At 46.4% G+C, this 143,216-nt stretch overlaps 3 protein-coding genes, 1 long non-coding RNA gene and 1 pseudogene across 5 annotated transcripts; 2 read left to right on the top strand and 3 right to left on the bottom strand.

Moving 5' to 3' along the window:
* Positions 1–12,457: 12,457 nt before the first annotated feature.
* Positions 12,458–16,121, top strand: LOC149872065 (uncharacterized). Its single transcript, XR_016440576.1, has 3 exons — positions 12,458–12,560; positions 12,662–12,793; positions 15,953–16,121. It is a non-coding gene; the product is annotated as an uncharacterized LOC149872065 (long non-coding RNA).
* A 14,680-nt stretch (positions 16,122–30,801) lies between these two features.
* Positions 30,802–30,975, bottom strand: LOC149872064 (U2 spliceosomal RNA; annotated as a pseudogene).
* A 6,541-nt stretch (positions 30,976–37,516) lies between these two features.
* Positions 37,517–87,997, bottom strand: LRRC74A (leucine rich repeat containing 74A). The gene is made up of 14 exons (XM_090034653.1): positions 87,964–87,997; positions 70,773–70,886; positions 69,229–69,404; positions 68,496–68,603; positions 66,036–66,132; positions 65,364–65,413; positions 64,171–64,252; positions 61,217–61,302; positions 59,940–60,134; positions 59,496–59,591; positions 56,351–56,494; positions 54,759–54,866; positions 52,326–52,411; positions 37,517–42,972 (listed from the first exon to the last, which is right to left on the bottom strand). The coding sequence occupies exons 1-14, from the start codon at positions 87,995–87,997 to the stop codon at positions 42,348–42,350; spliced, it is 2,001 nt and encodes a 666-aa protein (XP_089890779.1). The 3' UTR covers positions 37,517–42,347.
* A 992-nt stretch (positions 87,998–88,989) lies between these two features.
* ANGEL1 (angel homolog 1) lies at positions 88,990–108,318 on the top strand. 2 transcript variants are annotated; one of them, XM_090033752.1, is made up of 10 exons: positions 88,990–90,062; positions 94,615–95,214; positions 95,737–95,963; positions 96,365–96,434; positions 97,337–97,770; positions 98,503–98,629; positions 100,053–100,163; positions 100,569–100,638; positions 101,134–101,297; positions 102,624–108,318. In XM_090033752.1, the coding sequence occupies exons 2-10, from the start codon at positions 94,848–94,850 to the stop codon at positions 102,782–102,784; spliced, it is 1,731 nt and encodes a 576-aa protein (XP_089889878.1). In that variant the 5' UTR covers positions 88,990–90,062; positions 94,615–94,847; the 3' UTR covers positions 102,785–108,318. The 2 variants fall into 2 exon arrangements, with proteins under 2 accessions (XP_089889878.1, XP_089889877.1); XM_090033751.1 differs by lacking the exon at positions 88,990–90,062 and adding an exon at positions 90,078–90,236.
* A 554-nt stretch (positions 108,319–108,872) lies between these two features.
* On the bottom strand, positions 108,873–128,318 carry VASH1 (vasohibin 1). The gene is made up of 7 exons (XM_090033753.1): positions 127,920–128,318; positions 119,652–119,740; positions 118,525–118,581; positions 117,218–117,292; positions 115,891–116,272; positions 115,241–115,353; positions 108,873–114,625 (listed from the first exon to the last, which is right to left on the bottom strand). Exons 1-7 carry the CDS (start codon positions 128,181–128,183, stop codon positions 114,553–114,555), a joined length of 1,053 nt encoding a protein of 350 aa, XP_089889879.1. The 5' UTR covers positions 128,184–128,318; the 3' UTR covers positions 108,873–114,552.
* Positions 128,319–143,216: the final 14,898 nt, after the last annotated feature.

Here is a 143,216-nt window from a genome sequence, read left to right as displayed (position 1 = left end):
CCAACCCACCAGCATAGTTATTAACATCAGCTGTATTGACCAGGCCATGGCAGAATGTCAGGACTTGTCTTTTTTTCTTTTTCTTTTTTGGTAACAGAAAGCCTATTCTTTGGAGACTGATTACTTCTTAGGATTTATTGCCATTACCAAGTTGCTCAAGACCATATTAAAGGGAGGGCAAAATGCACCTTTGCTTCTTTCAGAGCAAGCTATCCCTGACAGCTTTAGTTTTCTCAAGGACTTCAAGAGGTTTTCAGGTTCCTAGAGTTTCATTCCTGTCACTTGCAGCCCTCAGTTTCTCAAGAGTACCAAGAAGCATTATTCAGTAAGGACAATAAAACACTTTATTTCTAAATCCATATCTTCCTCTCACCCTATTGTCAAACCGGTGAACACCCGTCGCAAATGGATTGTGTAGAACAATTCTTGGGAAGCATATTAAGGTACCCTGTCTGAAAAGCCATCACTGCCCAGGTTTCCCATGTCTATAGAAGAAGGAGATTGACATAAAACAGTCTGAAGAGGGGCTTTGCCAGGTACCATGGAGTCAAATTCTGGAGAGCACTGAATCTAGGAGATGGCATGTGGGTGAAAAAAATCTCAAGAAAAGGGGATAGTGCAGGGATGTACCAGAGCCCCTCAACCCTACTTCGCTAATGTGCCAGTGGGAATCTTTCATACGAACTGGCATCATCTTGTTGTATCAGTGTGTGGACCTTAAATATGCACAAATGCTGCCCTGAGTCTGAACCTGTGCACCATTAAACCACCAGAATGTGGAACTGTTACTTGGGAGAGATATTTAACTGGAGAAATGTATTTGTCACACAGCTGTCTGCTAGGTACCCCCAGAGCCCCAAGTTTTTCCTCACTGTTCTGCTGCTTGTCCCAAGGAACACGCCAAGGTTTGCTCTGAAATAAAATCTTATCCCCCACAAGCCTTGGCTCCACTGCCCTTACACTGGACCTCACAGTCGCAACAGGAGAATCTCTGCCAGCTCCAAGTGCCTTCCCTTTGGGTTATGAAAGACATTTTAGGCCCCCCTTTCTGTAAAATGGGCTACTTGCCCAGAGATCACTCTTTACCACAGGAATTAGCAAGGGGACAAAACAATAAAAGGACTTACTATATAGAGAAAATAATCGTACAAGATAAACTGACCATATGTTTGAAGACAGAGCCAAAAGATAAGTAATGTTTCTTTCCCACTCACTTACCACCTAACCCCTTGAGAGTCCTGACAGTGTTTTTAGAAATAGGACTTTTTGGTGATTCTGCCAGTCCTGACTGCTGGAGACTTGGACTCCCTAAAGCCTGGGATCCAACGACCAATTATATTGGACAGATAGCCTCCTAAATAACACCAAAACAGTTCCCCTTCCCCTCCCCTGCCTACCAGTCAGGATTGCCCTAATTCAGGAGTGGGCAAAATGTGGCCCATGGGCCAGATGCAGCCTGCCAGGCCATTCTATCCAGCCCACGGGGGCCTAAAACATTAAGAAAATTAATATTTATCTGCCCCCAGCTGCCTGTCATGCGGCCCTCAATAGCTTCCTAAAATTCAGTAAGTGGCCCTCCACTCAAAGTAATTGCCTGTCCCTTCCCTAATTGCTCATGGGTATCAAAATTCTCTGAAATCTTTCTCTCTAGAACACCTGGTGTTCCTCTGGCTGATGGGCCATTTCTCTCAGATGCCTTTGTTATTGCCCAGTTGTTTTTCCCATTACTAGTGGGCAATAACTTGGATGCCCAGCCCACCAGTGGGCCCTTCTGTCTGTGACTGAGAGTGGCAATTGTCCTTGCCGTAGTAAGAAATACTTTGCAGTTACACTTACTCTCTTTTCCTTAATCATGCATCCTTCGGTCCCTTGATTAAGCTATGATCAAAAGCATAAACGCATATACAGACAGCATGATACCTCACAAACCACCAGAATGTACTGGAGCTTGTGACAGTGGTCCTTCCCATTCTTGGAGGATTGTATAAGGTCTTAGGAATTCAAGTAAGTCAAAAAAACTAGTAGGCAAATGGTTTAAAAGGGCAGAATAAATTCTTGATGCAAGAGTGAAGGTTCAGGGAGTCTATCCTGTCCTTCACAGAGCTGTTTATTCTTGTACTATACTGATCATCTTGTACTATATTGATCATTCCTGTTATACATTGTTTTTTAATCCATTACCCTGCCCTTTTCAGAAACAGGGATGAAATGTTTGTTTTGAACATATGGAGCCACTATTTTGGGGACCACTGGTGGGCATGTAGGAAGGAGGTAAAAGTCTGTGTAAACAAGGAATGGAGACGGACACTGTCTCCAGCCACAATGCCCTGGGTCTCTGGAATCATCAGCCCCCAGGCTCAGAGCTCCTCACTTGCAGCAGGATGAGACATAGCTGATGTAGCAAGCAACTACTTAGGATATTTTTTTCTGCAGAGCTGTGACATCATGGCTGGCGGCCCCCCAAGGCACCCTATCCAATTACCTGAGTCACCAGCAATGAGAAATTGCCAAGAGGTTGTCACTGAATTCTGCTCTGGTAAACATAAGAGCAGAAAAGGCCAAGAGAAATGGCTGACAGCAGAGAAAGAGGGTGAGAGTGAAAGAGCAGCAGCAGCAGCAGCAGCAAAGGTCCTTAATCAGGGAGATGGAGGAAAAAACTTGATTATTAAATGATTGATGCAGGAACCCTAGAAACAGTTGACAGAGGAGAAACAGTGATTTTCTTTCTTTCAACCACAATGCCTGTGTTCACACAAACACACACAGGTGCTTACATCCTTGCTTATATATGCTTGCTAATGAAAAAAATACATGTACGTACAACTACTCTTTACACACTGAAAATAAAAATACATACTCCACCATAAGCATGCATATGCAAATACACCATAGCAGATGCACACGCACACACATGCACATGTACAAACACTAAAATCACTTTCAGTTGTGGATGTTTATTATCGCATGGTACAAACTCATAAATGTGTGCACCCAACCACAATGATGATAATATCTGTATAAACATTAGCTGCTTAATAACATAGTAGTGTCTCTCATTAACTGCATAGGGAGGGACCAAAGACATTGGCCTAAATTATTCTGTCTGCTTTCACTATGAGAGGAGACAAAACCTTGCAGAATTCAGACAACGGGCACCATTCCAGCTACGCAAACAGTAACCCCACTGTGGAGACGGGGATCTCTGTGAAAAGAGGAGAGAATGAGTGTGATAGGAATCCACACCAGCCCTGTGTAGTTTCTATGGGTGGAATACTCCTGATTGAAATACTCGTAGCTTTGGTGAAGTCATGCCCTTCCCTCTAATGCCTGCTCTATATACCCCAAACCCCAGAAGTGAGGTAATATGGCCACCATAGAAAAACATAGGAAATACAACTCACACTGCTCTCAGGCTCTCTGTCTCAGGCATGCTTACTGGCACATGCTCAGAGCCTCTTGAAGTGGTTACACTGCCTCACTACTGGGATATGGATGCACAGAGTGAAAGGGGAATATGCTTTATGGTAGCGCTCCTGAGCTAAGCACAGGATCAGCCCTTGTGCCTTCTTTGCCTGGAATAACTAGCAAGGTATATGATGTTCCGAAGCTGGCCCGTGGAACTTCTGGTTTCTAAAGTCAGGCCTCTGGAGGTTTAGTTAATTACTTCACCAGAATTTCACATACATATAGCAGCAAACTGAACTCCCCCCACAGCAGAGGGAAAAAATAAGGGCTTGTATTGCTTCATGAACCAGCTGCTGAAGTGACGGCTTTAAATAACACAAAAATATCAAGGGCATAGCAGGCATAAATATATAAAAGCACAGAGCCATCTACACACAGAATGTCAAGCGTACATACAGCACACACAGTTGCATTCACAAAGAGACAGATGTATGCATACGTGTGTGCACAGAATTAAGACAAAGACAGAATCATGTATAGAGACATAAAAAAGGAATAAGCAGAACGCATATACATATCCACTCACAAATAGATACACACACACAAATATATGTATTATAGTATCATGTGTATACACAAAAGCTATTAAGATGCAGATGTGACTTCATTAATCTGTGCTGTTTTGCAGACCTCATTCCCTGGGTTTCATGGGGGATTTAGGTGATAAATGAGACCATTTCGAAATCTGGCACAATGCCGCTTTCCTCAGAGCTTATTGAAACTCTTGTATAATATGTAAAGCACGAAGGATGGGAAGAGGGAATGGACACATGCTTATGTGTGTGGGGGAGGGGGGTTATGTATGTAATCTATCACCTTCAGCCAGAATTGCCATGCATATGTATGTTTAATATGTTCATGTACATATGTTTGGATCAGCACCTGAAATCATCTGGGATGCTTGACCTGATTTGTAGATCAGGTGGCCAGAGACAAGGCCTTTGACTTACTTCCACCCCCACCCCAGTCTGCCAAACTAGAAATCAATGCCCTCAGGACTAACTACAAAGCCAATGGGGTTAAGTAGGGATGAAGGCTCTAATTTATCATGAATGGGCAGAGAATTTTTCCTGCAGTAAATATATGCTATTGGTATGCATGACCTTTGCTTTATGTTAGTAAACTTTATGTTAGTACCTTTGAGAATTAGGAGAGGTGCATGACATGAATGTAGTTATATACAGAGTGCTATCCTAGGAGATGTGGTAAGGTGATAATGTTAACCTGGTAAGATGTGATAAAATCACTGCGTGTGCTTCTTTGATTGTCCCACTCACATTCTGCCTAGCGCAGTGTGGGCCCTTGAAAATAACAAATAATAGTAATGAATAAATAATCAACAGCAGAACTACCTCTAACATATCTGGCTGTTAAACAGTTCACACAAGTGCCATTTAAAAAGGAAATGTGCCAGAGAAATGGTTCTTTCTTTCTACTTGAATATGCAAATTTCTTTTCAAAGTTACCTGTTCCAAGATCTAGCTGAAGTAAAATTCAATCCTGAACCATCAGCAGTTTTAGTGTGATATTTCCTTGCCCTATAGAGCTGAAAATGGGAGTTTTATCCCACTGGACAGAAATCAGGCAAGCAATGAGGGCTGCGCTTTGTGGTAGTCAAGGAGAGCTAATATTATTTATTTACTTAAAAAATAAAAACTAATTTGGGACACTCACTGACAATTTTGCAATAAGTGACCTATGTAAGTGGCAGTTATTACTGTTCCTATTGTCTTTTCTTCTCCCTTAGGGATAGTGTTTATACTAAATTTCGGATGTGAGGTGGCAGAACAGGAAGGTATACACATGCTAGCTTTAATCTAGTTAGCTAAGATAACTGTATCAGTTAAGTGGTGGCATTATGTATCTGGCTCCTTGAGTGTGCACCATAGCTTCCTGGTGGGTTCATACAGTCCATGCCGAGCCCTGTGCTACCACATCTGTGCTGCTTATATTACTTGAGCAATCTAGAATAAAGCTAGCTTATGTATGCCTACCTATGCTACAGTCTCACGTCCCAGATGTAGGGTAGATATAGTCTCAGGCTATATCTGCTCTGTAATCCCAGAAGTGACTACAGTATGATGCTGTGGTACCTAAGGATGTTTTAAAGCAGCTAGCTTGGATACCAGTAGCAGTCTAGTTACAGCAGCATGGAGTTCAACTGGCTTTTTCACTCTGCTTAGAAAGGGGAATGTTTAAAGCTCTCCAAAGCATGTCTCAAGTGGCTGCTTGTAACAATGGCAGTTTCAGAAAGAACACATGATTATGCAGGTGGTGTAAAGATGTTATTGGAGAGGACCTAATAGCTCACCTAGAGAGCCCGGTGATACAAGCTCATGTGCTTTTACTGTGACACGTGTGGTCCAGTCCCTTGTACCAGCCCAGGTGACTCTTATTTGAATAGAGTTTCATTTGGGATTCAAACTGCTGAGTCTCACACCAGCTTCATTTGCCCAGACGAAATCTGTAATATATTTATACATTCTCCCCATGCCCTATTTTGCCCAGTCTACAGAGGATGCTGGTTTGTTTACAGCCTTTAGCATGAGTGCCTGTGCTTCTTTAACTCAGTGTGTAGAGACTCATGCTTTCCACTTTGGAGGTCACCACTTTAGTCCCTAACGTAGGTTAAGATGGCAGCTGTCATGTGTGTGCATGTATGTTTGTATGTGTGTATACACCTGTGTATACAGGACTTTGGTGGTAAACAGTCATACCTAATAACCTGTGTGTGCAGATGCACAGCCTGCTTTCAGCTTCAGTGAATATAGGAACATGTATCTTGTCTTATGTTTTGTACCATAATGCTTTTCCCTGGCAACTGTATCCAACACTTTTTAGTAAGGAGTGAATTACATAGCTGAAGCTGGGCTATTCTTTTTTCTGTGGTTGTAAAATAGGGGATGAGGTATCTAACTGGGACCTGAGCTATCAGATTTCTAGGAAGGAAACAGCAGCACCAGGCATTCAAATGAAATCTAGCCCTGGACCTGCGATGACCAAAACAGGACGTGATTCCCCCTGGGCCTCCATCCTCCCCACCCCCAACTCATTTGGAGAGAGGCTGAGCTAGGACTGGAGGTTATGCAGGGGGCTTGGGGACCCTGAGTGTGGATATGTGTTCAGTGTTCTGTACACAGTCTGCTTCCTCCATTGAGAGGCTGTAAAGCACATACCAGTGTCTGTGTTCGCAGCACTACAGCATGTGAGGCTGTTTGTGTACTGGCGAGGAGAGGGAATGGCGCTCATAGAGTCTGGAGAAGAGTTTCCTTTCTTCTCTGCAAAATCTCCTCTTCCCCTGCCTGGCCCTCCCCATGTCCCACGTCTTTTGGCAGCTCCTCATCTGTGCAGAATTTCAGGCACTTGGGGCTCCCAGGAGAGAGTGTCATTTTTGTGTTAAAGATGCTTATTGAATTTGACAAACAATGATTTATGACAGGGCAACCCACATGGGGCACAGTGAGGAATCTCAGCTCCTCATCACAGCCTGGGGACCTGTTTCATTCCCATCTCAGCTCCTTGCTGCCTCTCATTGGAGCTCTGAGCAGATCAGATTCGACAGATGCAGGGAGTTTATTTCTTAGCAGAAAGAAAGGGACAATGAGACCATGGGAGCAGGGTGGGGAGTTCATCTCAGGAGGTGTCAATCTCTGATCCTGGGTGGTTCTTTCAGACCCCATTGGATGCTAATCAGGTGGTCTGGGTTGGAATCCAGCTCTCTGGAGCTCTGCCCTTCCACAAGAATAATCTGGGCTCAGTTTGGAGGTTCTGTCTCCTGGCTTTTAGGCCAGCAGGAGGCTGGAGGTGTAACATGAGTCATCTGAGAGACCCTGTGATTAATACAGTACTTTTGTCCTTCCATGTAGGAGAGCTGAGTTCAGTGCCCTTGGCTAGTTCGACCCAGACTGACAGGGGCAGGAGTATGATGGATATTAGGATGTCCAACCCCTGGAATGGGAAAGGGGTGCACATTGATCTCTGTCTAACCTAGAAACTACACTCATAAAAGACTCGAGATCTCCTCATCTGAAGGAAGGACCACTTCAACTAAAGGGGTGTCTGTGAAGCAGGAACTTAACTATGCAGGGACCAGGACTTCCCCACCGTGATGCAAGACGGACTTGAGGGGAATGCCTCCAGACCTCAGGTGGGGGAGGACTGGGTTAGAGAGCTTCTGGAAGGGCTGGACGTGTTCAAATAAGTGGGTCCAGGTGCTCTCTACCTCAGAGTGTTGAGGGAGCTAGCAGGGGTTATTGCAGGGCCTTTGGCATGGCTTTATGAGTGCTCATGGTGCTTGGGCCAGGTGCCAGATGATTGGAAGATAGCCAACGTGGTCCTCATCTTTAAAAAAGGGAGGAGGGAGGACCCAGGCAACTATAGGCCCTTCAGTCTTACCTCAATCCTAGGGAAACTCTTTGAGAAGATCAAGGAGCACATCTGTGATGGGCCAGCTTCAGGGATGATGCTCAAGGGCAACAAGCACAGTTTTATTAGGGGCAGGCATGTCAGATCAACCTGATTGCCTTTTATGATCAGGTCACAAAAGCACTGGATGCAGGTGTCGCTGTGGATGTAGTCTTTCTGGACTTCAGCAAGGCCTTTGATACTGTCTCCCACCTCATCCTCATTAAAAAACTAGGCAACTGTGGCATTGATGCCTACACAGTCAGATGGATTGCAGATTGGCTCAAGGGTCGTACTTAGAGGGTGGTGGTGCACGGGTCATATTCGACCTGGGGAGAAGTGGGCAGCGGAGTCCCCCAGGGCTCGGTCCTTGGGCCCTTGCTGTTCAATCTCTTCATCAGCGATTTAGACGATGGAGTGAAAAGCACACTGTTTAATTTCGCTGATGATACCAAAATTTGGGGTGAGGTGAGCATGCTAGTAGGGAGGAAAAGACTGCAGCAAGACCTGAATAGGTTACAGGGGTGGGCTAACAAAAACAGGATGCATTTCAATACTGACAAGTGCAGGGTGCTGCACTTGGGCAGTAGTAACCAGCAGCACACTTAGAAGATGGGAAACTCCCTTCTTGAGAGCACGGAGGCAGAAAGGGATCTTGGAGTCATTATTGACTCCAGGATGAACATGGGCAGACAATGCGAGGTCACAGTTGGCAGGGCTAACTGCACCTTGTCGTGCATCCACAGGTGCATCTCTAGCAAGGCCAAGGAAGTGATCCTCTCCCTCTACATGACACTGGTGTCCAGTTCTATGCGCCCCACTTCAGGAGGGATGTGGACAATATGGAGAGGGTCCAGAGGAGGGCCACCCGCATGATCTGGGGACAACAGGGCAGACCCTACAATGAGAGACTGCGGGACCTGAACCTGTTCAGCCTTCACAAGAGAAGACTGAGGGGGGATCTGGTGACTGTCTATAAACTCACTATGGGGAACCAGAAGGGTTTGGGAGAGACCTTGTTTCCCCTAGCGCCCCCTGGCATAACAAGGAATAACGGCCACAAGTTGTTGGAGAGTAGGTTTAGATTAGACATCCGTAAGAACTACTTCACGGTCAGGGCGACTAGGATCTGGAACCAACTTCCAAGGGAAGTGGTGCTGGCTCCTACCCTGGGGGGTCTTTAAGAGGAGGCTTGATGCCTACCTGGCTAGAGTCATTTGAGCCCAGTTTTTCTCCTGCCCAGGCAGGGGGGTCGGACTTGAAGATCTACAAGGTCCCTTCCGACCTGACTTCTATGATTCTGTGATTCTATGAACTGGTACCACATATGTGTTCAAAGTGAGGCCATTAGCACTGACTTTATTGCTTCCCCAAGGTAGTGAAGGAGCATTTTGTATTTTATTATTAGACAGTGATATAATTTAAAGTGGATCAAGAATGAGGATTATGAGACGCTCATTTTTCTGAAGAGATTTTAAGCATCACATTTCTGTTAACAGGCCCCCAGAGACAAAGGAAAGGCAGTGGATACTAATGCTTGGATCTGGGGACTGCAATTCAGGACTCCCACATTCTATCCCTGCTGATTTGTTGTGGAGACTTGGCCAAGTCATTTCCCCTTTCTGTGCCCCAGTTTGCCCTTTGTAAAAGGGGGAGAATGATTCGCACAGTCCAAAAGGTGTTGTGAGGGTGAATTAACTAATTTGCTTTGAGTCCTATAATGGAATAAGCAAAGAGCACAGGATTATTATTACAAATGGGTTTTGGTACATGGACCTGGCTGTAAGCCTGGCTAGACACACATGTCATGTTCTCATGCATGGCAGTGTGCCACTGGAAAGGCTATGCCAGGTTTTCTCAATGGGTGGCCTAACTCCAATTAGAGAGACACAAAAGGAATCTGATAAGGGTGCTACTCTTTCTGGCCTAAGGGAGTAGCCAGTATTCAGGATCCAACAGGTTGTTTTTGTTAGAGGAAGAAACTGAGGACAGAGCACAGGGTTTCTTGGATGGATACTTGTTTATTTACAAAGAGTGCATGCAAAGTCCCATTTCCAAGGACACAGCAGGAGTCCAACAGCAGGACACTGTTTACAAGCCTCTTTTGAGCCAGCACTCTACCCAGAAGCTCTCTTTTCTCAGCATCCTACTACAAATGCCTCCCTGGCAATCTCTGGGTCTTCCTTGCTGACTTCTCTCCATGCTTCCATTTTTTTTGGTTTTTTCCCCCATAAGCAGTTCTTCCAAAACCACCCAGTTTCATGTGCTTGCAGTCTGGTCCTAATCAAGTCCCCCTACTCACCCAGTTCATATTTCTTCATGGCCTTGCATGTAGCTTATGTTTTTGGTGGTGGTTCCTGTTGTTGCAGGTACCTTTTCTATAAAGGAACTTATTTTATATCTAACATTTATTCTGAATGAAGAACATCTGTCTCTCCCCCCGCCAGCTCTGAGGTGGTTTTGCCCAGCTCCAGCATAACAAATGTAAATATCTGCCCAATTCATTCAGCTCCAAATGCACCAGCTTTCCTGGTTGGTGAGAAAGGAAGAGGCCTAAAATGCTTAGGGTGGCTATGGAGTAGGATATACTATTCAACAGTAGCAAACACCAAGCACCTTTTGGGTTCCTGTTGGGAGAACACTGTAACCACTAGGATTTCTGCCAGACCAGGCACATTCTTTCTGGTGACATACTTGCTCTGAACTGCAGGCAGAAAATCCTCCTGGCTGGATCTGACTGCAGGTCCACACTGACCTGAGGGTTGCAGAATCCCCAGGGTGGCCAACAGGAGAACAAAAGTTCAGCCGGCAGAGGTGTGTGCACAGAGACTCATTCTCCACCATCACACATGTACGCACACAGCAGGTGAACTCAACTATTCAGCCACGGGAAGATGAACTTGGTTGGATAGAGCATATATAGGTACAGGCTTTATGCCCAAATTCTTGGTTGGATTGGAAGCACTGGGGGAAACTGGGGCTGCCTTCTGAGACAACGCTGGCTACTGTATTAGGTCTGTGGGGCTAGACTAGCCTAGAAATCCATATAACTGTTTGCGGCCTGTCCATAAATGGCTACAGAAGTCAAAGTACCTGAAGTGTCTCCTGTAATACTGTGTCCTTTCAATCCCATTGTTTGGGGCATAACTGCTGGAGCTATTTTGAGAGCTTCTCACATAACCACCGTGCCCTTGGAAAGTGTGTATGCAAAGCAGTATCTCCCTTCATGTACCTCACCTGGAAATCTGCATTCCAAGAAATTCTTGCCTGTGAGATACCAGAACCATAGTCCTCTTTGGAGGTTCCTTCTATAATGTAGCTTGCAGTCACCGTTAAGGGATTGCTGGGTTGTGAGCCAGATACAGATAGGCAAAGGAAGATGATAGGGTTTGTGCAATCTGGAAAGTGGCCTCTCTAGGGGGGGAGCTGGGAATGTTCACTTTCCAAAGGCCTCCAGCCCCCTTACCCTGGGCCTCAGCACGTCACTAGCTATTCTCAGCCATCTCTTTGTAGGAGGATGGCTTTTATATTTGGGTTCAGTTACCTGTTACAGTTTACAAAGGTTCATTTCAGTTTTGGTCTATAGCCTTACCTTGCTGTTCCAGTCTTACCACTCCCCCCTCCCTCTACCTCCGTTCTACCATTGCATCTGTGCTGTTCCTCTCCTGAGGCCCATAGCGAACCCAACCAGTACACCTTGACCCTGTGCTGTGGCCCCCAGCTATTTCTGTTCTGGCCCCCTCACATTTCAGTTAGTGTTCCTCATTTGTAGCCCCTGCTATTCCTGTCCTGGAACCCCTCAATCCTCTCTGAGACACGCAGCCCTGCCCTGCAGCACTTCACTCAATTCCAGCTCTTGGCTTCCACATGCAAACACCATCCAAATGAACATACTTTGTGGGTGGGTTAATCCAGAAATCTGGTCCCTATATTTGCTTGTGGGGAGCAGGGTGCACAGACATTTAGTCAAGATGCCCCTTGAGACTGTGAGGCACAGAAGGTGAGTCTTGGGGAAACTGTGAGCAGGCTTATATCAAGCCCTTGCTGTGGGAACAGCACAGGGCCGGTGGTGGGTTGGTGAAAAGGCCTGGAGGGAGACGCTGGTCTGCTGGCAGGCATGCAGGCACAGAGGAGGGGTGTGGAGCATGTGGCTCCCGCAGATGGAACCCATTAGCCTGGAATGTCTGTGATGTGGTCTGAAGCGGTGTAAACAAGAGCCATGAATTATCCAGCACCTTGTAAGCAGGGCTGGAGAGGATCCCCTCCTTCCCTCTCCTTTTTCCTATCTCCCTCCCGCCTTTCACCTCCCCTCGCTTCCCCCATGTCATTAGTCTCTTTATTTTGACAAAGCAGTTAGTGAAGCTGTGTTTTGCTCAGTCTTAACTCCTTCTGTCTGCACTGGGATCCATGGGATGAGGGGAGGACTACAATGTGTCTGCACCCTGAGAAAGACCTTGGTCTAAACTCATATACTGCCTCTGAGCTAAATCCAGCCCTGGGTAGGTCAGTACAACTCTCATTGGCTCCCTGTGCCTAGCAGTCTCCCAAAGCACAAGTGCCAACTGTTGTTCCTCTCCCTGTGGCTTACCAGCACTCGAGACTCCAAACCCAGCTGGCTTCCCTTATTATCCCTCCAGCTGACTCAGGAGGAAGAGAGACTTGGGAGACTGAGGGTTCCCAGGCTAGGCCAGGTGAGATTGTTTTCCTGTTTTAAAAGGATGTCTGTTCTACATTACAGTGTAAAACAAACATAACAGTGATAATGAAACATCTTGTTTCCTTATTGCGCCAGAATACTGTAGCACCTTTCACTATATCTACATTTACGGAGCAGAGGGAAGTGAAGCTCTTCAGAGGATATTGTGGTGAGACAGAAACTCCTTCACCTACCAACTCCTTACAAAGCAGCCACACTGACCACATGGTACGTTACTCCCTATTACTCCCTCTCATCACCAGAGAACAAACTCAAACCATATGTTTAGATGACGTTTTCATCTCAAAGATCCCAAAGCAATTTAGAAACTATTTATACAGGGATCCCTTTACCCTGCGCCCACTAGACACAGCTATTTCTGGCATGGAACAGGGAAACTGTTTAATGGTGTGTGGCAGCACTGTGCTCTAGTTTAGAAAAAGAATACTGTATCTGTCTAAAACAACAAAGAGAATTTGGGGAAGCAGAATGGAAATGGCTGAGTTGGAATTTGCATGGCACATCTGACTCAGCTTTTGGAAAGTGGTGGGGAAGCTTTAAGAATCAGAAGAAGGTCTGTAGTTCTTATGCAACAGATGGCAGGTCTAGCAACACAGCATTTGTCTATCATGGGGCTACCACAGTACTGGTGTATTGGGTTCAGGACCCACTTACAGTGAGTCTCAGTGCTCATCTCTTATTAAGCCATCAATGGCATTGCATCCTGCAGTGCTTGGGTTTTCCCTGGCATCTCCAGTCCAGCTGTTGTCAGTATCAGCTTTGCTGAGTTTGTGACCTTTGATGAGATCTTCAGCTGAAGCAGGGTGGCTGAGCAAAAGGCCTAGGAATCATCTACTTTCCAGTTCTCTTATACTGTTTTAGGCAGTTTCTAAGTTGTCCCATTTCAAGCAGTTAATAAGGAATCTCTCTTACTTCTCTCTACAAGGGGAGAGAGCTGTAATGCTCTGCAATAAAAACAGGTGTTGCCCATAGGCCTTGGCTGTGGGGACACATGTTGCCTCTGCAGGACATGGGCTATGGCGAGCTCTGCAGCAAGGAGTGTTCCAGTAAGCTGCACAGCTTGGTGGCAAAATGGCTTTTGACGGAATCTAATATGGATGGCAATACCTCAGAAAGCAGATGTCAAGAGACATAAGCTGTGGCCAGCTGGACTGGTGCATAGTTTAGACAGCAGCCTAATGTCTCTTCCTAACCACCTCCAGGAGGGTGTCGCTGCTAATAGGGCTTCTTCCTGTCAACAGCCTTTCTCAGTTTCTTCATCAGCAATGAAGCAAAATTGCTTTGGGGCAGAGAAACATAGAAGGGACTGGGTAACACTCCAGAGCTATCCCCATGTTCCCAGGAGCAGAACATGGTTTGGGCAGCACATTACTAAGAGTGCCAGGTGCTAACCCAAAACCTTGCTTCCTCTAGAAAATCCAGAGCCTAGTCTTGGCAGATGGGGTCTGCTCTGTTTATTTTGTGAATTTCTGTCCTATGGCTGAGTCAAAGAGGCAAATTCTGCTGATTCCCATAATTTTGCTAATATGCACCCCTCTTGCACCAAGATTAGTTTTCGATTAGATCCGGATTTTAAAAAAGGTCTGGATAATGTTCTGATCTGTAGTAATATTGGCTGCCTGGGGAGGTAATGGCAGCCAGATATTGGTGCTTGGATGCCACTGTTTTGAATACATTATAGGAGGTAATGCAGGTAGATGTTTGGTAGCTTAGAGTCACTCACAACTCCAGGTTTCAGGGAGGAATATTTTTCTGATGTGCAGCAAGAAAAGATAGGTAGATCACTATTTTTTGCAGCATCCACTGGAGCATCATTTAGGAGACTTCTCAGAGAGACAATTTAATGGACCAATATTCTTCTCCAATCTGGTCATACTCTGGTCACATATTTATACATTATGGTTAGCTAAGTATTCCTTCTGCATAACAGAGGTCCTATTTATAACTTATGTTTGACAGGTCCTGTTTCTTTTCACTTACAGAAGGAATGCAAAATGTATTCTTGTGCAATCCTAAAATCTAGAGACCCCTAATAGATCATATGTACTGTGACTCCTATGGACAAGTGCAGAATTGTTCCCTAGGCAAAGCACATTGACTTGTATACTTGCCAAACCTAGTTTTATGTGACTCAGCTGATACAGCTTACATCACTTTCCCCAGACAGTTCTCACTGAAGTTTTCCTTACCTTTTCCCTTCCCTAATTCCCTTATCCTTGTTCTACCTCTCAGTGCATATATTTTAATCCTGTAACTGTGCTGCCATCTTAGAGAAGCTGAGTCTGCCATCTTGGATTTTGTTCTTGAACACAGACTCCAAAGCTGTGTTTGGTATAGGGCTTTTTGTGCACTAAATCTCTGAGCATTTCATTGTTTCTTCAGGTGTCTATCAATTAGTCTTACCTTGAAGTATCCTCTCAGGAATAAAATCACATGAGCCCTGTATCCCCTACCTTCTTCCTTGAGCATCTTGGAAAAGCAATGCTCACCAGACAGGTTCAGTCTGCTTTCTCTAGAAACTGTTCAGCAGCATCCAGAACATACAAGCACCAGGCCTCAGGCTGTTTCCACAGCTCAGAAACTGCTGCCGCCCACTGGGTACCTCAGTGCCAGAGATACTGTCTCCATAGCAACACAAGCCTTTTTGTTTTTCTGATGAACAGTTAGAAGAATAGAAATAGCACATCTGGAGTTGCAGTATCAGCCCCCCACCTCCTCCTGCAGGAGCCAGCCAGACACAATACCAGAGCTCTGGCAAGCTTAAGACTGAATGCGTTGAAAAATAGAAAAAGAGCAAATAATATACCTTAGGATGGGTGAGATGTACAAGGTTTACTTATTAGTATGAGTCTAGGACTTGGCTTCTAAAATCTTTAAACACTGTCAGCCTACTGTATATTCTGTATATGCCATGTGCATTACAGAACGTTTTCACAGGGCCTAATTTTTTTAAACCCAGATTCTCCTAATATCATCAGTTCAGCTCTACAGACATTAGAGAGAGAAATATCTGAGGCATTTTACTAAGGGCTTTAAAAAACTCTTCTAAACGTGTCACATCTTTAACTCTAGAAGCCCCCCTGTTTTAATCTAGAAGCAAATGTCTTATGTCATTCTTCTAGCTATTCCTCCTCCCTAGTGAGGCAAAGCCCCCAATATTTAGCCGTCCTGGGTAATGAGCTACTGGACAGTGAAGCTGTTATCGATACAGAACTGAGCATTGCCCATCCTGGTTTCTTAAAACACCCCAATCCTCTGTTTGTTTTTCTTCTCAGCTCCTTCTTGACATCTCCCTTCAGTCTGTATCCTCACTTGTGTTTTAGATAGCAGGGGAGATTTTACTGTCTGATATGCTTCCCACTTCAGCTTCTCTCACAATCAACCATTTTAGAAGGCAACTTTAAAAGAGAAGATGCTGGCTGGATGCATCAGTCACAGGAAGAGACAGAGGAATCAGGCTCCCTGCCACCAACCTCAAACTTCAGCAAGCGGGATGTGGGAAAAACCAAATGCCAGCTGCAGCCAAGTTAAACTGCAAAAGACCTTCATTCCTGAGGAATTTTTGAATTAAATGCTGGCTAGAGCCTGCCAGATTCTATTGGAAATGACTGTCAACTGGTTTTAAATAACAGTCTTTCATGTTTATGTTTTTATGTTACTTTCCATTGTTTGTTGATTTCCCTTTAGACAGTTGGAAATTTCAATCTTTCACTCAGCACTGTTTTGTTCCTTCTTATTTGGCAGACAGCTACTTAGTTATTGTATCAGTCCAGCTTGAAACAAAATGGCTGTTTGGTAACCTGCTAGTGAACAGCTGCTGTAGGGTCAGCAGGGGGAGCTCACAACTACACTTTTTATAGGTCCTGCAGAAACCCTGCTTGTTTCTGTCAATGGTTGTTCAGTGCATCTCCACTTGATACTGCCTCCTGGATTACTGTGGGTCCTACTGCACTTCATATGAAACAGCTTGGGCCTATTTGAAATGAACTCTTCATGCATTTTTTACCTTTACTCTTTGCTAAATCACCTGCTAATTGTGCAGCTTCCCGTGTGCAGCATTTTCCACCATGTCCAAAATATCTTATTGTAATTCCATGTCATCTAATTGGGAAATTGGCTCCGTGGTCAGACCCAGAGGGTAGGAATTGATAGAAGTCAATCATCATAGTGTCCTGTGACCAGTGGGCTCCCCCAAGGCTCTGTCCTTGGACCCATATTGTTCAACATCTTCATTAATGATGTGGACATTGGAGTCAGGAGTGGACTGGCCAAGTTCGCCAATGACACCAAACTTTGGGGCAAAGCATCCACACCAGAAGACAAGAGGGTGATCCAGGTTGACCTGGATAGGCTCAGCAAATGGGTGGACAAGAACCTGATGGTGTTTAACACTGAAAAATGCAAGGTTCTCCACCTTGGGAGGAAAAACCTGCAGCATCCTTATAGGCTTGGCAGTGCTACGCTGGCTAGCACTACAGAAGAGAGAGACTTGGGGGTCATCATTGACCACAGGATGAACATGAGCCTGCAATGCGATGCTGCGGCTAGTAAAGTGACCAAAACGCATCCATAGATGCTTCTCAAGCAAATCCCAGGACGTCCCCCCTTGTACTCAGCCTTAGTGAGGCTGCAGCTGGAGTACTGCATCCAGTTTTGGGCTCCACAATTCAAAAAGGATGTGGAGAAGCTTGAGAGAGTCCAGAGAAGAGCCATGCGCATGAGCAGAAGTCAGGAAAACAGACCTTACAATGACAGGCTGAGAGCCATGGGGCTCTTTAGCTTGGAAAAGCGCAGGCTCAGGGGTGATCTGATGGCCACTTATAAGTTTATCAGGCGTGACCACCAGGATCTGGGGGAACGTTTGTTCACTGGATCATCCCAAGGGATGATGAGGTCGAACGGTTATAAACTACTACAAGACCGTTTCAGGCTGGACGTAAGGAAGAAATTCTTTACTGTCCGAGCCCCCAAGGTCTGGAACAGCCTGCCATAGGAGGTGGTTCAAGCACCTACATTGAACACCTTCAAGGGCAAATTGGATGCTTATCTTGCTGGGATCCTATGACCCCAGCTGACTTCCTGCCCCTTGGGTGGGGGGCTGGACTTGATGATCTTCCGAGGTCCCTTCCAGCCCTAATGTCTATGAAATCTATAAAATCTAATGAGCCAGGAAATAAAACTTCATCCTCTCCCAGCACTTCTTGGGTGTCATACCCTTATTATGTGCTGTTAGAAGAGCTAGGCAGACAAGGTTCTTTGGGTGAATCTGATATCTTTTATTAGACCAAGTCGGTCGCATCCAGATGAGTGCATATGTGTGGTTTGCAGCACCACAGATTTGTCTGTGGCACCACAAACCACACATGCCACACATGCAGGTGTTCACTGCCTTGCTAATTTGCAGCATCCCAGTGTCAAAAAAAACCTGTGCCAGAAAAAAGCAGTCTGATGCAGCACTGTGTGCCATCTGAAATTGGAGCTTGGCCAGCCAGAGCCATGCTCCAGCTTCTGGCCAGGCTCCGTGCACCTTGAACACCACTGCCAGAACCCCAGGAGGCCCCGAGGACCCCGTGTAAGGCTACTGGGGCCAGCCCTAGTGCTGGCCTCAGCCTACCCTGCCCCATCCGAGGTAACTTGCCATGGCTCAGAGTGCCCATGAAGGGGTGTTCCCCAGGGACAACTAGCAGTGGCATAAATATGTACTGCTGCTAGTTGTCCCCAGGGAATGCACATTCCTGCTTGTGGGGACATGCCCGAAGTGCCCATCTGGTTCCTGCTTGCAGAAGAACTTGAGCAATAATATCAGAGATAAGAGCCGGTCCTCACATCTTCCTTCCTCCAGTATACTTAACCTTAACCTTTAACCCTAAAATGCTGCCTCCAGTAAACATCTGCCCCCTTATTTACATGAACTAAGCAATTCTTGAGTAGGCAAAGGTACCATGATCTGCTTGAGTCAGGTATAGTAGGGAGAGGCACTGTACTTAGCAGCCTTACTCCTCTCCTGGGTGCCAAGTACATGGGGGCCTGAGGGCCCTGACCTATATTGGGAAGAGGACTGTCACCTGAAATGCGTAAAACAGTTCACATGTCGATCATTTTAGGCTCCCCCCTGGCAAAAATAAAAGTTGGTGCCTATGGTTCATCCAGTATTGGCTCCTCTTCCCCTGAACCTCTGTGCCACTTCAACTATATCAAAGCATGTTAGTCCTGACTTGCTATCTCATTTCCTGACTAATTTCTCCCAATGCTATTGAAACATTCAATTAAAGTAGAAGGAGGGTGAGTGGTGGAGACTCCTGTGATGTCATAATGTTTCCTTCCCTGTAGCAACAAACGGGTAAGACAACAGAATTGTCTAGTGTTGCAACTTTACATTTTTTCCATGACTGATATGGTTCCTCTCACTGATACCTAGAACTTTCCAACGGATTTTGGAATTGGTTGAACATAGTCGTCAAACATTGTCATATTATAGGCAAAAAAGAGACAGAGATATGGCATTTAATTGAGTGCTAGGCCTCACATTGGCTACAAATATATACCCAACATATGGGAATTCCCTGCCTATTCATTATTGGTTAGTAATTTATATCTCATCAGGGAGGCATCTTGGCAGAAGTGGATCTTTAGGACAGGTTAGTGGCAGTGGCTCATTAGCCTTGCAAAGGGAGAAGCTTTTATGCCAAGAAGTGGCATAGAAGATCTCATAGGCGTTTGTGAAGATATCTCAATGGGTAATTGAAACTGGCTTCATTAATAGAGGAGAGGGGTGGAGAATTAGCATGAGGAAAAGAGAGAAGCCTTTCCCTGAATGCTCTGTTATAGTAACTGGCCCTTTGAATCTGAGAGACAAGCTCAAAGAGCCAGTTTGTATCTTTCCCAGAAGGAAAGTGCTTTTAGCTCCTATTGCGCTTTCCCTTTCTCTGTGGAGGATGTATATGCTTCTGATCATTAGATTACATTACTTTTGCAACACAGTAAGGATGGCCTTACTTGGCTGGTACATTCTGCTCAGAAAGGAGGCCAGGGTTAACATCTCGCTTTTGGGGAAGTTCTATTCAACATGTAATGAGCCTAGGAGAATGAGGACTAAAGCACTGTGACAGTCTTATAACAAAACCTGAAACCACACAAAATTTGCCTGATTTCAGGTTTGTTACCTGTTTGCAATTGGCCCAAATTAATTGAAAACTCTCTCTCTCTCTCTCTCCCCCCACCCCTTTCTGAGTGTATTTGGGTTTGATTTAATGTGATGCATTGAAACTCCATGTCCTTTATATTTTAATATGATTTCAACATAAATCCAAAAGAATTTTGGCCATTTCTAATGAGTTCCAAATCTAAAGGAATGTGCTCCTTCCCCCTACTCTTGGGGAAGACAACAGAGAGTATTGCTAAGGGTGGGTAGATGTAACACTGAGAATGTTCTAAATATGCTTTAAGCCCTTAAGGGAGTTTATACATGTGTTCGGGGGGGGAGGTGCAGCAGCAGGGACGCTTTAATTGGAGCAGCTCCAAGAGCCACTCTAATTAAAGCACCCAGAGTGTTGTGTGTTTTAGTGTCCCTGTGCTTAAAAATGGCAATGGGGGTGCTTTAATTAAAGCCCTTCAAATGACCTTTAGTTAAAATTACCCTGCTGCCATTTTTAAGTCTGGTGACACTGATACATGAGATGCTGCAGTCTGCTGGAGTGTGGTAATTACCAACCTCCAGGCTCAATTAATTGAGTCTGCTCTGATACACTATAAGTACAGCACATTGGAGTAGCCTCATTGCTCGTGTATAGGTGCCCCAAAAGTCCAGATTCACAGGACACTTCTAACCAGCTTGAACTGCCTGGGACATTTCAAGAGCACACAAGGAAAATCATGTACTATTTGGAGCCGGTCCCTGAACATGTTCAGTATTATGCTGGGGCACAGCATGCCATGCCTGGTGCCTGATCAGTCCTTTAGGCACTGCTCCTCACCCCCCAACCTCCATACATGCAGGGCAAGGGGATGATGTAGAATGAAGCCAGGACTCTATGATCCCAACCCTTGGTCCCAGGTTTCCTTCCATTGGAGCTGGCAGAAATGGGAGCCATTCAGGTAAAAACCCTGCCCCCCACAAACTCCCTCCCACTCTTGGCACACAATCCCTTCTCCTCCATACTCAGCAGCACATCCCTTTTCTGCCCCCTTTCCTGCTCACTGTTGCTGATGTCCTTGGCTGATCTGGCATGGGGGGAGGTGCTCCAGGGCCACTCCAGCCAGGAACAGCAGCAGCAGCTGGCTGGTTACTCCTGTCTGACCAGTTCTCCCAGGTGTTCCCTACCAGTCGGGAGCAAATGCAGGGAGGGAGAACCCAGATGCTGTCACTGTCCCTGCCTGGAGCAAGGCAGTAATGGTTCAGGAGACCAATGCCACCAGGTGCATTGAACTGCTCAGATTCCCATTTTGATTAGAAATGAGCAACCTGGATTGTAAAATACAAACAGCCACAAATGAAAAAGATTAGCTCTAAGTAAAAGAATGTGAAAAATGGAATAGGGCAGTAAAATAGTTTGGTCTTCTGAGGTAGAAATACCCAGCGTCCCTGAGCAATTTCAATACATAATCTAGATTTACTGCCTTTTTGGGATGGTTGGAAAGGTACATAAATTCTTCAAAGCCTGACAGTTCTGACCATAAGCATGCATTGTACAAATTCAGACGTGGTTCTACAGCCTGTGTGAACTATTTTTACTGTGTGCTACAGAGACTTACTGAGCATCAGTTTTAAGAAGGCCTTTGACACTGTCTCTCGCTCCATCCTCATCAATAAATTAAGCAACTGTGGCACTTATGCCTACACAGTTGGATGGGTAAAAAATTGGCTGATGGGGTGTACCCAGAGAGTAGTGGTGGATGGGTTGTACTCAACCTGGTGAGATGTGAGCAGTGGGGTACCCCAGGGCTTGGTCCTCGGGCCTGCACTGTTTAACATCTTTATCAGTGACTTGGACAAGGGGGTGGAAAGCACACTGTCTAAGTTTGCTGATGACACTAAGGTGTGGGGTGAGGTGGACACACTTGAAGGAAGAGACAGATAGCAACTAGATTTAGACAGACTACAGAAGTGGGCAGATGAGAATAGGATGGGGTTCAATGTAGACAAATGCAGGGTGCTGCACCTTGGGAGAAGGAATCCACAGCATTACATACAGGCTGGGGAGTTTCCCTCTTGAAAGCACAGAGGCAGAAAGGGATCTTGGAGTCATTATTGACTCCAAGATGAACATGAGCCACCAATGCCAAACCACAGCCAGCAAGGCCAGCCATACCGTGTCATGCGTCCAAAGATGCATCTCAAGCTGGTCCAGAGAGATGATACTCCCTCTCTATGCGACTTTGGTCAGGCTGCAGTTGGAGTACTGCATCCAGTACTTCAAAAGGGATGTGGCCAGCCTGGAGAGGGTTCAGGAGGGCCACCCGTTTGGTGAGAGGGCAGCAGGACAGGCCCTATGAGGAGACACTGAGGGACCTGAACCTGTTCAGCCTCAGCAAGAGGAGGCTGAGGGGGGACCTGGTGGCTGCCTACAAACTCCTCAGGGGAGATCAACAGCAAATAGGTAGAGCCCTTTTCTCCCCGGCACCACCTGGGGTGACGAGGAACAGTGGTAATAAGCTGATGGAGAACAGGTTTAGGTTAGAGATCACAAGGCAATATTTTACAGTTATGGTGGCCAAAATCTGGAACCAGCTTCCCAGGGAAGTGGTCCTTGCCCCTACCTTGGGCAAATTTAAGAGGAGGTTGGATGATCACCTGTCTGGGGTCTTGTGAACCCAGCATTCATTCCTGCCTGTGGCAGGGGGTCAGGCGAGATGATATGTTCAGGTCCCTCCTGACCTTAGGTACTATAAAACTATGAAGGGTTTTCGTGAAGAAAATTAGAACATCCGTTAAAAATTTGAAAATCATTGATAAATCCTCCTCCTTTTGGGGAGTGGGGAAGAAAATCTGTTGGTTTCCCATCCCAAGCCCTCTCTTTTTACAGTTAACTCAGTTGTGGTGAACATTGTCAACCTTTCCTTATGTGCCAGCTTGGTGTCGTTTTCATTCAGGCAGATCTGCTACCTAGAATACTGTGGACATTTCTCCAGTGGGAACCGGCCGCAGACCTCATAATTAATTTCAAGTAAGCCAATAACAATCCACCAACTTGCAGCTACTACTGCAATAGGATAGATCTGAATTAGTGACCCAAATATGAAAGGTTCCAAATCTGTTCTGTCCTTCACCAAGGAATTTCTATTAATCTCTGACTAAGCTCTGCTGTCTTCTCCTCCCACCCTCCTAGCCATAGTCTCTAGGCTTCTCATCTCCTGCTGAGACTGGATGTGGAATTATTAAAATGCTGTGAATGAGGCTTTTTCTCATGGTATTTCTGGCCCACAGGGAACTGCAGGGAATGAGAAATACCAGGAAAAAACCCAGCCTCTGGAGATGCCCCATTTCTAGACAAGAGATTTGGAGATGCAGTCACTACATTTCAGATGCTTGTCTGAATAGAACATGTGAGTATCCTGGTGTTTGGGCTGCCACTTGTTCGATCAAATCACATCTAATCTCTCTGTGGATTTCTAGTGTGCCAATCGCTGCAGTAGCTAGGTGACAGATTACGAGAATTAGAAGCGACATTATTGCAGTTCCATTTGTACCATATCCTCTGTCCCCCCTAAGGCACTTCAGTCTCGTTTCTCTGGTCTCTGCTAAATTCACTTTGTGTAGCTTATGCAGCACAAAAGTGAACTTAGATCAGCAGGAGATTCCCACAGGAAATTTCCTTCTAGCTCTGTCAGTGTTAATCTGGTGCAGGTGGCATAGCTCCCTCTTTTGTACAGCAATCCATCCTTGTCCCCTCCTTCCCCTGCCAGCATGAGGGGAAGAAGAAGAAATGTTGCAGGGTGGAGCCAAAAGCTCTTCAACACTGGATCCTCCCTTGGTGGATGCAGAGCCCACACCAGCAGTGTAAACTAGAGCCCATGGTCATGAATTGCAGTGGAGTCAGAAAGCCAAGGATAAAGACGTCACGAGTCGCCTTAGGCAGCCATCACTCTACACTATATCTTAACAGAGAATCAGAGCTTTAGTTTTTGTGATAAGTTGTTTTACAGAATGATCACAGGACTGTAGGTGAGGGAGGGGGCGATACCTACAGACCCTTTCGTAAACAACTGAATAGAGGGGGCACGTACATAAAGAAGCATCTTGTATTGTTTTCTGAATGCAGGGAGACACAAGCAAGGCCTGACCACCTGTGACAGAAAACTCTGCAGCTGGAGTTCCCTCCAGAAGAATGTTTTAGTTCTGGCTTCTGAGGTTTTTGGTTATGAAGGTGGGAAGGAAAACCTGCAGTCCCATCCTGAACCTTCTCCACTGCTGAGTGAGCCTAGGATTTTACCTGGCTCCAGTCCATAATGCCCTCCTGTACACACACACAAACCTCCCATTGCTCTATTAGCAAATCAGCAGGAGCCAGAAGGCCCTACCTAATTTCTCTAATTGAAGCAGATTCTAGCTGCCCTCATCTTTAGTACAAAGCCTCTCAGTTCTCAACTGAAGCTGACATATTGGAAGCTGAAACCTATCATCCTCACAAGCCACTCCTTTTGAAGGTAAGGGCAGTGGTGGGCCACCTGGGATATACTTTGTCCACCCCATCTCTACAGATCACAGCAATAGTATAATAAGGAATATGCTAATCATGCCAGGGGCTCCTCTTTAAATGAGAACAAAAGATAAAAAGCAGGAACCTCACTGCTTAGGACATTTAAAATTTGGCTGGGTAGAAATTTAGGAAGTGTGCAATGTGGAAAAATCCTGCCTTGGCCCTGGTAGATAGACTGGAGGAGTTAATTGGGCTTTTCCATCTCTGACTTGTATGAGTGTCATAGTTAATCACTTCTACAGCACCACAAGTAACACAGAACTTTACAGACACAGAACCTGCTTCTGCTTCCATTGAAGTCTGTAGTCAGGCTTCCAAGATCAGGCCCCTCACGAAGGCATGTTTCTGCATGGAAGAGTTTACAATACAAACTTTGTGACATTATGAGGAAGTGGTAACACTGGTTCCCTTGTCTTGCATGTAGGGACAGATAGCCAAGAAAAGAAGAGATAAAGTGGTGTTTCCCAGCTGCCCTATACTGCAGGTGGTTTTCTCATCTTTTCCTTTCCTGTTTCTGTGTTGCGTGGCTGGAGGGTAGGTTTCTTGGGGGTTGGATTCAGTCTGGCTGTATTCCAGTCCTATCTAGAGTACTCCCTCCCCCCATATGCTTTCCATTAACTTCGTTCCGTCTGCTGAATAAGGAAAGAATAACTCTCCCAACAGCCCCAGCCCAGAGCCCCTGAGCCAAGGGAGTTCATCAGTCAGACTGGTTTCTCCTGATCCTAGAATAGGCCTCTTAATGGGCCAGGAGGGGATTGTATTTTGCCTTTCAGCTAGCGGCTGCCCTGAGCCAGAAGTGGAGTCAAATTACTGTGTCAGGGAATCTCAGCTATTCTGAGAGTAGGAGCAAGTGAGCTGCTGACTCAGGAGGCTTCCTAGTATTTTCAGACAGAGTCCAGTCCTGTCAAAGCAAACTGAACCACTTGTCTTGCTTTCTGAAGGCCCCGGGACTGGGGTTAGGAAAGATCAGAGGCCTGCTGGAATATGCTAGGGATGGAACTGGAATGGGATTCCTTATCAGGCCCCTGCTTTCATGCTCTATTACAGTTCAATGGAGCTTTTTTTTGCATGAAAGCAGGGGTCTGATGAGGAATCCCATTTCCTCTTTTCTACCTGCTTCTCTCTGAGGATCTCAAAGGACCATACAACACTATGTAACATTCATAACAATTGAGAGCAAAGTCACTGCCATTTGCATAATTTACTGAAGGGGAGCTGAAGGGCAGAGAAGGGTAGTGACTTACCCAGGCCCTCACAAAACACCCATGTATTGGGTGCAGACATTTCAGGCTCCCAATGCCCTGCCTTTCTCTAAGACTAGATTTTCTCCATTGAATAGAGGTGGCTGGGGGATCTCTTCTCTCTGGAACATTGGTGCTTGGGTTTCATGAAGTTAGAATGGGGCACTGGGTATGTTATGGTGGGATCTGAACAGATTCCAGTCTGATTGTAAAGTCTTCTTCATTACCCCAGTCAGTATCTGCCAACTTGACCGCCACAGCCTCAGCCTGCTCAGCGCATACTTTACATCCCTGGAGTACTGCTCCCATCTCTAAATGCCTCCACTGTGTACCTTGTCACCCCAACCACACAGTCTCCATCATGGTAAATTTAATCTTCATGTAAAGGGCATTCACAGATCTGCTCCTCACTGCTCATATACAGTTGTTCATATATGAAGTGCTCCCTCACTCCATCCGTTCTGCCAGCTAAGGCAGCTTTGACTATCTAGTTAGTTTCTTCTCCCACAACCATCTTTGTGCTTCCTTCTATGCTCTCTCCTTTTATAGTGCTCTTTAAGGCCACTAGTTTCTCCTTCAGGTGCATCTTCATAACTCAGTTTTACACTGGAATAACCAACCTCCCATGTGGCTAAGCAGAGGAGCGGTTCTGGATAGTTGATGTTTCTGTAACAAAAATGATCCACTTTCTTCTAGCTGTTGACTGAGATGGTTGGTCCAGCCATTCAGCTTAGGACCCAAGTAGGGGGAAGGGGGAGGGAAGGGTTGCAAAGATGGCTTAAAGGCTTCTTTGGGTGCTCTTAACCTCAAGGGCAGATGGGAGCTAGTCTGGCTCTAGGACAGTTTTAAGTTACCCCATCTTAGAATAGCCAAGGGTCACTGGGGCTCTGGCTCTGCCCCTTTGCATCTTAACACTGGAGGCACATAGATGAGATGCTTATGTCAGCTCAGCATCACATACACATTCTAATCAGGCTCTTTTGGGTAGCTTTATATCCAGGCCAGAGGGCGTATGCTTAGGTCCAAGGCTCTGCCCCCTTAATTGTATGTCTCTGGCACATACACACACCCTTTATTCGCTGCTCATTTCAGGTTTTGAGATTTTTGGGGCAGGAATCATGCCTTCCTGTGTGTAGGCAGTGCCTAGCACAATGTGGGTGTGATGGTAAAAATATTAAAACAGTAATAATAACAGTGACAACTAATAGGTAGTGGTTATGGTGAGCACAGGGGAGGGGCTGAGGAGACATGGGCAGGGGTTGGACACATTCTGTCTTGGAAAACTGTAAAAATAACTAGTGCTGGTGACTCTACCGACTTTCCATGTACCTTTTTTAAGTTGTCTCTTTGTGTTGGGATTAGAATGAAATTCCCCTCTGCAGACTTGATTCACTTCTGAGCAATAACAACAAGAAACCCAGACATGGATTTGCCTTTTTTCCAGAAGCTCTTGAGTCAGAGGAGGCAAAACTTATTTTACTTTGATGGCTTGGCTGGTGTTTGGGCTGGGTTAATGTAGTAGGAGTGCAAGGGCAGAGCTCCCTATCAGCTAGAAGCAGGGAGCACCCCTAACTCTCCTCTCCTTGATTTGTGGGGACTGTTGTTTCAAAGCTCCTTTTTCTCTGCTTGGTGAAGTGAGGGCTTACCTAGCAGCAGGCTGACAGGTAGGAGCAGCTCAAGGAGTTGGTGTCTGGGTGGGGAGATTTTGAGATGGAGAGTGCAGACAGAAGTTATGTTTGTTGTATGATCAGCCCCTTGAAAGCACTGTACAGCTGTGCCCTGAGAGAAGTACATAACTGCAGAAGAACTTTAGAAGTGCCTGATCATGGGACAAATTGACTGTCATTAAATGAGGGTTCAGATGAAGGTGTTCCAAAGAAGAGTGCCTTCATTAACTTCTGTTTGTCCCTGCAGGGCTGGGCTGATACAGCCTATCCCCACCCCACTGCTGTTTTCAGGATGGGAGGAAAGGAAGGGAGCAGAGGGAGCTCCATCAGGGGTTTGCCTGGCCTGTGCTGGAGGCTGGGGTGGGTGGATTGGAACTCCCCACCTTGAGGGGGACTCTGATCCACCTGCCCCACTCTCCATCCAGTGCAGGCTGGGTAAACCCCAGAGAGAGAACCGTCCCCTTCCTCCCCCCTCCCATCCTGAAGACAGAACTGGAGCTGGGAGGAGGAGTTGGGGCTAGGGGGCAGAGGCTGCAAACATGCAGCCTCTCTTCCATGGATCGGGTTCAGAAATGGAGCTCGATTTTCCTTCCCCCTATCCCCTGACCAAACAGTGAATGTCTGTTGGGTGGTGGTGGTGGTGGTGGGGTCCACTGTTACTCATGGCACTTTTTGTGAAGCATCATGGGTTACATCAGGGACTTGCATATCTGTCAGTACCCTGTTTGTGATTCTGTGGAGCAGTATCACTGTGTGGTACAGAAGGGGCTTCCAACTGCGAAACCCTGAGGTACCCCTTCGCATTCACCTGAAGTGTTCCCCAGCACCTAAAAGATGAGGGCAAGAAAAGGAAAAGCCAGCTTGCCCACCATTCCTTCCTGCCAGGAAAATGGCTCATCTTCCCTTAACCACAAGCCAAAGTAAAAGCAATTGCCTTGCCAGTTTCTTTGTCCTTCTTGGCTGTGTACGGTGGTGTGAGATGGAAAGCAAGAGCACAGTGCTCCCCAGCAACACAGGTACACACAGCAGTTCCCCCTCACCCATTTCTCCCCCACTCCGTGCACAGGTAAAAGCTTGCAGTAACACTTGAGCTGTGTGCAGTGACACCTCCATGCTTTACTCTTTCCTACAACACACTACCATTTCCCAGGGACATGCCCACACTTACACACACAAACATGCATCCACACAAGTATGCTATACATAGAAACACATGTATGCAAACAGAGATACATAATTCTGTATAAGCATAAAACATCAAGACCTGTGACAATATCAATGCAGTTGGAGTTTCCTCTCCTATATTTATTTTACTGGTGCAATGGTGGCAGAGTGCGTGCTTTGGTCCCCTTCTGACTCCTGTAAGAAATCCTTGTAGGAGTCTGACTCAGCTAAAACTGCCAAAAACACAACAGAGATGACTCTTCAGAATGAACAGCTAGGACTTTTTTTCATTTTCACTGCTAACTTTTACTTCCTTACAAAGTAAACACAGTCCCCTCTGCCTGCACTGTCCTTTTCTCCATAAATGCTCAATGAGGGGGTGGAGCAGAGCCAATTACAGCTCACATGATGGAAGAGAGACACTGGGAAATTGAGGGAGGCCATTTGTAACAGGTACTGAATCTGTTAGGAAGATCTTTGGCCTTCTAAACAGGTAGTTTTTTTTTGCTATTCCTTTTTTAAAATTCCATTCATCACAAGTTTCCTTTCTCTAACCATCTACCATAGATATAGGCCCCACAGTGATGCAGGGGGCACGCCCTCTTCTGGTTTTATGGCTACAGTTGACTAAAATTCCTCCCAGAATAGCTCTTCATAATTATACCAAGACAGGTAAAAAAAGAGGAAATGCTGTTGGTCTCATTTCTTTTAGAAGGGTAGTAGGGGGAGGCTTCGGAAGTGGTTTAATGCAAGAAGTATTTACCCGAGAGGCCAGAAGAAATGTAAGGACAAACACACACTTTCTTCCCCAGCTGAGAAATGGGTGCCCCAGGCTTTCTGCTGCTGGTTCCTTCCCTTCTGAACCACAGCAAATTGTTGCAGAGCAAGAGGAGGTGTTGCCCCTTGGCAGATGAGACAGTATTTTTTTTGTCTTGTTTCAGACAAAATCAACTGCGTTCCAAACCTGGGATTGCAACAGCCATGACCCTGGGTGAAGGGAAATCTGATCCCCCGAACGGCCGTGTTGGGGATGGATGGGGAGGGATGCACTCGCACATTGCCCTGGTTTGTTTTGGAGCCTCCGATAAGCAGCAGGGCTCTTTTTTTCTTGTTGGAACAGATTTCCACAGCCTGAAGGAAAGAATTAAAAAAAACTGGTTCTGGAACTGTGTTCTAAACTACGGAAAAGGATGTTAAAGGTTCAAGTAATCAAGATCTGACTCCGCCTGTGTCTATCTCTGTCCCCCGTCCCCCCCAGAGAAAAGCCTGCACTGTGGTTTTTCCACTGTGCTGCAGAACAATGTGGTGGTGGGACTAAACTGCCCAGCAAGCCATGGGTGTGTGTAGGGGGGTCTTTCTGCGAAGGAACAGCCCTGCAAAGTTCAAGCTCAGCCTTCCAGCCGATGCTGTCTCTCACTGGTAGCCCTGGGACCCCATGTGCCCTCTTTGGCTCACAAGCCTCTTGTCTGGCTGGATATTTAAGGGGTTTAAAAAGCCTTTTCTTAGTGTACAGTTTGCTTTGAAAGGTGTGTGTGTGCATGCGTGTGCGCATGTGTGTACGTGCATGCTTTGTGGGGGGAAGGAACTTTTCCTTTTAGCTGCACAGCTCCATTCCTGGAGGGTGCTGAGGCTGGACTTGTGAAAGCAGGGTGCCCTCTGCTGGGTAGGACTGCAGAGACATCAGCAAATCCCACCCATGACAGCTTTGAGACTTGGGTTGGGAAACAAATGCCTAGTGATTGGAATGGAATAGATCTTCCTGAACTCCCTTAGGGAGAAAGACAAAGATTCAGACACACAGGCCCAAATCCAGGCAGGTAAGAAGCAGTTGCACAGCTAAAGTCATTCATGCAAGTGACACCTGGAGCCTACTTGCCCCCATACAACTTGTCTTGCCCTTCTGGGCAGGCTTAGAAGTGATCCATGCTGGCCACTTAAACTCTATAACAATCCTGCTGAGAAGGTGTTTACTTCCCTGAAAGTCACAGGAAAAAACACAATAGATCAGGGAATAGGCAGTAGGGCAGGTCACCTGCTTTGGGATTTGGATTTTGGACACAGTACCTGCATGTACATACATAGCATACAAACACACCCATTCAGACATGATTCCATTGCAAAACACACAAGGGGCCCAAGTCATGGTAACAAAGCAACCACCTCTGAGGGAAGCTATAGCTACCCTGTGCCTTGCATGCTGAGGAGGGCTATGTACTGCTGCTGAAGGTTTTACTGCAAGATGCTATCAAAAAGTGCACATTCTGGATGTAATTCCTTCTGGAATTCCTCCAGCATCAGGATGCCCACCAGGAAAATCACCAATGTAACTTGTTCCTGTTCCAACCTCTGTAGGACCTACTGCATGGGATTGTGTCAAGACTGGGGAGGGAAATGTTGGGGTGAAGAAGAGCTGTTGGAGTACTTTTTTTTTTTTTTTTTTTCCCTGCTTTTTTTGCACCGGTCCTGGAAGCACTGTAATACCAGGTCAATGCATGGAGTGGATGGAGCACGCTCTGGTTCCACCACCCAATACCAAAAAGAATCTGCTCAATATAGATCTCCTATGGAGGACATATCAGAAATTACACATGATCTTAGCCTAAAAAAGGCCGAGAAGCGCCAGGTAAGTGTGTGTCTGTGCCATGGGCTCTCCCGGGCCAGTGGTGTTGGAGTACACTGTACTTGGGCTCTGCTTAGTTGGTTGGTGGATCCTTATGGCAGAAAAAATTGTAGAAGACCCTTTCTAGGTTACATAACCTTGCATCAGGGCTACGTGGAGAATCTGGGAGGTAGAACTGGCTTTTGATTGGTCCCTTAAGCTGTGCTGCTGCGTGTAACCCTTGTATAGTAGAGCAGCTGACTGCTAGTTGTTCAGTCAGTCATTGAGTCTGCAAATACTAAAGGCAACAGTTGAAAACTGGAACCTAACATGTCCAGCTTCTCCCAGTGTCAGGGTCAGGTATTGAACCTAGAAGTCCTAATTCCTCCCAGGAATGTACTGCAAATCCTTACCTCTTTGGAAAGTTTTGTCCCCCTGATCTGTCTAAGCCTGTGATTTTTTATGATTTGGAAGATTTTTGAAGTCACTTCAGTATTGTAGTTAGATAAGGAATGAGTCATCCTTACAGGAAGAAAAGAACAGCTGTAACTTATATTTTCAAAAGCAGAGTTGTCCATTATGGCCTTGACCTTTCCAAGCATCTTGTGAAGACCATTAGCATCAATCACTAGGTCCGAGTACTCTGCTGTGTGCTGGAAAAATTCAAATTTGTCCTTGCAAACTTTCACTCCATAGTCTTTCAGTCTTTGTAATGTCACATTTATATATTCATCTTGAGAGAGTCACTTTTGGTCTTGTCAGGGGTTAGAATGTTATCTAAATAGCAATGTATCTCTGTTAATCTCATCAGTATTTGGACCATAGCCCCTTGGAACCACGCAGAGGCCAGTTTTATTTCAAAAGATGAATAGGGATATCAGTACAGTCATTTTTGTGTCACGATTGCGAGCAGTCTCTTAAGATTTTGGCAGCATAATTAATTATGGCAAACTGTAGGCCAGTGTGGCTCAACTGACCTCCAGTCAAAAAGCAAAGAGATCTTCAGTGTGAAGAAGTGGATACAGTTCTGCAGACAACAGAATTTTAGATGCTTCGAAATCTCCAGAGATTCTGACATGACTGGCATTTTTTTAAACATTCTGTTATGGTGGCAAGGTTAGTGCTATTATTTCTGTTGTTGTTATTTGTATTCTTTCTAGTGCCTAAAAACCCAATCAAGATTGGACCTCGCTGTGCCTGATGCTACATAAACCTGATGCAAAAAGCGATTTCAACATGTGTTAGCTACTCAAGGTGAGGGAGATCCTAGGGTTCACCTAAACCAGGCAACATCTGTTAAAGCATAGCTTGCCCTGTCTACACAAGGTTTTCAAAATATAGTTAAGAAGTATTAGCTCACACTTACAAAAAATTTGACAAAGTCTGAGGGTGTTACTTAATATACCCTGAATTTCACTAAGCAAAGCCCTTGGTGCAGCTGAGGGAGGAAGCAAAAATTACTCTTAACCCACCTGGTCTTAAACTGATGTAAGTCGGCCTTCGATGTAACTTGCTGTTTCATTTCCCTAGTTACCTTCCTACTCACTAGAGATCAGTGGAACACATCATGTTTTAGCCCTTTCCATTTCCAGTCATTAAGGCTACAGATTTGTTGTAGAGGTGCTGAAAATCATGAATTTGAAGAAATTCTTTGACCCGCATTTGGTCTTGGGGAATGTGATGCTGGCTAATGAGAGAGAATGGGGTCATTAACCACCCAAACACTAACTCCAGTCAGAAGTGCTGCACCTTGGGGAGAGACTTTAACAAAGTAATTGTTTGGCTATTGAGAGCAAGCAGAAAAACATATTTAGTAGCTCTTCCATGGATATTACTCTTCCTCCCCTCACCCCAACACACATCTGCTGTGAAATTTACCTAAATTACCTTGATAAAATTAGCCTTGTCCATCATGCCTCCTCCCTGCTTCCAGCTGGCTTCAACAGGTGGTAAGAAGCTGTCTCCATACTGTAGGAATCTTTATCCACTCCACCATCTTTACAGAATCTCAAACTACTTCCCCATCTTTGTTTTATTTAGGGTACTGGAATCTGTCAATGCACACTAGTGATTTTGGAGCAAGTCGTGACTTGTGAACTTGTCCAAACTTTGTGTGTTATAGTTTTGTTTCTGATCTGGTTGACTGCATCAAACTGCACTGCAGAATGAAAGTTTTACCTCCATTCATAGGTCAGAGAGTGAGTTCATTCTTTCTTGCCATTCACTATTTGTCCAACTGAATGACAATGTTCACCTTATTTTAATGGACAGTTCTCTCTTCTTTACAACCACTATATTCCTCCATCTCAAGGTCTAGACCTCCCTTTTCCCTCCTGGGACTGCCTCTGCCCCTCTCTTCCCCCAGAATTGTGAAAGCCCTGCAAAATCAATTGGTTTTACTTTTCAGATCCTCCTGGGATAACAAGATTTGTCCTTTTAATCTGTAGTTTCTTTTTCTCGGAATGAACTGTCCACATTTTCCATGATGCTTTTTCTTTTGAGAAGGTACAATCCAAGTACCTTTCCACAAATTGTTTATTTTTGTAAGAAGAAAATAGTTCTGTTACTTTGTGAGTTTGCATTATTTTGGCTTGGTAAAATCTTACCCATTAGAGGCCTCCTGTGTATAGTGATGGACATACAGCTATGTCCCCTCTGCCCACATTCATATTGCTTTGCATTTCACTTTCCACCCTTTCTGAAACTGTCTTATATGTTCCTGCACCAGCAGGCTGTATCTAAGCAAGGCAGCTCCACTGCTGATGCGGCTCTGTTCAGAGACTGATGGGAAAAGGGGACTCTGACTGAATCAGTCTCTGATCCATTACTTCAGGACAAGGTTTGTCTATCACACTCATGAGCAGCAAGTTTGTCTCCTAGGTGTCAGGACCCTTCTAGTTACTACACCAGAGTTCTTGTACTACTGCTAGCTAAGTGGTCCCTTCAGCCATATTTTTGGAAAGGGAAGAGCAGAAGGTATGATCTAGGCAGGGTAAGGGAAGAACAAAAGTTATGAAAGTATGCTCTAGGCAGGGGATTGTCCTAGAAGAGTCTGATTCTTCTTAGAGACTAATGCTGCATACCTAGAGTATTTAATTCTGATTTCATCAAAGTTATAAGTGACATAAATTCTTCTCTCCTATTAAGATGGACAGGCATGACAGCCCATGTCGTCTTCCTTCCTTTTTCTGAATCTTTGTGTGACACTGTTCTCCTCTGACTTATGATGCTCCTATGACACCTAGTGGCGAATACAGGAAATGGCCCCTGTGTATGGAGTAAAACACTTTGGCCCAGCTCCAGCAGCAAGTCTGTGCCTTCAAAATTAGCAAAAAAGTTAGACTTTCCATTTTGGCTATCAGTTATTGTTAGTCGCTTAGTGTATCACCTAAGCCAGGGAAGGCAGTTATTTCGGGTGGAGGGCCGCTTACCGAGTTCAGGCAAGCTGTTGACGGCTGCATGGCTAGCCCCACCCCTTGACAGGTGCCCTGCCCCCTGGTTACCATCTTGGGGCCGGAAGTCCCACCCCCTTCACCTCTGACCTGTGCCACCAGAAGTCCCTCCCCCGGCTCCTGGAAGTACGCCTTTGGGGGAGGGGGCTTGCTATCTTAGGGGGGGAAATTATATACTGAAAATCAAACACCCATAATAACGTATTTTAATTTAATTTAAAAAATATATTTTTGAACTGATTTGTGTGTGTTTGTGCTTTTCTCCTGTGCTCAGCTGCAGTTTGTTTATCACCACAGTTGCCACCCTGGGCCCCGCAGCGGCTCCCGGCTTGCCCAGCACTGATGGGCTGAGTGGCAGCGGTGCTGGGGCATGAACTGCGGCTGGGGTGGGGGAAAAGCAAATGCTTCTCCTCCTGCCACTGGTGCTCCCTGTGCCAGCGGCTTGGAGTGCATGTGGGACTGCCTGTGCCCACTTTCCCTTACCACTGCTGCCCCATGGGCAGTGGGGACGTGGCAGAGAGGCAGGACAGCCCCGCATGGGCTCTGGGCATCTGCTGCAGGGAGCGATGGCGGCAGGAGGGGGAGGGGCCAGGGCCACCTTCCCCTCTGGCTTGCTGCCGCTGCCAGGTGAGTGCAGGTCGCACGGGGTTAGGGCTGCTCACAGTTGTCGCTGTGTGTGCGGTGGGGCTGGGAGCGAGCGGGCATGCAGCAGCCAGTGGCAGCCAGGCAGGAATACGGGACCCAGGGCCAGCACTGGCAGGGCCCAGAGCAGGCGGCAGGAGCACAGGGTCCCAGCTGCCTGTGGCTGTATGGAACTGGGCCAGCTCCTCTCTTTCCCTGCTAGCGCAGTGCAACCTGGCTCCATAGACCCCTGCCAGCCCACGCTCCTGCCGCCCCACTCTGGTCCCCACCAGTGCTGCCTCTGGGACACTGGCATGGGCCCCACACTCCTGCATGCCCACCCACTTCCACTCCCTCTGCCCCCACCACCACTTTCCCCACCTTCCTGCTGGTCGCCCGCCCACTTCTTATTTGAATTTCCCGCTCGGGGCAGGGAGGCATGGAGGTCCCAGGGCAGAAGCCCCTGCTAGCCAGGCTCTTGCAGGAGCCTGCTGCCTCTGCTCCTGATGCCCCTGGCTGCTGTCATCTTTGGCGGACAGCTGGGGTAGATAAATATTAATTTTCTAAATTGTTGAGGGGCTCTGCAGGCTGAATAGAATTGGAGCCTTGTGTAAGTTCTGTAAAACAACACTACACTTTTAATTAAAAATTAAAACTAGTTTAAAACCATTGGACACGTCTTAGTACTTGCCTGAAGCACCCTCATACCTGTAACACTTTTGGTCTTGCCAGAGGTTAGAATGTTATCTAAATAGCAATGGATCTCTGTTAATCTCATCAGTATCTACACGTTTTACAGCACACTAAATAATGCCACCATAGGATAGTACTTGTGTTGACAAGTACTAACCTACAGTGGAGTTTATTAGTTTACTGCAGCCTAACAGGGCCGTGTGCATAGATGCTGAGACTTTACTGCAGAGTTAATTAGGCAACTCTGCAGTAAATGTCTTGTGTAGATGTATCCAATGGTTTTAAACTAGTTTTAATTTTCAATTAAAAGTGTAGTGTTGTTTTACAGAACTTACGCAAGGCTCCAGTTCTATTTGGCCTGCAGGGCCCTTATACAATTTAGAAATTTAATATTTATCTGCCCCATCTGGTGGGCTGGATCCGGCCCGTGGGACATATTCTGCTCACCCCTGACCTAAGCTGTTTTAGCTGCTTTTCAGGCAAAGGAGACAAGGAAGTCATTGTTTAAGGCAATGGTTCTCAAATGTTTTGGTTCAGTCTACTTATTTTGTGTGATCCCATGTGGCAGTAACTGTATGCTCACAATTAACAGGAGCAAGGATTTACCATGTCTCAGTCGTTTCATAGCAATTGTGGGTATATGTCCACTCTTACCCCACAATGAGCATCTCCATGAGATGCTAACTGCGCATTAGCTTAATAACACTGTGCAGTAGCACAGTCACAGCACAGACAGTGCTAAGATGCTACTGTGCAGTGTTATTAGGCTACTGACCAGTAAAGTCACTAAAAAGGCATTCACCAGTACTACTGTGCAGTAATTCTGGTTACTGTGCATTTAATTTAGTACTTACATAATCAACATGTAATCATAATCATACTCGTGAACATGTTATTGATGCTACTGTGCAACAGCCTAATGATTATACAAGTACAAGTACTAAATTAAATGCGTAGTTACTGCATGAGTAATGAGTGATCATTAATGAACACGTAGACCAGGGCTAGGCAAAATGTGGCCCGTGGGCTGAATGCAGCATACTAGGCCATTCTATCCAGCCTATGGGGCCCCTAAAAAATTTAGAAAATTAATATTTATCTGCCCCTGGGTGCCTGTCATGTGGCCCTTGATGGCTTGCCAAGACTCAGTAAGCAGCCCTCCGCTCAAAATAATTGCCTGCCCCTGACATAGACGCACCCAGTGAGAGCTGAAGTGGGGCAGGTTATCCCCAGATAAAACTAAAGCTGAATTGCCCAGAGAGAGTTTTAACTTACTGGGGAGTAACTTTGGGCTCAGGAACAGTTACCATGGAGCAGCTGAGGCATGGTAAAACCGTGCCCACTGTGGTTTGCCAATAGTGCCCTTATGGCAGATGATTACACAGGTGGAAAGGTTCATTATTTATACCTGCATAATTTTATTTCTCTTCCTATATAGGAATACACTGTATCCAAATAAGCAATTTTTCCATCTGACCCAGGTGAGCTGGGTAGTTTGTATTGCTAGAACTATGTATCACCTACTTAAGGCAGTACAACTTTATGTATAGAAGCCATCAGAACAGACTGGCAGACAGAAAGCCTGACAGACAGTGGTCAGGGAAGAGGAAATAACAAAAAGGAATTTCTGTATAAATCCAGCAAGACTAGTTACAAACAGGCCAAAACACAGACACTTCCCATTTAGGGTCTCACTGTTCAGAGTTCTTCTCTCTGTCCCTTATGGATGATATGGAGCACTGGGAAGAAGTATCATTTCCTTCTCATCAACTTTAATGAATACACTGATATTTATTTTCAGGTTTATTTTTTAATTTTTTTATCAACATTTTTTGCACTTGCAAGCCATTCAAAACCAATGTACAGATATTACTCATTACTGATCAGAACTTAATGGCTATAGAAGCCAGATCTCATGACAGATCCAGAAGCAAAACTATAATATCCAAAAGCCTGTCTAGGTCACTCTATCCCAACTATAGTTTGTCCAATAAAAGATATCACCCACAAAAAATCATGCCTCTGTGATTATCATTCTCCTCCTTGGTATTTCATATAAACAGGTTCAATGCATGTCTTGCATCACCACCACAACTTTCCTTTTCCTTTTATTTGACCTAGGACTCCATTTGTTCCTCCTATTTAGAGGACAGTTATTAAGCCTTGCAAATATGGGTACTCAGTTCATGGAAGTTTCTTTTATGAATCTCCAATATTCGTGACAGAAACTTTTTTCCTTTAAATGAAAGTAGAAAGAGACTCACTTTCCCTTGTGCTGAGAGCATGCTGACTGGTGTATTTTCTATGCTGAAGTCATATCTACTCTTTACCAGTTTTTATTTGCTGTAGATTCACTTTTAAATACTCTTGTTTGTCCTTTGTTTTAGGACCTTGTAAATCAGAAGCGACTGCACTAAAGTCAGGGCATTTTCAGTAAAATAAAGAGGAAAGTAAAATAAAGCATGTTTAAATGAGAAGGTAATATGCCCTAGGCCCTATAGTATATTTATAGGTATGCTGCGTACATGCACACACTGGGTACTAGGAACATTGGGTAAGAACTAGACTCTTTCTTTATAGGTTACTCTTCAGGAAACTGGCTAATTCCATTTTAGAAGTTGCATGTTCAGTCTTCTATCACTTCTATTGAGGGAACAATTCCACCAACTAATACAAGGTCTCTCAAATATTTCCTCCTCTGGCTTCCAAACCATCCCCTTGTTTGCCCTCTTCTGAGCCCACAACTCAGAATTCGTTGGTCTTGTTAGTCAATATTATTAAGTTTAATATAGCACAAGCCATGAACAAATAGTAGAGATCTCTACAAAAGTAAAAGTAGGTCTAAAATGCTCTGCAGAAAAGTACACACGTGTAATTAATGCAATGCAAACAACTCCAGTGCAGCTTCCGCTGGAGTTTATTGCTCCTGGGTGCTGTGTTTACATGTGCATCTGGGATTGTAGCACTATGAGCCAGGCCAGAGCATCCCCAACTGGCAGGTGGCCCAGAAGGGTCAGCCTGCCTGCCTGGGGCTGCTCCAACCTGGCTCAATGTGCTCTGGAGGGGCTGGCTGGAGCACAAAGGTGCTCCAGTGTGAGGCTAGCCTGCAGGTAGCCACTGCACTGAAGCACCCTCATGCCTGTAACAGGGGGCCTGCTCAGGGCTGCTTTCCCTACGGCCTGCCCACTTGTTCCTGGGCTAACTGTCCATCTTCTCGCCCACCACGCCTTGATGTTAATTGATTAATAGATGCCAGTTAAGTGGGAGGCTGCCCATTTTTTGCCCCGATGCCAGGGGGTGCTATCTGCGGCTCTTTTCCTCCCCTACACTGCAGCCCAAGTCTCGCAGATAGCATGTAGTTGTTATAATAATCACTGGCCCCCATACTGGGCCCCAGAATCCTCCTATTGAACCCCACCTGGGTTCCTCCCCTCAGGCAGCCTCTTCCGCTATCATACCAGGCAGCATAGCTCCTTGACCTGGTTCCCCTTTGGGTGTGGTCCCTCCACCGAGACCTTTGGCTCATCCAGCCCTGGCCCACCTCCAGGCCAGTTGGGACCCCAAGCCCTCGACCCTTGGGCATCCCTCGCGGTGGGCCCCCGGCCCTTTGACCCTTCTGGTCCTGGCCCCAGCACTGGCCAGTCAGGGGAAACTCAGACAGGCCTTGAGTTTATGGCCCTTTCCTCACTCTCTAAGGGTCCACCCTCTGGGCCCTCCAAACAAAGGGGTCACCCACCCAGTTGTGGGGCCTAGGGGTTAAGGCGCCCCAACCCGCCTTTCACCAGGGTGGTAACTGGCCTGGCATTTCCCGGGGGCTCCAACACCACTGAGAGCCCCACCAGGCCACCCACTCCCGGCAGGGTGCAGTTGTAGGTCGTACCCAGGACCAGGAGCCTCCTATCCATCCCCTACAGCTCCTCCATTACCTCCAAATGATATCAGCAGCCCTCTGGCCAGGCAATGTCATTGCCTGGCCTCCAACAGCAAAACTGCCCTGTTTAAATGGGCAGCCCCAGATCCAAAATGGCTGTCCTCATTAGGTACCTGGTGGCTGCCAGCTCCAGGCCCTTAAAGTGGAAGGCACCAACAGTGCCCTGCCACAATGTCCCAGCCAGCCCTGTCAGCATCTTCATGTGTTACAGCACACTAAATAATGCCACTATAGGATAGCACTTGTGTTGAAAAGTACTAACCTACAGCGGAGTTTATTAGTTTACTGCGGCCTAATAGGGCCGTGTGCATAGATGCTGAGACTTTACTGCAGGGTTAATTAGGCAACTCTGCAGTAAATGTCTTGTGTAGATGTGTCCAATGGTTTTAAACTAGTTTTAATTTTTAATTAAAAGTGTAGTGTTGTTTTACAGAACTTACGCAAGGCTCCAATTTTGCTGAGACTTGCATGTCTGAACACTGTGGAAGGTGCTATGGCACTTAAAAGTCTCGTCCTACCACTTGCATCGAAAGGAGTTTTGCCAAGGTGGTATAGGTAGGCACTAAGTTAGCAAGACTTTTGTGAACACACATGCATGCATGCACTGCAGAAATCCTATATAAGCCATTTCTGTAGGTCACATGGGCATGTGCATGTATGTGTATTCACAAAAAGTCTTGCTAATTTAGTGGCTGGCCTTACCTCCTTGGCAAAACTCCTTTTGACACACAGACATATTAGTTTAAATGTATGTGTTTAAATCTTTGGTAAATGGTAATCTTTGGTAAACCTACACGTTTGTGTGGAGAGAACCTGCATGTTCAATTAACCCAATTACTGCAGGGATTTGTGTTCAAATGATTATCTTTGTAACCACAAGAGCTACAGGCCAGTTTTCTAATGTTGGTTTAAGTTCTGCAAGTGGTTTTATGACACCCCTTACCCACATCCACCACAAAGGAGGCAGGTCTGGGACCCCACTTGGCTCATCACCACAAGTTAATAACATTAACACGTATGTAAGTGGGGTGGTGTACCTGCTGCCATGCAGGCTGGCTTTGTTCCCTTGGGAGCTCCTCAGACAGTCCTTGCCCCAAACAAATGGAACAATAGTCCTTGCCCCAAACAAATGAGTAAAGCAGAACCTTCAGCCTTTCTCCCAGTGGTAGGACAGGTCCCTCTAGCTCTGGCCCCCTCCTAAAAGCAAGTTCCAGTCTGCCTTCTGGGGTATCAAACACCTAGCCTGTGGAGCTACCCCATCCAGCCTGCTGGGATATCATTGAGCTGGGAAACTGGGGGTCATGGCTAGCAGTGGGCACAGCATACTGCAGAATCTGGGGCCTGAGGGCCCTGGTGGACATGGTCACCAGTGACAAGGGAGTGTGCACGGCAAATAGATGCCTATGTCAGATCTGGCCTGTGAGGAGCCCTGTGGTCCACATCTGGCCCAGGGCATGGGGTGAGTTTAACACCCTGGTTCTAAAGAATCCTTCTCCATAAGCAGAGAGCAAAGAGCACATCCAAGTCCACTCTACCAAGAAAGGGCACCCCCAACACAGTATCATAACTCCTAGGTTTATGAACCTAGGGGAGCCTCAACCCAACCCACAGGCACATCCAGGGTGACCACAACTTGCTCAGCACACTTAGGACACTCTAACCCACCCCTCACACTAATTCAGGGATGAGTCTCAGCTACAGCACTCTAACCAGGTTATCGGCAGTGCACCCTCAAAATATGCTTACATATTCTAGTAAGCCTGGAGGTCTATGTATTTTACAATGTTCTCATCTTTGTGGCATGAGTCTGCTTGAACACCTGGTTCACCTTTTGTCATGCCGGGTCATGGGCAACTAGGTTGAGGGCTACTTGGGAAACAAGGTGTCAAGCTGAGGAGGGAACAGAATCTAAGTATGGGCTGGGTTACAAAGCCAGGAGGTCAGCCCAAGAAGCCAAGTCAGGAAGCCAGAGGGTTGGGCAGAGTGCAGATTCTGTCAGGTCAAGTACCCAGTAGATCAAGTCAAGAGTCATATTAAGAAGCCAAAGGGTCAGATAGAATATGGAGTCTGAGGGAAAGCCAGGTTGGTAGCCAAGGGATTAGTCAGAGAGCCAGCAGAAACACAAGGCAAGGGTGAAACTGCCTTGGTAAAAGTTGAGCCCTATTACCCAGATGCTTTTTCTTCTGGATCAGGGGTTTTTATAGGAAGGGATGAAGGGTCAGCTGACCCTTGCTGCCCACTCTGGTGGCAGGGAATGGGCAGGTGGCTAGGACTTGATGGAAGGGTCTGGCCTCTTGTGTCCCACATAGAAGCTTAGCTGGGGAGGTGGCAGACAGGCCAAGTCCCTGGTCAGACACCTTTGCTTTGTTATAGCTGCAGATACCAGGTAAGCATGAGTGAGACGGTAGTCACATCATACCTTATACCACTGAGTATTATATCCTCTTATCTGAGTTTGACTTGCCCCTCAGCTGGCAATGTCAGTGGTTTGAATTTGAATTTATCAAGAAAGGGCATTTCTCCAGCACAGAACAACTTCAGTGACAGCAGGAGGAAGAAAGAGGATGGGCTTGTTAGCAGGGCATAAGCCACACACATCCTCCCATGCTGCTTTCCTTAGTCTCCCACTGCCACTTTCCCTGACTCTTGTTGGGATTGGAATCATTTCCTGTACCCTCAGCTGTCTAGCTGTTTGGATTACTGAGCAGTGTGCTTGTGCTTCTGCAGTGATGTGGTAGCTGAATGGTCCTTGGCCCGGTGTGGGAGTTTGTGTGCCAAACTCCTACTCCCTCGTGATGTCACTTTGAAGAAGGTGACCATGCTATTAGGGTGGGAATTGGAGACATTTCCCAGTTTAGACATCACCATGTTGTACTGGGAGTGAGTATGGGTTTCTGACCTGTTGAGGTTGGGCTGTGGGTGGTATTTCACATCCAGGTCAGAAGGTGGTATGTCCTGTGAGGCAGAATATGGTTCACTCTGGGACAGCAGGTAGGTGGAGGGGGCCCTGTGCTCACTAAATGCTGATTCTGCATAGTACTGGCTGCTTGTAGATGCTCCTGTCATGGACGGATGGTGCCAAGAGCTGAGAGGAGTAATGGAGAATTGGGCAGGAAATGGACTGCCTGAATCAGTGCATGCCAGTGGCTTCTGGCCAGGGGACATCACCTGGGAACTGTGCGGTGTGATCACTTCCACCGTGCTCTTGAATGTCTGCAGCACACGTTCACTTCTGTACCTCTCTTTCTTCTGCCGGGACTCCTCCCTTCTCAGCTGACACCGCTGATCTTGTACCATCTGCTTGTGTGTGTCCACTAGCCCCCTGTGAAGCAAAAGGCAGTGGGGAAGGGAGACAAAGCAAATGGGAAGTAAAAAGATGGTCACTGTGGGTGTAACCCTTCACCTGTGCTCTCAGGAAGCAAAGTCCTGTGGTGAATTTGGGCAACATGCTGCTCGTTATTCCCTAGGTATCAGGGGTGTCAAACTCATCCAGGCCAGATGAGAGGTGTGGGATCAGTCCATGGGCTGAATGAATGGTGAGTGGCTGGCTCTGCAGGCCAGATTGGACCTATGGACCCCCACTTTCCAGTCTGGGACCTGGCAGGAAGAGACCTGGCATCCTAGGTGCCTGGCTGCTGTAGGACAAGTCACAGTGCTGGGCTTCTTCCCATGGTGCTGCTGGGGCTCTAGTACCCTGGCTCTTGTCCCTTACCTAGGAGCTTGGCTACTGCCACAGGAAAGTTCCCCTCTGCCCCAGTCCAAGCTGTGGGCTGGATGATCCAGCTCTGTGGGTCAGATACAGGCCACTTGTTGACACCCCTGGCCTAAATCCATTCTCTTTCCTGGCACCAGGCAGGAGGTTCTGGGCACCAGTGAGCCTGAAGTTTTCTCTTTGATTCCTTTTCTCACACTTTGGCTCCTTTCAAAAGTGCCCACTTCTGTAAGTTTGCAGTAGGCACTGTCCCCACACATCTGAGAGAGTCTGTTTACTACAGCCTCTGCTTCTGGGCAGTGCAGTGCTTTAGGAGGTACTGGCAAATTAGTTTGAAGTTTCTGCCTGGACAGTCTCTGTAGCAGGCAGCTAACTCTCCCAAGATCGCTGTGTTTCATCAGGGTGATAGCATTATCAAAGGAGAGGTGAGATCAATCCGCTCCCATTTTACACCTGTGACTCCCACTGAGGAGGCTTCTGTGCTTTGGCCTACAGCTGGGAAGATTACAGCATTCCCATCACATACCATTTTGAGAGATTTCAAGAATTTTCTGCTGCTGCGTCAAGATGATTTTTCCACTATATGCAGAAATACGCAAACAGCAGAGACTTGAAGCCATCAGCTATATGCTAGATATTTGCCCTATCCAATGAACTGCAGATTCAGTCTTCTATTTACTTGTTCAGTGAATATTTAACTATTTAAATGTGAATAGTTTCAACAGTACAGAATGAAACAGCTTCCCCCTGTCTTGTCCCTCAGTAGCAAACAGCCAAATTTTCAGGGCACTTGCCTAATATATAGAAGTCCAAAGGTCAAATCCTTCATCTCTGTTTTAGACTGGGGCCCTGAATCTCACTCTCTCTCATTCTCAGCAAGCATCGTAATCACTGGGCTATCAGCTCTTTAAGCATAAAACTCTCTGCTCAGAAAATCCATCCTTGTTAAATCCACTGTGCAAGTTTCCATAACGTTTTGGTATCAGTCAATTGACATTGTCCTGACCAGGTCTGGAATGTGAAGCTGAAAATTTAACTTAATGAAAAGAAGCTAGAGGAAAACAAAGGCCAGTGAAAGACTCCAGAATTCCCTGTGATCTCTGCCACAACTGACCCCAAAAATTCCTAGCAATGAAAAACACTGGAATAAAAGCAATTATTTTCTCCAGGATTTCAGGTTGTTCACTCCATGCATTTGGCAGCAGTACAAGTAGTCAATTTCATGGACCCCCTGTAGAATCAGTTATAGTCGCATCCTGTAAACTTGTGGTTCTCAAAACTTTTAGACTCAAGGCTCCCCATGATTGAACCAAGGCACCCCTCAGAAAATGTCAGCTGTTAGTTTTCACTTGATTTTTACTACAGAAGAGAAATAGAACAATTCTGTTGCAAAGGGCTCAAAAGGACAAATAGGGTGTGTCCAGACAAGTGTGCACATGTGCCCCACTGAGGACAAGTAGCAGCAGTATATCCTGTGCCGCTGCTACTTGCCCCAGGGAAAAACCTGTGCCACGCACTCAGCAGGTGGGGTAGGGGAGGCTGGGAACAGCAACTGTGCTGGCTCCAGCAGCCTAACCTGGGGTGCTGGAGCCTTGCGGAGCTGCAGCTGCGGCGCTCCTGCAGCTGGGAGCGTGGAGCCTTGGCTGGCAGTTGGAGCATGGCTCTGGCCACCTAGGTTTTGGGTGGCACATGAAAACCACTGGTTTGGTCTTTTTGGCATGGGTTTTTTTTTACCATGGGAACTCCAGGGGTCAGAAAACATCCCCGTGCTGCAAAGTAGCAGCGCGGGGAATGCCTATATGTGCGGTGTGTGGTGCCGCAGATGGGTCTGTGGTGCTACATACTGTATGCCTGCGTTCATCTGGACACGGTCATACAGGTCAGAATGCTTTTAACACTATGTATGATTTCTTGAAATATCTGGGTTCATCTTGTATATCATGTTTGCACACCTTCCAATGCTAATATTATGTACAGCTGGAGTTCTGCGTCCAGTTCTGGAAGCCACACTTCAGCATTGTGAAAAAGCTTGAGGGAATCCAGAGAAGAGCCATCTGTATGATCAGAGACTTACAAGGCAAGCCATATGAGGAAAGGCTGAGGGACTTGGGTCTCTTCAGCCGAAAAAAGAGAAGGCTGAGAAGGGACTTGGTAACAGCTTACCTCTACACCAGAAGCATTGGCAACGTGTGGTGGGTGCACACAGGTACACGTGCACCCCCTAAGATTGGCTGCCACCAACGCTGCCGGTGGTGTCTGTGGGTGGTCGCCACTAGCCACCCATGCCGCCAATGCTGCCAGTGGTGTCTGTGGGCAGTTGCCGATTGGTGCTCGCTACCTTTGCCACCGAGGCCGCTACGGCTGCCTATGGACAGTCCCCGCTTGGCCTGCCCTCACCGCTGATGTCACTGTGGTGACCTGCAGGTGGTCCCCACTTGCCGCCACCACGCCCCTGCTGCCAACACTGCCGCCACTGCCTGTGGGCGGTTGCTGTGCCCCCCCATCCCCCGGAGGCACAAGGCATTTATGACCAGCTTGAGAGAGTCCAGAGAAGAGCCACATGCATGATCAGAGGTCAGGAAAACAGACCTTACAATGACAGGCTGAGAGCCATGGGGCTCTTTAGCCTGGAAAAGCACAGGCTCAGGGGTGATCTGATGGCCACCTATAAGTTTATCAGGCGTGACCACCAGGATCTGGGCGAACGTCTGTTCACCAGAGCGCCCCAAGGGATGATGAAATCGAATGGTCATAAACTGCTACAAGACCCTTTCAGGCTGGACATAAGGAAGAATTTCTTTACTGTCCGAGCCCCCAAGGTCTGGAACAGTCTGCCATCGGAGGTGGTTCAAGCACCTACATTGAACACCTTCAAAAGCAAATTGGATGCTTATCTTGCTGGGATCCTATGACCCCAGCTGACTTCCTGCCCTTTGGATGTGGGGCTGGACTCGATGACCTTCCAGCCCTAATGTCTATGAAATCTATGAAATCGGGAATACATCAAGGGCTCGGTGAATAACTGTTCACCAAGGGATCCTTGGGGAAAACCAGAATGGCCACAAACTCCTGGAAGACCATTTCAGGCTTAACACCAGGAAACACTTCTTTGTAATTAGGGTGTCCAGACCGTGGAATAAACTCCCACCAGAGATGATGCAATCACCTGCCCTGGAAATCTTCAAGAGGAGACTGAATGGTCACCTCACCCCAGTTGTCTTTCCTGCCTAGTGCAGAGGGGCTGGACCTGATGATCTTGCGAGGACCTTTCCAAACCCTTATAATCTATGAAACTATGAATCTATGTGGCACTCTGTATAGCTATAGCTTTGAAATTAGCTGACCTAATAGTTCTTTCTCACTCAGAATTTAGCTTTGATGATGATAAAAACTGGATTCAACTGCTTAGCTTATCCAGTACATTTCAAGAAAGGACATCTCAAAAAAGCATAGTTAGAGAGTTCTGAAGGGGCTGGATTTAGGCGGGGTAATGTTAATTTCAAACCTGAAGATGCAGTGTTGCAATTTGCTTATTGGATAAACCCAAGCTTGGGCAGTAACTTACTCTAATGATTTCTAACACCTTTAACCCCACAGGATAACAGCTATAAAACAATATTATGAATGGCTATATAACTAAAAAATTAGCATAAATAGAATATAAAAGAACACACACATCATAGTAACCCTCGGGAAGGACGGAACAGAAGGGTCATTGCTGTCCCATACCCCCACAGATCTCTCTTACTCCCTGTGAGAGTGAGGACCAGATCCTGACTGAGGGGCCTCCACCGGTTCTCCTTTGGGCAGCCCAGTTAAAAGACATCTGACTTCACTGATTTAACTTGACGTGCATCTTCTAACTGAGGGACTATTGATAAGTTACTAACCAAGTGGGAACTCTTGGTTAATTTCTTTATCTGTTTTATTATCACTATCAATTTTAATCTGTATTGTTATGTTGTCTGTTTATTAGCTTAACCTTTTTATTAACTATTATATGTGCAAACTATATCTTTTGTTGTCATAAGTAAAATTTATTCTTTTTTATAAGTAAAACTTGCCATTGTTTTCCTTTCCAACATCACCTCCTCGATCCCAAGCCAAAAAGCCCAGTGGCTAATAAAGTTGTAGTGCTTAGTCAGTCTGCAACTAAATTGATATACTCACAGTGCCCAGCTGGCCTGTGATACCCATGATACCACAATTACACTGCCTCTGTAAAGCAAGGTAGCTTGTTAAGCGCTAGCTTGGGTACCTCAACATGGAACCGCAGTCTGCAGCTAAAATGTCCCCTTAGTGATATGTTAACCAAATGATCTACTTTGCTGTTTTCATCCTTCTCCATCAGTCACATTCTCAGGCTCCCAACTATGCTGGCTGCTTGTTTCTGATTTATCGTCTGTTTTTGTCCATTATTGTTGTTGCTGTTATTAGAGGTGCCACTGACCAGCACTGTGCCCTGGGTGGTGACGGCGCACAGAGTAGAAGCAGCAGCTAGAGGTTTGCTGCCAGAGTGGGGATGTTACCTCCTACTTTGCTGCTAACTTGAGTTGAGTAGCCTTTCACACACTGATTTTTGGCAGCCAAAAAAAAGTTACACCTTGCCCTCTCAGCAATGGACCACCATCCACTGATCCTATACAATGTGCTACTGCTGGTGCTCTGCCCTCCCTACTGCTGGAGCCAGTGCAGGAAAGGTGCAGAGTGGAGGTATGGGGGGGGGGGGCGTGTTCAAATACTCCCCCCCCATTTTGGTACCCCTTCTTTAGGCAGCACTCAGGCCTCATGCCACACTTACCCACCTCGTGTTATGGTGTTATTACTCAATTAACAACCACTATACGCCTGGTACTTTTCAAACATAGAGGAGGACACAGTCCCTATCCTGAAGAGTGTACAATCTTGCAAATCCAAAATCACTAAGTAGCTGAAGAAATTTATGATATAAAGCAGAGACATGATGATGAAATGATGGTCGCAGCCTATTACCTACACGCTTGCTATTGTTGTAAATTAAACACACTAAGCTTCGCTCTTTCTCTTTGTTTTCTCAGCCACCTGTCCACTCACTCTACACAACAATGTCCAGATTCAGTTTCAGGGCCTTGACATCACTTTTTCCAAGGACTCAGCCCTTTGCCACAACAGAACAACGTTGGCCACCTCAGTCTTCCCTGACCATTCCTCCGCTACCATCAGCACTTCTCAAGCTCCTAGTTTAAATGATTCCATATCCCTCCCCCTCCCCTGCTGGAATTAGACTTGGAGCTTGAGAAATGCTGATGGTAGCAGAGGAACGGTCAGGTCAGACTGAAGCGACTGCTTGCAAAGGTACCTTTGTCCTGTGAAATGAAGGACAGAATTTACTGGAGGAAGGGCAGGCTGAGATCACAGAGGTCAGTGGTGGAAAACTAAGTATTTTATTGCGCTGAACATAATCTTACGAGAGAGGGTACAGGGCTACTGGGCTGAGTATCTTAATGCTACTAAACTAATACTTGGAGACAGATCACATGCTGAATTAGTATAATTGTTGCCCTTATAGCATGTGCTTTAATGCACAGGGAATTGTGAGGGAATAAGTATGATCAGTCTTAACTCTACTTAATGATTTTTGTGTATGGGAATTTTGCATGTGTGGCATGGCAGGAAGTGTGACTGTGTGGATCGTGCATCAAAACCCATTATGCCTTTACCTGCACATCTGAGAGGGGCCCAAGATTTGTCAGCGATGCAGTAATTCCCCAAACATCCAAAAGAGCATATCTTCTGACTCTACTAATTTTGCAAGGTATTATCTGTTTCTCAGTAACCATGGTTACAAAGCTTCCAGTACTATTTGATGAATGTTTAAACCTGTTTGTCATGTTAAGGACATACGTCAGCAATGTTAGACCTGTTATGGATTTCCTTCCATTCCTCTCATTCTAGGATATATTTCTCCTTGTAACCCATATTTATTTTAATTATTTGGGCAGCATTAACTAGGGTTTCTCCTCTCTTCAATCCTTCCTTTATGGACCCTGAATCAAGGCTATTGAGATAAAGCTGATGGTCTGCACAGTTCTTCATTCAGACCTTGATCATGCCGCACCAGAACAGGGACAAGAGCAGTATATAATGCAGGGGTGGGCAAAATCCAGCTCACAGGCCAGATCCGGCCCGCCAAGCACTTCCCTCTGGCTCACGGAGCCCCTTCAAAACTCACGTAATGGCGGCTGCCTCTCTAAAAGCCTCTGGCGGCACGAGTCGCCGGCTGCAGCACCTCAGGCTGCTTCCTTGGGTTCTGGTCGGGAGGCAGCCAACCCCGACCTCAGCCTGCCTCAGGCCCAGGCCACGTTTGCAGCTTGAGAGGAGTGGGGGCGCTGGGCCAGAGCCTGTGGCGCGGTGAGGGGACAGTGGCTGGGCCGGGTTGTGCTTTGCTGCACGGGACTGGAAAGGGCCCTGCCCTGCAGGTAAGGCCAGGAAAGCGGCTGCATGCCGTGCTGTGTCACTTGGGCTGCGCGGGGTCAGGCTGCACCGGCACTGGGGAGGGGAAGCACCAACTGGGCCACAACTCCAGCCCAGTCAGCACCAGGGAGGAGGGGTGGCGACGAAGCGGGTGCTGCTTGGGACAGGACGGGCCCGGCCGGAGCAGCAGGGGCTCAGCGGCATTTCCCCCCTACCTGCGCCGGTCAGTCCCGAGCGGCACACGGCTCCGCCGCCGCTTCTGCTGGCCGGTGCCGACTCCGCCGGGCTCACCCGGTCCCCAGCAGCACGTGGGAAGCTGGCTTCGGCCGCATGCTGCTGGGGAGGGAGGGGCCCCGCTGTGTCTGCACCGGCCAAGAAAGGCGGCATGCAGCTGGGGAAGGGAGGAGCCCGGCCGGGTCTGCACCGGCTAGCAGAAGCCGCAGCGGAGCTGTGTGCTGCTCAGGACTGGCCAGTGCAGGTAGGGAGAAAGTGCAGCTGAGCCCCTGCCGCTCCGGCCGGGCTCGTCCCATCCCGAGCAGCACATGGCTCCACCGCTACTTCTGCGGACTGGTGTAGACCCGGCCGGGTTCCTCCCGTCCCCAGCAGCACGTGGGAAGCAGACTTCAACTGCATGCCGCTGTTTCTGGCCGGTGCAGACTCGGCTGGATCTGTCCCATCCGGAACAGCATGTGGCTGAAGGCAGCTTCTCACGTGCTGCTGGGATGGGGCAAGCCTGACTGGATTGGCACTGGCCAGCAAAAGCGGCGGTGGCGGAGCCTCCTCCTTTCGGGACCAGCCGGCACAGGTAGGGGGACGTTCTCGGGAAGGTCTTATGCTCCTGAAACCCCACTGCTGGGGCAGGATGTTAGAGGGGTCACAAGCCCTTGCTACCTGGTAAGTTGCGCAAGGGGAGGGACTTCTGGCGACAAAGGTCAGGGGGCGGGACTTCCGGTCCCAAGATGGCGACTAGGGGTGGGGTACCTGAAGGGGCGGGGTTACCCGTGCAGCTCTCGATAAAACTCATCAAGCGGCCCTCCGCCCGAAATAATTGTCCGCCCCGATATAATGTCACCCAACTTGTGCCTGAAAACCCTACCCCTTCCTGTGTGGGAATAAGTTCAGGACTCAGCCTGTGGAACAAGATATACTGTACAGGGCCTCCCACTGGACTATCCTCTCCTCCTAGCCAACAGGACCATATCACCGCATTCACAAATCTGGCCTGGATGAGTAAGCAAGAGTAAACTTTAATTTTTACATCCAATATTTCTGACTATCAACCCCCCCTAGATCCTTTACTGCCTCAAGCCAAGGTTCACTTCATCTTATCTTTCTTCCAGCACTTCTCCTTTTATCTTTAACCAGCTGATCTGTCTCCTGGCTTCTCCCTAGGGCTCTTCCTCCTCTTCTTTAGGCTTCTGTGCTGGCTTCTGCTCTTTTAAATAACTAATTTAAAAGGTGAAGGAAGAAATAACTGTGATATAAGGATAGTATAACAAGCCTCTCTCCTTCTCTCTAATGACTCAGAGTTGGTATGAGGGCCAGGAAGAAATTCTTGAGATGGGAACATCCTATACTAAAAAGATCATAATGCCCCTGGCCCTACTTCTCTCATGTATAGATGTGAGAGTAACACTTATGGCACAGGCAATAGCAGTGATGCAGACCCAGCCAGGTAAAGAATGAAATCTCTTTTCTCATTGTTGTCCATCAGCTCAATAACAGCAACAGGACCAGATGAACCCTTTCCACTCATCAACTCTTCATGGTCTAATAATTACCAAGGTAATTCAACTACAACTTCTCAGTTTATGTCTATATCACCCAAGATTTGCAGGTGGTCTCCCCTCCAAAGACTAGCAAGACTTGGAAATTCTTAGCTTCCAATAACAGACAAGAGCAGACACATTCAGTCCAGCATGGCCAAAAGCCAAGGGATAGATTAATATTTGAAAAATAGATCCATTCACTTCAGACTTCAACTCTAGGCTTCCACATGGAATATTTTAAATCCATGGAAGTCTGAGAGATGGGTAGTCAAGGAAAATTATCAGGGTTTTGAGCTCATAACTCACATATAAAACCCAACTGCAAATCTAGGAGCAGTTCTTTTTCCTTTGATATGTGACTTGTCCTATAACTCCTAACAGCTTTATCTGTTTAGTTTAATTGCTTTTCACTTCCACATTACTGCTGTAGGACTAGAGTAAACATGTTTTGCTGCTGTGAGATACATGCTCCTAGAAGTATCTTGTGGTGGGGGAAGAGAAAAATACAGACTTTCTGGCCAGATGCAGGAGGGCGCCTGAACCTATTATAGGTAACCTCAGCTCCAGGCTACTCAGAAAGGTTGTTTGTATTCATATTACAGAGTCAGATGGCTCCTACAGTCACAAAACCCAAGTGTTCTGGTCCTGTCATCACATACTAAACTAGGATAGGTTCATTGATACAAACTGAGCCAAATAAAGTGAAAACAGGATGAGAGGGGAAGGAGGCACTTTCCTCACCTGTAGTCTACCACCCCTGTCCGATTCCCATCCAACTTCTGCACCAGCTCCCTAATCTGGGCTCGATCAAGGAGGATGCTTGATTGCTGTGAAAAGATACGAGAAAGGAAATTTGTGGTCATCACCACTCTGTGGCTGCCTGGGGCTGTGACATGAGTAGTTCTAGAAATCCTGGAAATGGCACAGAGGTTACCTTTTACCAAGCTGTATGAGAGCTGTTCACAGTTTAATCACTAGGCAAGTGACCTGGAGTACCTGCAAAGGGATGGAAGAATTTCACAGAATAACAGAATCTACCCTATTAAATGGAGTTATTTGGACACCCATTGCTTGCTAGGTTATCCACAAGTTAAGGTGCTAGTATGTTCACAGGTCCCTGTTGAGCCAGTCACCAGAGTTAGGGTCAAAACTCAAGTGGCTCTTCTCTGTCCTATAGCACCAAGGAGGAGTCATCTGTTAGGATCCAACAGACATATCCCACACAACCAGTTTCCTTTCATCTTCTATATTTCTCTTAAATACCTAGAAGAAGCAGGGGTGGGAGGGGGAGGAGTTGACCTGGATTTGCATGGTTACCAGGTTATTCCAAAGTAGATCTGCAGGTATTTGCGCCGTCCACAGCAGATACCTGGTTGCTTGGTATTTTCTTTGGGTTCCATGCAAGAGTTAGTTTTTCTCATGGCACATGTTGATGTAACCTGGTGCTTTGAGCTTCCACACAGTGGGTGTGTCTACACGTTGCCCCACATCACCATAGCAACTCATTACATCACTGTGTGGTGCGTTGTGGTGATGTAGTGATCAAGTGAGTCAACACATGATTGGGAGCTACTTCACCATAGTGGTGCGCTTCCCAATTTTAGCACACTGCTATGGCAAAGTAGCAGTGAAACCTAACCGTGTGCCACATATATGACACAGTATAGGTGGTTACTGCACCATGCCTTCCAAAAGGAAGTACTAAAATATGGTGCCGTAGCAACATCACTGTACAGTGGATGTGCCCAGTAGGACTCAAGGGGTGCATTTACATGTGCAAATGCTGCTTGATGGGTTTACTCCAGATTTACTCTGGAGTAAACCCATCCTGGGCAAGCATCTCCCATTTGGGAGCAGATTTGCTGCTCCTGGCAGCAGTCTGCTCCTACCCACTCTGGTGCTGTACCAGCCCCCTGCAGCAGTCAGGAGGAGCTCTAGGCTCCCCCTGGGTGCTAGCTCATGGTCTGGCAGGGAGCTAACAGCAGAGAGCTGTCTCCTAGTGGGGGCTGAGAGATTGCTCCCTGCTCTGGGGAGCTGCCTGCTGTTGGGGCAGGCTCCTGGCCCTGGTTCCCTGATCAGGGGCTGGGGGCTTGGAAAGAGTTGCAGGGCAGGCAGGTCTCAGCCCCCTGGTCCGATCCACCAGTGGGGCAGCTAGCAGTGAGCCCCTGGCTGGGTGGTGGGACTAACTGCTACCTGCTTCATCAGTGGATAGGGCCAGGGGGCTGGAACCTGCCTCACCTGCAGCTCTTTCCAAGCTCCCGGCCCCTGATTGGGGAACCAGGGCCAGGAGACTGCCCCAGCATCAGGCAGCTCCCTGGGACCTGCTGGGACCTGCCCTTCCCTCACAGCTGTTTCCAAGCCCCGTGCCATGACTGCCTGATCAAGACACAGGGCTGAGAAAGAGCTGCAGGGTTGGGACCTGCTCCTGACCAGGACAGTTCCCAACCAACCCCGGGCTGTGTGGGGAAGTCTGCATGTGCTCCAGGTTGCCTTTGCAGACTTCCCTATGCAGCCTGGAGTTGGCTGGGAGCTGTTCTGGTCTGGGGCAGGTCCCAGCCAATTCCAGGCTGGGTGGGGAACTCTCTTCATGCAGGGAGCTCCCTGCCCCTGCTCCACAATTGCAGAGTTGGGGCTGGGAGATTGCGATTGTGGAGCTGGGCCAGGGAGCAATTACAGAGCAGGGGCAGGGAACAGTCTCCCAGCTCCCACCCCACGATTCCAATCACAGAGTGGGGGCAGGAAACAATCTCCCAGCTTCTGCTCTGCGATCTTGAAGCATGGGGCTGGGAGCGCCCTACTGGTGGGCATGGAGACATAGGCCCTGCCCAGGGTCTGGTGGCAGAGCCCACCCTGAGAGCAAACAGCTTCTAGGGGCAGAGAGAAATCTTATGCTCCCCCTGCACATGCCCTACTGCACATTAATTACTTGGCAGTTAATTTGGTACTTGCATTGCAGGTAGCAGATTAACTGCCTAGTAGAGCAAATTACTGCACAGTAAGGGTCTGCATGTGTAGACATTGATGCTTACTATGCAGTAATTTGTTCTACTGCACAGTAAATCATCTCATGTAGACATGCCCAGCCAGTACTAGATGGGGGCATCAGTAGTGGGAGCCTCATCATAGCAATACCCTACCTGGGAAACATTACAGGACACTCTTTCTGAAGCTCACCTGCATCATGGCTTTCCGGAACTCTGCCACTGGGATCTTCATGCTTCCGTCTTTGTCCATGGTCCTAAAGAAATCCAGGAGTCGCAGCTTGCGCTCATTCAAGTAGTTCTGAGAAGCAGAGAAACAGATAAAACAAAATTGTAACCATGTACTGAAATAGTGCAACTTTCTCCTCCATTTCCCAGGCTTGTCCCTGGTGGTCTGTCTAGGTACCTCTATGGCACTTATCAGAGTGGTGCCTAAGAACTAAAATCAATGCACTGTGCTGATATTCAGGCAAAATTTCCCTTTGCTCAAGTTTATCCCACTCCTGTTAGTTAGACTCCATTGGAAGAACTCTAAACAGTGCTTCTACCTCACATTTTTTCCTTCACATGCTTGTACATTGTTATGAGCCCATGCAAGCCATCATTCTTTGACCGAACTGTATATGCTCAGTTCTTTGGATCTTTCTTTTTAGCCCAGTCTCTCACTTAAGATGTCTCATCATTTTTGTGGCTTTTCCCTAACTTCCTTTTGCTGTGTCAGTGTATGTCTACAGAAGAGTCACTTTTGTGACTGCAGCTCCCAGAAGCCTGTCCTACCTAACCTGTGTCGCCACACCAGCCCAAAGCTAACCGCCCAGTTATTTAGTCAGATTCATACCAAGCCACAAATACAGCATTGCAAAGGCCACTGGCTAGTACTTTGCTAAGCAGCATGGGAATGCCATCAGATTGGTTGGAGCTTAAAAGAATTATATTGCCAAGTCTGATTTCCTGGCTGCCTGGTTCCAACAAGGGGAATGGTGCCATCTGCTGTTATTAGTAGAAATTACAGGCTTTGGAAATAACTGAGTAGTTGATGCTTCAGATAACACCAGTATTTGCTGATAATATGTATAATGGAATTTTTACAGGGAACATTTCAACTTGAAGATAGATCTGGGCTGACAACCATGAGTTATATGGAAGTTAACTAGAGTTGTAGGGTTTGTGATGCTGAACATCGATTCATAAGGAGCTGAACTGATATCCATCAACTTGTTTCATACAGTTCAACAAACATCACTCTGATTGAAATGGCAGGTGGTACTCTCAAGAGAATATAGCATAGAACTGGAAAACAGGAGAGCTGGGTCATATTCCCACTTCTTCAGCTGGCTGGTTGAAAATGGGCATATCACTTAGCATCTTTTTATCTCAGTTTCCTCATATGTAACATAGAGTGAATAATGACCTACTGTTACAAAATGCCTTGAGATCTTTGTATGAAAGATGTAATATTATACAAAGGCACAGAAATAGTATTGCTACTAATGACTTTTAATCACTATTTACCTGAAAGAGATTCAAACCATCAATCTAGATGTTAAAAAAAAATATTTCTGTACACCATTTGAAATTTCTAATCCTCAGATGATATTTTTCCCCGCAAAATGAGAGGGATTTGTTGATATAGAGTATTCCATTTTTCCACAAGACAGATGGAGATTGTATGCTCCCTTCAAGAGAGTGCTGAATTTTCTGCTCAAAAGAGAATTCATCTCCCTTTGCAGTACCTTGGAGCATATATACTGACTCCCAAGTAAGGACCCAAAGCAAACTGCTCACCTGAATCAGCTTCATTGGGTCTGGGCGCTGTTCTGGCTTTTTGGAGATATATCCTCCTACCCCACCATAGATGACATCTAGCTCAGGGTGCCCCTGACATACTGCATCCAGCAGGTTGAGGAAGTTTTCATTCACCAGTACATTCTAAGGCAGGGAATAAAGGACACTGCATCAGTGCAGGCACCCAGCCCATCTAGACCCTTTTATGAAAGCAAGTACTGTCCTGTAATAATGTATCCCATCTCATGTCAATATTAACCAGTCTCTCCTAAGCTTCTTCCTTATTTTCTTTTGTCCTAGCACTTTACTTTAGTGGGTCCCACTGCAGGTCTCAAGAGTCTTCAGTACTTCAGTCTGAGCATACATTTTCTTACCTTTTTCTCAACTCCCACCATATTTTTGCTCATTTAAACCAAGCCACAATCAAATTTATTTCACACAGGACAAATGTGTGATAAGCTGCAGTACAGTTGCCTCCTTGCTGGGCTGTTCAGTCACCAGAAGAGACTTAAGACATGGTTTCCTTTTCCACTTAGTTAATATATGTACCCTGCTCGTTTTGGCATGGCTTTCTGTAGAAGAGAGCATCTTAAAACCATTCTGTAAGTACTGTGAGAAGGGTTGCTATCTCCAATAATGTATCTTTATGAACCACTGAAGATAGTCAAGAAAATCTGGGAAATGTCTGAATTTCTACCCAACACCTAACACGGTTAGCACTTTTTGTAAAACTCTGCTTCATTGTATAGTGCTATGGAAAGTTTCCAGATGCACAACTCCTGAAGACTAATAAGAGTATATCTATATCACATACCCAATGCATCCAGCAGTGACTCTCCCAAGTCACATCCTACCTGCTTTGTGAAATGCATTAGTGAAACTATGGTGCCCTACCGCTTTCCTTGGGGACTCCCCCACAGTGGCTTCACCAATGACCTTTAGGTTTGATGCCTGCAAGTGGGAGAGGTGGGTGGGGTATACTCAAGGGGCTTCCTGCCTCAGACCTGCTGGGGATGTGCTATAGGCTGCCTGGAGAGTTTGGTGTTTGGAGGGGCTGAGCATCTACAGCTGTTATCAGTTTGAAATAGAGTTGCGGGGGGTGATGATGACGCTCACCACTTTTGAAAATCAAGCAGAAGCCCTTTGTCCCCAGGGTAGATACAGTGTGGACGGTGATAAGACAATATTCTGGTTTATATTGGTTTTTGTTCATATTGTTTTGTGTTGTTACCTATAGACCATCTCCTTTTATATCAGTATTGATACAAAAAGTATTATTTAACAGAATTATTCTAGTTTTCTCTGTTGGGTTATTACAAGCTTGCTTTTTCCATTACTGACATTTTAAAGAGATACTTATAATTCTATTCATAAACTTGATACCTGGAGAAAATATGATTGCTCAAATGCTTGTGTTAGTTGCTTATTTAATTATCTGAAATGTCAAGCTAGTTAAGGAAGTGCTTGAAGGCCTCTGCTTTCTATCAGCGTGACAGATTTCCAAAGTGTTGTGGAAGATGAAACCATATTTATTATCCAAGATATGGTTATTGGTTACAAGGATTTTGAAATACAGTTTTATAACTTCTGCTTTGCTTAAGCATTTTATATTGTTTTCCTTTACACTGTATTTTGTGACTTGTACGTGTGGTAGCTTGAGATTCATGCCTGCATAAAAATCTTCGAAAAGAGTCTTTAATTGCCAGTTGTAAATTCTATAAATAATAGATTATGTACAAGAATGTATGGAGTAGTAATGCTTAGGATGTGTTGTCAGAAGCAATAAAAATGGACTGTTTGTACCCTTACTTTGCAATGAAAAAAGGTTTTGGTTTTAAACTCGCATTTCTAGAAAACAAATGATAGGAAAACTTCTTTTATAGACATTCTGAAGTATTCATTCTTTAAGTGGTAAGAAGACTGTTTATGGGTGGAAAATATATGGAAAGCTTTTGATTATATCTAAGTACATGTTTTTTCTTAAAAATGAAAACCTGGGTTTATTTCTTAAATGCTTAAAATAGCATAAGATTATTTTGACAGGTATATTTGCATATATCTGTATCTAAATGCTAGACTCACAGAACAGCTTCAGAAAAAGAGAAGAAACTTCTCCAAAAACTATTCAGAAGAAAAGACAAAGGCTTCTTTTGTATTTAAACTTAAAGACTCTCTTTAAGAATTATTTCAGCTTCAGAAGACTTCTGAGAGATGAAAGACCTCATATATGAAATAAGGGTATTTGGATTCATTTGAAATTAAGTTTCTGCAAGAATTCCACTAAGACTATATAAATAGTGAGATGAAATTAATCAAGGGATTAGGTTTTAATTTTCCTTATAATGATTTCAATGGGATCTTGAAATACTATTACAATATAAAGTATTAACAATCTTTCCTGTTAAATACCAGGCTGTGTTGAATACATTTACACTATGTTCCCTGTTAAATACCAGGAATACACTATGTATTCCTGGAGAGAGGGCATTAGATAATCTTACCAAACAGAGATATAGTGGGATTTAATTTGGATTTAAGTATCTTAATATGCATTTATTGCTGGTCTCAAGACCACTTGTTGAACAGCAGCTTCCATGTAATACATTTGATAGGGTTTCCATGGTTTCATGGAGCTTAGTTAAGATTACTGACCTTTTATAAGCAGCTTATATTAGGCATAATAACCCAAATCAGGAGTCACTCTTTAAACTGTTTAGTTATCTGTAATATGGAATAAAATTACTTGGTAATCAGCACTACTTTTAAGTTTTACATACCAATCACTGTAGCATCTGAGCACATATTGTCCCAATGTTGCCCTGAGGGGTACATCTGGGGGTGAGGAGCATTTTAGCCTCCAAGGCAAGTTACCTTTTTGCCCTTTTTTCTAAGACTGCAAACAAGTGGGCTAAGTAGAGCTAACTGTGATAATGATATTGATACTACTTGTTCAGGAGCTAGAGTGAGCTCTTCCACACAGGCTTCAGAAGCATTGTCATACAGAAACTTGTCATTAATGGCCTGCAACTGAAACTGGTGGCAGACTTCAAAGAGTTGTACAAGGGTTTGATTCTAGACTCCACGCAGCTCCCAAAAGTTCTAGTGTAGATGTTTTGGGACTCTTCCAAACCTAACACCATCTTACTGAGATGTTGATCTCTTCCATTCTGGATTTTGGGTTCTTCCTGATGGATGTGATCAACAAAAAAGCACCTTCTACTGTCAGGGGATTATTGGACATCTGTGGTGGAGGAGAAATAGGTAAGAATGAGGATAATTTCACACTTTGGCAATAAGTGTACAGTAACTACATATGTGTTCCTTGCTTCCCCAACCCCAGCCTGACCCAACTGCATTATCTTGTTCACAGGCTTTTCATCATTATTGTCCACCTCTGTTTCTATCCTAACTACAGGAATAATTTCACAGCCTGGGGTGACCAAGGCATCTTACTCTCCTCACCTCTGGCCCAGCATAGAGCCCACGACCCTTCTACTTTCAATTCACACATCTCAGTTCTGTTATCACTGTGGCTCAAGATTTCCCATATTTCTTTCTTTCCCTCAGCAGCACTCAGACTTTGACTTACCTTCAGGATTCTAAGGTTTCCATTGACTTCCAGCCCTTTGCACAGCTTCTCAGCCCCTTCATTGTTAATGTGGTTAGTGCTGATGTCCAGTTGGACCAGAACGTTATTTACTTTGAGAGCTTCCCCCAGGGCCAGAGCCCCCTCATTCCCAAAGCCATTCCATGATAGGTCAAGTATCTTCAATGTCCCGTTGGCCTCCAGAGAGAGAAAAGAGATCACCGGTGGCATTATAGCCATTCCATGTCCAGCTGATGCATTCCTCTATTGCTCCCCTTATTACAGAGGCACTGAAACAGCTGGGACCTTAATGACACTGCCATTAACAGCTGTTTTGCTGTATTTTACTTTCTGCTCATGTCAGTTCCCCAGTGCAGTGCAGTATCTCATGTCTGCCGGGACTCCAACAATAGCACCATCCTTCCATGTGTGACCTAACAGTCAAGACCCCAATACGGCAAACTTTCCTAGCAGTGCCAGGTGCTGGGATTGCATTTTTATGAGTTACCAGTGCCACTGGTGTGATCTTTCTTGTAGTAGTGTTGGTGTCAGCTAAGACTGCACCTGCATAAGCCATCAAATCCAGCTTGGCCCCCAGTGCTGTCAGGCTCCTCTCTGTACTGCCCAATCATTGCCAATTGAGGCTTCCCAGTAAGGGCTTCCACTAAGTAGGGCCCTTTTTCCCACAGTGCCCTCTTGTTTACACATTAGTCTGGAAAGAGGTGATTATGCGTAGACACAGTAGCACTCATGAAGTAGCTCATTGCAAAGAGAGGTAATGGGCCTGAGCATCCTTCCATGAACCATTTCAGTCACTCCCTGTATCCTTCAAGGCAGACTTGGACTCAGGACTGATTTGAGCATGTGGCCAGAGTGGGAATCTATGTCTCTGCCTGAGGAAGAGAGGTCTCTAAAGCAGTTAATTTAAAATTGACTAAAACTTGCCAAGTGAAAAGCCCTGATGAGGCGCTGTTGCAGGAATGGGAGGACCTTGCTAGGATATAAATTATAATCAGGCGAGAGAATGTGGGGGGAGAGCATGTGTTGTTTCTCTGGTGCCTAGGTTTGAGTATTGTCTAAACCAAACTCTATTGCAGAATTAGAAGGGCCTGGTACATTTGCAGATTCAGAGCACTGACTAGCTAGAAAGGGAATGACATGATTTAAGAAAACTATTGGCAGAGCCAGGGCAGACCAATTCTTCAGCCAAAATGTGCCACTATCCCAGGTTCAGCCTCCAGCTGGGGTAAGACATATAAGTTTCCAGGAAAGGGACTTACCCTGAGACCAGCACTCACTGCTACTGCTCCCTTCATTCGCAGGTGGTTCCAGCTCAGGTTTAGGAATTCTAGTGTTTCATTGTTAGCTGAGAAGGAGAAACTGAAATGTTAGTTGGCATTAAAAATAGAAATGCATTTTAAAAATGAGAGATTTAAGTTATTGTCAGAGTGGGGGGACGTGAGAGAGACTCAAGTCTTTGCTGTACGATATATACTATCTATAACACACACACAGCTAGATGTGCAAGATAAGCAAAAACACAGTGCATACACACATACACAAGAAGATCTGCTCACTCCCCTGCTCACACATGTACATGCAGTCACTAACACAGACTTGCCCACATTTAAAAGTGCATACAATTGTGAGCAAATACTTTCATACAAAAGACTTATCTACTTCCCCAGATCCCAGAAAACAAGAAACTTGTCACAGAGACTAGTTTGGATTTTAGAGGTTTTGGACCAATATTGCATCCCAAATAAGAGAAGGCAGCCTATTTCTAGCAACCAAGACAGGGAGATAAGTGGAGCCCAGGGGAAGAGAGCAAAGCTGAAGCTGTGTGGCTCAAAGAGATGGATGCTCCTTTGAAAGGGAGTGGGTGTCGCATTTTAAACTGCAACCCTGCTCCCAGTAGGGCAGAAACTTTCCCACTACTCTCCACCCATTTTATCCAGTGACTATTAAATGCAGGGTATAGTGGTTCAGCTTCAAAAAGGGCAGTGCAGAATAGACTGGGTTAACCTGTGGGATGGTGGTTTGAGCGCTATGCTGGGAAATTAGAGGAGTGTGGGTTCAGTCTACCAATGGGTGAAGAGGATAGGGCTCAGGCATGTGCCCTAGCCACTCAGCTACTGGGGCTAAAATGTTGGGGGCTGGCCATCCCTCCTGGTTCTTTTCCAGGATTTATGCCCAGTATAGACCCCTGGTTGGTCACATGGCTGCTTACCCAATGCACAGCCTAGTGCACATGCTCAGTACCTTGTGGTTGCTTGCATCTCCACGCTGTACTGGTAATAGAATTGCAGATGTGTGTAAGTGCGAAAGACACTGCAGAGCCAGTTAGGTATGTGCCACAGAGACCCACAAAGGGTAATGGAATTCTGTCCTCCATGTTTCTTTTGGAATGAGAAGGGTGAAATCCTGCCTCCCACACCCAAAAACAAGACTTGTCTTCGCTACAGCTGATTTGCAAGGAAACAGAATGTCAAGCCAGCAGTTGTGACATAATGTGTGCAGTTGTGTCCAGCTGTACATGTGCCAGTGCCAGTCCAGATGCAAAGCATGCCACCCAGTGGCAGCTTCCCTTAGGAGAGCAGGGTCAGCCTTTTTGGCAGGTGTGCCAAAATCAGCCCAGCACCCTCCTCAAGTGCCACTCTGATCTCTTTCCCCTACCCCTTCTGCTGCTCAGCTTTCTGCTCCCTGGCCTGTGCTCCCTGACCAAGTGTTGCTTTGTTTTCTGCTCCCTGTTCTATCTCCTGCTGTGTTGTCTGTCCCCTCCCCAATCTGCTGCGGCCACACACTGTCTGCCCTTACCACTTGGGGCATCCATTCTGTAGGTTGGTCACCCCTGCCTGAGGATACAGGGTGTGTGACTGTTGGCGAGCAAGGAGGCCTCTGCCAGCACTTGGTTCTTATGTTGTTATAATTCTCTGAGGATGGCAGTTTGGATCACAGCAGCTGTGAGGCTGCAAACTTTTTTTCAAAACTCTGTGACGCCTCAGTTGACCTGGAAAGAAGAAAATCGATTTCCACAGGACAGCTGGGCTTGGACACAGCTTTCCCTGCTATGGGAAGATCCCTGCTTACCTTTAGACTGTGCTGTTCTGCACTATTAGCTGAGACACAAGCACAGCCCTTGCTGCCATCACAGGACTAAATGTAAAGACCTGAGCTGATCACAACAGTAAATTCATGTTAATGGCAATGCTGATTCAGGGAAATTTAAGAGGTTCATTCAATTAAAGAAAAGATTTCAGGGTAACTTGAAAGGAGTATCACATGGTTAAAAAATACATATTAGTTGCTGCCTAAGGGCCACTGTGAAATGACTGAGAGACATGAACATTAGATGTGTAAAGGTCCTTCCTTGTAAACTATTAATAGCATCATAAATTGTTAGAGCAGTAGGAGTTAAATTATTTAATTTGCTTTTCCTCATCAGAATCTTTTTCTCAGTCAGCCCAGATGTAATGGATACCTGTTTTTTTGGTTTGGGGGGTTATGAGGTTTGGATGGGATGCTGGCCATGGCCACATCACTCCCTCATGTGCTGTTGACTATAGCAATTGGTGCACCTTAGCCATATTAACCTGCGGGGCTGCTAGGCTTGGGTGGGCCTTCATCTTTTTTTTGACCTCAAGGCTGTCACTTTCTTCTGGATTTCACAAGGCAAACAGTGAAGTTCACTTTAATTTAATTTCTAATCACTTTCCTTTTCTGGTTACCAAAGTTGCTTAAGGATTTGGCCCCTGAAACTGCATTTAAAAATGTTTAAAGTTTTAGCTGAAAAATAATAATGCACAGACCTCCCCCCCATTCCTATGAGATTTTGTCTGTGTTTTAGCACCACTGTTTCTGCTCTAACCTCCTGGCCTGGCTCTTCCTCTTTAAGCTGCCCACCCTCCTGGCTAGCTTCGTCCTTGATTATGGGTCATGCCCCATACTTGGGCTTTGGTATATTGGAAAATCTCTGTTCCAAGGAAGCTGTATAAGTCCTCCAGGGTGATAAGCACTTCAAGGTGGGTCAGTGGGCCACCCAGGAGAGTTGAACCTGGATCCCAGTCCTTTGCATTGGTCATCAGGCCATACAACTTCTGCCTCTAGAATGTAGAGACAAGTGGTAGATTCAGTTTAGCAATGGCACTGACCCCTAATGCTTCCTGATGGCCCCTCATGGGGAGAGTGCCTAAGCTGTATGCAGCCGGCTCTGGGGAAGTAATGAGAGGGTTACCAAGCATCAGTCCTAGGTGCTCTCCTCCCTTCTCAGAGAACTCGTTGTGGCTGAGGTCCAGTTCCTTCACTCGGTAATTGCCCTAGAGAGAGACATGGTGTAGAGACAATTAAGTCTTCCACCCCACCCTGTGGCAGGCAGCTTCCATATTAAGACCCCCTGGGAGAGGATGAAATCCAGAACTGCTGAATGTTCTAGCATGCTGTAGCTTATCAGCTTGGAGGCAGGCAGTTTTGTTTCCCATAAGAAAGGTTTGTTGATCTTTTAGCACATAAAACGTTGATTTTTTTCTCATAAAAAAGAATAAACAGTGGCACTTCAGGCTGAGCACACTGCACTCCTGGAGCTCTGCTAGTGCACCTCTGTCCTGTGCATTCTGCTATTACAGCCCTGCCCTACAAATCACCTCCCCCAGCCCGTCAATGTCCCACAGCCTTTCTGTCCTACAGTAAGTACTTCTTGTTACAGATTCAGATCCTGGGCCCCTCAGAGCAGAAACCTCCAGACATACCAAACTGTGCACTGACTTCATGATAGGGCTAGACTGCAAATGGCACTAATATTTTCCCTTGTGATCTTCAGAATGATTGGAAGTCAGATCATGTAGTATTATAGGAAAGTAGGACTGGAAGAGACTTCACATGGTCATCTAGTCCAGCCCCCTGCTCAAGGCAGGATTATCCCTGACTAAGCCATCCCAGCCAAGCATCTAACCTGCTCTTGAAAACTTCCAAGGAGGAGATTCCACAGTTTCTCTATTTAGCCTGTTCCAATGCTAGACCTCCCTCATGGTCAGAAAGGTCTTCGGTCTTTAGGACCCATTTTCTTCCATTTGGCATTACATCTACGAGCTCTTTTCTTTAAAAGATCTTTATGCCTGTTTTAGTATCACTTATTAGTTTACATCTGGAAAACATTATGTTTCTTGAAAGCTTTTCAACACCCAGATTCCCATTATGTACCCTAGTGAGTTCATCTCTCAGACAGATTCCAAATGCTGTCCTAAGAAGACATGAACATGGTGGCCACTTCTCCATGGCCTCTCAACCTGCCTCCTTTCTAAAGCGAGTAAGAAGCACTCATCATAATTCTGCTAGGATGTGCTGAGGGCAATCAAGCTGAGAAAGGAAGAGCTTTAAGATGGAGGTAGCACTAGCTACAGAAGGGACTGCAAGTGGCATTAGGTTACTCACCAGCAGTGCCTCAGCAAAGTATGGTGCGGTCTCCTCTCTAAAGTTATTTCCTGCAGAGGAGAAGAGCCTGTTAACAAAGTGCAGAGTTCTTTGGTACATGGCAGTGCATCCAGAACAGCCTTCTGGTTTGGCTGGACTGGCACCTCATTGCAATGCAGAACAAACAGGGTTCTCATAGAACCTTGTGAAAATAGGGCTTGAGGGGCCTCAAGAGGCCATCCAGTCCAACCCTCCAAGTCAAGGCAGGATCATCTCTGTTTAAACCATCAGAAACGTATTTTTGTCTAACTTGCATTTATCTTACAGATTCCACAGCTTCTCTGGGGAATATGTTCTAGGCTCTAGGGCTTAATTGAGAGGTACTGTATTTCTCTTCTCTTTGACTACTTTACTAGAGTTGTCTCAGGCCCACAGGACACTAAAACATTGCCCAGATGAGGATCGTATCTAAATTGGCCAGAGGTGGCTGTAGTTAAAGCTACTATGTGTATACAAGGCCAGATTCTTATCTCAGTTACACCAATATAAATCTAACTTCAATACAGTTGCAGTGCATTTACACAGAATACTTAATAGAGATCTAGAATGTGCTTTGTGGGGGGGAATTACTGTAGAAATGTAAACTAGTACTTTATCATACACCTACCACCCCCTAGGAGAAAAGGAACCCACCTGAGAGCCGAATGGCCCGTAGACAGGAAATATTATCCATTAGCATCTGGCAGATGGCTTCAGCTCCTTCTGTGTCAAGGTGGTTATTGGAGATGTTCTGAAAATGAAGACTCCAACATATAAAAGGAAAACCCAAAGAGTCAACCTGCTTTTAATATTTTCTGTGTCTGGATGTGCAAGAGAGGCCAAGCAACCGCAAGAGCAGCTGTACTAGCAAGGCAGGGGGTCATACCTAGTCAGTGATTAATATCAGAGGGTCCCTTCTTTTTTATATATATATTAATATGTGCAGCTCTAGAACCTTCCAAGCAAGAATGAAACTCGCAAGGCAAGAGTTCACAGAGTTCTAGATCTTGAATGAACTAGCAGAGTGGTGCTCAACCTGTTGGTCCCATAAGCCAGGTGAGTGGTGTGGAGCTTATCTGTGAGCTTGGAGGTCTGTGGGCTAGATCAGGCCCTGAGACCCAGCACTGCCTCCTCTGGCCCCCCACACACTGAGATTGGGTACTGGGGAGCCAACACTGCCCCCTCCAGATCCCTGCACACCAGGACTGGGTCCTGGTAGCCCAGTGGTGCTCTCACTTGGCCCAGTGTTCTAGGATTGGGTGCTGGATGCAGTGTTCAAGGCCCAGGGCGCCCTATGGGTCTGGAAATTTGGCAGCAGGGAACCAGTGGCAACATTCTCCTGCTATCACATTTCCAGACCCATGGGGGACTCTGTGGGCCAAATGACATGGCACTCTAAGGGCTAGAGTTTGAGCCTCCTGAAGTAGCAGTTACTTTATCAAAGTACTTACTGTTTCCATAATGCGAAGTTCACAGACTAACAAACTCCACTCTCTGTGCCACCGTTTTGGGTACAGAAAACATTATAAAAACCATATCTCAAAAGGCCATTCATATTCTTCTCCTAATCCATTCAGAAAGACTTCTACAAACCATGTCAGAGAATGAAAATCACTGACCCAAACCACTTTCTATTGCCCAACCACAACATGGAAGGTTCAGTTATGATGATTTATGTCTGTTAATTACCAAAATAATTAATTAGCCCCAAAGAGATCACCAAAGGTTCACTAGTTGCAAGGTTTTGCTTTTCTATAACTTGTAATTTAAAAAAAGATTGGAATATGAATTTGTGAGTGAGTTATGATTGTAATTATTTAGAACTTGGGAACTAGTTAGTTACTTTTTTGGCAAATCTTAATATATTCCAAGCTTTTGCCAGATATTTGAAATCCTGTTTGTAAGTGTAAGGAAGAATACAGTTAGGGGTGCACCGACAGAGATTTTTGGGGCCGATACCAATAGCCGATTTTTCAGGAGGCATATTGGTTGATACCAAGCCAATTTCCAGTACCAGCCCAGCAGCTTGAAGAGCAGTGTCTAGCTGGTAAGTCTGTTGTGGGAGGGGAGGGGAGGGGAGGGGAAGAGAAGGGAAGGAGCGTAGGAAGGGGCAGATTGAGGCCCCTGCAGTGAGGGAGGGAGTAGGGCTGAGGCAGGTGCAACCCAGCCGGGGGGGGGGGGGGGGGGGGCAGTGCAGGGAGTGGGACAGAGCTCCAAGCAGCTTATGGGGGGGGGGTGCAGGGAGGTGGGAGGGGTAGCTCCTGACACTGCACGCACTCTGGGAGGACATGGTGGCGGGGGGCGTGTGCCCCCAGATCTGCGTGGAGCAGGGCAGCTGCTGCTGTGGGCTGGGGCTGGGGCTATGTGGGGCTCCTCCCGGCAGGGGCTGGTCTGGGCTGTGCTCAGAGCAGGTGGTGGCAACACTGGGAGGGGGGTACCAGTGGGGAGGCTGTAGCCACCTTAAAATTCACTGTCGCCCCCTTCCCAGTGCCACCGCTTGTCCTGAGCACAGCCCAGCACAGTCCCCACTGGGAAGATCCCTGCACATCCCTGGCCCCAGTCCGCCCTGCCCTGTCCTGCCCTGCGCAGATCCAGGGGGCACACCCTCCCCCGCCCCTCAGACGAGCTGTGGCTCCATCCTGCACCTGCCCTGCCCCGGCTGGGCAGCGCCTGCCCCAGCCCCAGCCCCAACCCCACTCCCTCCTTCAACGCAGGGGGCTTAAATTGCACCCCCCCATGCCCCTTCCCTTCCCCCCCTCCCCTTCTACCACAACAGACTTACCAGCTGGACACAGCACTCCAAGCTGCCAGGCTCTGCTCCTCTCCACCTATGTGCTGTGCTCCATCTGCGTGCATGCACGGGTCATTTATCGGCCAAATTATTGGCCACATTGGGTTGATTTCCGATAGTCGATTTCTTTATATTGGTGCCAATCCAATATCAGACCAATGTATCGGTGTACCTCTAGAATTCAGTCTTAATAATGGCATTGAATTGGTAGCTTGACCCCTGTAAGTTAAGAGACAGGTTACTAGAGGGGATAGTTAACTTGGTGATTTTGTATACATGTTATCATGATTCAGGGTATTAGAACAAGGAGGAAGATTGGATACCAGCTCTTGAATGTAGCAGTTTTCTCTCAGCATCTGTGCCAGGCATATGACTCCTTCAGCCAGGATCCAGTTATCTTCCAGCTCCAAATGGGTGATGGTTGTATTAGACTGAAGCGGGCCATACAAAGGGAAACAGAGAAAAAGAAAAATAGTGAGACTTGTTTGACTTTTTAAACCTTCATTACAAAAATATTAAAAACAAAAAGATGAAAGCGCAGAAAGTATGTGGCCCTCCCAGGAGCTGAGCATGAAACACCTGTCAGAAGGAAACTGTACTTACAATCATCAGAGCTTGAAACCTCCTCCCTCCCAAAAGCCCTTCATGGGTTTATACATTTAGGACTAGCTGTCCATCCTTCACCTTGTAAAGTGCCCTTCAGTGACTCAGCAGTACACAAATGGGTCCATATTTTGTTGCAAGGTCAGAGAAAGGGAGAGAGTGAGAGAAAATTGCTGGAAGGTTAGCAAAGTAGGCAGTGTCCTCAGTGTTACACAGTCCCTGTATACCTCCCCCATATGCAAGAAGGCACTGGCAGGAAATACACCTAATGGAACTGTGACCAGACAAAACTGGCAGAGCTGGCAGGGAGGAAGCTGCTTTCACATGGTTGCTGTTGTGCTATGTTTGAGACCCAGAGTTAGAGCCGCATATATTAATATTAGCTTCCAAAATTGCACATGGCCTGTTGCCTTCTAGTCTGCCACCAGTAGCTTCATCTTGCTATGTACTCACCACCAGGGCGATGGCAATGGCTTTGGTACCCTTGGGTCCTAGACCATGATGATTCAGGTTAATGTAGGGCTCCTCTATGTTCCGAAGAAAGTATGAGGTGGGCACCACACCCACCAGCTTGCAAGCTTCCAGATACAGCTCTGCACCCTGTATGGTCCCAAAAGACCTCTCAGCATCTACAGAGAAAAGGGGCCCAATGAGGTGTGCACTCAATATCCCCTTACTCCTTATCTATCTCTGGAGTTGATTCCTCACTTGCAGAGGGAACCATTGATTCTTAATGGGTTCAGCGGGACATTATTGTGGAAGAGTTGAAAGGTGTAACCCTAGCCATCCTCAGCTGATAACTGGCCTTGCAATTTGTGGAGACGCTTGCTGCTACAAAGCAAGATTAGAGTTAGGTGGGAAGCTTGGACAAAGGCAGCCCAGAAGCCACCAGGCCTGCAAGGGTCAAAGCAGCCACCTCTAGTCAAAACTGGTCCTTTTTATGTTCATGAGAACCTCCCTCCCTGTGTTTCTAGATGTCTGACTAAACTCCAGTCTTCAGTCAACAGGCCAGACTACATTCATGGACTGAGTGTTTGTAACTGGACGAGATCTAACTTTGTCGAGTTGCACTGGGGCAAGCGGAATACAACAGAGTGACAACAGGATCCCTGCTAGCCAGAACTGCTGTCTGGGAAAACATCCTGTCCCTTTCACGGGATCCCATAATGCTTATGTACACCTGCTCCCCCGCCTCCCCACGTTTCAAGTTTCACTGTCAGAGATGTGCTTAGGTTGTATCCATTTTACCTCAACAGCCTGGAATGTGACATTCCTGATCTAACTGAGCACTTCTGACATCAGGCAAGAAAGCTTTTATTTATCTTAATTGAAGCCTGTGGCTGATGGGGATAGAGGAGGCTGGGCAGCCCAAAGCACTTTGGCTTACAAACAGCGGGAAGAATCCCTGTATCCTCACTGGATATTGTTGACACAGCTGCAGGGAAACTGAAGGATGCAGCTGGTGGTGGCTGTATTTCCGTAGGAACCTGTCATTTGGACTCTTCCTCACACCCACTACTTACAGGCTGTTTTCTCGCCTTGCTGCATTCATGTAATAGTTGACCTCAGCACCAATTCCACTCTAGGTAAAGCCCTTTTGTCTGTGACATTTGAGGCCTCTCTCAAAATGCCCCATTTTATTTGCATTCTTTTGGTTTTTAATTTTCTTTCGTTGTCATTTTAGTTTTTATAACACACATAAGATGTGCCAGTCCTGAGCTTCCATATATAAAAATGTGAGCAAGGTTTGATTAGCCAGACACTAAGTGCATATATGACTATGCTTGACAGCCACAGGCTGATAGAAAAGAGAAAAGCCTGCCCCCAAAAAACCTAGTCTTGGGAAAGTTCTTCCCCAGCTGCCAGAAAAGGAAGGGGTGCTGGGATGCTAGCTAGGGGCATGTCCTTTGTCCCCTGTTTTATATAACCTGTTAGTAGGTACTGTACTGGAGGGAAAGGGAAGAGTTTGGGTGGAAGCCTGGCTAGCAGACACTCACCTTCGATCTCAAGGTCTGTGTCAGAGCTATCTGCTCTGGTCTTCTCTGACAGGCTATCAGAGGGCTCAGCAAGCAACAGTGATTCCAGGCTGCCCTCAGACATCTCATTTTGGTCTGGAATGAAAAAGAAATGTTTGATTTTGTGAATGCAAACCCCAAGTATATACAGTAAACCTCCATGCACAGTAGCAAGGGCCTTCCTCTCCTCCCTGAATCCCATGACTCCTTTAAAATTGTTTTAGGCTCTTTCATTCCTCATTCCACCGGGCTTTCCCTTGCTCCACTTTGCATTCTGTTCACTTGGAAGCTGTCACTGGTGTATGGAGGTTCTTCCTTCAGCTGTTAGAGATGCATGGGCATGGCATCTGTCAGAGCTAACACCAGTAAGCCTGCAGCCCAGGGCTGGGAAGGATTATTGTCTCTCATGCTGGTAACTTACTTTGTGGTGACCTCTCTTCACTCTCCCTGATTTCAGAAATTACCAGGTACTGGCAATCAGATTTTCTTGGTGCATCCTGCTCCTTCCTTTATGCCAGAACCTCTTCCTTCCTGGCTAGTTTCCCAAGCACTGACTAACAGTCTGCCAGCTGCCTTAGCTATCAGTCCTTTGTGGTGCTCTGCATAGACGGCAGCAAAGGAATGGTTTGAATGCCGCTGCATACCAGGATTGAGTTGTAACTGAGGAGCAAGAGTTGTAACCAGATCCCACTGGATGTGAGACAGATTGTCTCACCTACAATTCATAATTTATTTTACAATTAGAGAGAAAAAGAGATTGGAAAACTGCAGTTCAGGGGAAATCAAATGATACAAGAGTCACCCAGAATAATGGTTCCACACTCTAAGCTGGCTGACAGGGGGAAAAGAAAAGTGCTATTACTGCTTACCACTTTTTCACTGATATTCCCTCTACTGCCTTCTCCTTTTACTTCTCTTTGCTAACTCTGGGTTGTTGACCTGTAATTTTGTACCCTACTCAGGTGTTATTCAATATTAAAGCCTGACATGGAATCCCCAGTTTAGCTGTCCAGCCACAGATATGTTTGAGGAAGAGTGGCCAGCTGGGGCTGGTGACAGGGGAGCTCACTCACCTCACTCAATCAGTCCCCCACCCCCATCTCCACTCTTGCCAGATTTTGTTTGTTCAAATGATTCATTTACTCACTCTATTTTTAAAAAGGAGGAGGAGAAAGAAACATATACATAGAAAAAGGTAGGCTGTATAAATAATGTTAAAGCCAAACCAGGTAGAAGTAACTAGCTGGGGACTTACAATAGTTTCTCTCGTGATCTTTCATTATTATGCTTTTGCATTGTGCTATGCTTAGGCCCTCTCTGGTTCCCAGCCCCTACTGGACTGGGCATCAGGATAAAGATTAGGTTCCTGCTCTAAGGAAGTTGCAGTGCCTTTTTTGTAACACTGACTTTCTCCAGACTTCCACCACCCTTTGACATTGTTTTCTGTGTTCTGTCTCACATGGCATCCAGCATCTGTCTCACATGACACATGAAGTAAGTAAGTAAAGACTGAGCCCTTAGTTTTTAGCTCCTTATGATAGATGCCTGCCTTTTTTCTGTAAACTACCATGAGCACCTGTGGCATTGCAGAAGGTAGCAGTAACAAAACTCTGCTTTTTAAAGGGTAAAATTTAAAAATAATATTACTGTAGTGTAGGAGTGACCTAGCTGTGAGGGTCCAGAAATTATTCAAGAGGCAAGGATTTCTTAGGGTGGTATCTTTTATTGGACAAACTGCATAGTTGGTATAGAGTTAGACAAGCTTTCAAATTCAAGATACCCTTGCCTAATATTATTGTTGTTGTTATCTTATGCTAACATTAGTGAAAGGTGCCAGACTGAAGGCTCTGGAGACTCATGGCTCCTATTTATCTAGACTGCTAGTGCTGCAAGCATAGCACAGTGGGAAGCTTTCCATGCCCACTGCCCCTATCAGTGTCCATCATCTTGCTGGTAAGAGAGGAATCCGGCCTCTGTGACTCACAGTGGGCACTTCTACAAGTGCAGTTAATGTGACTGAATATATTCCATCTTAATTTGTGCTGGAGTAAACTAATCTCAACATCACTGTCTATATATGTGTTTAAGAGCAGTAATTTACTGTGCTGTCAGATATCACTTGTATCTCATAGGACTATCTGGCAGCACAGTAAATTAGTCTACTGTGCCCTAATTCCCACACACGTGTAGATGGTGATGCTTTACTGTGCAGCAAATTAGTCTGCTACACAATAAAGCATTTTGTGTAGATGGGCCCAGATTAAGGGACAGGTGAATTCAGCCACACTGCAGATCCTTTCCTTTATCTCTCAGTACCGCTGCCTAGTGTATTTTAAGGCTATTCCTTCTGGTAGCTTCCTCCTTTAGTTGTGCCAGGTGGATATTAGGTAAATCATGGGGGACATTCATAGTTAGATTGCAAAGTCTTTGGAAGGGGACTCCGTTTCTGTCCTGTTTGTATACTGCCTAGCAGAAATGAGCCCTAGTTGATGACTGGAGTGCCAAGGTGCTAAAATTAAACAACAACAATAATGATAATAATAATGATGATAGTGCTGATAATGATATGCTAAATGAAAACCAAAATCTATTGCTAATGCTAGATGCTGAGAAGCCCTTTGACAGAGCTGAGGGGTTTTTAATTAAAACTCCACTGTAAGTGATGGGTTTTGAAGGTGATATGAAGCTTTGGATAAATGTCCCATCTGCTAGGATAAAAGTTAACTGCTTAAACTCAGAAGTATTAAAGCTGCAAAGAGGAACTAGACTTAGTCCCTCAGTTGTCCTTAACTCCCCTTCTTGGTTACCCTCTTCCTTGAACACCTAGTACAAAAATACATCAGAATCATACCTTAAGCAGTGGTTACACCTAACAACATGGAACATGAAATTGTACTATATGCACTATATGCAGACAAAGTGGTTACCAGTACAGCGTGATTAATAACTTACATTCTGTAAGAAATTAATTAATTAAATGATATATCAGGCAGTAAAATTATATACAGCTTGAAATATTAAGACTAGGGAAGATACATTTGAGTTTGTATTGTCTACACCAGGGATGCCAAACTCATTTGGCCCTCATTTGGTAGGCTTTAGACCACGGGCCTTCCCACAGGGTGGACAATCCTTGAGTAGGTAGCAGCATGAATCCCTGTGGCTGCCAGAGCCACTGTTTCAGGGGCAACTGAATGCACCAATTTTGGCAATGGCTGTCGGTGGGGAGGGAGGAAAGATAACTCCCTGGGTTCTGGAGCTATACTGAAACAACAGTCCTGGCAGCTGTGAGGATTAACTCTGCCTCTGGTTTGGCAACAAGTCCCTCAAGCTGAATCTGGTGTACAGAGGTGTGTGGTCCACCCTGCAAGAAGCCCCATGGGACAGACGACCCACTTGCATGGTCCAGATCTGGCCAGTGGGCCCTATGTTGACATAATTGGTCTAAAGCCATGAAGCCAGTCTGTCCAGTCTGCTGTGCTATAGGAAGGCTAGTTGGGGATTGGAGAGGGTATGACCTGCTGCAGAATATGGGGCCCTTTGGTCCTGCTCAGACCACTGCCCCTAGACCCAATTACCACCACCAGGTACCTTGCTACCACCAGATCTGTCACACTGCCAACCCCTCGCCACCCTGAACCTCTCCTCATGTCAGGACCTGCCACTGCTGCGATGGTCACACAGCTGCAGCCTCTGTGCCCCATGCTGGATCTAGCCTGTGAGAAGCCCCATGGTTCAGATATGGGCCAGGACCCCAGGCGAGTTTGACACCCCTATTCTAAACAAACACAGCATTTGGAAATCAATATATATCCCAGCTTCAGTATGCCATTACTTCAGTGCCAAAAAGGGAGTTGTTAGGTTAAAACAAACAATATTTGTCTCAGCTTGGCTATACAACAATGTCAAGAATAAAAGCCTGCCAAATTGTAATTTCCTATTTTAGACACTAGTGATATGGTAGTAGGGAAGAACTCCAAAGGAAACTTAAATTAAGAACTGTGATTTATTTATTGGATTAGATTAATATCCTGCCCTATCCAAAAGGCTCAGAGCAGCTGACAATAAACAAACAACCCACAGAGAGCACTCCCCAAACAATACCCCAACACATGAGACCTCCAAGTCCCCCCATTTCTCCTCCAACCATTGCCTTCCTAGCAAAACCTCCAAACCACACCTTGCCGTGCCACTCACATTCAGCTACAAGAAGGCTTTTCCTTATGACAGACAGTAAGTTCTTAACAGCAATTAAGAAAACTATATAGATTAGGGTTGGGCCAAATGAGGCCCGGGGGCCAAATGCGGCCCATTAGGCCATACTATCTGGCCTGCGGGGCCCCTAAAAAATTTAGAAAATTAATATTTATCTGCCCCTGGCTACCCATCATGTGGCCCTAGATGGCTTGTCAAAACTCAGTAAGCGGCCCTCTGCTCAAAATAATTGCCCGCCCCTGCTATAGATCCACCTGGAAGGATTTGCAATTCCCAATGTATTACCATGTTATTGGACAACTGAGGTAAAATCCGTGTCAACCCAATATTGTGGTGAACCCAGTAAACATTAAGTGGCTATTGAATAACAGGATTTAAAATATAAAATTAATGTATTTCTTTTTTTTAAAACCTAAAATAGGATAACATGAAAGGAAAACAAAGCTAACATGTTTAATGATTTCTTTGCCTCCGCCTTCCTAAGTAGAGACCAGAACAGTCACCTCCCTGCTGGGCCCCAGGGGAGGTACACCTGGGCCAAGGGTTAGTGAGGAACTAGTTAGGGAACTTCTGGAGGGACTGGACGTATTCAAGTCAGCCGGTCTGGACGATCTCCACCCTAGATTTCTAAAGGAATTGGCCGAGGTCATTGCAGGACCCCTGGCATGGCTTTATGAGCACTCATGGTGCTCTGGTGTGGTGCCGGAGGACTGGAAGAGGGCAGCATGGTTCTCATCTTCAAAAAGGGGAAGAAGGAGGACCCAGGAAATTATAGGCCAGTTAGTCTTACCTCAATCCTAGGCAAGCTGTTTGAGAAAATTATGCTGGCACACATCCACAAGGGGCCAGCTGGGGTCTGCATGCTTAGGGGCAACCAACACAGGTTCATCAGTGGCAGGTCCTGTCAGACCAACCTGGTGGCCTTTTACAATCAGATCACCAAATCATTAGATGCAAGGGGTAGCAGTGGACATAGTCTTCCTGGACTTCCAGAAGGCATTTGACACTGTCTCTCACCCCGTTCTCATCAAGAAACTGGGGGGGCTGTGGTGTAGACACCCACACAGTCAAATGGGTCACCAACTGGCTGGAGGGCCACACCCAGAGGGTGGTAGTAGATGGGTCCTTCTCAACCTGGAAGGACGTGGGCAGTGGGGTTCTGCAAGGCTTGGTCCTCGGGCCCGCACTGTTCAACATCTTCATCAGTGACTTGGACGAGGGGGTGAAAAGGACCCTGTTCAGATTTGCTGATGACACTAAGATGTGGGGGGATGTGGGCATGCTAGAAGGAAGCAACAGACTACAATCGGACCTAGACAGGTTACAAGGGTGGGTGGACGAGAATAGGATGGGATTCAACACAGACAAGTGCAAAGTGATGCACCTGGGGAGGAACAACCGGCACCATACCTACGGGTTGGGGAACTCACTTCTTGTCAGCACAGAGGCGGAAAGGGATCTGGGGGTCATCATTGACTCCAAGATGAACATGGGCCGGCAGTGTGGGGAGGCAGTCAGGAAGGCCAACTGTACCTTGTCATGCATCCACAGATGCATCTCGAGCAGGTCCAAGGAGGTGATCCTCCCCCTCTATGCGGCACTGGTCAGGCCGCAGCTGGAGTACTGCGTCCAGTTCTGGGCGCCACACTTCAAGAGGGATGTGGACAGCATGGAGAGGGTCCAGAGGAGGGCCACTCGCATAGTCAGGGGGCAGCAGGGCAGGCCCTATGAGGAGAGGCTGAGGGACCTGAACCTGTTCAGCCTCCACAAGAGAAGGCTGAGGGGGGATCTACTGGCCTGTTATAAACTAGTCAGGGGGGACCAGCAGGCATTGAGGGAGTCCCTGTTCCCCTGAGCACTACCAGGAGTGACCAGGAATAACGGTCACAAGCTGGCGGAGGGTAGATTTAGGCTGGATATCAGGAGGCGCTACTTCATGGTCAGGGCGGCTAGGATCTGGAACCAACTTCCAAGAGTAGTGGTGCAGACTCCTACCCAGGGGGTTTTAAGAAGAGGATAGATGTACACCTTGCTGGGGTCGTTTGACCCCCAGTACTCCTTCCTGCCATGGCAGGGGGTCGGACTAGGTGATCTACTCAGATCCCTTCCGACCCTAGAAACTATGAAAAGAAGCTAGTGTCACACAACACACTCAATATGAAAATGGATACAGAGAAAGAAGTAGACTTTCCCTTCTCTGTTAAATGAATCTAAAACAATCCAGAATTTCATAGAGTCATAGAAAATGAGAGTTGGAAGGGTCCTCAGGAGGTCATCTAGTCCAATCCCCTGCTTATAGCAGAACCATCCCCAACTAGATCATCTCAGACAAGGCCTTGTCTAGCCAGGTCTTAAAAACTTCCCAGGATGGAGCTTCCACCACCTCTCTGGGTAACCTGTTCCAGTGTTTTACTACGTTTGTAGTGAGAAAATTTTCCGTAATATCCAACCTAAACCTCCCTTGCTGCAACTTGAGACCATTGCTCCTTGTTCTGTCATCTGCCACCACTAAGGACAACTCCACCCTCTTTGGAACCTGCAGGTAGTTGAAGGCTGCTATTAAATATCCTCTCAGTCTTGTCTTCTCTAGACTAAATAAACCCAGTTCCCAGTGGCAATGCATAGGGTGTGAATGGGAGTGCATGTGAATCCCCTGAGAGTACTGGTGCATCCCCTGACTGCCCACCTTCCCTCTCAGGTGATGGGCAGCGGGGGCAGGTGGAAGCACTGGTGCCCCTCCACGAGTGCTGGCTGTGGAGTGGGAATGCTGGATGTGGTGCTGTGGCTGCTTCTGGAAACGCCAGACCCCTCTGGTTGCTGACTGGTCACTGGGGGACACATGCCCCCTCTAAGGTAGCATGTCACCCATGCCAGTTCCCACAGCTTCTCATAAGTCATGTCCCCCAACCCCCTCACCATTTTCATTGCCCTCTGCTGGACTCTCTCCAATTTGTCCACATCCTTTCTGTAGTGGGGGGCCCAAAACTGGACACAGTACTCCAGATGTGGCCTCATCAGTGCTGAATAGAGGGCAATAACCACTTCCCTTGATGTGCTGGCAACACTCCTACCAATGCAGCCCAGTATGCTGGTAGCTTTCTTCACAGCAAGAGTACATGGTTGGCTCATAGTCATCTTATTGTTCTCTGTAACCCCTAGGTTCTTTTCTGCAAAGATGCTGCCTAGCCAGTCAGCCCCCAGCAGGTAGCAGTGCATGGGATTGTTCCGTCCTAAGTGCAGGACTTTGCACTTGTCCTTATAGAATCTCATGAGATTTCTTTTTGGTCCAATCCTCCAATTTGTTTAGGTCCCTCTGATTCCTAACCCTATCTTCCAGTGTATCTAGTACTTCCCCCAGTTTGCTGTCAGTTGCAAACTTACTGAGGGTGCATTCTGTGCCATCTCCCAGGTCATTGATGAAGATATTGAACAAAACCAGCCCCAGGACTGACCCCTGGGGCACTCCACTTGATACTGGCTGCCAACTAGACATTGAGCCATTGACTACTACCGTCTGAGCCTGATGCTGCAGCCAGTTTTCTATCCACCTTACAAATCATTCATCCAACCCATGGTTCCTTAGCTTGCTTGCAAGAATGTTGTGGGAGACCATATCAAAAGCCTTCCTAAACTCAAGGTATATCACATCCACTGCTCTTCCCACATCCACAGAGCCAGTCATCTCATCATAGAAGACAATTAGGTTGGTCAAGCATGACTTGCCCCTGGTGAATCCACGCTGACTGTTCCTAATCATCTTCTCCAAATGCTTAGAAGTGGATTACTTGAGGACCTGCTCCACGATTTTTCCAGGGACTGAGGTGAGGCTGACCAATCTGTAGTTCCCTGGGTCCTCCTTTTTCCCTTTCTTAAATATGGGCACTATGTTTGCCCTTTTCCAATCATCCAGGACCTTTCCTGATTGCCATGAGTTTTTAATGATGATGGCTAGGGGCTCTGTAATCACAACAGCCAACTCCCTTTGCACCCTCAGGTGCATCCTATTTGGCCCCATGGACTTGTGTATGTCCAGCTTTTCTAAATGTCTGAGCCAAAAATCAGAAGGTGCTGATTACGCAGAGCTAAGAGGGACAAGTACGAACATGCAAAGGGAAGGCACTTAAAACAAGTTCGCATGTCCAAACGCGCCACACACGTGGCCAGTGTGTGATTGAGTGAGGTATTCAATTTGGCAGAGCATGCATGCCCAGTCATGCACTAAGCAAGTAGCCATTATATAATCAGCTTAGAATATTCCACAAAAGGAATCGTATGATTGGCTACTTGAGAAGTATTTAAGTCAACACAGTTTCTGCCCAGACAGAGACCAGCTCAGAGATACCTTGGGCTAGTTCACAGGCTGGCCACCTGTGAACACTGTCTCTCCGCCACCGTTGTTTCCCAGCGTACCCCGTCCCTGCATGCTCGAGACCAGTCGACTCGTTTTCATCAGCTGTCGTTCCGCTCTGTTCTGCTCCATTTTACTCCGTTCTGTTCTGTTCTACTTTGTTTTGCTTTGTTAGTTCAGTTTGTTGTTTTCAACTCAGGGTTCAGTCGTCCTAAGTAACTAGAAGTTTACATCTGAAACCTACGCTCCACTGTCTCTCACCCTGTTCTCATCAAAAAGCTGGGAGACTGTGGTGTCGATGCCCACACAGTCAAATGGGTCGCCAACTGGTTGGAGGGCCGCACCCAGAGGGTGGTAGTGGATGGGTTCTTCTCGACCTGGAAGGACATGGGCAGTGGGGTTCCGCAGGGCTCGGTCCTCGGGCCCGCACTGTTCAACATCTTCGTCAGTGACTTGGATGAGGGGGTAGAAAGCACCCTGTTCAAGTTTGCTGATGACACTAAGATGTGGGGGGATGTGGGTGCACTAGAAGGGTGCAATAGGCTACAAGCTGACCTTGACAGGTTGCAACGGTGGGCAGATGAGAATAGGATGGGGTTTAACACTGATAAGTGCAAGGTGTTGCACATGGGGAGGAAGAACCGGCACCACACTTACAGGTTGGAGAACTCCGCTCTTGCCAGCACGGAGACGGAAAAGGATCTTGGAGTCGTCATTGACTCCATGATGAACATGGGCCGGCAGTGTGGGGAGGCAGTCAAGAAGGCCAACCGTACCCTGTCATGCATCCACAGATGCATCTCGAGCAGGTCCAGGGAGGTGATCCTCCCCCTCTATGCGGCACTGGTCAGGCCGCAGCTGGAGTACTGCGTCCAGTTCTGGGCGCCACACTTCAAGAGGGATGTGGACGATATGGAGAGAGTCCAGAGGAGGGCCACTCGTATGATCAGGGGTCAGCAGGGCAGGCCTTATGAGGAGAGGCTACGGGACCTGAACCTGTTTAGCCTCCACAAGAGAAGGTTAAGGGGGGACCTTGTGGCCTGCTACAAACTGGTCAGGGGGGATCAGCAGGTATTGGGGGAGTCCCTGTTCCCCCGTGCACTGCCAGGAGTGACCAGGAATAACGGTCACAAGCTGGCGGAGGGTAGGTTTAGATTAGATATTAGGAGGCGCTACTTCACAGTCAGGGCGGCTAGGGCCTGGAACCGGCTTCCAGGGGAAGTGGTGCAGGCTCCTAGCCTGGGGATTTTTAAAAGGAAGTTAGATGAGCACCTTGCCGGGGTCATCTGACCCCGGTGCTCTTTCCTGCCAAGGCAGGGGGTCGGACTTGATGATCTACCTAGGTCCCTTCCGACTCTAGCTACTATGAAACTATGAAACAAGCGTAATAATAAAACTACGTTGAAACCATTACACATCAGTACCGTCTCTGCCCCGTTAGCCCCCACCTGTTCATCCGAGCTTGTCATCTAGCACCAGCGCTCAGCTCCAGACTGCTGACCGCCACACTAAATAGTCCCTAACCTATTCTTTTGTCACAGTTGGCTGCTCATCTCCTCCCCAAACTGTGCTGCCAGGTGCAGTAGTCTGGGAGCTAGCTGACTTTGCCTGTGAAAACTGAGGTGAAAAAGGCATTAAGCACTTCAGTCTTTTCTGCATCCTCTATCACTAGGTTGCCTCCCCCATTCAGTAAGGGACCCATACTTTCCCAGATTTTCCTCTTGCTTATGACATAATTGTAGAAACCCTTCTTGTTACCTTTCACATCTCTTGCTAGCTGAACTTCCAGTTGTGCTTTGGCCTTCCTGACTTCATCCCTGGATGCCTGAATAATGCTCTTATATTCCTCCCTAGTTGTTTGTCCAAGTTTTCACTTCTTATAAACTTTATTTTGTGATTTAGTTTACTGAAGAATTTCAACCGGGATTATCTAATCAGATATCTAATGTACAGACAGAAGAAGGGAAATCAAGCTGGTCAGGTATTTCATAGTGATAATATGAAAATTAATACCACCAAAGAACTCAGGGAGAATATTAATAAAACTGGTTTGGGCTTATTTGCATCTGACCCATTATATCCAATCCATAAGGAGCCCAAGTTTCAGGAGACTATAAGCAGGGATGGAAATACTAATTATGCAAAAGACCACATCCAACAGTCTGATCTTTTGGTTTAATGAATTGTTAATGACAGATCAGGAAAGCAAGGTGCATTCATAGAAAAATGGGAAAACATCTTAAGACAGATATACTGTAATTGGAAACAATGGAAACATATCCTGAGAAAGGCCAAAATTGCATCTGTTTTCATAACCATTAAGGGAGGTAATTACAAAAAACTTTATTAATTGTACCTCATTTCTTTTAAACTAAGGAAAATACAAAAGGGAGTAAAATACATACAGAAAAGGATCTGCGGAAATAGTGAACTTTCTACATATATGACTAGGGATTGCACTAAGAATATAGTATTATGGAAGAAAATAACAAATAAAATATTAAAAATAACTAAATTTAGGTACCCCAAAACGTATGCTATTTCTGTTAGTTTATAGTTTAAAGGAGGAGTTGGCAACCCCTGGCACACGTGCTGGAGCCTGGCACCTGAAGACATTTTGCTTGGCATCCATACCTTAAGGTAGATGGTGGGAGAGCCATGAGGGGCCTGATCCTTATTGTGGTAGCGCAGCCTGACCCCTTCCCCACCATCTGCCTTGAGGTGCACGTGCACCTGCCACCAGCAATGAGCCGGGTCAGGGCTCCATGAACCCAGGTGCAGTTCTGTGGACTCAGGAGGCTGCAAGCAGCTGCACTGGGGTCTGTGGAGGCCCAGCTCGTTGGTGGTGGTGTGTGCATGTGAGCCTGGGGTGGATGGTGGGGAAGGGGCCAGGCTACACTGCCACAACAAGGATCGGGCCCCTTGTGGCTCCCCTGCCATCTGCCCCTGGCACACCAACATCTTATAAATTGAGGTTGCGGGTTTTTTTGGCACTCTGCTCAAAAATGTTTCCAATCCTTGGTCTAAAGGAATGTAGTGAAGTGGGGAGGGACCATTGATAATACACTTGCTATTAGCAACCAGTATGTGATAGCTCACTTTGGGAACAAAACATAGTGCAGAATGTTAGTAGGATATGGAAATAAATTATGGGAAAGCCTTACAATGAAAAAAATAGCACAGTCTTATATAAGTTACCATTCTTAGAATATGAACATAATTATATAATTACAAGAGGTAACCAAACACAAATAGGCTTTTTAAAGGTCACAAATACAGCTTCTTAATACAATTTGTTAGTATTTATATGGCGAGTTCATATAGTTTAATAACAGGAATGATTAGTTAAAAATTAAAAACTAATTAATCTTCATTTACGTTAACAATGTCTCCATTAGTTTGAATTGCCCTCTGTACAGATTAAATTGAGTGAATTTTGAAAGAAATTAAATTGTAAAGAGCCAAGTATGAATCTTACTGAAGAAATAAAAAATTAGCTTATAACACTACAAAGAAATATGGACCATTGTACTTCAGGGTACAGGCATGATGGCTTATGAGATGGCCTGAAAAGTATTCTGTTACCAGAGTTGCCAACTCCCAGACAACTTACATATTTTACTGCAAAGGTTTTACTGACAATCAAACTTTTTTACTGGTATATGTTTTTACTGACATGTTTTATATATTATAAATGTAATCCTTCTGAGAGACCCTGGACAAGGACTAGGTTCAAACCATGGTAAAAAAATAGTTTGGAGATTATCAGTAAACAAAAATGTCATGGGTTGGTAACCCTTCTTGATTGCAGCAGTGTCTTTGTACTATACTGCTCTATTCCAGGGGTCTGTTACTTTAAGGGAAAATGAGTCTAATAGAGGGTACCTGCAGCCAACCCTGTGGAGTCACCTGACCAGAAAGGGGCGGGCCATAGGATTGATATAAGCCAGGGACGGAACCAAGGAGAGACACGTTGGGGCCAGCCATGGAGGATGAACAGGGAAGAGCTACGTGTTGAGATGCCTGTGGCTGAGAGGTGGACCATGAGTGTGCTATGCCTGAAGACAGCAAATGAAGGGCTGAGGGCTAGCAACGGACTAAGGCTCATGGTTGGGTAGCAGTTGTGGTATATAGCCAGAAGGCTAGAAGTTTACTTATAGCCAGAGAACTTATATTTTGGTTACAGTTTGAAACAGTAGTTTGGGTTTGGGACTATTGGGGGTTGGAGGAGCTCCCACTAGTGCCTGAGAGCACACTGGTGTCCTGAGCCCATCAGGGGCTAGAGGTCCAGGACACAAAATGAGCTGCAGCTTAAAGCAGGTGGTTGCCAAGAGAGATTTCATAGATTTCATTTCATAGACATTTGGGCTGGAAGGGATCCCGGAGGATCATCGAGTGCAGCCTCCTGCCCAGGGGCAGGAAGTCAGCACGGATCATAGGATCCCAGCAAGATAAACATCCAAAAATGTCTTGAAGGCATTCAAAGTGGGTGCTTGGACCACCTCCAGTGGCAGTCTGTTCCAGACCTTGGGGGCTCAGACAGTAAAGAAGTTCTTCCTTATGTCCAGCCTGAAACGGTTGCAGAGGAGTTTGTGACTATTAGATCTTGTCATCCCTTGGGGGCGCTCTGGTGAACAGACATTCATTCCCCAGATCCTGGTGAACACCCCTGATAAACTTATAAGTGGCCACCAGATCACCAGAGCCTGTGCTTTTCCAAGCTGAAGAGTTCCATGGCTCTCAGCCTGTCATCGTAAGGTCTGTTATCCTGATCTCTGATCATGTGCATGGCTTTCCTCTGCACTCTCTCAAGTTTCTCCACATCCTTTTTGAGTTGTGGAGCCCAAAACTGGTCACAGTACTCCAGCTGTGGCCTCACCAAGGCCAAGTACAATGGGAGAATGATGTCCCGGGATTTGCTTGAGAAGCATCTATGGATGCAAGCCAGCGTTTTTCTCACTTTACTAGCTGCAGCATCACATTGAAGGCTTATGTTCATCTTGTGGTCAATCATGACCCCCAAGTCCCTTTCATCTGTAGTGCTAACCAGTGTAGCACTGCCGAGCCTATAAGGATGCTGCAGATTTTTTCTCCCAAGGTGGAGAACCGTGCATTTTTCTGTGTTAAACACCATCAGGTTCTTGTCTGCCCATTTCATGAGCCTGTCAAGATCTGCCTGGATCACCCTCCTGTCCTCAGGTGTGGATGCTTTACCTCAGTTTGGTGTTGTTGGAGAACTTGGCCAGCCTGCTTCTGACACCAATGTCCACATCATTGATGAAGATGTTAAAAAGTAAAGGCCCTAGGACAGAGCCTTGAGGGACCCCACTGGCCCCGTCAACTACCACCTCTGAATCCTACCACGGAGCCAGTTCCTCAGCCAGTGGATTGTGGTGAGGTCAACTCCGAAGTTAGCCAGTTTTTCCAAGAGGTGATCATGGGATACCAGATCGAAGGCTTTTTTAAAGTCAAGATATATGACATCAAACTCTTCCCCCTTGTTCACGTGATAGGTCACCTGGTCGTACAAGGAAATGAGATTGGTCAAGCAAGACCTACCCACAACAAACCCATGGATATTGCCATCAGCTAGCCTGTATAGGATGGCCTCTTTGGTAATCTTTTCCAAGACCTTTCCTAGGATAGAGGTCAGGCTGATGGGCCTGTAGTTTGCCGGATCTACTTTCCTCCCTTTTTTGAAGATAGGCACCACATTGGCCATCTTCCAATCATCGGGCACTTCACCAGAGTGCCAGGAGTTCTCAACGATCCGTGCCAGGGGCTGAGCTATGATGCTAGCCAGCACTTTGAGTACCCTGGGGTGTAAACCATCATGGCTGGCTGACTTGAAGGTATCCAGCCTGTCAAGGTGTTCCTTCAGGAGGTCAGCTTTGATGGATGGTAAGGAATCTCCCTCACCCAGGCCTCCCTGTCCCATAATGGGCAGGGGCGTCCCATGGGACTGGTGAAAAGCTGACGCAAAGTACCCATTTAGTAAGTTTACTTTTTCCTGGGCATCGGTTGTCAGTTGTCCCATCTGGTTTAGCAGGGGTCCAATATTGTCCTTGCTTTTCCTCTAGCTCCCCACATATCTAAAAGAGGATTTTTTATTGTCCTTAATATTTGTAGCTAGATGGAGTTGCGTTGCAGCCTTGGCTTTTCCTGGTTTGCTCTCTGCAGGTCTGGACCAGAGCAGAGTATTCCTCCTTGGTGGTGGTTTCAGTCTTCCATCCTTTGTAGGTCTTCCTTTTAAGATGCAGGAGGTCTGCTAGTTCCCTGGAGAGCCAAGGGGGCTGCTGTGCCCTTTTGTTCCCTTTCCTCCGAGACGGGATAGACTTTGCTTGCGTATCCAGGATCGCTCCCTTGAGAAGCAACCACTCGTCCTGAACTCCCCTTCCCTTTGGGTTGTGGCCTTTTAGGGCCTCACTGACAAGCCTCCTGAGCTTGTCAAAGTCAGCTGTCCTGAAGTCAAGGACTTCTGTATTACTGATTGACTTGCCAGCTTTACGGCGGATGGTGAAGGTGATCAGCTCGTGGTCACTGTCACCCAGATTCCCTTCAATCATTAGGTCACTGATTAGGTCATCCCCAGTTGCCAGTACCAAGTCGAGCAGCGCTTTACCTCTCGTGGCCCGTAGGCTTCCTGCGTCAGATAGGGGTCATCCATGCATGAGAGAAAGCTTTGCGCCCATTTTGATTTGGCTGAGCGCTCCTCCCACAAGATGTCTGGGTAGTTAAAGTCTCACATGACAATCATACACTGGGATTGTGCAGCCTCAACCAATTCCTTGGCAAACTCCTGGTCAAGGTCTTGACCCTGGGTAGGGGGTCTGTAGTAAACTTCCACCATAGTATCCCCTGTGCCGTGTTCCCCACAGATTTTAACCCAGAGGGTCTCAAGTCCACCGTGTGTGCCAATGTTGGCTTGCAGGGATGCGTAGCTTTCCTTGACATAGAGAGCTACATCCCCTATGACATCATAGTTATTTGTATTTAGCAGTTCCTCCTGTTTGTTTCCCAAGCTCCTGGCATTTGTGTATAGGCATGCAAGTGTCCCCTTGGGGCCCCTTGCCTTACCTACAGTTTGTTCCAGGGCTGAGAAAGAAAGTAGTCTCAGCGTCCAGAGCAGGGCAGAACTTGGAGCCAGAGGGCCCAGCACCTGGAGCAGGGCAGAGTTTAAGGGCTAGAGGGTCCAGCAGCCTGAGTGGGGGCAGAGACAAAGGCCCCAGAAGGTAAGATGAGAAGCTGGGACTCAGAAGCTCAGTCCAGAACAGTGGACTGGAGCTAAGGGCTCCCCAAGACAAAAGGGGTGGACGCCATGAAGGCTAAGACCCAACACAGGAAACAACTGCATGTAACAGCTCTTAAGGCTACAGGGAGCCTGGGGCAGCACAGGCAGTCAGGAGGAGCCACTCTGCCCAAGAGGGGCAAAGCTGAGACTAGAGCAGGGTCTGGGAGGGACCTGGTGGCTATTAGACAGATTGAGGTTCGCTCTAGGACCCTTAGGCAGCCTCCCTCCCAATAAAACAATAACATCAAAGGTGTGGTGGGTGAGTAAGGAGGGGAGATCACCCTAGAGCTGGAGCCAAGTAGGGATTGTGTGGGCACCAGGGTGTGTCATGGCTGCCCCTGGAACATAAACCTGCCCCCAGAATATAAATCTGCTACAGAGTCGCACACTCATCCCCACACCCTGGTACCCCTGAATGCACCCTATACCATGCTGCCTTCCTCCCCCAGCCTTACCCCCAGTAACCCCACTCCCCCTGTCCCAGCACAGACCCCCAAAGAAGGGCCATTGTCTGCCTGCCTGCCACCCCAGCAATGTTGGAAGCAGATGAGAGGCAGAACTAGAAGCAGCACCAGCACCAGCACATGGTTAAGGGGTTGGGGAAGGAACCATAAAGCCCTGAGAAGAGCGGCCTTCAGGGTGCTGCTGCCATCCTCCGCCTATGCTTCAACAGTGGACCAGCTTGTTTTCTGACTTCGGAGCTTCAGAAGTTCTGGGCTTTTATGAAGCTGATTTTCTGGAACTATTTTTGCTTTGTGATTTAGGGACAGCACAATTTTCTCGGGGAATTTACAGGCAGGTGTTTTTCACCTGGTTACTTATGGAGTGTCCACAAATGTATGGACATCTGGCAGCCTTATCTGTTACCCACCCCTGCTATAGGAGGCTGAATTACAGCACTGCACAACTAAGGCCTAATCCTGTTAAGTAACAAGCACTCTTATTTCCCATTGAAAGCAATAGCAGTTGAAGGTGCTCTCACCTCATGGGATCTGGCCCTTGCCAGCTTGGTTACAGAGCTTTTACTTTTCTTCTGAAAGACCTTCATTTGGCCATAGCTGTTAGCAGGAGCCCAGCCTAGGTGGACCACTAATCTACTCCCATATGCAAGCTCCTTTGTTCTTATCTCACCAAAAAGACTCTGTACATCCTTGTTTAAGTTGGAAGGCTCCAAGTTTCTCCATGAGTTTTTACATGGTTTGGCTGGCAAGTGAGAGCCTTAGACCCATATAGAGCTGCCCTAGTGCCAGAATCACAGCAACTGGGGTTCTGGAGTTTCTCTGCTGATTTTTAAAAGTCTTAATGATTAAATGGCCTACCTTTCTCCTCAGAGTCAGAAAATTCATTCTCCATGGTGTGAGTTCTTGTCGTCACACTGAGAACTGTTTCTTATTTTGCTTTTTCACTTTTGTGAATTTGTAGTTTACACTTCTGTTTCCAAAAAGCACAACTCAAGTATGATAACTCTCCAATAGCAATGATATCATCTCTTAAGATTTGGATTTGTGATTTCTGCTATATCTGGGTAATATAAATCACTGTCCCCCGTCACAGGCTGCCTGATTGTTATGTTTTGCCAGGTCCTCTTAAATTTGGACCTCTTTCATTTCATCTCAACCATTCTATGACCTCATCTAGACATTGTGACTCAATACAGATAAAACGGAAAGAACTGCATGACCCAGTAGTCATATCACTTTGGTCTTGGATTGCATCAGCTCTCACCAACTGAACAGGGAAGGACAGCTCAGTGTTTGGGTGGGAGACCCAAACCTGACACCCCCCACCCAGCGTGTCAGAAAATGGTGCTGGTGTTCTGGTAAGGGGTGCTTCTCCCTTCTTACCCAGTAATGAATCACTACCCCAGCCTGGCTCAATTTTAGATGAGAAAATCAGTTCTGACCATTTGTAATCTTTGAAGAGTACTTGTTGCAAAGGTATTAGCCCTCTGCCCTGAGCAAATTCAAATTTGAGTATTTGCTCCTTTCCTGTTGTAATACGTGTAAACACCTAATAAAGCCCCAAATCAGCTATTTGTTTATGCAGGTAACTATAATCGTTGGCGCCAAAATTAAGACTCCAAAAGAGTTAGTTCCACGTTTTATTATGGTTGATATGATTTAGTTGGAATGTTATGTAATCTCACCCAGGTGATAGAAATAGTCTTCTTAACAGAAGACAAAGGTGAAACTATCCTCAGTACAGTAAGGCAGATTTTCAGGCAGTGTTTTCACTTGAGAAAGTTGCCTAATAAAGATGATCTCTTTTCAGAAGTTTTATGATATAGATAACAAAAAAACTACTAAGCACAATATAGATATGAAGAAAGCTACTGCACCAAATAATGGGTATCGTAGATGGTACTTTTATTTCACATGGATTTACATCAATCCATCAATCATTCCAATTGCTAGAGGTCATAATAGGTGAAAAAAAAGGATTTTGTAGAAAAATAAAATGTGGCATAAACTAATGGGAGCTTTGACCTTGAAATGTGAAACTATTGTCTGTTTTGATTGTGTTGCCAAACTTAAAATATTTTTCCTTGTAAAGACAGTGCATTAAACAGCTTAGACATCTGTTGGCTTGTAGTTCCAGCTCACATTCCTTTCAAGTTACAGTGCGAGTGTCCAGATGTTGGTTAATTGTCTCTCTCTCCACACACAGATTTATTTTCTTTTAAAAATGCCCCAGCCACTAGCATTTGCTGTTATATTTTCTCACTCTGGGCTCCTGGTATTTACACTTTCTGTTTCTTCCAGACAAATACAGAACAGAAAGTCACAAGACCCTTTGTGTGTGCATGTACAACTTGGGAGACATGAACACAGGTCCCTTTTCTGCCTCAGGTTTCACATATGGCTTTAGATGAATCACTTATAGCTATTTTTTAATTGTTCCTTAGACACCTGAAGTCTGGCATTGCAGTGCCTGAGTATTAAAGCCCTTGGGCCATGCACTTTAACTGAGTCAGGCACCTGGGATCTGGGTAGTCAGTGAAGCAACGCAGAATGTCCCTAAGAGATGTCCAGAGTTTGGCACATAGGTGCCCTACACCAGGGTTTGGCAACCTAAGGCCCCTGGAGCCATTTGATCCGGCCTGCAGACGTGGGCAAAGGAGGTGCTGAGTCAGTGTGAGGCAGTTCATCTGCCAGCAACAGGGATGTGACAGAGCAGGGGTAGGTCTGACACGGCCATCCGCAGGTTGAGCAGCTGTTTCCAAGGCCCCATCTACACGTTACACTTCAGACACGATGAACCAGTTAAGGACCCAGCCACCACGTGCTTCAGGCCCGGCAGCGGGGCTTGCAGAGCCCCCGGGGCCCGGGTCAGCAGCACCTCGCGGGCGGGGCGGGGCCAGTGCCGCCCCGCGCCCTCAAGGCCCCGGAGGCCCGCCCGGCCCCGGCGCGGGTGCAGGGTGAGTCCGCGCGGCCGGCGGCGGCGGCGCGAGGGGCCGCCCGCGGCTCCCGCTAAAGTCGTCGTTGGGGCGGGGCCGGGCTCACGCGGGCGGGGCGAGGCCGGGGCGGGATGATCGGGACGCTGCTGTGCTACCTGCTGCTCCCCGCTGCCAGGCTCCTGCGCGCCCTCCGAGGTAACCCCCGCCCTGGCCCCTCAGCGCGGGCCCCGCCGCAGGCCGCGGCCTTCCGCCCGGCCCGGCCGCCGCCTGCGGCCCGGGGCAGGGCCTGCGGCACAAGCGCGGCGCGCCCGGCCCCGAGAGCGGCTGCGGCCTTCGTCTGGCCGCTCAGGCTCCCGGCCCCGGGGGAGATGTCTCCCTGTCCCTCCTTTCCTGACTAGAAAGCACCAGAGCGGCGGGCCTCGGCCTCTTTCGTAGTAGGACCCATTTGTAACCATGGACGGCCAGTCCCAGCCCAGTGCTCCTCCCTCACTCCCGACTCGCTGCCCCCGCCCCTGGCCCCAGCTCCTCTGTTTTTCTCCTTTAAAGGAGAACCCATTTTTAAAGTTTGTTCACGACCCTTTCATACTTTCTTGAGACCCCTGGTTTGAGAAATGCTGCACCAGAGCAGCTTTTATGGCGCTGAGACCTCGGGGCAAGGGGGGTTGGATACGTGGGTTCCTGCTGGAAGCCTCTGTGACTCATGCTGGACGTCAAATCCTGCCAGCGTTGTGGCTGCCACAGTTGTCCTGCAAGGCTCTTGGGGCACCCCAGGGTGCAACAGCACCCTGGTGGAGACTCCCGGCCCTAGTGTGTAGCTCTCTTTCATGTCGTTCTTGGAGAGGGGGAGTCCCCAACAGCCAGCAGTCACCCCTGTCTGGTGACCCCTGTGGAGACTTCTGTTCACCTGCACCCCACTTAGAACAGTTATGGTGGTGGTTTCCTGGCTTTAGCAGCTGATGACTTTTTGGGGAACCTGTAGAGCCAATGGAGGCACCTGTGTAATAGCTTGTGGGGCCATGCTTTACTCATGAAAAGAACTTGGCCATCTGTTGAGGAAGTTATTATACCTTCAGCCCCTTGTTTTTGCTTCTTAAACTACAACTGCCGTGGGCTTGTCTTGGTTGCATATTACATCAGTGCTCCCAGTGCAGCCCTGAGCTAGGACTTGGACATTTTAGCATGAGAGAACCTCTGTTTCTGTCATCCTGTTCATCCCAAAGGTTCCCCCAGTGGGTCATGGACAGACTCTTGTATGAAGTCTACTCTTCATTCTCCTGGGTGCTGCCATGACTTCACTGCTATGGTGCTACGCTAGTGGGCAGTTATGCTGGTGTCCGGCACTGTCCTCCACACCTGGTTTGAGAGAATACGTAAATATTTACAGGCCACAGCCTCCCTTATTCTTCTTTCTGGCTCTTTTTGTTTGCATGGTGCTCATTGGGTCTGGTCAGAGCAGAATTTGTCCCAGTGTGACCAGGGAAGCAGGATATGGAAGATATTAATGAAAGTGACAGATGTTTATTTGAGAAGGTACAACTTAGAGGAAAATTCTCGTATTGCTTCAATACTGATTGGTACAAATACGTTGCTTTTTGGAAGAGACGGATGCCTCCTTTTAGCTTTCTCTAGTAATAGATTTCTAACCAGATTCCTAAATTAGAACTGCAAAATGTACCAGAGAGAAGTGGACTTTTCCTGATTCCCCACAGCATGAATTTACTTGTATGTTGACCACTATGCCCTACTTAGTAGCGTATCTCTTGCCCCAGCAGATGTTATATTTTCTGAAGCTAGTAGGAACATTATTGTGGGGTTGCTGTCCTATTTTGTTATTGTGTGACAGCCTCCCACAAAACAACAAATGTGCCTAATCAATGTCACTAAAAATAAATAAACCCAAAATTGAAACTTGCAAAAAATGAGAAATGACCATCACACATACAGCTGTTAAAACGGACTGACTTGACTGATACTATAACCTTTCTGAAATAGAGTTTAACTCTTGAATATTATAGGAATCATAATTTAGCCTTTATAGTTCCTAGGAATTATAATTATGTGCCTAAATACTTGGAGATGGTCATGTCAAAAATGCCTAGGTTTGACTGCAAAACTAATACAAGAATACATCATTTTGTATTAGTGCTACACTTCTAATACAGGCAAATTACTTTGACTCAGGCTGCAGTGATACTGCTGACCCATGCATGCTTTTGTCCTGGGTGACTCTCCATTAAAGGATGAGCAAGAAACGGGAAATTAAAAGAATTTTTAAGTGGCTAAAGGGCATACGTGCCTCCACAGGTTTTTTAACAGGAGCAGGAATAGATTAAGTCTCGTGAACTGTATAAGGGAGAGGACTATTCTCCTGTGTTCCCTACTGACATTGGTATGCCCTTAAATGTTGAGTTGGATGCCATTTTATGGATGTTGGATACCTACCAGGTGATGATTTATCATGGTCTTCCCTGTTCTTATACTGGGATTTCTTTTATCCTGGTAATTTCCCGGTGGAACTTTTTCATCTCCAAATGTTTTGTGGTTCCTGTGCTGGGAGTGGCCTCTCCATCATCCTTTCATATATGCGTTTGAACAGGCTATCAATAGAGGAATGATTCTTCTTCTATAGTTGATCTTTGCAGTAATGTAACTGGCTACCAGAATGGCTCTTATGCTTTCCCTGAAATACGTGTACTCCAAAATTTCTAGGTAATGGTTAGTTGTCAGAACTTTCCAATTTCCGCACCCCACATGGCTAACTGTGTGCCAGTGTTCATAAAATCCCTTTTGCAATATTTAGACAGACGATAATGATAAATAAGATCAGTTGACAGCCTTCTAGCACTGTATGAAAAATATGAAACCAATCTAAAACTTACTGTCATTTAAACTAGTGACTGCCTCATTGAAGTTAACTGCACTGTGCCAGCAAAACTACGCAGAATATAGTCTAGTGTATCCAAGGGGCAGCCTTAGCTAGTTAGGACTGCAGGTCTTTTTAACATTTTATATTTATGTCTCTACAATTCAGTTCTTCTATTGTATTCATATGATTTGAATACACTGGATTGTAACTGATTTCACTCAGGGTGGATTGGTTTAAATCAAGTGTTTTTAAATCAAAACATAGTATGCACTTACAACTAACTAATTTATTAAACACTAGTGTTAACTGTTATAGTATTAGAAGTATGAACTGTGGTTAGTGAAATGAACCAATTATTTCAGGTCCCCTGGAGAAAAAATTCTAAAATGCCTAGGTGAAAGTCATTTGAGCTTAAGTTCTTAGTTGCTTAAGTCTCTTTAAAATGAGACCATCTTTTTTGCCTAGGCTGTTTTGAAAGTTTTTACCCCTTTCAGATTTTTAGAACTCAAAAATCTCATCCTCCCCACCCCTTTTATTCACAGACTAGAAGCCAAAAAACAACCTTCTGTTTTTACAACTCCCAGTCAATTTCTCAGTTTTGATTGAACCAGTCCAAATGAAGAAAATACTCTTTCTGCACCTAAAGAAGAGGCTACTGCTGGTAAAAGCTGGCTTAACACTTCCAGGGCTTTGCTGGTGACTTCTACCAGCTCAGTGGTGTGACTTTCTTTAAAACATCCTCAGCAAACATGTACTGCTTGAATAGTTCATCTCTAGCCCTGAAATTTATTATGGTTGCCATGGCTGATGAGTGATTAGTAGATGCCTGTGTCATAGCAGTATTTTCTGTTTGGCAGTTAAGCATCTACCCTGGTACTTTGTCTTAAGAATATTGGGAAGAAAATGAGGTGCATCAAATGAGCACTGCACCCCATACATTATAATTTTCAGGTTTGCTTCATTATCTTCTAAGTTTCTTCCCATCTTTGTTACATTTGCAGCATTGTGTGTGAAAAGGCCTTGCACATAACACTTGATTTTTTGCTCAGTTTGTTATAGCTTTTACTGCTGCTACTTTTAAATATTCTGCAGTGTGGGGATTTGTATCAGTTGTTTCTGTGAGATCCAGTCTTCTGTTGTCACACAGGCATGTATGACTGAATCATTGCGTACATTGCTTCATCCATCAAGATTCAAATGAACACTTTCCCCTCTATATTTTTGCACACTGTTCAATTTCCTTCTTTGCTGATCCTTTGCATCCAGTAGTATAGACCTGCATCCCTTGCAGGGTTAGGCCTCTAATACATGAAATACTGTGCCATATTTTTAAAGCTTGACCTCAAAAGTTAAGTGTTTCCCTCCTTGTTCTTATAGAGAAGAAAAACAATCTTTAACTCCAGAGTTTTTAGTAGAGGCTCATTGACTCAACATATCTTATTTAAATTATTTTAATAGATTACCTTAAATTTATACCTTAGCCTATGCTGTATTAATTCACATTTTGTTTTAAGATGGCTTATTTTAAAAAAGGAAAACTTAAATATTTAAGTTAAAAAATAAAAAAAAAATCAGTTTCAATTAAAAAAAAAATCAATTAAATAAAAAAGTCATTTTTATCCGCTGTGATTTCAGTACCTTAAATAAACCAGTAAGTGAAAAGAACCATGGATTTTTAACCTGTGCTTTGTATTGGCTTTTTGGCAGATGCCTTCTTTACATGTCGAAAAAATGTGCTTCTGGCGAAGAGCCCGTCCACCAAGGTAGAGGGCACTTCTGCTGTGGCTGGTGGGAGGTCAGTCCCAGAAGAGCAGGAAGCCCTGCTTCAGCAGTGGCTGGAGGAAGGATCTGGTGTGCAACACACCAGTGAGAGCACTTCGTCAGTGGGGAAGGTATCAGCCACACTGACTAGTGACTGGCTTGAAGGCTCAGAGTTATTGATGACCAGCCTTAGTGACTTGAATGTGGTTCCAGAGGTCACGTGGTGCAGTGATGAGCATGCTGATGAGCTCCATGCCTTAGTGTCTTCAGGACCACAGCAAGATGCAGAAGTTGAATTGGCAAAATTAGCAACAGAGGAAACAGTGGCTATAATGGGCAATGCAGAATGGGCAGCTATAAAACCACAGACAGATCATCAGATTGCTGGCTGCACCTCTCCAGCCACAGAGAGGCCAATTGAAGACCCAGCTGTGCTGGGGTGGAGTTTAGCACTTGACACAGACATTATGCCAGTGGAAACCCCAGCTTGGTCCTTTCAGGATGTGATGCAGCTTCAGCCTCTTCCAGTTGAGATACCTTACCATGGTGAGTATTAATGCAGTGTTGTTTATGATTCTGAACCTACTGTGCTAAAGTAGAGCTTGCTAGTGCACCAAAAGTTGTTGCTCTTTCTGTACGTGGAGGCTGAAACGTGGAGAAGCTGGTTATGATCTGACCTGGCTGCCGGAAAGGAGTAGGTTGTATCTTTCCATGTTAGGTTGATGGCATCTCCTAATTGATATAATAAAAGTAATTGTTCCAAAGAGAAAGCTGATCAAGAGGAAAGTTAGTAATGTCATTGAACTGGCTAGTGTTGCATGACACAGTTTCATTTAAGTCATGTTAGTGATGGTCTTTAGGGGGTGGTTGACTTTCCAGAAAATTGTCAGTACTTATCCAGATTAATCCAAGAAAGTTATTCACGGGCACATTCAGTGTTCAAAAAGTGCAGGTTCAGGAAATGGGAAAACAGCCATGTCCCAGCCAGTAATGGCATCATAGAAAATGGGTCAGATCCATGGTGGGTATCCCTCTAGCTCCTGTCTTCCTGTCTCTTGATACCTTTAGAGATTTTATGGAGAGACTGGGAGGATCTTTCTGTACAGTCCAGTGCACCAGAGCCATGCTTGGAGAATGCTCCTCTCTTTGAATTTCGAGTCATGTCTTATAACATTCTGGCCCAGGACCTGGTGGAACAGGGCCCTGATCTGTACCTGCACTGCCAGCCTGACATTCTGAACTGGAACTACCGTCTCCCAAACATCTTGCAGGAGATACAGCACTGGGATCCTGATGTGAGTACTGCCGGGGCTCTTCCATGTTGTGTGTCTTCAGGACTTGAATGCCTTATTCTATCTAACTTTATGGTCCTTTAAATGAATGGGCATCCGAGGAGGAGGCTGGCTGCCATGGGCACGAGGCTTGAGCCTCTGCAGTGGTTGGAGCCCTTTGGTGTGTGCTCATAGGAGCTTGTATCCTGACTTTAGTGTGTGCCATATGCTCCAGTCATGTTTGTATTGGAAGGCCTCTACTTCCGCCAATAGAAGTGGGGGCAGGAGAGTGTGGTACATCCTTTGCTGAGTAGGCAGACCCTGTAAATGAGGTCTAGGAATAGACCTCATTCCTCCCGCAGGTCCCCTGAGAAAGTAATTGCCAAGAACTGGTGGAGTGAACAAGGTCTGTGCCTTCTTTCTAGGTTCTGTGTCTCCAGGAGGTACAAGAGAATCATTACTGGGAGCAGCTGGAGCCAACATTGAGGATGATGGGTATGTCCCACCCTTCTGTAGGTGTCTGGAGCTCCAGCTTTGAGGCTGGCTGAGGAACATGCCATCCTGATATTTCTAAAGTTAGTCTGTCTGTCTGCCCCTCTCCCCATTGGTTTTGGTTGCTGCTGAAGATCTCTAACCCTGCACACCTCTTCATTTCCTGGTGTTTGACTGTTTCCCAGATCGGCAGATAAAAGGCTAACAAAATTCATTTGGGCTTGGACGGACCTAAAGACTCTTGGCTATAAACAGTAATTTTACGAGTCAGAACTACCTGTAGCAGAATGAGTCTGAGGAAGACCTGCTGCTTAGGGCAGGGCTGTCCAAATTCTAGGCCCCCACAGGCTGCATGCCATGCAGACACTCCCTCCCTCACTGTTGCACCATGCAGCTGCATGATCCCCTCTCTCCCTCTGTCCCCTGTGTCCCTCCCACCTCTGCTTCTCTTGCTGCACTGTACCCTCTTGGTGCAACCCTGGACTTAGCTTCAGCATCCTGCAGTGCCCTGTCCCCTGGGGTGAAAGTAGGAAGCTATAGCGGAGGAGGGAGGAAGGAGGAGGAAGGGGAGAACATAGAGACTCTGAGTGCTGTTGCATCCAGTGATGGGGTGAGTGGCAGCCAGATAAAAGCCCACAGTCCATAGTTTAACCTGTGACAGGCTGCATGTAACCTGAAGTTTGCCATTTAGACAGCCCTGGTATAGGGCATGCCTGGGGCATAACTCGAAGGTATGGGCTGAAAACAAGAGAGGTCTTTCACAATCTAGTAGACCTTCTTGTCAAGAGCAGTCTCCCAAAAGGAGTAGTGGAAACTCTACTGGTTGAGCCATTTAAAACCAGACTGGGCAGAAGTCCTGTGCAACAGATTTTGGGTTCTGCTGATGGGTGGTGGTTTCTTTTCAGGCTTTGTGAGCTTCTACAAACGGAGAACAGGGAAAAAGACAGATGGCTGTGCAGTGTGCTACAAGCATGCCAGGTTCCAGTTGGTCAGTGTCAGCCCTATTGAATACTTCCGGCCTGGTCTGGACATCCTCAACCGGGACAACGTGGGTTTGGTGCTGCTGCTGCAGCCCTTACTTGCAGAAGGCATGGAACAGAAAATAGCCAGTCCCTTGTGTGTGGCCAACACTCACGTGCTGTATAATCCCCGCCGGGGAGATATCAAACTTGCTCAGATGGCCCTGCTCCTAGCAGAGATTGACAAGGTTGTGAAGACTGTTGAAGGCAGCTACTGCCCTATCATCCTGTGTGGAGACTTGAATTCTGTACCCGATTCTCCATTATACAAGTTCATCCGGAATGGTCACCTCGCTTACCATGGGATGCCAGCCTGGAAGGTGGGTGCACTGAGTATGGCTTGGGACAATTCAGAGTTGTGGGGGATGGAGGGCCTGTACAGCTACCTTGATCACTGTTAGAAGGCTACTCCCTCTTGAAATGAATCAGCACCATTCAGCCTCAGACTCTTAGGTAGTGTCTCTCTTCTCATATTCCTAACACAGTTGGAGATTTCTGAAGCAGGAATATATATATAATTCTCACCACCAATTTTGCTTGTTTAACTGGGTTTCTTTTTCGGTTCAGACAATGAAACTACATTGACCAGTTCTAGCTCCTTCATTAAACCATGGCTGTTGGTTTTGGTGACTTTTTGGTGTATGGGGAAGTGCAGATTCCTGGACAGGTTTGTCTTTATGTGTAGACTTCAGACTCTGATGTATACAGGGACACAGGCATACTTCACCTATTCAAGTACTGTTTGTATCTCTGTGCCTAGATTCACAAACATTTGCAAGGTCTTGCACAAAAGTATTAGCTTTCAAAATAGTGCATGCAGGATACCTCCCTACAGATGATTATTTTTCTTTTCTTAGTAGTCCCATGTTTCCTAACCTGTAGTTGCCCTGGGGATCTATATTCTGCTTATTTTGCTCATGTGGCTATACTGATTTGGCTTCATACAGGCCTTTTGTGCATTTCATTTTATGAAATATGTATGTTTATCATGGGAAACTTCTGCTTTGTTCTTGATTTTCTATTTTTACCTCTGTGGTGATGCCTCTCTGCAGGTATCTGGACAGGAAGACTTCTCCCAGCAGCCACACCCACGGAAACTACTAACACCACTCTGGCCCAGCTCTCTGGGTATAACAGAAAGCTGCCAGTATGTCACTCTTTGCCAGCCAAAGAAATCAAGTGAGTTGTAGTGTGACTATAGTTTCACTAAGGGAGCATGTTGCTCCTCTTTTTAGCCCAGCAGTTTTCCCCTTTGGAGGATGTTGGCAGAGCTTCTGGGCAGGGGGTGGGATTTGCTGCACTGAGCAGTGTTCTAGGCAAGGATTCTTTCCTCCTCCTTTGCCCCACCGATCTGAACTATATCTCTTGTAAACTTCACTATTCATCCCAACCTGAGTTTCTGCTATGTACCTGCACTTGCAGGAAACTGAATCAAGAGCATATATGCTCTTGGTGTCACACAAGTACTTTCCCCTGTATGTTCTAGATGCACCAAAACATTCTTGTATTTCTCCTCAGATCCTCCTTAAAGTAGCAAGTACTCTGTCAGTCTTCTCTGCAGAGATGCTTCAGCCAAAACAGCCCAGGTCAAATGGCTCTGGATGAAGGGCCAGTGGAGATAGAGTTCTGTGGTGATCAGGCTGACCCTTTATTTCTTTAAGGCAGGTATCTCCTCAGAGTGTGTGCAGAAGTAATTTTTGAAACATTTCCAAATATAAGATTGAAAGCATTTCAGCCACATGATGTGTACAGCCCCCTTGCGAGCCCCAGTTGGAGTGCTTCAGAATTGCCACACTTCATGCATCTGCAGCTCCTCAGCAAGGGGGCATTATGTGGAATTCCACTCCCCCCGTTCTAGTCTGGTGAGAGGGAGAAAGGAGAGGTAGCAGGGATAGGGACTGGAGAGCTTGGCATTGGTGGCAGCATCACAGTCCCCTTCTCTCTCCTCTCTCCCTCTCAGTGGAGCTGAGGGGTAGAAGGGATTGGTGCTGTGGAGTGGAGCACTGGTGGTGACGTGGGTTCTGAGTGCTTTGAGTATCTGGGTCTAAAGTAGGATCTTGGTGGTAGAAGGGGAGTGTGGAGCACTGTGGGATTCTGGTGAACACAAGGGTCCCCTGGTCTTGTGCACGCATAACAAAATAGTACCTTGTCTCAAGAGGTAGCATTCTGAAGTTTTTCAGTTGCTTTTGGAACATTTCAAGGAGCATGTATATTTGTACCATTGGCCCTTTCAAAGATGTTTGAAATGTTTCAGTTATTACTTCTGCTCACACCCTCCAACACTGATCTTGGACCCAAATGATTTATTTGAAAATTGGCTCCTTTTTGACACTGGAGCACTAAGGAGATGTATGCTCTTGATTTGTGGAATACTGTGATACCACAATGGTGAGTCAGCTATAGGTATGTAAGTCACTGGGACTAACTTAGAGTCTTAGACTGTCCCTTTTCTTCAAGTCCCTCATCATGGTATTAGAGTGCCAAGGCATTCAGATTCCTTGCTGAAGTTGCCACTAGGGCAAACCAAATAGATGCCTAGCATTGTCTATAGATCTGCATTTTTTTTAAATTCCCTACGTTTGAGCTGTCTCTGTCTCTGCAGATAGATGCAAGTACAGCCGGGATTTCCTGCTGCAGTTCCGTTTCTGTGATGCTGCCTGTGAACGACCTTCAGATCTGGTCCTGCTGGAGGGTGTGACAGATGCTAAACCAGGTACCAATGGCAAAACTACTCTTCTGCAGGTCGGAGCTGCCTTTGTGAAAAGGACCAGCTGGTAGAGGGTGATTTGACACAGTTAGCATGAAGAGCAGAGACTTGAGGGAGAACATAATGCTCCCTGGTCACAAACAGATTTTGTAAGGGCTTAGCAGCAGTTCTCTCCTCTCACGCTGCTTGAGATGTCAACTTTGTCTTTTACTCCTTTTCAGCTTTGCCCTGACTCTCCAGTCTGCACTGTTTGTCCTGAGGGTGCCTTGTCCTTGGGTACCATCTGTAGGATAAAGAGGAACTGTTGGGGTAGTGGGAAGAGACCTGATGTCTCCTGGGGGGAGATTTCCAACTTAAATTGCTCCTGGTCCAGTGGCACATCCAACCAGAATCTCTTTATTCCTTTTATAGAACGTCCTGCTTATTGGCCCAAGCACCTTGCTGTGGGGGATGACCCTCATCTAGAGCCATTCTTCCCAAGGTAACGTGGACAAGGGAGACTAGGTGGGTCCCTGGAGGCATGTGATGCCTCTCTTGGGAGCGATCACTTTCCATGGACCTTCCTGTGATCATGAGCAACTAAAATAATGTAATGGGCAAAATAACTTAGCTTGTCCCCATTGTGACCACAAAATACACCCTGGGGGTGGTAGAGAATCAGCCAGAAAGTTCCATCTAGAGTTACTGGAACCATTTAAGGCTGTTTTTAGCAGCTGGGAACTGCCAGGTCAGCATTGGACTGGTGCTGCAGCTCAGTCAGCTCAGGAGTGAGATGCATGGGCAGAGGTGTGGTGATGATGAAGGAGTTTCCCCAGACCCTGCCTGCTAATTGTCTTGATATAATTGGAAGGGACTATGAACATTAAAGAATAATGGAAAAAAATGTAGCAATGTTGTATGAACAGTTGCACCAGGAAGGCAACTTCTTTGTGATTCCATTGCCAAGTTCTGCATCTGGTCTGTTTCCTCTGTGCAGGTCTTCAGGTGTAATCCAGCATGGCCTTAACTTGACCTCTGTCTACAGTCACTTCTTGCCTCAAAGAGGTTACCCTGAGGTCACAACTATGCCTATGGGCCTTGGAGCCACGGTTGATTATATTTTCTACTCAGCAGAGCCCACTGAGAATAGGAATAAAGGGGGTGAGTGTGGCAACATGGGGCCTCTTAAAAGGAGGGAAGGAACTGCATGGTACAGCAGAATGGAGTGTTTAATGGTGTCCCTGCCATGCCAGGAGTGGGGCAGTGGGTGAGGCAGCAAGCAGCTTCCAGGGATTTGTACCCAGAGGGGACTGTGTTACAGGGCACATCTACATGTGAATTAAAGCACTTTAGTTAATGCACATTAAACCTAGTACCTTCAGGTGCCTATACATGAGCACCGAGTCTGCTCTGACACGCTGGAATTCCAGTGTGTCAGAACAGACTCAATTAATCAAATCTGCTGGAGTGTAGCAATTGCTACGCTTCTGCAGCCTCCTGCACCTCATCTGTCAGCATACTCATGCTTAAGTCATGGCTGGGGGCACTTGAACTAAAGCTCGCCGCCCCCAATCCCTGGAGCACATGTAAAAGTGCCCTCCATCATGAACTACTAGGAAAATATGCATTAGCCTGTTGTAATGTGCATTAACTAAAGAGCATGTAGCTCCTACAGATGTGGGGAGCCTGCTCCAATGCACTGGAAATCCAGCATGTCGGGGTAGACTCGATTTAATGGAGTCTGCTGGAGCATGGAACTTGACGCACTCTGGCAGCCTTCCTTGTCATACGTATCAGTGTCCCTGTGCTGAAAAAATGGCGGCAGGATACTTTGAAATAAAACGTGTTTGATAAGCTTTAGGTCAAAGTGCCCCATCGCCATTTTCTAGCATGGGGACGCTGGTACATATGACACTCAGGCACTTTTAATTAGCCCAGGTCGCTAATTAAAGTGCCTGGTGCTGCATCCCAGAGCACATGTAAAAATACCCATAGTTTTTTAAATGACACTTAATGTGCATTAACTAAATAGCGTGGTTTTTAGTGATGCTTTAATGCGCATTAAAATAGGCTAATGCATGTTAAAGCGCATGTATAGACGCACTCACATTGTAGGAACATGATCTTCTACCCCAGTGCATGACAAGATTGCCGAACTTCATGTTATGGAGAATCTGTAAGTGATCTGTCTGTACTGGTAAAAGCATATAAGAGGACTTCTAGTAGCATAGACTACTACTTTTTGTATTCTGGGTCAGTTGATCTAGCTGTTGTACATATAGTTTGTAGTCTGGATCACACCTCTGGTACATACAATATGTACCTTGGACCACACTTTTGGCTTAGAAGCAGCACAATCCATTCCTAGAAAGAAGCTTATCATATCACCTTCCATTGATGCTGCCATCCAAGCTGCCTCAGGTAGGAGTTGAGTTGATGGGGCTGTCCAGCCTTGTGGCTGATGTGTCCTTCCCATTCCCTCACCAGGTCGCAGGCTGTATCGAGATGGAGCCCTGAAGCTGCTTGGCCGCCTCTCCCTTCTCTCTGAAGATGTTTTGTGGCTAGCAAATGGTTTACCCAATCCTTTCTGCTCATCCGATCACCTCTGTTTGTTGGCTAGCTTTGGCTTGGAGATCTCCAGCCTCTGAAAGAGGGAAGTTCTGTGGTCCCCTCTCCCCTGATGAGAAGAGTTGATCTGAATGCAGAAATCATGCATCTGGAGCCCCAATTTGCACATGGGGAAATTCTCTCCTGCTGCCCCCCCAAATTCCCGTTTTTGAGGTTCTCCTCTTCTTCTCTGTAATGGGAGTTTGGTGGGCAGGGGAGATTGCATTTATTGCTAATCCACAGGGCTCTAGTGGTCTAAGCTCCATTGCTGACTGATGTCCAGTTGTACTCTGGCTGCACCCTCTCTTAAATGGACCCTGGCAATTAACTCCCCTTTTGTCCTGCTTTGGCAAATATTTTAGCGCTGCAGGAGCCAAGACTCCCTCTTGTTTACTTGTCTCTTCTCCAACTCCTTGGAGCTAGGCCAGAAGAGATGCAGATTTGACAGAATGTGTGTTTTTTTTTAAACTGACTGTTTGCTGCCAAGCAGCATGGGGCGCTTGCATCCATTTTTGTTCATGCCAAAGTGGCGGTTCTTTTAATTTCTCAGCAAGAAGATATGAAATGCAGCCCCTTTAAGCCATACCCAGGAATTTAGGTTTCGTAGGCAGGAACAGGCTTGGTGACTGCTCAGTAACAGAACTGAGATGACCTCCACCCAGTGATGCCTAAGGGTATTCTGTATTGGGTGTACTCTGTTCTAAACCCAGCACACATGCCACAGGGTGAGTTCCTGAACTCCTTTTCTGTAGGGGATGTCTACACTTATGACCCACTGCACCAATGACATCTGAAACTAGAATTGGTATTATATGGAGGCCACTGTTTTGCTCTGATGAGCAAAACCACCATAGCAGAGGCCTAAAATCCTTGGGAAGGCTTCCAGTACCTCTTCCCTGACTCTCAAAACAGTTTCTGTTCTCTCATACCTGCAAGCTTTAGAGACGGATTTGTCAAGATCCTTCTTCAGAGGAGAAAGTGGTGCTCTCTGGCTAGATAAGAAAGGAGAGTACTTAGAGGCTGTAGCCCTGTTTATTTACAGAACAGGTCTGAAGACAGCTGTGGAGCCCGGTAAGCAGAACCATTTGGCTGGAAATGCTGCATCTACATCTTCCTCCCGTTCCTGTCAGTCTGCACTTCCTCTATCCTCCCCAAGCCCCAGCTCTTCCCTTTGACCTACCTCCTGGCCCAGACAGTGTCATATAACATCATTGCCTTTTTCTGGAACTTGCCCTTCCCTAGGTTGGTGAGCTGATAAAGCTACTCCCCTGACATTGATGTGGAGGCCTGTGTGTTTTGGAGCCAAAGTTTCAATAGTTGGATCCATTGTAGCTTTAATGTCATGTTTGTTGATATAATTACTAATCATTAATAACTTGTTACTTCTGTTAGGTGTTAGAACTGCCCTCTTACCCACTCACCCTCTCCCCCGCCCAGTGGGGCAGATGTGCCAAGCTGGCTTGGCTTCTGGGGCTCAGCTTTTTTATTAGTGTGGTGTGAGAAATATTGGTCTCAAAGAGTTCCCTCCTCTTAAAAAATATTTTGGGGTTGAAAAGGCTGACCCCACCTCAGCCAACTTTCTGGGGTAGGTTGTGGGAAGCTTGAAATAACTAAACTTTTGTCCAGAATATTTGAAAAGTACATTAAGGAGGGTTCATTGTTTTAAATGTTACTTTCTTACTTGTTTGAAAAATAAAATTTTAGAATGTCAGAACATTGCATGGTCAGTGCACCTGCTGGGGCTCCTGGGGGGCACAGCCTCCTCCTTCTAGGGGCCTGATTACACCCTGAGGTTCTGTTAGCTAGAGATGTGGAAGAGGGTCAGGTTTTGTGCTATGAGCTGTGTGAGGGTAGTGGCAATGAGGAGGGAGAGAGTACTTGGCTGACAAGTTATCAGCTTAGGCCTATTCATATCAAACTGGGCATCAAGAGTCTTGGCTGTTGCTGTTGTTTCCTCCCGCACAGCCCCAAAATCCTAGCAGTGACCTGTTTGTGAAACAGCTTTCTATGCAAGCTCAGTCTGGGAACCCCCTCCCTCACCCATCATGCAACCAAGGAAACCCACTGAACTACTGCTAGTTTCTAGAGTCACTGGCCAACGTTCAGATTGTATCAGCAGCCTCTGGTTCCCCTTAGTGAACCCTAATCTTTTCTTCATTCTGTGCTAGGGGAAAACTGTGCTTGTATACTGTCTCCACCTTTCATCACATACTTATGGGGTGATCTCTGCTTGCCAGTGTATGAGTGGATGCATTTCTACCCCTGCTGTGGGAAGTTGGTGAGTAGGAAACTTGTTCCTCAGAGTGTGTGTGGTCTTTCTGAAAACTCATTTGGTGACTAGGTTTGCATTTGCCCTCTCTCTTGCTTTCTGTAGTACCTCCTGGCCCAACTAACATTGATATTTTTAGGATGATGATTGGAGATTGAGCAGAGAACTGTTAGCTACTGGAACATGCACAGAATTCTGATTGTTTTATTAATTGCTGCAGTAGTTTTTATTTTGACTTTTGTGACTGGTGTGCTTATTCACAAATCTAAACCCAATCCATGTAACCTGCCTGAGAACACCCATTCCTACACCAGACTGTTTCTAAGGCCTACTTGAATCTAAAAAGTTTAGTTTGTACTAAAATGGTCACAGGCTGGACATGTTCAAAACGATGAAATTGTGGGAATTAGGTGAAACCCTCCAAAATTCAAAGTGCTCAGAGTCATGTGACAAAGTGCAAAGTATTTGAATTCAACTGATGTTGGTAGCCACTGCTTAAGTAAAGGTTGCAGAGTATTTACTTCAAAGATGCTGGCTCAGATCCTATTATTGAGATTCAATTACTTTTGATTTTTGAGTCAGCAAAATTCAGGAATCAATTTTTAACCAATAGATTTAACATAAGAATCTGACCAACAATTTAAAACACTCAGACTTTAAAAAAAAGATAAGGTCCTATAGCTACACCTCAAGTCAAAAAGGCAAGTGTGAGATTGCATATGTTGCTTTAATTCATTGTGTGTGTACAGATCCCTGTAGTCTTTAATTCTATACCATTTCCAAAATATTAGCTGGCATTTTTTTCTGTGGAGTGGTAAGTTTCTTTATGTATATGCAACACTCCTAGATCCTGGTAATTATATGCAAGTAGCCAGATCTAGATGATAAAACATATATTACATGCAAAGAGTGAGTAATGCACTGTAGTACTATAAAAAGAATTCCATGTGATGATGTAATTAAAGACTGAGATAACAAGTAACTTACACCAGGAGGCAAAGTTAGGTCCTTATTGCACTTTACACTGTGAGCTGTGCAAATGTTGATCAGTGTTAGTACTAGCTCAAGTTTGGTGCAGTTGCACTTCAGGTCTGAAGGGGCCTGGAGGACTAAAAGGTAAGATTTCCCCTTCTCTACCATGGGCTGTCCAATTTCCTTTCTCCCCTGCCCCCCCTCCCCACTTGCTTGTGGTTACCTGGCTGTCTGTCCTAGGGAGCAGACAGGGAAGGGTTAAGCTGCTGGTTCAGCCCCTATGGGCTGCTTCTCTTCTCTGGGCTGAGCAGCAGCAGCAGGTGGCCAGGCAGGGTAATCATTCCCTGCTTGTTCCCCAGATGGACAATTTGGGCAGCCACAAGAAAGTGGCGGACTGGGGAAGGGGGGCAGTGAGCCCAATCTAGGCCAGCATGGGGGGTAGGTGCGGTGTTTACACTACTAAAGTGTAGCCTAAAGTGGCTAAACCTTAGTGTAACATTAGCTGGGCTAACAGGGATCAGAGAAAATCCTGCCCTGGGTAACTTTGAGCCATCTACTGAGTGCTTAAAACTAATTTCAGGTGTTTAATGTGCAGACAACCCAGGTGTTAAGAGCTCCAGGAGAATTACCATTTAATAAGGTTCTTAAGTTTCCATATATAGTCTTACCTCTACCACTAATGACTGAAATGCTTAAGGCAATAGTAGTGTTTGCTGTACTTCTCTGATGGATTGTGAAGGGACCTGAAAACATCCTTCCAGGAGGAAGTAGAACTGCAGGAATACCTTTGTTCTAGGGAAGTGAGAATGTGCTTGGATCCTGCTCTGATCCAGTGTGCTGTAGGGAAATAGAGCCTTCTCTTGAGGCCCCATGTGACCTTATTATAATATCAACTAGTCCAGCTGCAGGAAATTTGCAGGCAAGGAGGCACATTCATGTTTATGTGTGTTTTTGTTAGGTAAAAGTTTAGATGGATGGCAACTTGTAGTGTACTCTGAACAGAGCCAACTGGGGATAGTAAGGGCTGGACTCTTTTGCCTACTTGGAAATTCTGATCTCTTTGCTTCTTGATAAGTAGTATATTTTCCTAAGCGAGTTTTTGGGAGATAGCATAAATAGAAAAGGCTAGACAATTGGGAACAATTAACAGAGTTCTAGCTTTTGGTCAGGTTCTTCTATTCCTCACACCCTTTCTTCTAAGGTGTATATGCTGCCAGCTGCTTTCAGAGCTGTTGACATGGTTGTTACATCCAGGGTACTGCTGTTTGTTTTTTCAGCAGCTGGATATAGGCATTTAGAAGTTATTAAAGACTTTGAGTTCACCTGTAGTCTCTGGGTTAATGTACTCTGCTTGAGCTGTCAGGGTATTGGGTATAAAATATTTCAGGTAACTCTTAAGTCCACTTTCTGTGAGTGGGGTTCACATGGCCCCTAAAGTACAGCAGGCAAGATAGAGGGGATGAAGTCTTGCAACTACTGATTTGTGAGAAGTGGGTGATTTTTGGTAGCTTTTTTGGCCTTGATTTTATTACCCTTGGTTGAGTTGCCTTTTCTGTAAGAGTCTATATAAGCTGCTCTACCTGCTAGAAAAACAAGTATTATGGCCTGATACTGAGTGAAAACCTGGAACTGCAGAAATTAGTAATGGCACCAGGTAGCCTAAGAGAGTATCAGCTGCTGGGAGTCTTAGAGGGGCTGGAAATTTGCAGTCTAAGCCCAGCTGTACAGCCTTGGGCAAACTGATGCCTTGCTCCCATCTACCACTCAATCTGACCTATACTCTCACATTTGCTGTAGGGATATTTAAACACTAACCTTCAATTGCTCAAAAGATGGCAGGTCCTGGTGGAGGAATGGGCATTGTTCTAGCTTGTAAAGTGAAACAGCAGCTTCATGGAATGTACAACCACCTCCAATATAATTTTGAACATTTTATTGTCTACCTTGAATTTAGACCTGCTGGGGTAGGAAGCAAGGGGCTGGCTTACACACCTTGCAGATCTAAGGGATAGCTACTTTGGAGACAAGGGGCAGAAACCTGAGCTGACAGGGGGCTTGGTGCCACTACTTACGAATACTGCTGCATTGCTTCCATGAATGCAGAGCTTGTTCTCACAGATTATTTCAATTTAGAGGGATTATTGCATGTTGTCTTCTCGGCAGGTGGGAGTACCTACCCTAAACCTACCTCTCTTATTCCTACATCAGCTGTAAGCTTTGCCTATATGATGTCTTTTGCTCACATGCTGCTGTTCTACAGCTCTGAAAGAGATGCTCCATCTGAAAGACCTCATACTAAATAAAGTTGGATCCTCCCTCATGGGAAGGAATAGAGTTTTGCAGCTTCCTGTTTTCTTTAATGCTGTTGGCTTTAAGAACTGCTGGCTGGCCGCAGGGGGATGTGTTATCTGAGAAGGCCCCTGGACTGTTGTTTACAAGCTTAAGTTAGGTCAGCATCTGCTGTTCTTGCAAGGACAGAAGGCTGGATCATCATTTGGATATTAGAGGGTGAGAAGCCTTTGCTCCCAAGCTGCAGTTGCTGTGGGCCCAACATATCACTTTGCTTCAGCTTGATTGTCAACATCATGAAGAGTCTGCTCTGGTGCCAGGAAGCCACGTGTCCTGTTCCTGCTGTACTACTGGGACTGCGGCTAGCAAAGTCTTACCTGTAAGCTCATAAGGCAGAGATTCTTGCCCCACAGGATCTTTTTTCCCTCTTTCCTGCAACAACACATATGTAGTAGCCCATCTGCATTTAGTCCTTTAGCTGGATTTCAAAACCACGCATCTGTCCCCAGGAGAAATGATATAACCCTATTTTCAGCAGACGAGTAATTTAACCATCTGTTCTCTAGTTCTTGCTAGCCATAATGAAGACAGAGGCAACCTTTATTTTCTCTGCACAAGTGTGTGCAGAGGTTAATTTTATTTTCTAGTATGAAAAGCAGGAAGAGGAAATACTGACATAAGGGCTACAGAGGTGCAGTAAGAACTAAATCTAAATACTGGTTCTGTGTTGGCTGCACAGGTACACGGAATTGCTACTTGTTACAAAAGACACACTTGTTACATGAAGAAAGTAATCTTGGTTAGTTCTGAGCTGCTCCAGTGACAAGAGGTAAATGATTCTGGAGTACTGGACAGATGCTAGAAGAGAATACTGATGCATAAGGAAGGGACCACACAGGTCCCACTAGCACCATCTCAGCCCTGGCCTGGAGGCTGGGGGAAGGGCCTGGGGAGGGGGTGCAGGGGGGACTCTGCTCTGCAGAGGTTACAGGGGATTCAGTTGCCATCCTGGCCTAAGCTGGATTGCTCCTGAGCAGACAAGGCCAGGGGCACCCCCCCCCACCGAGGGAGAGTGGTCACTGATATGAGTAAACATCTGCTGAGGAGACTGGCAAGCTTTATAAACTCCCCAAGAAGTTCATCTTGCCTGCACAGGGGTTGTCAGCATCTCGCTTGGTTCCAGCTGTGCCAAAACAAGAGCAGCAGCAGCTTTCTTGGGTTGGGCAACAGGCTTCTCCTGTTCAAATTCTATATATCAGACAGGATAATAGTGCAAAAGTAGTAGAGCACATGGTGCTATTTCAACCAAGCAGACTTGCACAACAAACAGACAGGGTATAGAACCTACCCTGTTTGTATCTAGTCCCTGGACACCAGGCTGCTCTGAGTACTTCAGTTATAAGAAGCAACTTGCTAAGGTAACTGGCCCAAATCAGGAGCAAAAGCCAGTGCCCTTGGAGCTTCCAGCCACTAGAAATAGTAAACTGACTGCTTCCTTCTAATCCAAGCTTTTGCCTCCTGGCAGCAGAGGATTCTTCAGTATAGTTTCTTTGATTTAAAAACAGTTGTGACTGGATTTACACAACACGTGAACCAGTGATCGTTTAGACGGGAGTCTGGTCAAGGTTTTCAACTGAAAGACTAAGCCAACATTCTTCACATAACACAGATCTGGTAACAGGACTACAGCTACTGTGCAAACAACTTACTGCTCCTTTTCTCTGCTCAATACAAACAACAACCCAGCCAAGGCCGTGGGGTCACTTACTCCAGCTGTGGGAACAGAGTACACTACCAAGATGTGCTATATGTGCACAGTGGCATAAGAATAAAATAATCACTTTAACACAGTATAACACCTTCTCTAGCTGGGGCTTGTCAGGGTTTGACAAGGCTCAAGTATTGCAGCTTCTGGTGAAGGTGTGCTCTCACACTTAGCTTAGCAGCTCAGTGTGCTTAAACCAGGGTAGAGTTACCCCCTTTAGAAGGAATCCTTTGTTTTATACTTGCTAGCACATTCATCTGAAAAAGTCCTCAAAGTTGCCAGTTGGGCTGGTGTCAGAGGCCCTAACTATTCCAAGGCCACCTTTTTATTAGGACAGGCTGTGTTTTAAGTCCAAAATCCACACTGAGATATGTCCTTGCTAACAAGAACTCAGCACCTGTTAAAGTAAGGCCTTTCCCTTTAAGCCTACATAGGCTACATACATAGTACAGGCAGGGTCTAGCCCTTGGTGTATGGAGGCACTTCCTTCTACTGGTTTCAGAAAGGCATAAACTAGGACAGGTGCAGTTAACCTATAGGAAAAGTGCCATGGGCAGCCTTGGTGCAGCACACAACAGATTGGGGAGGGGATAGGCAGCACTGGAAAAAAGCAGAGCAGGAAATCAGGCAGAGGAAGGGGAACAGAGTGGCACATAGGGAGGATGCAGGGCTAATTTATGGCATGTCTGCCAAAAAGACTGCACCTCCCCTTGAACTAGGAAGTGAATGTAAAATGGGGCAATAGTAAAAAAATCTATACACACACCATAAAAAAAATCCCCCATATTAGTCATTTATGTTCAATCTTAGAGGCACCATACTAGTGCTGGCTCTGAGGCAGCAACAAGGACAAAATCCTATGGCCTTAAAGTCTCACATTTTGTCATGTGAATATCAAAGAACAGAGACAGTCATCCTCCTCTCCTTCACTCTCAATAGCTCTTCAGTTCTTTTCTTTACAGAGGTTTGGGCAAAGTATTAGGACAGACTCCAGGCCAGTCTACACCAGCCCAAGCCAGTGTACAGAGCTTATTTAGGACCAGCCCTGCATGCACCCCATGCTTGCCTCTGTGCCACATGCAGTACCCAAAGCACCAGGTCTTGTGCAGCTGGGGCCATGCCGCACAAGCCAGATCATAAGGCTCCATAGGCTGATGGGCTGTATGGTTCACACCCCTGTTCTAAAGGATGATGATTACGAAACCTTGAAGAACTCTTACCTGCTGTGCATCCCCTTAAACATCCACTTCATTTAATTTTTTAAACTACTGGTCTCAGTGCCATCATTGAGGAAGAAAGCTGCACAACTTAACTGTAGAGCAGAAGAAAGCATTTAGTCTTTCTTAGCTTAGTGGTTCTGTTTTGGTGACCCATACATGTCACATAGCATCCCCTTGCCCTGCTCATGGGAAAGTATTATTAACATGTGGCTTATTTTTTGCTAAACAGGTTTTTACTGCAGGCCTCTTTTGCTTCTTTCCACCTAATAAAAAAGCTCAACTCTAAATCTGTCTAACTAATGAATGTACTTTCTACAAGGCTTCTCATTCTCAAGAGCTTCTGTTGACTTACTGAACCACACTTAGGGAGAGGCCGTATATTGATTTATGAAAATTGGCTATTTTCTGATTGTTTTCATCTTCAGTCTGCCTTGAGCTTGGTAGATAATTTCATTGGCTCCCACATGATATTATGCAGATCCTTAAACAACTGCAGAACAGTATATACAGAGAAGTAAAATTGGTCCTTATAATTCACATTATATACATTTGTCTGTGAATTGCACCTACAGTATTTCTAGAGCATTTCATCACCGTAATATCCAATACTTGATACAGTAATTTACAAGAACATAGTACAAGCCAGATGGAGCATCTAACTGGCAACTTCTGAATGAAACCAATCAGACCAATTTAAAGATTGAGAAGAGGAGTAGTGGGGGAGGGAAATCACTGCTTACAAATGTTCATCAGCTGATCCTCTGCAACTCTTTCATGTGTCTGCTTTATCCTTCAGCAAGCTAAACCAAGTCAACTTCCCCTGGAATGAAAGACCTGCCAAACACAGTATATTTCTACTGTGTGGCTTCTTATTGCAGAGTAAAGCATACACACAAACTCTTTAAGACAGATCAGCCTGAAACAGCAAACCTACCAAATTGGTATAACTTGTTGCTTGACCAGTCACATGATTTTATTTCTCAATCATTAACTCTTTCTTTTTTGTGTACAATGGAACACAAAATGTGGCAGATAAGTGTATGCAGGGTTTGTAGTGTAGTTTCCATACAGCAGTAAGAACAGAGCGAAGTAAGGATCTAGCAGGACAGGCTGCAGTGATGAGTAAAGAACAGCTATCCAAATGAGGGTGAAGAGCATACAACTCAGAATTAGTTAGAGCACTTCTGGGCAGTGCTTCAAGAGCTAATACTGCTTCAATTCAGAGGAGTTTTATTGGAATAAGAATCTATTCTATGCTATCCACATCGAGACACAGCATGACTTGGCCTGGTTGTGACAACACAAACAAGTATGGTAGATACTTGGCCTGAGCTTGTAATATGTTTAAGGTCAAAAAAGATATGCCCTGTTCCAATAGGATTTAGATACTGCCATGTTTGACACTCCTTCAGTGATGTCACGAGACCTGCCTCCTCAGCCTGTAGCTATGTCCATACACCTCAACCTTGACTCACCAACTCATCATCCACCTCACTCCTGATTTCTAGCATCCCCACTCTTCCAAGTGTAGGCCCCATACAGAAGGGCCACAGGGCTCCTCAATTCTAACCTGTAGTACACAGCTGTCCTTTAGGGAGTTGCCCAGTCTGAGAATGGCCAGGTAGTGCAGCAAGACAACCTGGCTGTCATAACAGCAGAAACATGGCTGTGCTCCCAGGAGGAGGATGGACAAATGCAGGCCAAACAGGCCAGGCTGAAGAGAAGGGGAAGTGGATGCTCTACAGCAGTATTTTCAGACATTTAGGTCTTGATCCAAGTGGTACACCAAGTTCTACTCCCTAACTTGGGCATTTGTTTCTGACCTTTTTGGCACACCCCAACCTTAAGTTGCTCAAAACTTGGTCTCTTGGTAAGCGTAGATCAAGTTGAATGGAGAGAAGATGAGGAGCTGTTATTCAGTGAGAACAAAGTGCTGCATCACACCAGGTCTTTTCTACCCAGGAAATACGCTGTGAGGGAACAGGAAAAGTGGTGTTTCCTTAACCCACCCTGAAGGGACTGCCATGGGGGATTTGCTGAGCAAATGCTCTCTGTATTCTTAGAGACAGCAATGCACTGCACTTTTACAGGCACTGAGGGAGGCTTTGGCCACTACTGGCTGTAAGTGAGGGCAAAGGGACGAATAGAGCAACATGGGCATAGGAACCAGAAGCCACTACCTTATTTTGCCCAGTCACAAAGGCCCTTGGAACAGAGCCTGGCATGTAGCTTGAATACTTATTTTAATGCTGGTACCCAAAATCCAGGATGAGAAGGGGCTCACTAACTTGATGGCAAGGATGGAGTTAAAACCCCCTCTTCCTGAGGGGAGGAGGGAAGAATCTTTTATGAAAGATGCGCATTGTCAGATGATCCCCTCCATCACTTTCATCCCAGAGCCTGCACCTCATGGCTAAAGCTGTCACCATCAGCTTCTAAGAAGTAACACCAAGAGCTTTGGCCAGAGATTAGGTTTCCAGTGAGCCAGCCTGCCAGTCAGGCACCATCACCCCGTTGCCATAGAAGTCTACCATGAACTGAAGGGAAACAAAGCATCTGCAAGTAAAAAACGAGACACTCATCTTCCATGTGCCCTGGCTCAGATGAATGAAACATGGAGGTCAGACTGCAGGCTGCACTGAATGTGCACTGTATGAAGTTCTTGCATCATGAGCAAAACAGAACTGAGGGAAGTAATATATCCGAATGCCCCCACTCCTCCCCTGCTGCCTTCTTCTGGCAGGTCTACAGCAAGACAGGAGTTACAAACCTGCAATCTTTGCACTAGAGCTGGGGTCTTTCCATTCCAAGACCTTCCCTGCCCTTATTCCAGGGCTTTGCACTGTTTGAGACCTTCCTCACAAAAGGGAAAGAGGCACAGTGGACTATTCCCACTTTGATATTCTCATCCAAAGGATCCTATAGGACATCTGAGCTCTGCTGGCCCAACCCTCTCCAACCTTCATTGTAAACAGCAGGCAGCTTCCCAACCCCCTGCAGCATCTTTCTACCAACTGGTAGAGCTTTCTTTAAAAAGCAAATGAAAAAAAAAACCTTATTTAAATGGATTTAAAGAGAGAAGAAAATCCACACTCCTTCCAAAAACAGGCCTGTGAATCTTGTGTGACCCATGGGATCCAGCTCCAGGGTCAGCCTGTTAGGAGGTATCTTGGAAGACCTGCACCCAATGCCTTCTTCCCTTTTCTCCACATTGAGCTTGCTGCAGGCTGCTCCAGGTCCTGAATGTGGCCAGTGAGTAGTCTGTGGAGCCAGGCATGGAACGCATGACATTCTTCACACCCGGATTTGGTACCCATTGAGGTCTGGCATTGCTTTGGAATCAGCAGGCTTCTTCTCACCAGACGGCCTGTAAATAGATAAGGCAATAACTACTCAGGGGTCTTTGGCAAAGGAACTTTCACAGATTGAGGAAACAGCAGGCAGCCCAACTTCAGCCTCTTCCCTTGATACCACAACAGCAACAATGGTTATTCTTCACCCTCCAGTAACTCCTCAACATCCCTCAAGGGCACAGGAAGCCAACACCCACACCCCAAATACTTTTGGCTCTTGGGCCTGTCCCCAGACCTATTTTTCCAAGGACACTGGCCCCCAGCCCTGGCATGCCAGGTCTCACTGGCCAGTGGTGTAGTTTTAGGTGTCTTTTGGAGAAATCTGTGACATTCCACATCAAGCACTAGATTAACATGACCTCTGCAGGTACAGATCAGTCAGCCTTAACTCCAGCTAGTTTGAAAATAGGAAGGCAAGTATACATGTCACAAGACCAGTGCCTTAGGGAACAGGAAAAAAAACAAAAACCAGTGATGGAGCAAAAAAGAACAAGCCAAGAAACACCTTCCCAGGTACAGAGAATAACAAGAGTTCACAAAAATTTGCTTTATCCAAAAGTATGGGACATCCCTCAGCAAGTCAGAGAAAAGTCCTGCAAAGAAGCCACCCACCATCAAGCCCTGCTTACCGTCTCTCCCCACGGCTGTTGCGGCGATGTGGACTGGACTGGACCCGTTGTGGGGAGGACACATCTTTCTTCCTGTCCTTTGTGGGAGATGGTGGTCCTGTCCCTTTGCTGATCTGTAGGAGAATTGAAAAAAGAAGCATGGGAGGGAAGTCAGTACCAGAAGCAGCTGGGAAACAAGACCCAGAAAGACTTCATTGCCTTAGATCAGGAGACATTAATACAAATAACAGTTACAGGCAAGGAAAGAGAATGCATTGGGGGGGGGGTGTATTGTATATTCCCATGTGCAGTACCCAGCTTGGACAGTCTCAAATGCACCCCTCCCTCCAAGACTTCCAAGCAAGTAAGTAGCTCGGCTTCAGCTGCACAAAAACTCCAAGGCTCACCTGTTATAGAAGGTTGAAAGCTCTGAGTGGTCTGCATCCCCATTAGGAACAAAGTGTCTGCGGGGGGGGGCAAGGATTCTATCCTAATCCCCTTTCCCTTCCTGCCACACATCCAGCAGAGTTTGTATACACCCCCAGGAGAGTAATGCGTCAAACAGTCAAGTGCAACAGAATAAACTCACCTAGACTTGGACACCAAGGATGGAATTTGTACCTGCAGCTTCCAAGGGAAGCAGACAGAACTCACCAGTCATCCTGACTTACCTTCAGCCTCATGTCACGTGCGTGTCTCTCTAGTTCTTTGCGGAAGTCCTCATGGCCCAGCTTCTCCACATCCAAGATGGAATGCTTCCACTCAATCTGCTCCACACTGTGTGGGTCATGAGACACATACTGACCCAGTTTCACCTTTTTGAGGGTGTGCCAGCAGCGGCGATATGCCTCCTCAAAATCAAAGACCAGCTCACTCAATGTGCGGAAGGTGGGTGCCTTGTACATGAGCTCCTCACGCCGGCTGATGCCCAGTGCCCCATAGCGACCCCCAAAGTTCACCCCCAGCACAATGTGGCGAAAGTAGTTCCCTGAGAAGTGAGTTTTGAAGCTGATGGGGAAACGCTCCAGTGTGGTCATGTTGTTGGTGAGGTAACTGGCAAAATGGACTCATTTAGGAAATAACTGGTGATGCCAAGAAAATGGAGGTAAGGTTCTTCTCACCCCAACAAAACCTTCCAGGCAACCTGGGCAAGTTGCTGTTGTCAGCAAAATGTAGACTGACGCCCTGAGAGACAAACTCAGAGAAAGTGCAAGTCCAGTCTATTTTGAGACTGCTATACCCTGCCCTGGGTAAGGGAGAGCTCAGTTCCCATTCAGGAACCTGGCCACTCCAACAATACTGCCAATGCAGGAAGCCAATTACAAGGGCAGTTTGGCAAAGTATAACCCTGTTTGGCTAGGAGCTGGAAGAAAACCTATCAACTCATTTAACAAAGAAACCAAAAGAGCTGTAGAGGGAAAGGACTCTGTATAGCCCATTCTCCTGAGCACTGACACCAGCAGACTGGCTTTTCATAAAGGGAAACCACTGCATTTGATAACTGCCAAATCCTCCAGGACCCACAGCCAATTGACATGGGTTTCAAATGTTTTCTCATCACTGAAGTAACCTCCAGAATTTCAGAGGAAGTGACCCCACCCTCACTTAGCCTGGCAAGTCCCAAGAAAAGGTGTCATCCCCTCTGCATGCAAATCCTAAGAAGCAGAAGGCCAAAATTTAAAAAGAGCATTTGCCTAAGCCTGCAGCGGGGGCAGGAGCTACTGAGGTAGAGATATTCTGTATTTCCCTGCACTGCAGAGAGCATTTAGAGCATTTAAAACAATGAGGAACGTGTGCTGCATCCTTACTGCACGCCAGATCCAGAAGGACTAAGAGACAATCCTACAGAAGGAGGGAGGTTCAATCCTTAAGAACTGATCCTACTCCTAGTACTCCGCTTGGCCCTTTGCAATACACCAGTAGCACGAAAGAGTCTTGAGGGAACAGAGGAAAAAACGTTAGGGTGAACAGACGTGCACATTTAGGAGGAAAGGATACATTCCCAGGATCACAGCTTCCAGGCATTTGATTGGCAGGGCCTCTTTGGTCATTTCTTTAGCCAGGTCCATCAGCCTGCAAGGCAGAATAGGGATGGGAAGACGGGAGGAGAGTTAGAGGGTTTGTGCTAGGCAGAACCGTCAAACTCAGTCCTGTTGGTATATATGTAAAGTGGGCTGCAGGGATGGAGGAGGAAGGGAACCCTCTGAAGACAAAGGCTGAAGGAGAAAACCCTCAGAAAATAAACTAGAGTCAAGGTCAGCCTCTTGTCATTTCTCATCCCGCCTCATCACTGCTGCTGTGGTTTCTCCTGGGATGAGCCAAGAAGAACGAACGCACCTTCTGGGCCAGCAGAGTCTGGCCTAGAGTGCTGCAAGTCTGGAGCCACTCTTATGAATCTCAGTGAATTCCTTGGAATTCACACTCACATGATCAAGATGAGAAGCCTCAGGTCAGGATACCAAATGCCAGGGGCACTTGACACCCTAGGCCTGAGGGCAGGAAAGGAGTGAACAGAAGTACCACTCAATTCTGGTCTCCCTGAGCTGGTCCCATGCTGCAGAGGAGATTTCATGCAGGTTACATTCCAAGACATTTTAGCCACCTGGACAACCACTTAAAGGGTGGGTGGGGTCTGCAGCAAACCTGGAAGACCAGGTTTTGGGTAGCAGATTAGGAAGCTCCTGACTCAGTCAGTAGAACCAGGTGCAAGACAATGGATGTTGTGCTGTCTCTTTGAGAGTTTACCAAACACAGCCCTTTTCCAAACAGAGTCTGTACTTGGGGATGTCTCTTTCTTCCTGCCTTCCCACAAATCATTTACTTTCAGTGTTAGACTCCTGGAAGAGTCCAGACAATTCAGATTTTGTGTCAAAAGACAGTCACAGATGCTGTAAAGTTAGAGCTGAGCTTTAGACAGCTTATTTAGGACAAGACTTTGTTTAGCTTTACATAAAGTCCACAGAAGCCCATAAATTTATCTTCCAGATTGGAGGCTTGCAAAAGTTGAGCAGATCCAGCAAATGTTTACCTTTTCTTCTAAGCAAGTGTGCTGACCCTTGGCAACACATCCAGGCCTTGGCCTTGAGAAAGGACAACACATGGCTCTGCCCATTTGCATCCTGAGCAGAGTCTAGCTTTGGCACTGTATCACCTCAGGAAGGACAGCTGCGGCACTGAGGCGCCCAGATTCAAGCTGGACACTGGATCAGGCTAAGGCGGTGAGTGGGGAAAGGGGAGCAAGTAAAAGAAACAGCAAGTTCTCAGAACACAAAGGCAGAAGGAAGGAAGAGCCTGTCAGAACTTACCCAGTCAGAGGTCTGCTCTTCTTAATTTCAAAGAATTGTGTCCCAGTGTGATTGTACCTGAGGCAAAAATTAAGGCCATGCAATATGGAAGAGCCAAAAAGCCCACATACTACAATTACTGTCTGGAGGTTCTCATTATGCCACCAGCATGTCAGTAAGAGTTCTTACAGCCAGGTCATGATCTAACAAGCATGATACCAGCAAAGAAAGGCGAAACAGGCCCCTCTCTCATGATCTTCCCATTGTCATTCTCTAATTTGTACCCCAGTTTTATTTCTATTAGCCCCCTTCTCTAATCCAATTTATTTCCCTCCCTAAACCCCACATTTTTTGGTCAGCCTCTTCTACAAGATGTTGCTTGCAAAGGAACACACAGAGTCTATGAATGCCAGAACTACTTTGGCTGTTATGCTGAATGGGACCCATCTCAATAGCAAAACAGCCCCAGGATTTGCACAAGAGATGCTGACAAATTCCTTCCTCACTTTGCGTCAGGGCTGAAACCAGACACAGTTCCACATCCCACCAGCGAGATAAAATTGGACTTGCATGGCACATGCCCTTTGCACTTACCCTGTACCAGCACTCAAGGCTAGAGTGTACAGAGGAGTCTCATTCCCAGGTCATAAGCATACCAGCAGCTACATATGTATGGGTTTGCAGGGCAAGGACTATCTTGTTCTGGCCACTTCAGAGAGGCCCAGTAAGGTGTCTCAGCACACAGCCCAAGTTCTCTTCATGTGCTAGCTCACCTAAGTTTGGCAGAGGACTAAATCACCTTGCAGTCTGCCCCAGTCTGCTCTTCTCCTGGAAGAGCTGGGTGGGTATAGCAGCAAGGTCTTTGAACATGTATATTTTAGAAGGAACAGCCTCTTCAATCCATTGCAACTGGCTGGAGGAGGAAGACCCTCCAACATGCCAGCTTGACCTGGCTCGTGCCTGTGCCATGTGAAAAAAAGGATTAATCAAAGGACACTCAAGTGGGCAGAAAGGGAATGAAGCAGCAAACTAACCAATTTCCATTTCCTGCTCTTAGGGAGCAAGTTTCATGTCCCCTTCTTAGTTGTAGTTGGGTGCCTCTTCCTGAATCAGCATTCCTTGGCACCCATGATAACAGAAAAGGATACTGAAGCTCCCTGATGTAGCGCTGTATGGCTTCCAGGCGCTCAGGGATGGGGGTGGACAGCTGGAACGCAGGCACACTCGGTATGGGAATCTGAACAGAGGGAGAAAACACAGTTAGTCACAGAGCAGAGCTCCCCATGCTGGCACTTTCTTATAGGAATGTCTTCTCAGTAACCCAGTAAGCTTTTCCTCTCTACTTGGGAGATTTCTTGTGCACACAGTCACATCAGACTTCTATCTTTATGCTAAAGAATTATAAGGAATGCAGAGAAAACCCACCACCACCAGCAAAAATCATCACAGAAGGCAGGAGGTCTTTTCTTAAACCAGGAAGAGATTAGCTAAGTGACAACTAAAGCAGGGTGCATTCATTTATCAGTATCTCTACTGGCTGTGCATGGGGACATGAGGAGTGCAGGATGTAAGGCATGAGGTGAAATAAAAGGAAACGTCTCAGGAAGAATTCATCAACATAGGCAGCAGCTGGCACTTGGAACTGACTCCCAAAAGTAAGGATGGAAGTCCTGTCATCTGGCATCTTGAACGTGAAGAATACACTGAGAACGAACCAGTCGTGGCAGGAAGATGGACTGGATAATACATGAGCTCCTCCCCTCCCTCTGCCCCCAATCTCTACCTTCTCCAATTTTAAGTTATGCAATGATGAATGATGCTTGCAAATGCACCACCCAGACAGACCTTTGCCCCTATTCTTCAGTCTTAGGCCTTGGCTTCCAACCATCTTTTCTCTTTATTTTGAAAGAGATATTTGATGTTTTGTCATTGCTTAAAGCAAAAGCCTAAGCAGGAAGGGTCCTGTCTGCCCAGCCAAAGCAGAAGGGGGAACTGGGTTGGCAAAAAGCACCTGGGAGACGTTTGCTCAGTAGAAGACTTGGCCAGACAGATTTGGTACAACTATGACAGGAAGGAGAAGCTAAGGAAAGTTAACACCTGCACCCTGATCTAATACCAACCCCACTCCACATCAAAGTTAGATTTTGGCCATTAAGTTCCTCCTCAAAAGAGAAAGAATGTGCTTGGTCCCTACCCTTCCCCTTGGGAACAGAGACAGCCAAAGGCAGAGCCACCATCTGGCCCTTCCACCAAGTGGTATATTAATTTATTTAGTAAGATGTCAGCCTCTTAGGAAAGACTCCCCCTGCTCTGCTGTGCCCAGGCTCCATGCACCAGTAGCTGTTACCATCTCTTGAGCATTTGCATCTTTACAGTCCTAACATTTTTTCCAAGAAGTTCTTTTAATAAAGATGCTATGATGTTCTAGGGGCCCGTTTCCCAAAAGCTCCTGGAGGCAAGATCCAAAGAGGCAGGAAAACTAATAAGCACCACCAACTGCTTCCGGTGCCCTTGGTGCCCTTTATGAGCAAACACCATACTTCAGCTTCCTGTAGCGAGCAGGTAGGTGGCACCAGCTGCTCCTCTTGCAGCTTTCCTACAGCAGAATCAATGAGATAGCCAACAGCTTGCACTTCTGTCCCAGCAGGAACTGGAAACACTCCACTGAATAGTGCTGGGAAAGTTGCTGTCTCTGGAATGAATGCAAACTAAATTGGTTTGGAAGTGATGAGTTGACAGAGTCATGGGAAATCATTCCAGGCAAAAACAATGAAGGAAGTAACAGCCAGGGCAGGCTCAGTGTTCAGCTTGGTTTAATTTTTTTTTTCAGTGCTTGACTTCTGTGCTGCATTTGAATGAAGAAAAGCGGCTAAAATTAACTCCTGGGGCTAAAGTTGCATTTTGGTTAGATGCATATTGACATCACAAATTGCTGGCTCCTCTCAGTTACTCTTCTCTCTGCTGGAAGAAATTGCTCCTCTCTCAGATCCTCTTTCCCTCTGGGGAATATGTAATGCCTTGATGCACTGTGTAATGGAAACCACCTCTGTGGGGGACTAGTTAACAGAAAATAACTTTCTGCACCTTACGGAATTAAACTGATGCAAATACACCACACTCTTGTATTCAGATATGGCCCTGCAGCCTGGTGTGGGCTACACTTCCCTTAGCATCAGGTCTTCAGAATTTTGCCTTGCAGAAAGGGAGATGAGAGAAAGAAAGAGAAAGAGTCCCTGTCTCATCCCTGTGTTGACCAAGCAGTATTAGTGCTTAGCCCTTCTTCTAGTCTCATCTAGCCGAGGATGCCAAAACATACAAACTTTAATCAATCTTCACTATCCTTAAGACATTACATCTAGCTTTTAACAGATAAAGGAACAGATCAGTGGTGAATTACCAGCAAATTAGAGACAGCCACGAAGAGCCCTGTTTCCTGGGGATCAGCGCCCCTGTTACTGCATGCAGCACAGTCCCCAACAAGGCAGGCAGCTTCTTACATTTTTGGTCTCTCCTTATTTGATGGCTGGGTTACATCTGACAGTTCCCAGACTTGTACACAGTGAGCTATTGCACTGAACTCTTGCCAGACAGACTGGCTGCACAGATGGGACTGAAACTTGGCTTTTGGGAAGGGGCCTGGAGAAAAGCTGAGGTTTTATGCTTAAATTGAACCAAGCAGAATATGAAGCAAGACAGATTTGGAAGAGGCACAGCCACATCTCCTTCTCCCTTAGGAATGTCAGGGAGGTGGTTTTTGGTAGTAAGCTTAACAGTTGTTTCTCTGTACTCCTGTATACATTCTCTGTAGATAATCCTAGTGTCCAAGCACCTAGCCCCTCAAGAGACACTCTTGCTATCAACACAGCCCTGAAGTTAAGTTGGCAGCTGTAGTTTAACCAAAACACAATGCAAACCCAAGAACACACTGCTCAGCCTACTATGCACCAACTGCTTCTCTGGGTTCCCCCTCAGTCCCTTCACTGCTCAGCTACCAGCCTGCTTACTTCTACCTTTGCATCCTGTAACTCTTCTATTTAGAATGTGGAACTTCCCTTTCCCTTAAGGCAGGGAGCGCATCTGCCTGTGCATTGGTACAGCACTACACACACCCATGTAGCTTACATGACTGCCGGCCTGCAGAGATACCGTACAACTTTTTCCATCAAAACCAGAAAGGTCAGCAGCGGCTGAAAAGTACAATGGTCACTTTCAGCTCTATCCCAGGGAAAGAAGATCAGCCGAGTGGAGTGATACCAATGCCTGTCTGTGTGTGGAATAGTTAAACAGCCAGGCAGTTATACTGGAAGACTGTCTTACCAAGTGAAAGCACCTGGGAAGGATATGCTAAAAGACAGCATGGCCTAGTGGCAAGTGCACTACATCTGGCATCTCTTTTTTTTGCTTGCCACCAACCTGTTTCCCTTACCATGGACAGTCACTTCAGCTCTTTGTACTTCATCATTTCCTTCAGGCATAAAGTATAGGGGAAAAATACTTCTCCTTGATATCTAACAACGAAAGGCTATAGTTATTATTACTTTGCAGCACCAGCCCAACGGGTTGAACAACAGACTCCTCAGGGAATGGAACTGTAGCACCTCTTATGCTCCCAACACAGCCTGCAGTAAGAAAAACAACACAGAGGAATCAGCAAGGCCACAAAGGTGGTGGCGAATTCCACATCGCAAAGCTCAGCATAGCCAAGACCATAAGCTTCCCCCCAAATCAAAGTGCAAGCACCCAGGGGAATGATTTTGTAACTAAAGTCATTCTCCTGGGTGCTTGGACTTTAATTCGATTTGCTGTAAAATGCCATCGCCCTGCCCCAGCTAAAGAAGCCCTGCTTCTACGTTTGGAGGAGGCCATATCACAAAAATGCCTTTCCAGTTGCCACCACATACACAAGCAGAAGGTAAGAAAAGGGTATATTTTAAGTCTGTTTCAGCTTGTCATTGACAGCCAGGTCCACATTACAAAATTCTGCCAGCCAGCACTGGGCAAAGATGATGCCCTTTGGCTGCCATGGCTCTGCCAACAAAATCCCTGGTATGGCCATACCTAAACTGACCATGCTTTTGCTGACTTAACTTTGTGATGCAGTTATTTCAGGAGAAAAAAACCAATTCCTTCAGGCAGCCCATACTATATCTCTACCAGGGGCCACCTCCTGCTGGGATTGAAAAGGGCCCTTTCATACAGGTGACACTCAACAGTCTTGCACAGTTCAGTGAAACAGCAACACGAAGCAAGAGTCTTGGAATTCTCCTGTGGATAATGCTAAACTGTATCTGGAAGTGGACAGCCCTGGAGGTATGTAGTCACTAAGGACCATTGGGAGAGAGCTGCTATGCCCTCTGAACCAGGTAGTGGAAGATGGTGCCAGTTAACAGTCAAATAGCCTCCCTCTGTCATGTTTACATGAACTTAACATGAACTTGTTGGTTAAAGAAACACTTGTATAGTCTTAAATAGAGATGATCCTGGGGGAATCAACAAGGTGACCTCCTGAGGTCCCTTCCAACCCTGCTTTTCTATGATCAGCAGGCTTCAAAGAGGAAGAGATAGTTAAATGGCTGAAAACATCTATCGTTATCAATTAAAGATGAAAATCTTCCTACTATGGTTCCCATAGGAAGAGAGATTTCTTTTCAATGTAATTAGTTGTGAGATGCCTGATTGAGTCTGATGAGAGCCTGCAACAATAGCAGACAGAGGCGGGTGGGGGGGAATCCAACCTCACTTAGCTTAGAAACATGCTAACTCAGGTACCTAATCATGGTTGCTTAGGTGTCAATGCTTAACTATGTCACTATTAATCAGATCCCATAGAATAGGAGAAAGCTTTACAGAGCTGACAAATGGCAGCTCTTTTTGGCATTATCTGACAGTAGCACTTGAGAGTAAGACAACGTATTTTCCTCTGCCCCAATCACAGGACAAAGCTTCATGAATCTAGCAAGAGCTCAGCAGGCATCCAAGGGGAAACCAAGGAGCCCAGTGAAACTCATAGGTACTGCTGAATGCCACAGCTGAATAGACAGCCCAGCACAGTAGGTGACACATCCAGGGCGGGGATCTGGGGGAGGGGGTTGCACTGGTACACTTAAACCTCCCCCTACCTCTCCCTTTGACTCCTGCTCCACTCAAAGTTTAAAACCAACTACCTGATCCCTTCTAAACTCTTCACTCCCCAGGGTTAATAACCCACTCTTCTCTATAATGGTCTTGATGTTGCACCAATTAAACTGTCCTTCTGCAATTCTGCTGTCTGACTGATAGGTGCTCCTGGTAATGAAGCTTCTATTTTACAGCCCTGAAGATTGTTTTTAACTCATTCCAATGAAATTATATTTGTTTTTGTTTCAGTCTTAAACTGAGTAGCACAGCCTTAGGCCCTTAGCATATTAGTAAAGCTTCTAGTTTATTTTTAATTGGAGAAAAATAGGTGTTCTATATGTACTGATGCACTTCACTATCTGAACTTCCCTTTTCAAAATTCTAGATCCACCCTTGGACACATCCTACCACAAATGCACCTCACTACAATTCAGGTGGTGGAGTTTATTTTATGGGAGAGGGAGGACCTTGGAAGAGTACTGTTCTCCACCATTTGACTCTTAAGCATCTGATATCAACCACCAGCTCAACCACAAGACCTTGTATTAGACACTAGTTAGGGTAATTCCTGCATCTCTAAGGTGACCCACTTGGCTTCCAGCATTTGAATGACAACAGTTTCTTAGGGGAGCCAGTCATGTACAATATGGTTATATGCTCCAATTCTACTTCTCTGAAGCTTGATGCATCAGATCTTCTCACACAGATGGGTTTGACAAGGTAAATACTGATCAGAAACAGGTTCGTTACTGCAAGCAAGGAAGGGTTCTTCTCTTTCCCTACCTCACTGCTCCTTTGGAAATTTGGCAATGAGAGAGCACTACCAGTATTAACTACTGGCACATGCAGCCAAATATGATGCATAGGGCCAGATCCAGAGTGTGGGGTCACATCCTGGCCAGACCCAGTGTGTGGGGGTATAATGGACTGCACGTGCAGACTGACTCCACGTGTCTTTTGCACACTGAATCTGATCCATGGACTGGACCTGCCCAAGGAATCTGGCCCATGGCCCAGATCCAGGGTGTTTATTTGCCCCACAGGGCCAGAAATTCAAGAGCCCACCACCCTTACTCAGAGACCGCCAACTTTCTACAAGCTAAGCCAGAACACCCCAACTCCAGTCTAATGCGGGCTGGTTGGCTTTGGTGGTGTGTCAGCAATGGAGGGCTTCCCCCACTCTGGGTCTGGGGCCAGGCAGCTGGAAGCTGCACCTGGGCCAGGCATCTGTAAACTGTGTCCATGCTGCCATTGCTTCTTGCTTCAGCACAGCTGCCCACCAGCTAGAAGCCGCACATGCCACCACCCAGGAGAGGAAGGGGAAGCAGGGAGGGGAGGAGGGTAGAAGCACAGATGTGGTTAGCAGATGCCCAACCTCATGCAACTCTCCATGGGCTGGGGGAAATGACATGTTCACAGTTCCCAGTGCCTGGCTCTGGTGGAGGCATAAACAAAACTCCCCACTGCTCAAGCTGGAAGGACGGAGAGATGGGGCAGTGGCACCGGCAAAGCTCTCTAGGTCCATGGGTCAGATCCAGCGAGTCCATGGTCCATATGTTACCGAACCCTGTCCAACCTCATCTGTCCTCAGTGCTTCCCACCACACACTTCTCTCCATTTCCCTGAGCCAGTGATAGTCTTCTACTAATATGCAGCAGCCCAGAGGAAGCAACACGCTCTGTGCTGGCCTCACTGAATGAAGTGCATGAGCTAGGCTGGTACACAATGGTGCTGGCAACTACCAAAATGGATACCGCCCAGCTTTCAACTTGGTGTTGCTCAAGGAGCTTGTGCCAGTTGCATCCACTGACTGTAGGCCTTTGGCACTGATGACAGAGTGAAATGGGAACCAGCAAGAGTTCCTCAAGAGCATGGACTGCAAGAAACTGAAAAGAACAATTTTTCCTCCCCACATGACTTAAGATTTCTGACCCTCCCCCGCTAGCTCCCCCTCCTTCCTTCTTCACCCAAATGATTCATTTTTCCTTTGGGTAGATGATGATTAAGTTTTGATTAATCAAAAAGGCACTCTGAGTGCTCACCCAGGCTATTTTTCAGTCTTGAAAGAAAGCGGGGGATGGGAGGAGGGTGGAGAGTGTTGGGACTCTGAAAATGGGACTAGAAATGAGAACTCAAGGTTTGTTCCTGACACTGCAAGAGAAGTAAATTAAACTATACCACAAAAAGGCACTTAGTGAAAACCAAAAGCAGCATGGAGGGCTAGTGCACTGTAAAGTAAAAACAAAAGTCACTGCCAAGCTTATTTAACACTAGTTTCCCTGTGTAGATAAGCCTTTGCTATGAGCAAATTACCTCATCTTTTTGTACTTTGGTTTCCTCCATTTTTAAATGAATAGAGAGATGCCTCCTGCACAGGACAATTAAGAGACTTACTGAGTCTTTGTCAAGCACTTTTAATCTGGGGATTTGACTATACCGAAAAGAATTTGTACCAGAAAATACGCACATGCTAAAATGGCAACTTTCATAAAGGCCTCAACACAGCATCAAGGTTAAGTCATACGATCTCATATTTCCCTTTTCAAAGGATGCTCCAACATAAGGCCCGAGAAATGCACAAAGGACCTCTAGTCTGATGCCCTGTTAACAGCAAGAGTTCCCTCCATTCAACCCATATAAGGTGTCATCTAATCGGCTTCTAAACTTCTCTGTCCTTAAAACTGCCTTCCTGGCAGACACTGCCAGAGTGCCAGAATTCCCCAGTTTAAAACTGTCCCCAGTAGCCATAAGCTTGTTCCTGGTTATTTTACTGTCCCCTCTCGCATTTCACACCTGTGAAGGGCGGTACATCTCTTTTGGCCTCCAACCTGTGCATGCTCCCTTCCCTGATCTGCCCCGCAAGTCATATCACTTGACAGCACACCCCCTGTCATGATGAGTTAAATAGCCAAGTGTCCAACATTATTATATAGCCCCTATGAGTGCAGATGCAAGGCAGGACCCCTCAGAAATGAATTCCAGCTCAGGGCTCGGTGCCCCAATCCCAGATCTTCCCAATTGGCTCCAGAGCTACCACAGTAGCTTTTTGTGTTGCTGCAAATGGTGTCAAAGTAGGTAGAAGGGGAAGCTCTACTTAACCACAGAGCGCCAAGTCCTAACAGCAGGATAGACTTGACTGCAGCGGGAACCCCAGTGTTGGGCACTTCTGTTAGTGGCCTGTCCAACGGGAGGTAAAGCTCTACCTCAGCGCCATGCCCCACCACTGAATGCCAGCTTGCCGGCCATCCCTCTCCGGCAGCTCTGCCCGTGGCTGGCTCACTTCTCCCAGGCGCCCTCACCTTGGGTAGATCAGTGGCTCCCCGAATCCTCTGTGCTACCTTCTCCCCCTCGGGGTGGATCTTGGCCACGTGCCGCCACATCCTCTCCCAGGTGGGCTCGTTGACCGGCAGCCCTCCCCGGTTCACGAAGAAGGGCACCCCGCCGTCTCGCAGGTCCTCGTCCCCATCGTCCTCTTGCTCCTCCTCTCGCTGCGCTGCCCCTTCGCTGGCCTCGCGCTGCCGCGGGGCAGCCCCATCGGCGCCGCCGGCCTTGCCCCCCGGCATCCCAGCGCCCGCCGGCCACGGGGCGGCTCAGGGCGCCGCGCTCCTGGCAGCCCTCAGCCTCCCTGCGCCCGCGCCGGGCATGGCAGTGCGAGCGGCCGGCGTCTGGGCGAGAAGGGGCTGCGGCCACCCGTGGCAGCGCGGCCGCCGGCAGGTCCCAGCCCCGAGGCGGGGCAGCGGCGGCTCGGCAGCGAGAAGTGCCCCCGCAGCAGCCGGGAGCTCGGCTTACCAGCAGGCCGAGCCGGGCCGGGCCCCCGGCAGATCGGCTGCGGCAGGCAGCGGCCACCGGCCCCGCGCGGCTAAGCCCGGGCAGGGCGCAGGGCAGGGCTCGCGGCGCAGCCCGCCCGCGCGGCTGCCATGGGCGCTCGCCCCCCGCGCACGGCCCTGAGCTCACAGTGCCCCTCGGCCGCGGCGCGGCGCGGGGGCGGCGGCTGCATGCGGAGGAACAAAGCCCCGGCCGGGGGGCGGCGCTGCCCGGGCCCCTCCCGCGGCCCCGCGGGGCTCTTACGCCCGCAGGCGGCACCGGGCGCTGCCCGCGGCAGGTCCTCCGCGCCCGGAGCAGCCGCTGCCCCGCGCATGCGCCAGCGGCCCCGCCCGGTTCAAGGGACGGCGCCGGGGCGGGAGCCGGCCGGTAACCGGCGGCCCCGGGGACTGCCCTGGTCAGCGGGGCGAGGGCTCTGCGGGCGCTGCCGCTGAGGCATGTGGGCTGGGCCGAGCATCCCGCCAAGGGCCAGCTCGTCCGGCACCCGCAGCTTGTCCCCGAGCAGAGGAAGGGGCTGTCCTTTTCCCCTTTCTGCAGGGCTCGGTGGGCTTCCCTCAAGGAGAGGCTGTGCAGGAAAGTTAAGCAGCCTTGGTCTGGGTGGGATTGCGGCCTTCCTCCTCCTCGGCTGGCCTCAGTGGCAGCGAGGGACCAGAGTGATCACCTGCGCAGGGCGAGTCAAGGGCTGTAAACCAGTGCATTGATGTCTGAGAAGGCCTAGGCTGGCAGAGGCAGGGAGCAGAAGGGAAACACTGACATCTTCGCCCATAACTATACCTCTGGTATCATTGTCGCCAGTCCCTCATTCAAAGAGGATCTCTGCTACAGCTCAGTGCTGGGCCTTGAGGTAACTGCGGAGTCCGATCCTCGAGTCACAGACCCGCTCACAGAAGTTGCAGATTTTTCTGCCAGGATTTCTCTCATTGTCCTTCCTCCAGTCTCTCCTCTGCTTCCAGGGCAAGACACTTTACCTCAGAACTGCTTGGTTGAGGTTGTGACACCACTGTAGTCAATCAGTAGCCACTTCCAGCTCCTCCTCTCAAGGTTTGATGTTGGCATCTGTTTTCTTGAGATCTGCCTTCTGTGTCCTTGTATGTTTCCTCTAGCCACCGCTGGATCTCAGGAACAGCAAATGTCTATACCTCCCAAGCTATTTGGGGTCATTCAAAGTGAGGGGAAACTGTTGCGAACTTCAGAGAAGTATAAGAGCCGGGTGAGCGAGTCACTCAATAGAAGACTGCATTCAGTACTGATGCATGCAAGGGAATGAACATGGAAGGAATCGATTGAGCTCTTCATAGCCTTTGGGTTCTCAGGGAGCTGTAACCTGAGGGGGGGGAATTTTAGGGGTTGCTGGAAACATTTTGATGAAAATCCTGCTCAGAAAAAGTAAGTAAGTAGGAGGGATGTGATGGAGGAAAAATAATATTGAATATTATTACCATAGGAATGCCTGCTGTGACCTTGCTTGGGCCGGAGCAAGCAAGGCCTGTGCTTTCTGAAAGCAAGCAAATGCTTTCTTCCCCTGTCTTGAACAGGAGAAATGGAAAGGGTGTCAAAGGCAGGCAACAACAAAAAAAAGACAGGCTGGGAAAAATTTCCATGCAAAGAATTTGGGAGCATTTATTTTGGGGCTTAAACTAACAAAACAGGTGTAAGGAATAGTGAATGGGACAGAGAAGATAAATTAGATGCTTTTGTCTTCCCTCTCATACACACTAAAACTTATAATAAAATTGGAGGAGGGGGTTTTCACAAGGAAGTCACTGCCCTTTTTCTGTGGAGTTCTGATCTCCTATGGCTGAGTCTCACTGCTGTGATTGATGTGAGAACCAAGATGCCACTACAGGAAGAGCCCTGTTACTCCCTATTGCCAGGAAAATGACCTCATTAGCACTGGTAACTGGGGGGATTTAAATATCACAGTGCGACTTAACGAGGAATTAATTCGTGTCACACAATTCAGATTCACAATTCATCAATGTCTGCAAGTGGGACCATCTTTAAACAAAATAGGGACAGGTTTACTATCCAGCAATACTCTGCTAAACCACCTCTGACCTGATATGTAGCTCCCATTGTATTTTTGCCTTGAGCAGAGAGCTCTAGTTGTTCTTCCTTTGTACCCATTTCTGAAACTTTGCAAATAAAGGAAAACATTGGTTGTAACAACCACTAAGCAAAGCAAGTCTTTAAAATAACAAATGCAAGCTGTTGATGAACCTCCCAAAGGGCATCTTTACCTTCCTGCAGTTTACATTCTGTTTATAACAAAGCACCCTTTTTTGACCTCAGTGTGGGAGTAAGGGAAGTGCACCGAGAACTTGTGGCTAAAAGAGGAAGTGTGATGTGCCTCTGGGATTTATGTGTAACCCCTATGCAGAGCAGAATGGGCTCAGAGCACAAATAGAGCACGGTGGGGGGCGATGTTTTGGTTTATGCAGCTATTCATTGGAGGTCATACCACAGGCAGATCTTGGGGCAAAATGTTAAAAAACAGCATCTCTCTGAATATGGCATTGCCCATGTTTTTGGAAGCTGAAGTCCCCTTTGGTAAAACTAATCGGATCTCGCTCCCTCACTCATCCTAAAGGATGATGGTAAATGCCTGAACACCTTAATACATTTCCTGTGCCAGCCTTCCTCCTAGGTAGCCATGCACTTTGGGAAATGTTGATCTAATTCATCTCTGAGTTTGAATCTGTCATTTTGTGCACCCAGATAAATGTTGATAGCCTAGATGATGCTTGCATGCATAGGAAAGGTGAATTGTACATATACTTCCTAAAAACTGCTGGAAGAAGATGGTGCTGGCTAAAATGAAATGCTGCCTTCAAAGCCTGTTTTGGCTTATGCAGTACGGGACCTTCCAGAAAGTGTCACTAGTCCTGACATGTTTTCTGTTTTTACTAAAGTCTTAAAATCATGAACTGAAACCACAAATTGCTAATCTACAACATATAGTGTAAAATTCTCACAGCTGGTTCTGGGGCCATCTAGTGGCTCCTGGGGAGATGGTTAATAAATGCCAAAAAGCAGCACTGAGTTTGAGATAAGGTTGAGCTGAGCTTGGTATGCAGGTATGTATGCATTATGCAACCCTTGAATTGTAATGCTTGAATTAACATTTTCAAGTCTCAGCAAAAAGGAAGACAGACAGATACCACTAGAAAGTGTTAATACAGAATCTATTTGGGGCTTTTTTGGCCCAGATAGTGTCATCTAACAATCACCCAACGTCTGTCCCATAGGCCCATTACTTGATCATTTAGTAACAGCGGAGATTCCATTTTGCAAGGTGCAAGCCTTAGTACTGTACTTGGCTTGGTGGGAGGGAGTAGAGCACCACTGACCTCAGTATGCCAGTCATCTGCAGCTGTGTGGACTGAACAATGGTGTTCCCACAAAGGGCTGTGACTTACTCTGCTACTCAGTCTGCACAGATTGTATTTCCTGGCTAGTCATTGTTACACATGATGCAGGTGGTTCCTAATGGAAACTGAATGCTGAGTTCAGCATTCTGGCTGCAGCTGAACTCCTCAGTCATACTATGGTTGAGACCATGAGAGCTGGGAAGAGCATCCACTGTTAGTAAATAAATAATTGATTTACTAAATAATAACAACACTAATAAATGTATAATAATAAACATGCTTTACTTATTTAGCCTCTTCCCTCCAGTGGCTGGACACTGCTGTCATTGAGGGTGAACATCACATTTGTGAATTGCAACTGCACAGTGCTCCATGTGAGTCCTCAAATAAGACTTAAGTAAAGTTATAGTGACAGAAAGGCTTGTGCAATATGTCTGCATAAGGGTGAATTTTACCCACTAATTCATTAAAAGGGGATGAACTTTGCTGTGATACAGTCAAGGGCTATGTTTTAAGCCATTAATCATCATAGAAGAAATTAATAACAAGACCAACCAGCAAGGACTCAGGTGGGAAAAGAATGGATCCAAGTAAGCATTTAGGTGGCTACTTCCATTTTGGTACTCAAATTCCCATTCAAATTAATGAGGGTTAGGTGCCAAAATAGGAGTTACTTGCCTGTGCATCTTTTGGTTCTGACCCTTAATTTACAAAACAAAATCTGTGACACATGCATCAAAATGCTTCACAGGTCACTCAAAAAATCCTGAAATTTGCCCTTATGGGTGATTTTATGGGGAGTTTTGCCACTGATTCCACTGGGCCTTTGTAAGCATGTTCAGTAGTAAGCAATAGAACAAAGTTCATTTCTTAATGCTGTTTGCATTTGATGAATGCTGCATCTTTTAAATTCTACAGATTAACTGCTAATTCTTTTAGTTGGCCTCTTACGTTTCTCCAGTGGCTTAATGGAGCTCCATACTTTCTTATGTATCTCAGATACATCTATCTTCTCACATTGGCATGAGCAGGACATATCTCTACAGAAGTCAGTGAAGCTTGATGTCAAACTAGTGTAAAGACTTATCTACATAGGGAAATTGACTGCTGTAACTATTCCATAGTAGGTATTCTGAAATAGCTCCCTGTGCAAGCATTTGGCTCCAAGATAAACATGTCTTTCAGAATGATTACTTTGTTCAACTTGGTGAAATTGTTATTCCAGAATATAAGTGATTCCTTTTTGGAACAGAGTGTTCACAAGAGGTGTTAGTCGATGTACTTTAGCTATTCAGGAATATTTGCTCAGGTATACCAATTCTGTTCAATTTCCACACTGTAGACAAAACCTTAATGAGAGATGTGTGGACCCTGTCAGGGTTTACCTAGTGTCCGGCATCTTGTCTGAGTCTCATATGCACTCAGTAGTGCTTTCAGACTTCCTGCTTCCCTGCTGAAGTATCACGCCCAGGCAGGTTGAAGAGAGGGTCCCCTCCTCTATTCCCTCTACCTGTTGGAGCCACAGTGACACCTGCTCTGCAAGCAGATTAATTGCTGCTCTCCCCTCATCTCTCTGCTTCCACTGCTGGATCTGAGCAGGTAAGAAGCTGCCAGCTGAGACAGTGAGGGCAGAGAGTAGGCAATCTAGTTCTAGCCACAGGATCCCCTTGTTTCCTACCTGACTGCCATACCCATCCTGTTTCCAGACATCCTTCTTGCCCAGCTTCCACTCCCCCAAGAAAGAGCCTCTGCTTCTTGCCACCCAGCTTCCAGTGACCCCTCCACATAGCTCCCAGCACTCAGCGGACCCAACATATACCTAATTTAGATAATCTGTCACCCTCTAGCCTCTCCCCATCTCCCTACCACTTCTAGGTGCCCTGCAATTCAGCCACAGATACTGTTTCATGCATGTCTGTGTTCTATCCTACGATAAAATAAAGTAGCATCCTTCACAGGGTTAAGGAACTCTACTTCTCACAGTTGAATAGACTAGAGCACAGAATGAAGAAGAGACTGGGTTTGTCGAGGAGAGGCTGTACCAGTGTCCTGATAAAAGGGCCTTTAATAGGATTTGGGTGTGGAGTTTGTTTCCCATCACTTGCTAGAAGACTAGCACTTTACTTCACATACCCTGTGCCTGCTTGCACCAGCTCAGGGGCAGGGTGTGTATCCAAGAGACAAAATTTATGGTGTATGCAGATCCACTGTTAATTGCCTGAAAAAAATTGTTACAGGCAAGAATGGAATTTACTAGGTCATCCAGTCAGGAAACAGAAAGGTGACTGTGACTTCGTTGACCAATTACATAGTTTGCATATTAGATAGTTAGTTACTGGGAATAGTTAACTGTGCAAGTCACCTCTGAAGTGAAGTGTGTGAGCATGCCAAATTTTTGTGGAACAATTTTGAATAGCTAGTGCATTTGTCAGAGCATTATTTTTGTCTGTGGGGTAAAAGGGTCACCTTCGCTGCATAGGTTGTTACACCTCATTTGCCTAGCTCTAGGAGTCACAAAAGAAGTTATGGGGCCATCTTCTGTCCTACTAATGGAAATTAGGAGGTAGTGGAACAGTGAAATTCTATTAGCATAAAACCATCGCAAGTGAGAACATTTTAAAGTTAACAGTCTTCTCCACTGATCTGGGGACCTTGGCTGAGTTTGGAAAATTAGCTACCTTTTATCAAAATAATGCCATGTGTCTTTCTGCCATTATTTTTAGAGCTGGGCTGGAAACAACTTTTACATACAATTAGACTTTTCCAGATAGCAATTTAATTTCACATTCTTCATTGGGATAAAACCCAACACCTTTTAAGGTTTTTCATGGGGGGAAGAAGGTGCTAATTTGAGAGTGGCACCCATTTCAGATGTGGGGCACTCAAATTCAAGCCCCTTCTCTGCTTGACAGGGAGTAGGGACTTGGACCTGGGAGTTCCATATCACACATGGGTACCCTAACCACTAAGCTATAATATCATTTTTTCTGTTTCTGCTCTATTAGTTATTCATGCAAAGTGGAACAGTTCTAACAGGAAGTACTGAGAGAGACCCACCGCATCATAGCCAGCAGCCTGAAACTTGGATCACTCATTTGGGACAGGAAAGATGTCTCTGCCCCAAGTCAGGAAGAGCAAGGGCTTGTACTTCAGCCTCTCTCCAGGGCATGTGTTGGTCATGAGGCTATCAGGCAGATCCTAGGAGTGTGTATCAGTCTAGTTTTGCCAAGAAATTTCATCCTGGTGCCAAGTAACCTTTTCCAGTGAAAGTTCATCAAAACTGGCCTGTTTTTGGAAAAAGTTTGGTTTTTGACTAATTGTCATTTTTCTGACTAAAAACCCCTGTATCCAGAAATTTATGGCCAGCTCTAATTCTCTTCTCTGCCAAACCCATCTTGAGCAACTTTCTGTCCATGGGCATATTAAAATTTCAGTCTTTGGTGTTTTGATTGAGCCTTGTGATTTCGTGGTTCCAGAGTTCTTCTTCTAAGGCAAAGCAACTGAAACTAATAAGCTCTCAGGTGCCATTACAAGGGCCTCACATGTTGTATGTATTTAACCTTGCTCTGCTCCAGTGAGGTAGGCAAGTCCTGTTATACCCATGGTTGTTGCCCTCCCCCCCTCAGCCTGGAATTCACAAGCTTGAGTTAGGCATTTAAGTCCCCTAGACCTTAAAAGGGAAGACTCAGGCGCCCATGACTGAGATTCTCAACACTTCTGCCAGCTGATAGGGAGCTTCTCTCTCAGACTTAGGCAGCAGTTAGGAACCCCTATGCACTTTGGATATACGTATCCATGTGAGTCTGAAACTGACAGCCAGAAACCCAACCTATATTTACATATCTAAGTCATTGTCCTTTTCTGTACAGGTGATTGCCTGAGTAGTAGTGGTAGCTGTACTATTGTCACCCACCTTTTGCACAATAGCCTAGTGGTTATAGCACTTACCTAAGAAGTGGGAGGCCTGTGTTATAGCCCCTTTCTCTTATATCTCTCAAGCTTGAGAGGGTTCATACACCCATTTCCCATCTCTCAGGAAAATGCCAGAAGCAGCAGGCTCTGGGTTGGGTTGGGCTGAAGGCATTCTTCACCTTTGCTGTTGAAGCTGGATCACTGTATAAAAAGGAATGCAAGTCTTGGGGTCAGAGAGAAAACCAGTATATGGGAGCCTGGTTCTGGTCTCTTCTCTCAGTGCTGTCTATGAATTATCTCCAGTAGCTATATGTAGTTCAAGAACCAGGAAGCAAAACCCAGCACTCCCTCCCAACCCAGGGGAATGCCCACCTCACTGGACTCCTAATCCATTCTTCCACTTCTGCGCAAGTGATCTGTCCAATAAGCTCTTATGCAAAAGGCAGGTGGTGGGGTGGTGGCAGTACCACCACGAGCATTGTCCAGTAGAATTGGCTATGGGTGCTGAATTCAGTGTTGTCAGTCAATGTTAGTGGTTTTGTTATGTCATAAAACAAAAACAGCAACAAAAAATGAATGTGTTATACAGGCAGTTCTGACAGGAAGAGGAGAAAAACACTCCCATGTAGGATTCGTTCTGTAAAGTGCAGGAAACAGAATTTCCTTATCAGTAATAGACTCTTGTATCCAAACATTTAACATTGTGCAGTGAAACTATGAATAAACTGGTAATAAATGAGGTATCAATCGAGCAGCACAAAGATTGCAAAGTTAATACCATTTAACTGTCATCCAAAAAGCTAACACAGCAGCCTGCATCCATAACATCCCAGACACCCACTCCCTTTGGAAATACAAGAATAGTGAGTAAGTAAGGGGTTTTACGGGTTTCAGTGCAGGATAGAGGTTTTCTTAACATCAGAATCCTGAAGGTGGCCTAGTGGCAGGGCTCATCTTTTGATTAGGATCCTGTACAAAGGTACAGTGTTAAGCCCTACTCTATATTAGACAGCTATGCTAAAACATTACTGGAATGCAACAGAAGGGCCTGGACATCTTGGGCACGTCCACACATACAAGCACGTGTGCTTGCAGCAGCTCAAATAGAAGCAGTACAAATTTGAGCCAGGGCTTTTTGCCCCAGTGCACGTGCTTGGACATGCACTTTGTTGAGGAGCAAACTGTGCCACTTGGGGCAAAATAACCCTGCCTGGCTCCTCTCGGATCTGCAGCCAGGGGGAGCTAGAGCCTGGCACCCGCGCTGTCCCCAGCAATATAAAAAACTGCCCTGTCCTGGTCCCAGAAGTACGAAAAGCTGCCCTGGCAAGTAGCTCAGGGTTACTCACTCTCAGGAGCTTCTGGTGCCCAGGCAACTGATACCTGAGGACAATACCCTTTGTGCCAACTGGACTGCTGAAGCAGCCCAGAGAGTTCCCTGCACCCTGTACCCACTGCAGCAGTCTAGCAGTGGGGGATGCTGCCTGGGTGTGATCTGCTGCGCACCTGCCAGACTGGGATGAGGCATCTGCCCCTCTAGGCCAGCTGACAGTGGGTGTGTGGTTGGCCTCTGTGTGGCACTACTGCCATGTGTGGCCCCTGCCCGGCCACCTGGGCAGCTATTGCCCAGAAGATGTTCCAGGTGTGGTGGCCTGCTTTCCTCCAAAGCATGTCCTCCTGGTCCCATTTGACCAGGAGGTCAGCCACAGCCAGCTGGGTCCAAGGTGCCAGCTCTGAGCAGGCGGTTCTGCCACTGGCCTCCCTAGCACAAATTCTGGTGTTCTCTATTGGAAAACTGAAAAATCCCTGATAAAAAAAATCCCGAAATCACTCTGTAAAGTACCCCCAAATCCATGTTCCTCCACAATTAAAACAAAAGACCACTAAAAGAGAGTGAGAGATAGAGAGCGATCAGTTGGGCAATGTTTTACTGATATATCTACAGTATTAAAGCACTGGCTGTTGGGGGGCTATGGCCACACAAGGGTTACGGCTCCCCAACAGGGGCTACACCCCCCGCAAGGCCCACATGCCCCACTCCAGCCCCCCACCTGGCCCCATCCCCTGCCAACTGCTGCAGCCCCCCCCAATGGCTGCCCTGCCTGGCCTCACCCCCCACTTACACCCCCAGACCCCCATGGCTGCCCCCCAACCTGTCAACAGCACTTTAAAAAAAGCCAGAAAAAAAAGCCTCTACTTACCCCAGGAGCAGGGGTGGGGAGGCTCTGGGGCCTCCTGGCAGAGCCCCCCCACGGGCAGCACAGGGCAGGAGGGCCTGTGCTGGGGCTGTCCCTCTATCCCCTGCTGTGTGGATGGGGCCCCAAGTGATCCTGATGGCAGCTGGAGCTGCTGGTAAGTGTGTGTGGGGGAGGGGGGTTGTTTTTTTTTTTAAGTGAGCATGCTGAGGTGTGGGGGGCAGGGAGCAGGGGCTTTGGGGGCCTGGAGGGGATGGGGCTGGGCAGGCCAGGGGTCGTGGGGACTTGGAGGGGTAGGCAGGGGGTGGGGCTGGGCACCACAGGGATGGGGAGGGGTCGGGGGGACTGGGAGGAGCTGGGGCTGGGCACTGCCTAGATCAGGGCCTTGGGGGCAGATGGGGGGCGGGGTGGGGCAGGGTCGGGCAGGGCAGGGATCGGGGGGCTGGGGGAGCGGGTGGGGCCAGCGGAGGTCCCCCCCATAGTCCCCTCCCCCCACCTCCAGCCCCCGCGACCCCTTACCGGCTCTGGAGCCCTGGTACTAGAGCACGCTGCTTCAGCACCAGGGCGAGGGGCCAACCACGGAGATGCTCTGGCAGCCAGAGCTCCTGGGAGGACCTAGCCTCCTCCTGCTCCACTTTTTAAACTTTGGGTTTTTTAGACCCCTGAACATTTTTTTGTTCCCGCACATGCCTCTTGCCCCGTCTCAAAGGGGTTGAGACAGGGAAAGAGGCATGTGCACGCTCATCTGGATGTGGCCCTTGAGGCCACAGGCAGCTGTACAGTTTGCAGTTCTGTAACACCACCACTGAGGTTGCCTTTGGGGTGGGAGAATGTCGAGAGTAGGGTTTGTTAAAACATTTCAGATGAAGTGTTCCCAAGCAGAATATTGAGGTTCACTGAAATAACAATTTTCTGTGTGAGAAAAAAGTAAGTTTTGGTAGAACAAATGAAACAAAACTTTTCAGAGCAAAATCATATGAAGAACTTTGGAGGAGGCAATGTTTTTTCCTTCTGTGAAAGAAGCCTCTGATGAACCCTTTGTATTATTCATGTCACTAGAGATGGACCAGCACTGCAAACATGGCATCCTAATCTCAACATCTTTGATGTTCAGTGTTTGGTTTTAGCTGCTAGGAAGTGAACAATGAATTTTAATTAATCAGATATAGTTTGGGAAACAGAGGCCAGTAGTGCTCCTCAAGCTTGGGATACAAGGAAGTGTTGCTCTGTAGGTGAAGACATTTCTGTTTGCCTTCTTTCTCTAGCACGTTCCCCAGATAATACAAAACGTGCATCCTCGGGGAAAGGAAAACCTCCACCCAATAAAAAAATAGATCCTTCTTTTCCCCCCGCTCATCTCCATTTCATTCTTTTTCCCTTCCTTCTCATCAATACTTGCCTTCTTGTTAGAACAAAGCTAGCACCTTGAAATGGTCATTCTTGCCCTCCAGGGAGATCCCAAACATGGCCCAAAAGAATAGCTCTGAAGAAAGACCCAGTCATGTCATGGTTAAAATAACCTGGCTTGCTTAAGACACTGGCTTTCATGGATGTCATACACATGGGGTCATTACTGGTTTTTTTTTGGTGAATTTCAATCCTAAATAAGCTTGTTGTCATGCAGTCACTATCTGTATTTATGCTTGAGCTGAGAAATGTCAGTACAGCTTCTTGGGTAAGGTTTGGCTTACACATGAGTCATGGTAAAGTGGAAATTTAATAGTCTCACAAGGGACTCAGTGCCTTGGGCAGTGGGCAGTTCCTACACACACACACACACACACACACACACACACATATACACACACACACACACACACACACACACACACTGGTAGCAGGAGAAAGAGACTCAGTGGAAGGGTTGGAGTCCAGGTAGGGAAGAGAAACAGAGTCCAAGTCATGAAAGAGAGTAAAGCAAAAGCCACTAGCCTCTCTTTGGGCCTATTTCTTAGGTTCACACTCTTATGGGGGTTGGCCCATGTGCTACCCTTCAGGCCGCCTCTGCAGCCCTACTCAACATACCCCTGGTGCAGCCCTTCAGGTTGCCCTTGCAACCCTACTCTACACCCCTCATGCACAGTCCTTGAGGCCACCACTGCACACACTACTCTGTGCAGGCTACCACACAGTGGGCAGTGGGGAAGAGGAACACCTCCTCTTGGTTAACTGTTAAAGAGTCTGCTTCAGCAACATACCAGACATGGAAAAGACTTCTTACAAGTGCACCAGACTGTCTGGAGATCTTCCTTCTGAATCTGATAAACTATGTAGAGTCCAGAGAGGAGTGCTGGTTCGTTTACAATTCATTTGTTTTAGGGTTTTGATTCCAAATTAATTGGGCAGCTGCTCAGTGTATATTTGTATTTATAGCAATTATGTTTCTATTGTTCTCAACTAGAGATGGGTCTGACCTTAAACCTGTGATCTGAAAAGCCTTGAACTGTGGGATTTTTGAGATACAGACTTTTTTCATTTGGGCCCTATTTTGATACAAGTGTACTTCATTCAGAAGAACTCATTATTTTATGTAATTGTCTGTTCCTCTGGAAAATTTAGGGATGATTTTGAAAGGCTTTTCATCCAAATATATAATAAACTAATTAAAAAAACAAAACAGGTTATGTTACAAATTGTGGAGACAAGTGAGAACAAGAATGGAGAGAGTGACATCTACTGGGGGAACAGATATATGCACTTTATTTTTCTTCCCCTTCTGCTAAGAACATGAAAAACTAGCAGTTTCTGGAATTTGAAAGAATATGCTACTTATTTCAGATGACTACAAATTTTTTTCTGTTCTCAGGATCTCATGGCCTCTTAGACAATAGTTCACTTGTTTCAATTATTTTTACCAAGAACAGTCGTCCATTTACTCCCATATGTATTGTTTGAGGGGTATTTTTCCATGGGTCTCCCTTCCCCAGGGCCAGGTTAAGTGGTGGTGATGACTGTAAAGAGAAGGACCTGATCCTGTAATTGGGCATGTGATCCTGCCTATGTTTAATATAAGATTTTCCTGGGTTTCATACTGTGCAGGAAACATCTTTTTCTTTTAACTGAGCTGGGAAATTACCAAGTTTCCTGGGTTCAGATCCTAACATTTTCATTTGTAAGGAGGAGAATTCTCATCATTATACCAATATGTGATATCTGGGAAGGGATTTTTGGGGGGAACAATAGAACTGGAAGGGACCTCCTGGGTCACTGAATCCTTCCTCCTGTGGAGGCAAACCATGTCTTACAGTTGTGGCATGTATTGCTGTGTCTGATTCTAGTAGGATGAATCAGATTATTTAGTTGGATACTTTCTTCTCTAAGTTCTAGGAAACTACTCTGCATTGTGCTGTGCCTGTACTTTGGCTTCCAGCACCAAGCTCTTATTACAAAAATCTGCTTTAAGATATATATTTCATAATGACTTTAGTAGAACTACCCTACATGATATCTGTCTGCATACCTAATATATAGTGCTATTACCTCCAGGAAAAATTGGAAGAGCTGAGCATAAATCCTCACCTGGAATATGTGCCATCCTGTGTTCAACAAGAGCAGAGCATGGCCCATGTCAGAAGGAGGTATAAACTCCTGCTTTAAAAGAGTGCATGTTTCAATAAGTCCTTTCTAGAGACTGCATCATGACAGGGCCAAAACATGGTAATATTAATGACCTGTGTGTGGAGCAGAGGCTCACAGGGAAGGAGCAGTATATAACAGAGGAAAAGCCAATAGACGGAGACTTTCTAAAACGTACACTCACCCATTTTTTAGCTGCAAGGAAATTTAACCTGAATTTAGCTTCTCTGTTTCATAAGACCGTGACTTCTCTTGAAAGTTCATAGCTCTTTCAATTCTAGGACTCATTTTCAGGTACCAGCCACATGGACTACAGAGTTTGGTTTTAGTTGCTTCTTCTTCAGTGGCAAGGGACACCCCTGTTAGACATGTAATATCTATGACCATTTTCCCAGCCAAGGTTTCATTGCTTCTGTGCAACTCAGTAACACTTGTGTAAAACACACACTTGCTGCCATGCAGATACACATCAGAGCCCCATATCAGCAGTGCTGAGGGAAGACATTTGCTCTGCTTATCAGAGGTTCATCCCATGGCAGAGCTGCACCTGTGATTAGTGTAGCCATGGCGATCCAAACCCAAATACATTTTTTAGCAACTCCCATGATTATTTAAGGTTTAGCAATCAGATTTCCAGAATGCCCATTGCACATTGGGTTGAAATATTGCATTAGCCTTTGTCTTTGTGGATAGAAACTCACCTCATTCACTGTTATCCCTGAGGATGCCTAGGTTATGCCTTTCACATTAAACTTTACACTGTAGAGGGCTGTGTAATTACTGTTCTACATGTGGAGTTTCTGGTCAGTCAACTTGTAGTGCAAGCTAACGACATGTTCATACTTCAACTGCGATGCTGATATAACTCTCTTTATCAGGCTTAGTGCTGAACATATAGAATATTTCTTCTCTTTCTAGTGGTGACCGTCCTTGTTCCCTATAACATACCATGTCATGGACGTGCTGCTGGCTGCTGAGAAGAATTGGTTGGTGTGAAGGTCCTGGCATTGATCTGGGCCAGGACAATCTTGTCACCACTCTCTGTAATGGAGTAAATCACCCAGAGGCCTTTTTTATCCACAGAGAAGTCAAACTCTCAGTACCGGGAAAAACATATGAAAAGCGATTGTCATAAGCAGCGTCCTTCAAGTCACTGTTTTGTAAGGAGCTGGAGGTTATATTCAGGCAGTACGTGTTTCTAATGGTGGCAGGTTCAGTACAGTTAGTTCTTACACACTACTCCTGATCCATGACACTAGGTTTGTAAGCTAATAATAGTAATTGTTTATAGAGAAGAAGGCAGGTCAGATATGCACCTTATAGACTAACTGAATCAGAGATGCATAGGCTTTTTGAGCAAGAGCCTACTTCATCAAAATATTCTGACATCTGATGAAGTGAACTCTTGCTCACAAAAGCTTATTTGTCTCTGATTCTGTGGCCGTGTTTACACAAGATGCTGACTGCACAGTAGCCTGATAACTACTGTGCAGTAGTATCATATGGCAAAAACCCTGATGCAAGGCTATAGTGCAGTAGTGTCACAAAAAAGGTGTTCATCGATGCTACTGTGCAGTAACTTGGGTTACTGTTTGATCATTTAGGACTTGTTTATGTGACTGCACAGTCAGCATCTTGTGTAGATGCAGCCTATACATCTATAAGGTTCACTTCTACCCTGCATTCTGCCTGACTTCAGGCTAACACAGCTAACTACTTCTCT

This window comes from Crocodylus siamensis, chromosome 2, assembly GCF_052110815.1.
Source record: "Crocodylus siamensis isolate JL-2025a chromosome 2, ASM5211081v1, whole genome shotgun sequence".
NCBI lineage: Eukaryota > Metazoa > Chordata > Crocodylia > Crocodylidae > Crocodylus > Crocodylus siamensis.
The sequence above is the reverse complement of the archived record's forward strand: the minus strand, read 5'-3'. Positions and strand labels throughout refer to the sequence as shown.

Excerpts from the sequence above, each read along its gene's own strand:
- LRRC74A (XM_090034653.1), bottom strand. The coding sequence starts at position 87,997 with ATGGAGAATGAATTTTCTGACTCTGAGGAGAAAG. Across the intron at positions 68,604-69,228 it reads CCATTGCCATCGCCCTGGTG|TCTAATACAACCATCACCCA; the intron begins GTGAGTACATAG and ends GGCCCGCTTCAG. Across the intron at positions 61,303-64,170 it reads GCACCTAGGACTGATGCTTG|CTAACAATGAAACACTAGAA; the intron begins GTAACCCTCTCA and ends TCTCCTTCTCAG.
- ANGEL1 (XM_090033751.1), top strand. The coding sequence starts at position 90,173 with ATGATCGGGACGCTGCTGTGCTACCTGCTGCTCCCCGCTGCCAGGCTC. Across the intron at positions 95,215-95,736 it reads AGTTGAGATACCTTACCATG|AGATTTTATGGAGAGACTGG; the intron begins GTGAGTATTAAT and ends TGATACCTTTAG. Across the intron at positions 98,630-100,052 it reads TTGCCAGCCAAAGAAATCAA|ATAGATGCAAGTACAGCCGG; the intron begins GTGAGTTGTAGT and ends CTGTCTCTGCAG.
- VASH1 (XM_090033753.1), bottom strand. The coding sequence starts at position 128,183 with ATGCCGGGGGGCAAGGCCGGCGGCGCCGATGGGGCTGCCCCGCGGCAG. Across the intron at positions 117,293-118,524 it reads AAGAGCAGACCTCTGACTGG|GCTGATGGACCTGGCTAAAG; the intron begins GTAAGTTCTGAC and ends TCTGCCTTGCAG. Across the intron at positions 116,273-117,217 it reads GAAGCTGTGATCCTGGGAAT|TTACCTCACCAACAACATGA; the intron begins GTATCCTTTCCT and ends CCATTTTGCCAG.